Genomic DNA, 144,179 nt, shown 5'->3' with positions numbered 1-144,179 from the left:
AATATTGAAGAAGAAGCTTCCAAACGATAACGAATTGCCCGACAGTACATACGCAGCAAAGAAGGTCGTATGCCCTCTAGGATTGGAGGTGTAGAAGATACATGCATGCCCTAATGACTGCATCCTCTACCGCGGTGCATACAAGGATCTGAACCCATGCCCGGTATGCGGTGCGTTGCGGTATAAGATCAGACGAGATGACCCTGGTGATGTTGACGGCGAGCTCCTCAGGAAGAGGGTTCCTGCGAAGGTGATGTGGTATGCTCCTATAATACCACGGTTGAAACGTCTGTTCAGAAACGAAGAGCATGCCAAGTTGATGCGATGGCACAGTGAGAACCGAAAGAAAGATGGGAAGTTGAGAGCACCCGCTGACGGGTCGCAGTGGAGAAAAATCGAGAGAAAGTACTGGGATGAGTTTGCAAAGGACCCCCGGAATGTATGGTTTGCTTTAAGCGCGGATGGCATTAATCCTTTCGGGGAGCAGAGCAGCAATCACAGCACCTGGCCCGTGACTCTATGTATGTATAACCTTCCTCCTTGGATGTGCATGAAGCGGAAGTTCATTATGATGCCAGTTCTCATCCAAGGCCCTAAGCAACCCGGCAACGAAATTGATGTGTACCTAAGGCCATTAGTTCAAGAACTTTTACAGCTGTGGAATGAAAATGGTGTACGTACGTGGGATGAGCACAGACAGGAGGAATTTAACCTTAAGGCGTTGCTGTTCGTGACCATCAACGATTGGCCCGCTCTCAGTAACCTTTCAGGACAGACAAACAAAGGATACCACGCATGCACGCACTGTTTAGATGACACTGAAAGTATATACCTGGACAAATGCAGGAAGAATGTGTACCTGGGCCATCGTCGATTTCTTCCGACCAACCATCAATGTCGAAAGAAAGGCAAGCATTTCAAAGGCGAGGCAGATCACCGGAAGAAGCCCGCCATGCGCACCGGTGTTCATGTGCTTGCTATGGTCAATGATTTACACTACGTAATCTTTGGAAAGGGTCCCGGTGGACTAGCTGTTCCGAATGACGCTGAGGGACACGCACCCATGTGGAAGAAGAAATCTATATTTTGGGACCTACCCTACTGGAAAGACCTAGAGGTCCGCTCCTCAATCGACGTGATGCACGTGACGAAGAACCTTTGCGTGAACCTGCTAGGCTTCTTGGGCATGTATGGGAAGACAAAAGATACACCCGAGGCACGAGAGGACCTGCAACGTTTGCACGAAAAAGACGGCATGCCTCCGAAGCAGTATAAAGGTCCTGCCAGCTACGCTCTTACGAAAGAAGAGAAAGAAATCTTCTTTGAATGCATGCTCAGTATGAAGGTCACGACTGGCTTCTCGTCGAATATAAAGGGAATAATAAATATGCCAGAGAAAAACTTTCAGAACCTAAAGTCTCATGACTGCCACGTGATTATGACACAACTGCTTCTGGTTGCATTGAGGGGGCTTCTACCGGAAAACGTTCGATTAGCCATTGTGAAGCTATGTGCATTCCTCAATGGAATCTCTCAGAAGGTGATCGATCCAGAAATCGTACCAAGGCTAAGGAGTGATGTGGCGCAATGTCTTGTCAGTTTCGAGCTGGTGTTCCCACCATCCTTCTTCAATATCATGACGCACGTCCTAGTTCATCTAGTCAACGAGATTGTCATCCTGGGGCCCGTATTTCTACACAATATGTTCCCTTTTGAGAGGTTCATGGGAGTCCTAAAGAAATATGTCCGTAACCGCGCTAGGCCAGAAGGAAGCATCTCCATGGGCCATCAAACAGAGGATGTTATCGGGTTTTTTGTTGACTTCATTCCTGGCCTTAACAAGATAGGTCTCCCTAAATCGCGGTATGAGGGGAGACTGACTGGAAAAGGCACTCTGGGAAGAGACTCGATAATATGCAGGGACGGATATTCTTGGTCTCAAGCACACTACACAGTTCTACAGAACTCTACCTTGGTGACCCCGTATGTCGATGAACACAAGAACAGTCTGCGCTCCAAACACCCGGAGCAGTGCGACGACTGGATTACATGTGAACACATCAGGACTTTCAGCAGTTGGTTGGAAACACGTCTCAGAGGTGACAACACTGTTTGTGATGAGATGTACTTGTTGTCCAGGGGACCATCTTTGACTGTACTGACTTGCAAAGGATACGAGATAAATGGGAATACATTTTACACGATCGCCCAAGATCAAAAGAGCACCAACCAAAACAGCGGTGTCCGCTTTGATGCAGCAACCGAGAGCGGAAAGGACACATATTATGGTTACATAGTGGACATATGGGAACTTGACTACGGACCTGATTTTAAGGTCCCTTTGTTTAAGTGCAAATGGGTCAATCTGTTAGGCGGCGGGGTACAGGTAGACCCACAGTACGGAATGACAACAGTGGATTTGAAAAATCTTGGGTACACTGACGAACCGTTCGTCCTAGCCAATGATGTGGCACAGGTTATCTATGTGAAGGACATGTCTACCAAACCGAGAAAAAGAAAAGATAAGGAAGCGAATACATCATACGATGAGCCAAAGCGCCACATAGTTCTTTCAGGAAAAAGGGACATCCTGGGAGTGGACGGCAAGACAGACATGTCTGAAGATTATGAAAAGTTTCATGAAATTCCTCCCTTCAATGTCAAGGCTGACCCAAGCATCCTGATAAACAATGAAAATTATCCATGGTTACGGCGCAATAAGCAAATGACACAAGCGAAGAAAAAGTGAAGACTTTCTCCCGCAATAAGCAAATGCTATGTGGGTGAAATTATGATACCATCCCAACTTTCAACTTTTTCAGAGTTCATTTGAAATGCTTCATGTCTTATGGTTCGAAACTTTGATACTTCGAAAGTGATTGTCCATTTTGTACACGAAGTGCATCAAGTTTTTGTCGTAACCCTCTCTACTTTTTGGAACATGCTATGTGGGTGAAATGATGATACCATGCCAACTTTCAACCTTTTCAGAGTTCATTTTGAAATGCTTTCCAATTTCAGAGTCATTTAGCTCAAAGAATGAATTAATAGCAAACAGAATGAACTACAAAACTTTTATGAAAATAAAAACAATCAATTAAAATATTATGTTATGATCAACTAAAATAAAACTATAATATTCTTCAATAGCAAAAAGAATATAATTTGTGTGACCTAAAATCAATAGTAAAGTTATTCTAATTTTAAATAGAAATAAACTAGTGATTCACAAACTAGTGATTCATAAAAATAAATAGCAAAGAAGAAAAAAATTCTAATTTTATAGTAAAGTTATTCATAAACTAGTGATTCACACAAATTTTTAAAAATTCAAATTTAAACTATTTAAAATTTAAAACTAATGGCACTAACAGAAAGTTTATAATTTTTGTGACCTAAAAGCAAAAAGAAATCACTAAAAAACTGTAAGTATTTAGTTTTAAGTAGAAATAAAAAATAAATAGAAAAAAATTCTAATTTTATAGTAAAGTTATTCATAAACTAGTGATTCACACAAATTTTTAAAAATTCAAATTTAAACTATTTAAAATTTAAAACTAATGGCACTAACAGAAAATTTATAATTTTTGTGACCTAAAAGCAAAAAGAAATCACTAAAAAACTGTAAGTATTTAGTTTTAAGTAGAAATAAAAAAAATAAAAAACCAAAAAATATAGAAATAAAAAAGAAAAAACCAAAAAAAAATGCCACCTACTGGGCCTCCACGGCCTGAATACGACTAGAAACCCTACATGGGCTAGGATTCAGGCCCGCAGAAGGCCCAATAGGCCTGCTATTCAGAGGAGTTCGAGAGGGAGGAGGCAGCAGAGCTTATAAACCAGTGCCGGGCGCTGTCAACTAGCGATGTGGGACTAAACTTATGGGCGCGGGCAGCACAAGGGCATTGGTCCCGGTTGGTGGCACCAACCGTGACCATTGCCCCCCTTTAGTCCCAGTTGGTGCCACCAACCGGGACCAAAGGCTGCCGCTTCCCGCCCTTTGGGCTGCCGAAAATTGGCCTTTGGTCCCGGTTGGTGGCACCAACCGGGACTAAAGGGGGGCAATGGTCACGGTTGGTGCCACCAACCGGGACCAAAGCCTTTTCTATATAAGCAGAGACTTAGCGTTTTTTCAGATTTCATCGCCAGTTCCCCGCCCCGACGACGCCGCCAGGCTGCCCGAGCTCGCCCCGACGACGCCGTCGGGCTGCCCCGCCGTCGCCGTCGCCTCGCCCGTGCCCGTCGTCGCCCGCGCCCTCGCCGTCGCCCGCCGTCGCCCGCGCCCTCGCCGTCGCCCGGGCCCCTGCCACGGCCCGCCCCTGCCCCGACGCGGCCGCCCCGGCCCGCCCCCGTCGCCGTCGCCCGCGCGCCGCCCCGGCCCGCCCTCGCCGTCGCCCGCGCCCCTGCCCCGACGCCATCCTCGCCGCCGACCTCTCCTTAGCTTGGTCCGGCCGCCGGCGCCATCCCTTTGCAAATTTTTGTTCATATATAGATGATAGAGATCAAATGATGATTTTTTTTGTTCATAGATGCATGACAGAAGATCAAATGATGATTTTTTTTTGCTCATAGATGATCATATGATTTTTTTTAGGTTATTTTCATTTGTAGAATTTTTTTATGTATCTAGGAATATTTTTGTTTATAGATGATAGATGATCAAATGATGAATATTTTTGTTCATAGATGATAGATGATCAAATGATGATTTTTTTGTTCATAGATGATAGATGATCAAATGATGTTTTTTTTGTTCATAGATGATCATATGTTTTTTTTGTTTATAGATGATAGATGATATATATGATGATGATATATATGATGATGTTTTTTTTCATATATGCATTTTTTCATATATATGATGATGTTAGTGGAGAGGAAAAAGTAAAATAAGGAAAAGGAAAATAAGTAGAGAAAGAAGGAGAAGAAGAAGGAGAAGAAGAAGGAGAAGACGAGGAGAGGAAGAAAAGGAAGAGGAGAAGAAGAAAGGAATAGAGGAGAAGAAGAGAAAATTAGAATATATATTCTATTTTCTCTTTTCTCCTCTATTCCTTTCTTCTTCTCTTCTTTTTTTTCTTCTTTTTTTTCTTCGACACATGGGGGGGTCGAGAACGTCGGACATTCATGAGAGAGGCGAGGAAGAAGGGGAAGAAGAGGGAGAAGAAGAGGAGAGGAAGAAGAGGAAGTCTTCTCCTCTATTCTTTCTTTTCTTCTTTTTTCTTCTTCTTCTTCCTCTTTATTTTATCAGGAACGAGGGTTGTCGAGAGGTCGAGGAGCGGTAGAGGAGAAACCCTAAATAGAAAGTATCGTCGGTGTGAGATACATGTACCGTCGGTGTCGGACACTACACCCACATCCCACAAGTGGCGTGGGCTTCGACGCCCACGTCACTTGTGGGACGTGGATGTAGTGTCCGACACCGAAGGCCACATGTATCTCACACCCACGATACTTGCTAGCTATTTAGGGTTTCCTCTACCGAAAAGAAGAGGAGAAATAAATAAGAAGAAGAAAAAAGAAGAAAAAGAAGAGGAGAAGAAGAAAGGAATAGTGGAGAAGAAGAGAAAATAGAATATATTCTATTTTCTCTTTTCTCCACTATTCCTTTCTTCTTCTCCTCTTTTTTTTCTTCTTTTCTCCTTCTTATTCTTCTTCTTCTTATTCTTATTCTTCTTATATTTCTTCTTCTTCCTCTTTTTTTTATCGGGAACGAGGGTCGTCGAGGGACATAGATGTAGTGTCGTCGTTGTCGATATATACCCCCTCCCGATAGCTTACTATGATTAGGTAGCTAGTTCTACGTTTGGCACTAATATATCCATCTGTCATGTTTGAATAATAATTGCCATGTTGTAAATATTTGTAGAAACTATGGACACCGCCCTAGACGAAGCAACAAAAGAAGCATTGTTGAGGGACATAATTGCAGAAGGAAGTGATGCCATCTCGTTGTTTCTCAACGAAACCGATGGTCTGGAAGGAGAGGGTGAACAAGCTGGCTACGGTGACCTAATGCCGGTGCAAGAAGAAGAACGTGAGGACGGCTCCGGTGACCCAATGCATGTGCAAGAAGGAGACCGTGATGACGGCTCCGGTGACCGAACCGAGTCCGGCCAGGTATATATATTAGTTAAGCCTATGCTGACTAGCTGATTGATGAATTCATTGTTTTGGTATGTACACATATTAATTAAGTCTTTGTTCTTTTTTCTAGCCCTCCGAATCGAGCACAACTCCGGTAAAGAGACGAGGCCCGAAGAAAAAGTTGAGCTCGGATGAAAAGTTTGAGATCATAGCAATCGCGCCCGACGGCCAACCTATTGAACCCCTCCGGACAAAGAGCGCATTTGTTGCTCAGTGCGGGGTTCTGGTTAGGGACAAGATCCCGATAAGCATCCAGCAATGGTTTAAGCCAGCTACAGAAGACCCTGAGGTGTCTTATGTCAATGATATGCAGAAAAATGATCTTTGGACTGAGCTGAAGTCAAATTTCACCCTACCGCCTGAGGATAATCCAGAGAACCCAGTTAAAGAGAAATTAATCAAGTCTTTTGCTCTGAAGAGGATGGCAGAACTATTCAGGAGGTGGAAGAAAGAGCTGAATAAGTTTGTCGAAAAAAATGAGACACCAGAATTCAAGGGCAGATATGAGAAGATCAGAGATCACTGGCCCGCATTTGTGGCCCACAAGACATCAGAAAAGAGTAAGAAGATGTCGGTGACAAACAAGCAAAATGCTGCGAAGAAGAAGCTTCACCATCGCACGGGGTCAGGTGGCTACCTCGTAGCCCGGCCTAAGTGGTCCAAGAGTGAGAATGATCTGGTTCATAAAGGGATCGAACCAGAGACAAATAACTGGCCAGACCGTTGCCGGACTTGGTTCTTCGGGGCTGGCGGAACCCTGGACCCTGAAACAGGGAAGTGCATTTGGACGAACGATCAAATGGACATACCAGTCAGTAAGCTTAAGCAGTATATCGAAGCAGCGCAGGAAGGGACGTTCTTTCCAGACAGAGAGAACGACGAGCTCACAATGGCCCTCGGGAATCCTGAGCACCCTGGACGGACACGAGGCACGCCAGGCTCCGTTCCGTGGAAGGTTGGGTTTCCGGACGCAGGCGGTTACAAATCCCATGAGAGGAGGAAAAAAGTGCAGCAGACCCAAATGCAGGCGCTGCAAGCAAGGGTGGACGCGATAGAGGAACGAGAAGCAAATCGCAGCAAACGTACTGCCGAAGCCTCCCCCAAAGCTACCCCGCCATCTCAGCGCAGAAGCAGCGTGGCTTCCACCGAGCTGCTTCAGCTAGAGCATGCCTTGACGGCTCCTGCCAGCTATCCCGTGGATGCTATCACGGAGTCTCAAAATTGCCACCTTATGACGCAATGAATGAATTTGAAGGTCAAGGCGGCTGTTGGCTCTGTTTATCCTACTGAACCCGACGCAACTTTTCACTGCCGGCCGATTCCAGAAGGATATGCTAGGGTGATGGTGGATGAGATAACGGAGGGATTTGAGGACCTCCAGCTTGACCACCCTACCAGTGAAGGGGAGACTCGGCTGGGGTCTGCTCTGAAGACTCCATGCCTATGGCGGAAGGAGCTCATCAACCTTCCGAACTGGACGCCACCGCCTCCTCCTCCTCCTCCGGCGACTCAGGGCACTCTGCCTCCACCGCCTCCTCCTCCTCCGGCGAGTGACGATCAGGGCCCTCGGCCGGCTCCTTCTCCGGCGCGCGGCGGCACTCCGCCTCCTTCTCCGCCTGCGCCGACGCGCTCGAGCAGCCAGCCTCCTCCTTCTCCGCCTCGTCAGCAAGGGCGGAAGAGACCTGCCGCCGCTCCAGCTGCTCCGGCGCGTCGTAGTCCTTCTCCTCCGCCACTTAAGCAAGTAAAGAAGACAACCGCTACGTCTGCTCGGTCGGCGTCTAGCAGTACAACCAGAGGCGGGAGGACATACAGATTCGGTCCTTCTCTGAAGACTCCAGAGAAGTTACCATACGAGAGGACCCAGGAGGAGAACGCCGAGATCGCGCGAGAAGAAGTGAAGAAATTCTTTGAACGGGTGAAAGCAAAGAAACATCCACCTACGGAGGAGAAGGTAGATCGGGTGAAAGTGAAGCGCACTCTGGCTGCCCTGACAAAACCACCGAAGTCTGATTCGCCGAAAGGAAACTATGACCGCATTATTGGAAAGGAATTTGCCGAAGCGGAGCGGTCGGGAAGTACTGTCAGTGATCAAAGGCTGAAACAACGACGAGCTGGGAAACAAATTGCCCAGCTCGGTGAACAAGCGAAGCAATCGTGCCCCCCGCTCAAGGTGCCTAGCCACAACGTCGATAATGATCCGAGGATGGTGCCCGGTTATAGCAATCTTGCAGATTACCTGCCCGACGAAGTACATTATGAACCCATGGACGTGCAGATACAAAGATACGAGTACGGAAAGCCTCTCGTCAAAGATGAAAGATCTCTATCAACGATGATGCGAAGATTGCATGATTGGTACTTGAAAATCTGCAGAGACTCTGGGGGGAGGAGTACTTTGTATGCGAGGGTTAAACCGGAGCATGACCTCGTTGGAATTGATCTGTTGCCTGTTCCATTTGAGGAGTTCTATCAGTTCTTCAATCAATTGGCCCTCGATAAAGCAACTGTCACCTGATACTGTCTGTAAGTAGTACTACTTCTGTCATTAAGTTTCTCTATATAGCTTAGCTCTTTCATTGCATGTATTTATAATCATCCTCACTATATTATGTAGATTGAAGATCATCGAATTGAAGAAAAGACAAGTCGGTGATATTGGGTTCATTAACACAAATCTCATAGATGCAACTCAGGTTAAATTTCATGCCGCAGAAACCGAGGCCAGCATGCTAGAATCGTTGATAATAAATCAAAACAAAGATATAATACTCTTTTCTTACAACTTCAAGTGAGTGTTACTGTCTTGTGCGTATTCGGTTTCCCTTATATATTAGTCAAGGTTATAGTAATGTAATTGATGAGTTATGCATGCGTGTGCAGTTTCCACTATATTCTCCTACATATTAAGCTTGAGCAGGGACTAGTAACCGTCTTAGACTCAAGACGAAAAGATCCCAAGGACTATGCAGACATGACTCAAATACTCGAGAAGTAAATTAAATCGATCATTATCCACCATATCAGCAACTTTGTTCATTTCCTGATATATCAAGTAATTGTTTTCTTTGTCCGGCAAGGTTTGGAGAAAATTCACCAGAAAAGCTCCGGGACTGCCGAAGGAGCTGCAATTTAGACACCTGAAAGTAAGTACTATAGTAGCATGTTCCGCGCATCTACTAGTCATTCAAGCGCTAGTTTCATCAATACCATTTGGCATTTTTGCTTATCAGTTTGATTGACCTCTATTTCTGGTAAAGTGGTTGTGGCAGGAACAAGGGAATGATTTCTGTGGATACTACGTTTGCGAGTCCATCCGCCACACGACCTGTGAGCGGGGCTACACTGACGAACAATATGAAGTACGTAAATAACAACATTCACAATTTTATTTTATTACCATCATTTGTGTTGAGTTTCATTCATTCATATATATATGTATTGACCCTCTTCTTTAAATTAGATGTTTCGGAAGCGGGATGAACTCCTAGCACCAGCTCGCATGCGAGGAATTCAAGAGGAATTGGCGGCATTCTTTCTTGACCACGTGATCCCTGAAGACGGAGAATTCTATGTTAACCCTGAGTCCGTATGATTATATTTGTAAGAGATAATTACTGTATATATGTAGCCGGTAGTGTCAGATAGATATACGAGAACTTGTTGTTCGACCAATCTCTCGGAGAAGGAGAGGTGGTCGATATCACTTCTCTCTGTATATATGCATATATGTTCATGACGATCTTCTGTTTCCTTCGTTTGCTTACTAGCTAGCTAGCGTGTCTAGTCCTCTCTATATACGTATGTATAGTACGTAGCGTCGACCAAGCACAGACATAACAGAGGACACTTCTCTCTATTAATTATAACTAGCTAACACAATATATGAAACACCTAAATTAACCCCCCAAAACCCCCAACCCCCCCCCTTCAAAAAAAACAAAAACCCCAGCCACAGAAGTGCTGACGCGTGGATGCCTATTGGTCCCGGTTGGTGCCACCAACCGGGACTAAAGGCCCTCCACGTGGGCAGTGCGCAGAGCCCAGTCAGGAGACCCTTTGGTCCCGGTTGGTGGCACCAACCGGTGCCACCAACCGGGACCAAAGGGTCTCCTGACTGGGCTCTGCGCACTGCCCACGTGGAGGGCCTTTAGTCCCGGTTCTGGATTGAACCGGGACTAAAGGGTGGAGGTATTAGTACCGACACTTTAGTCCCGGTTCCAGAACCGGGACTAAAGGCCCTTACGAACCGGGACTATAGGCCCTTTTTCTACCAGTGTAAGGTCTGAAGTAAACTACTCACACATCACCGGAGAGGCCATGGAGTTGATGTAGAGGCCCTCCGTGATCGATGCCCCCTCCAGTGGAGCTCCGGAAAAGGCCCCAAGATGGGATCTCTTGGGTACAGAAGGTTGCAGCGGTGGAATTAGGGTTTCGTGGTGCTCATGGATGTTTTCGTGGTATATGAATATATATACTAGGAAGAAGTAGGTCGGTGGAGCAACGAGGGGCCCACGAGGGTGGAGGGCGCGCCCCCTACCTCGTGGCCTCCTTGATTGTTTCTTGACGTCCACTCCAAGTCCCCTGGATCACGTTTGTTCCAAAAATAACTCTCCCGAAGGTTTCATTCCGTTTGGATTCCGTTTGATATTCCTTTCTGCAGAACACTGAAATAGACAAAAAAAAACAGCAACTTGCACTGGGCCTTGGTTAATAGGTTAGTCCCAAAAATAATATAAAAGTGTAAAATAAAGCCCATTAACATCCAAAACAGAATATATAATAGCATGGAACAATAAAAAATTATAGATACGTTGGAGACATATCATCGTCCGTAGGGGCGCAGTTGGGCGCGGCCACGCGCGGCTGTGATGGAGTAGATGCTAGTGGAGGCCGGCCCGCTGGTGTGATGCGTGGACGCGCCCGCATTGTGCCCAGTTCGTCCTCTTGGATGCGCGCCAGAACGGACGCCTGGGTGATGCTTGAGGGCGCTTGCAGCCGCACAGGAACGCGCAGCTCGTCCTTCAAGCCCAGGATGAAGTAGGTGACGAAGAACTTGGTGTTGATGGACGGGTCGAGCGCGAGCAGGTAGTACATTTGCTCGTCGAACGCCGCGAGGTACTCGGCGACATTGGCAGTCTGGCGGAGTTGTAGCAACTTGTGCATGACCACCTCAAACTCGTCGGCGCCGAACTCCTCGAGCACAGCTGATGTAAAGAGTTCCCAGGTGATGCCGTGATGTGTTTGACGAAATGCCTGCAGCCAGTGTGCGGCCTGGCCTTCGATGTACAAGGTCGCGGTGGCCACCTACTTGTGCGGCTCGACCTTGTAGAGCTCGAAGTACGCCAGGCAGCGGGCCAACCACAGGTACGGAGCGGAGCCGTCGAACCGAGGGAAATCATGCTTCGGTGGCTTGTTGTAGTCGTTGCTGTGGTAGCCCGATGTTGGAGAGGACAGGGCGACCAGAGTGACGAATCCGCCCTGCGGGGCCACCGGAATCAGCGGGGGCGATGGTCGCCGAGGCGCGTGTGGGTGGACGCGAGGCGACCTGGGTCGGCGGCCACGCGCGGCGAGTGCGGAGGCGGCAGGGGCGGTGGTGGGGGTTGTTGCGCAGCGGCGGGCTGGTGGAGCACGGTCGTGACCGAGCCTGATGGCGATGCAGAGCCCTCCACCGTCTTGCAGGTCGCGTCGACGTTGGCCTGGGTCAGATCGATCTACCGGGCAAGTCCGCGCACGTCCTGCGAGATCTGCGCGTTGAAGGCGGCCTGAATCTCGATCTGCTTGTCGTGGATCGCCTTCTGCTCGTCCATCTTGGCGAGGAGGGACCCGAGCATCTTGGTGATGCTGTTGTTGCCCTCGTCCATGGCGGCCAGCACCTGACGCGTCGCCGCCGAAGCTTTGGAGGGCGCCGTTGTCTTGCTTGGGAGAGATCGAACCCCGCGATGGATTTTGGGTGTGCTTGCCGAAGCAGCACACACCGGCGCGGTGGATGTTACCGATCTACAACCAGCTCGACGGGGAGAAAAATTTGGGTCGATTTTGGCTCTAAGTACCAACTGTAACGAACTGGGGAGGAGGAGGATCGAGAGCAGGTGAGGGAGAGCGAGAGAGAGATCGGGGGAGGAAGACGAGATTGTTTTCAGAGGAAGATTCGGATGAGTGACGGTCTGTTACATCACACGTCCTCACTAGCCACAGGCGGCCAGCTTTAAAACCCCTCGCTACTCACACACGCACACGCCGGGTGGGCCCCTTCCGTAGGATGCCAAGTCACACGTGCCAAGTGGCCAGGCGTGACAAATTAGGTCATCATTAGGGCCGTCACTATAGGTTTGGTCCGGGGGAATTATGGTACACCCATGAATATAACCACCATACCGACTCACTTGATGACGAGGTACCAGACCTAAGGTACTGAGTACTGACAGTAGTTGCCTAGTTGGGACTGTGCACGAGAGTATGCCCCCCGCCCGCAAAAAAAAAAAAGTACGTCCCGCCGGCTGCATCCTGCATGTGTTTAACAAAGAGAACTGGAAAAAAAACAAAGAGAACCGAAGACTGCAGTGCAAAAAAGAAAGGAAAAACCCGGAAATGGCCTCGTCTTGCCTGCTGTATGGGAGCGTCCCCGTCCAGTCTCTGAAACGGTTATTGAATTTTGCGATTTTTGGATACTGCAATCGCTTTCAAATTAAGTTGCAATGAACATCACGCACGGCCCGCAGGACCGAACACCTGCAATTCGCAAACAGAGGACAAAATCGTTAGCTTTTTTGTTGGGGCATTTTTAGCATATCTCCTGTACTAAAACTGACAAAATTGCTTACTATCCTACTTAATCAATTCTTATATGACTATACTACATTTTTTTGCGCGGGGGGGGGGGGGGGGGGGGGGGGGGGGGGGACTATACTACATTTACTAGCGTGTTTTTATGTGTATATGCGTTGGTGTTGGCCCTGTGCATCCTAACTATGTAGAGGCCGGGTGGTGTTTGCACATTATGTTTGTATCCTCTTAATGCTTCATTTAAAAATATAAAATCCACTATTTATCAAAAATTCTACTTTACCGATTCTTTTAGGGAAATCACTGTTCTGCGGCTAGTAGGTCCCCTTTCTGAAAAAATTGGTTTCACAAATTTCCAAACTTACGGAACATGAAAATGAAAAACTTGTACAATGAAGTGCACACGGTTCAAATACATAACAAATTTAACGTTCTCGAACATAAACCATTTGGCATGGATGTTGAGCGATCTTAAAAACAAGGAACATAAACCATTCAAATTCAAATACAACATATGTTCCAAATGAACTAAGAATTCATATAAACATGATTACAGCACAAAAATCAAGTGCTTCAGAGGCGTCAATGATGCTCAATAGGATCTTTTTGAAGTCGGTTGAAGCTTGACGGTTCTCGATCCCTTGGTGTGCTTGGAGGAAGACATCAATCCTGTTAGGGTTATGCTTCGGCTCAACTGGTTGGCCATTGAACAGATATCAAAAGTTCTCCAAGTCCTCCCTCTTATCCTCGATGATCATATTGTTCAAGATAATACATGTTGTCATGATCTTTCATAGGGACTCGAGCTTCCAATACTCAGCAAGGCCACATACAATCACAAATTATCATTGATGCACACCAAAAGGTCTCTCGGCATCCTTTCTAGCAGATCCAGTGAGATCTCTTGTTACCTTTTGGTTTGTGGATAGTCTTAACAATTATGGCCCATGGAGGATAGATGCCACCGGTAAGGTAGTAGCCCATGTTGTACTCATTGCCATTGAAAACATAGTTGAAAGGTGAACTGTCACCGACAACAAACATTGCAAAAAGAGGAGCTTGATGGAGAACATTGATATCATTGTGAGAGCGAGACATATCAAAGTATGTGTGACAAACCATGGATCATGTCTCTCCACAGCCTTTGCAATGGCCTTGAGGAGAGACCGATGCATCCTGATTGGCGCAGAAAATAGCATCGAGAATAAACTGCATCCGGCGAAAAGTAATCTCTGACAAGACCATCATGACCCATGACAGGGCCTCGAAGAAACAACCATCAACCTAATCGAGAAAGCACGTCGTGGGCTCCTGAAATCCTCCTCCGTTGCAGCCACGACACCTGCAAACTCAAAATCATCTTCTTCCTCATCCGACGAAGAATCGTCGAAAATCATCTCCCATAACCGCTTCATCTAAACATGGATAAATGCAATGGATGTCTTTTGATGAAATATGAAAAAAAAAATGTACAGGGGGATGTTGACAAACACCTTTCGTGCGGCAGTGGCCGTAGCGACGATGTTTGGCGAAGGAGCTTGGGCTTGGGCCCCAAGGTGGCAGAGGAGACCGCCTATACTACGTAGCTATCCGCACACGCGGTTCATGAGTGAAGAGGCAACGAACAATGCCGGGAATGAAGGCAGCGGCGGCGACCACAACGAGCAGCTTCTTCTCCGGATCGACGGCGTCCGCCGGCATTAGCTTGGGTTGAACCTTCCTATGACATCTCCGCAGTCAGGGCGCTTCGATTCATGAAGGAATCCGACTTCGGCGGGCAACCTTACGGAGTTGTAGCGATAGCGGGCTCACCTGCGGCGGAACTGACGATTCTGACGGCCTCGGCTCCATGGAATCTGCGGGTGAGACCGGCGGGACTGCGGGTTGGCATTGCCGATTGATTCCGCCAGTGTGGAGTCGACGACACTGACTATGACGACGACAGTGAGGGTTGAGTTGACGCAACGAGGTGGGTACGGCGGCCGAGCAAATATACTCATTTGCCCCGCGTCCCGATTATATTTGGTTGGTGAGGCTGCTTTTTAGGGAGCGAAAAAGCTATATTTTTAAGGATTATATGCTTTAGGGGATGTGCTAGCTAATGCTTAACTCCATAAAACACACTTTTGCTCCTCAAATATAGACTTTAGAGGATTTGTTAAATATGCCCTTAGTAACTCATAATATAACATCTACTCCCTCTATCAAAATCTAACACGCTTTGATACAGATGGAGTATCAAAAGTCTTATATTTTGATACAAATGGAGTACTTACAAAAAAACTCATAATGTGACATAAAAAAACTCATAATATAACATCAAAGGCATGCATACAGTAAGTTTGGTAACTACTCCTACTAGTAGAATGTCAGTGTCATCTTGTAAGGAAATCAATCAATGGCCAACAATGAAACAATTATCGATACTAGTACTAGCGGAATGTCGCGTTAATTCGTCAACTGTGCGACGCCTTGATCTGGACCACGGATGGTTTTCTTGATCCAACGGCTAGGAGCATCCAAGGCAGCCAGCTCCCTCCAAATACAAAAGATTCTGGCCTTCCACAAGTACATATAGGCACTAGCCATACTAGCGTCCATCCTCAGTCTCACACTCTTTGGCAGTCCCGTCGAGTCGTGTCGTCCACATCACAATGTCACCCTTGTACTGCCACGGGAAACCAAGGCCTCTCCTCCTCCTCCTCCTCCTCGCGGTCACCCTCACACTACTCGCCGCCGCAGCCACGGCCGAGGATGTCTCCTCCGGCACGGCCCCCTTCTACCCCTCCGCGGAGGCGGCCGCGGCGGCGCACTGCGAAGGCACGCTGTACCCGGAGCTGTGCCTGTCCACGCTCGCCGACATCCCGGACCTCCACAAGAAGCCGCTCCCGGACGTGATCTGCGCGGCCGTCAACCGCACCGAGACCGAGGTGACCACCATGTCCGCCAACTGCTCCGCCTACCTTCACGGGAGGTCCCTCACGTCGCGCGACCACCTCGCCGTCATGGACTGCATGGAGCTCCTCGACACCACCATGGACGAGCTGGTGGCCACCACGGCCGACCTGCAGTCGCCGTCCGCGGCCAGGCGGCCGACCATGGAGCACGCCGTGACGGTGCTCTCGGCGGCCATCACCAACCAGCAGACCTGCCTGGAGGGCTTCTCGTACCAGAAGGGCGGCGAGGTGCGGCGCTACATGGAGCCCGGCATCCGGCACATCGCCAAGATGGTCAGCAACTCGCTGGCCATGGCCAAGAAGATGCCCGGTGCCGGGGCTGGCGGCTCTAAGCCTTCACCGTCGACGGAGGAAACGGAAAGCGTCGCGGCGCGGCAGCCGTTCACGGGGTACGGGCAGGTGGTGAAGGGCGGGTTCCCGCGGTGGGTGAGGCCCGGGGACCGGCGGCTGCTGCAGGCGCCGGCGTCGGGCATCCAGGCGAACGCGGTGGTGGCCAAGGACGGGAGCGGGGGGTTCACGACGGTGTCGGCCGCGGTGGCGGCGGCGCCGGCCAACTCGAAGAGCAGGTACGTGATCTACATCAAGGCCGGGGCGTACATGGAGAACGTGGAGGTGGGGAAGAGCCACAAGAACCTCATGTTCATGGGCGACGGCATGGGCAAGACGGTGATCAAGGCCAGCCTCAACGTCGTCGACGGCTCCACCACCTTCCGCTCCGCCACAGTCGGTGAGTGAAGTGATACTGCATTGCACCGAATGAATGATTAACATGCTAAATTACTATTACTATTACTATTACCGTTCATGGCAAACTCCTCCGTCCGTGCACTAGCTAGCTAGCAGAGACGTTGTCAGTCTGATCGATCCATTACTCATACCCGGGGGGCGTGTCAAGTCATGCGTGTCTATCCAAGAGCTAAATGCTGGGCTGCCGCTGTAGGAATTTACGCACACCAACTGCACCGCACGTGGTCCGGTCCTGTATAATGGTACAGCGTCGAACGCATACACTGTTACGTGTTTGTCTATAATGGCGTTCCGATCGATCGAATGGGTTGGCTTTTAAACTGAGATCCGGTGAGAGAGATCTGCCTTCACCGTTTTTTTTTTTTTTGAGAATAATCTGCCTTCACCGTCGGCAGTGCACTCTCTTGTGCATGCATGCATGCATGCACTCTTCCTATAGCTAGTGGCCATGCGACCCGTGCGTTGCAGATCAGGCGGCCGGCAATGACTGCTGGGTCGGTAGATAAGATCAAAGCTAGCTAGCTGGGCCTGCACCTCTAGCTAGCTCCAAGTGACTATTTAGTGGCATTGATGTGCGTACAGTGCGTCCGTGATCCATGTCGGTGGAACCATAACTTGCCTCCTTGTATGCGTCGCGTCGGTGCCTGCATGCAGTCAGTGCAGGGCACACTACTAGCTACTCCGGTCCTGGAGTACGACCACAATTAAGCCACATCCCACAGACCCACAATTAAGCGGGTAGCTTCTGCGCGCAGTGGCCGGTGGTCAGGGCCAAGAGCACCAATACACGAGTAGAGTTACCCGCTGGTACACGAGCAGAGCAAATGGAGCATGCGCGATGCTTGGTCTCGTCTCATTTCGGTGGTACGTACGTAGTGGCTGTACATGAGCGGTAGGCCGGTAGGGGGGCTGGAATTAAAACGTGCATGCATGCATACCGGAGGAACGAGTCGTGCAGAACAGCAAGCCCACATGCATGCACTCCCCGCTAGCAAGCTCCGCTAGGGAGGGACACCACCACAAATTCAGGAATTCAATCATGTACTGTGACGGAGATCTATCCATACCATCCATGCATCTATCCAGTAGCTAGTACTAGTAGTACTATCTCACTAGCTGTCCGGCCAGTACGTACTGTACGTATAATTGCTAGCACATGGCTGCTTGTACAAATGGACTGCAATGCTGCAACCACCTCCAACCAATCAACCGCGCATTATAGTAGCATCATTTAATTAATTAACCCGGCCCCGTATATGTGCCCTAGCTATTTTCCTTTTGAAGTCGTGTTCCTGAGGGCTTTGAACCATTAAAAAGGTCAAAAGAGAATGCTCGGTTAATTTGTGAAACCCAGGCAAAAATAGTTACTAGGGAGTAGTACAATACATCTGCCAAACGCGTCAAGAATCGGGCATGCATCTATGTCGTGGTAACAAGAAGGGAGTGACGCGTCGGAAACCTAGCAATAGCATCCTGGTAACCGGATGCGCCCGTGATTGCTACTGCTTGTTAATTAGTAGCAGGCTGCAGCAAGGCAACAAGGCCAAGATCACAAGAGCATGTCATATGTAGGATCGAATCCGACTAACAGCGGCGGCAGGCGGCAAACGCACGCCCCTGCGACTGTTCCAAGCGTACCCCGCCAAGCCAAGGATATGTATATTAATCAAGCGTACGTACGTTTCCGATCAGCGCCAAGAACTCAAGCTGCTGCTGTTCCCTTTGTTCCGATCTGCACCGCGCACTGCACACTGCACACTGCACAGTATATGAAGTCGGTGTCAATTTGTCGCTGTCGTCGTCGGTGGAACAACAGGGTAGGACGAGCGCGGCGGTGACCACACGGGCGGCCGGGCGGGCCTCGCCGTGATTGTTGCGTTGCGCGTGGCCGCTCACAGGCTGCATGGCATGCATGTGCATGTGAGGCGACGCTCTCCGTGCAGCTAGCGTCGGTTCATCCATCCCATTCGCCCGTTCTGGCAGGACGTGGACGTGCATGGCTGGCCCAAAAACACAGTTAAGCTGAGGAAAGAGACGGCCTGTTCATTCGTTGTGGTTTTTGCGTGTGAAAAATCTAAATGCACCGGAAGGAGAAGGTTGCGTATATGATATTAGTCTATGATAGTACCCAGTCAAGATGGTACACTAAGCATTGCCACTTAAAAATTGGTGTAATGCAGTTCAACAAGAATTGTTTTTCAGAACGTTCATATTCTAATTAATGATATAAATTGAAACTAAAAATACTTATGATTCATTGTATTCCATCATTGTATACTATATAGTTGGAAATATATAGTATTTGAAGTAGCATAATAGAACCATATGTGGTTGCATCTTGAGGTAGGGTTTTCCACATGCATATGTTGGAGTCGACCTTTTCACGGCATAGGTAATAACTAATGTCCATGTTGCATTCGGTAATGTTGCAGCTGTGGTGGGCAGCAACTTCCTGGCCCGCGACCTCACCATCGAGAACGCGGCCGGCCCGTCCAAGCACCAGGCGGTGGCGCTCCGCGTCGGCGCCGACCTCTCGGCGTTCTACCGCTGCAGCTTCGTGGGCTACCAGGACACCCTCTACGTGCACTCGCTCCGGCAGTTCTTCCGCGAGTGCGACATCTACGGCACCATCGACTTCGTCTTCGGCAACTCCGCCGCCGTGCTCCAGAGCTGCAACCTCTACGCGCGCCGGCCCCTCCCTAACCAGAGCAACATCTACACGGCGCAGGGCCGGACGGACCCCAACCAGAACACCGGCATCTCCGTCCAGAAGAGCAAGGTGGCCGCCGCCTCCGACCTCGCCGCCGTGCAGTCCAGCTTCAAGACCTACCTGGGCCGGCCGTGGAAGCAGTACTCGCGCACCGTCTTCATCCAGTCGGAGCTCGACAGCGTCGTCGACCCCGCCGGCTGGCTCGCGTGGGACGGCACCTTCGCGCTCGACACGCTATACTACGCCGAGTACCAGAACACGGGGCCCGGCGCCGGCACGTCCGGCCGGGTGTCGTGGATGGGGTACCGTGGCATCATTAGCGCGTCTGAGGCCAGCACCTTCACGGTGGGGTCCTTCATCGATGGCGACGTCTGGCTCGCCGGCACGTCCATCCCATTCTCCGGCGGGTTGTGACCGACCAATTCTATCACAAAGCACCCAGTCTTGAGTTCGAACACATCGAATTATTACCCCAGTGGAGGGACACCTGCCTGATTCTTCTACCCCAGTGGAGTATTAGTTTTGTGGCATTTTTTCACCGCAATAAGTTTTGTGGCTTATGTGTTTGGTTATTGTTTATGTGGTTTGGTTAACTAGCCAGGTGCCTCGGGCAATTGTGCGGGAAATGTCACCCTTCTGTTTATTTTAGTTTTGACACGTATAAATGTATACTATTGTGCTATCTAAGAAATAATATATTCAAAATGTATATTACTGGGGCTTCACAATATTTTTGGGCGGATTGGGGCTCAGCTTAAGCAGATATTTTGGCACAACTCTTCCAGTATCAATTTTTTATCGAAAAAAAGGGGCTTGTGTTGGAGATACTCTTATATTTAAAGTTCTTTGCAACTAGCACAACACAACGCACCTTTAACGACACATATCTCTTGTGGTTCTGGCTGTACTATACGTTTGCCCGAATCAGGACAGCATCACGGTTATATTTGACCTCCGCTTGTGATAGAACACATCACTGACAATTTTTTTGACATCACAGACATGCTATGGTTCACCACAATGCCCGACTTATTGAACATATATGCATGTTGTTAGAATCACGTCCATCCGTCGAAGAGGAGTAATCACACAAGCACAAGAAACAATACCCAGATTTTTTAACGAGGCTTATCCCCGGGGCATGATTACACGTTTCTCTCCATGTACTAAATCAACATAGTATGATCGACTATAAGCTCAGTGAGGCCATCAGACAGGTTTTCGATCGCTGCCCCATGACCGGTCCGGTCACCCCTGCCACGAGTACCCGGTCCGTTCCTCTCGTGATATTTGTCCAACCTATCAGTTTATGTCTAGTCTATTTGGCTACCTATGATGCCCTTATATAATAAGCCCGGTTACACATGCTCTACACTAACAGTTAACCCTTCGCTTATTACAAGTCCAACTATAGCACAACTCATGCACATAATATTTTACACATATTTGAACACATGTTATACAACAAACAATAAGCAGCACAACTCTTTCACATGTAAACTCTAATCACGACTATCGAGGGTAGCTCACGGACAACACAAACTCTTCTTCTCTACTAGATTGCCTACTCATGTTCTCCAAGCTTGTCCTTCTTATAAGCGATGTATATCTTGTTGCCGAATAACTCCTATCATTTAATTTGTTTCTGCTTGCAAATCGTCCCTATGACGATCATGCTCCTCGAGTTGTTGAAAGGATTCTAGTGTCATCTCCACTGACTTATGGTTGGTCATGCCTTTACTCTTAGCTTTGTACATGACACAACTAGAGCGGCTACTTCTTCAACTTGGCTACCTTCCTCCTCCCTGACCTGTGAATCCAATTTCTCTACCAATTTATCTTCTGCATGTAGTTCAATGAACTGTGCAGCAGGCCCATCACCTTTAGAAGATTTGTACATAATTGGCATTTGCCTTGTAAGCAACTCAATAAGGATTACTCCAAAACTATAAACATCACTTTTTTCTGTTAGCCGACCATGGTAAAAGTATGTGGGATCTAAATATCCTAAAGTGCCTTGCACCGTGGTTGTTATCCATGTCTGGTCCTTGGGAGTGTGCCTTGAAGCTCCAAAGTCAGACACCTTTGTTGTCAACGCATCATCAAGAAGTATATTAGTAGACTTGATATCTCTATGTATTACGGGGACAGAAACACTAGAGTGAAGGTAAGCAAGAGCTTTGGCAATTTCTGTTGCAATCCTTAATATGTCTTGCCAACGTATTGGTCTTAGTGGTTTGTGAAGATAACCACATAGGGTTCCATTGGAAATGAACTCATAAGCCAACAAAGGAACTTCTGTCTCAAGGCAACATCCAAAAAGCTTTACGATGTTCCTATGATTGATCTGTGAGAGTATGGAAACTTCATTTATAAACTCGTTAATCTCTCTCTTGACCACAATATTTGACTTTTTGATGGCAACAACATGCAAACCTGACAAAATTCCTTTGTACACAGTACCATGACCTCCACCACCAAGCTTACGAGTTGGATGAAAGTTGTTTGTGGCCTTTTGCAGTTCTCTTAGAGGGATGATCATTCTCTCTGCAATGTCTGACCTATGTGATACCAATTGTTGCAACAGTTGTCCACGATTTTGATTGAAGAATTTCTGTCTCAACTTTTTGCTTTGATGCTTAAACTTGTGGATTATTATCTTTGAGCCGAGAAATAAATAAAAGTAGAATAGTTGGGCCACTAGAAACTGATAGACCAATGATTAAACCTGCAAACAAAAAGATTGGTGGAGCGTGAGTTTAGGGTTTGGGATGCCATAACTCAAATAGGCGAGGGAAGAGATACGAGGTTGATTTTAGGGGTTGAAGTCTTAGTAATGGGAGAGATACCAGCTGTGGGACGGGTAGACCTATAATCAATTGTTGATACTAGATTCAGATTCCTAAAAGTTTGAAGGATTGAGAAAAAAAATGATCGCATATTGAAGTAACATTTACTTTGGGTGGGTGGGCAGCCCAACAGATTCGTTGGTTTTTCTAGCCAGTCCCCCGCACTCGCTTATCTCAAGATTTCCTCCATTGCCTCAAAAAATAGAAAGATTTGGAAGAACCCTAGGCATACGACACGGCGAACGCAAACCATGGTCTAAGATTCGATCGCTCTACCAAGTGTCCCATGGTTGGACTGCGGCAGGGACATATAGTGACATACCCGCTCGGCGTGGACAAAACGCCGACAAGTGGTTCGGCACAACAGTTTTCTCAAGAAATGCACCAGCGATCACGGCAGCCTTGCGAGCTACTACGTTAGTTTGAATGTACTCTCAGCGCCACACCTGAGTGTCGCAAGCAAGTACACTTGGTACTTAAAACACAGGAGCTTGGTTTATAAAATATTTGTAGCATAGCCTACTATTTCTATTTTTCCTATATATTAGATGCAAAAGAATCAGCCATGAAATCGGTTTCCGAGGGGGAAAAATTGTCCACAACATTGACCCTTGGATGATCTGATACCAAATGCAGACTAAGGCTCCTAATTCACACCTTCCACACAAAATGATTTGGGGTCCTACCTTGTACCTTTCCACATGCAACCCCTCCAAAGCAAATAACACAAGTAAATAAGTAACATATCCGGAGATAAATCAACAGCATGACGACATTTCACCACAGCCGAACTTCAGCATCTACTGTGTCAGGGTTCAATGCCACCATGCAAATCATACAGGACAGAACACACTCCATATCACCTTTAACCTAACAAGACATCCAAAGGCCTCCTAATTTTTCAGTGTATTAACAGAAAACTGAGAAATTATCACTGGAGCTGAAGTGTTCCACAAATTGTATGATGTAACTTGTCAACATAAGCCATCTTGCAACTCCCTACTAAGTTACTATACATATGTCCGATTTAAATATGAACTGGCACTTTTTGGAAATGACCGAGAGCACTGAGGTGCAGAATAAATGTAAAGGACAAAGTTGAAGTCTACAAGGTTGGTATTGTGTTATAAAAAAAATGAAAGCTGGATATAGTTCAAGAGAGAATATGGTCAACAACAGCACGATACTAGCTCCATACCGGCATTTAGATCTTCAGATTTGACAATGTCAAATTTAAGGATGGACACACAAAGAATGACCGAACCCACATATTATTGTCCTGGTTGCCGACTAATACTGTGGAACCGCTTACGCATGATTGTCCCGCACTCCCCAACAGCCGGTCCTCTTGCCGCAGCATTACACAGTTTCAATATGCTTATCGGCGTATCACGTAGTAGTTGTCGGCTTGTCCTAGCAAATCGAAGCTGTTACCGACTTCAGGACTACCCCACAGTTTCAGTATGCTTATTGGCGTATCTCCTGAATATTTTTTCCAAGGCACACATTCTTCCAACCGCACGATGAATGTTCTGTAGGCGCCCTTCCAACACGAACCCTGCAAGATGTATAAACATTCATCCATATTCATCTCCCCGGCGTGGCAGCGCACACGACGGCCAAATTGACAACATGTATGAGCTTGACATTCTAATATGGAAAATGGCTCATTCTAATAGTCCCGTGTGTAACAGAGCAGTCGCAGCAAACCAATGGAGTTCGGCTAGGTCCGACAATACCCCACTTAGTTTACTCTGCCGTTTTGCTCCTCTATTTTTAGCCTTAGAGAGACCCTAAAGAAAACAATATACTATATGTATTAACCAGGGCAAAATTTGAGTTTAAGTTATTACAGGCTTTAAACAGAAAATAAACCCAAATTCCATGAGCCGAAAGAAGAAGAAAAAGGAAAACAGTTTCTCATAACTTCCCTGGCCAGAGCCTATTTTCACCGCAATCTGTTATTACATCAATACTGTACGAGGTTTGGTACGAGAATTTGGATCTAAGATTGGATGCTAATGGAGACCCTATACATCCCTTTATATAGGCAGTATAGGTCTAGGGTTTACATGACGGTGGTGGATGCGATCTAGGGCATCGCCGCCCTCATGTCTGGGAGGGCACGAAGGTCCTCTCCGCTCCCTAGGGATTCCTTCCTGTCTTGGGCCAAGTGGGGCCTGTATAGTTGACGAGGCTATGCTCCCTTACGTTAGCCACCCCTAGTGTAGGCCCCGTCACCACCCCCTATGCGAAAATTAAATTAAAAAATACTTGGAAATTTTTAAAAAATCTAAAATATTGGGATATCAAACTTGGGTGCCCAATCTACTCCCGTATGAAGTTTCACGGAAAAATACCATAAAATGTATCCGTGGCGAAGAAAATTCAGTCTGAACTGAAAACCATCCAAACAGTTTTTCTATACATAGGATATTTTGTCTTTTTTTGCCACGAACACGTTTCCTGTTATTTTTTGACGAAACTTCACACGACGATATATTGGGCTCCCAAGTTTTGTATGCCAAAATCCCAGGGTTTTTTTATTTTCACGGTATTTTTTTGAACTTAAAGTTTATATAGGGGTGTAGAGCACTCAGGTGTTAAAAATCCTCTTCATGTAGAGTTTGACTAAGATTACAGAAAAAATATCAACACTCACGATATAAAATCGATATCATTAGATGCATCAATGAATTAACTTTCATATTGCATATATCTATTGTAGATGTTGATAATTTTGTATATAAACTTGATCAAACTTTATAAAGTTTGACTCAATACAAATCTTATATGCGAAGTAAAAAAAGAAACGGAGGGATTATACGTGAAGGTGAGGTGGGCCCACAAGGGAACCGGCCTCACCAAACAGATGACATCACCTAGATGAGATTTAATTATATATGTATTAACCAGGGCAAAATTGGAGTTTAAGTTATTGCAGACCATAGACAACTGAACACAGAAAATAATTAAACCCAAATTCCATGAGCTGAAAGAAGAAGAAAAAGGAAAACAGTTTTTCATAACTTCCCTGACTATTTTCACCAATCTGTAACCAGTCTACATATATATGGACATGCATGGAGTATGTGTATATTTTAGACTGTTATTACAGCAAAAATACGTACGACATAGAAGAGTATGTATGTAACAAGTTCAATGACCACGGATGCATTTTACTTTACAGAAAATAAACCCAAATTCCAAGAGTCGAAAGAAGAAGAAAAAGGAAAACAGTTTCTCATAACTTCCCTGACCAAAGCCTATTTTCACCAATCTGTAACCAGTCTACATATATATGGACATGGAGTATGTGTATATTTTAAACTGTTATTACAGCAATACGTACGACAGAGAAGAGGAGGAGGAGGAGCGAGGAGCATCAGACTTGTATCCGCGATGCTATTGTGGCTGATGGAGCCACAGACTAAGTAATAATAAGGCAGCTATTTCCTCTAAAAAAAAAGCTTTGCACGTGTTTTGATTTTTTGGAGTTCTTTTTATTTTTGTAAAAATGCTCTACCAAGCCAACAGGAAATTTTATGGCATCTTCTTTTCATACAACCTCTGCTCAATAACACAAATGAAAAAAAAAGAAAATAACAAAGGTACACATAACGCCACAACACAAAGCTCAGCCCACATGAAAAGACGAAAAAAAGGCAGATAGAAAAGCCCGACCCAAATGAGAAGCCTGAATAAAAAATTTGGAGACACGGGAGCAAATGGGTGCTCAACCCCCCTATGTGAAAATTAAATCCAGAAAATACCAGGAAAATTTTAAAAAATCTGAAATATTGAGATATCAAACTTGGGTGCCCAATCTACTCTAGTATAAAGTTTCATAGAAAAATATCAATGAATGTATCCGTGGCGAAGAAAATATAGTTCGAACTAAAATCCATCCAAACAGTTTTTTTCTATACATGGGAATTTTGTCCTTTTTGCCACGGATATGTTTCCTGGTATTTTTCACGAAATTTCACACGAAAGTAGATTGGGCACCTAAAATAATGATATACTATATGTATTAACCAGGACAAAATTGGAGTTTAAGTTATTACAGATTTAGACAACTCCTCCTTGGTGGCGGCGCCGAGGCTAAACCTCCCCTGCCTCTCCCCTTCCCCTACGCCCGGGTGAAAACCCTAGCCCCGGTGGCTAAGCGGCGGCGGCGCCACATCGTCGTCACCTTCTTGAAGGCGCCGACTTGGGCATGGGGATGCTGGGTGTGCATGGCGTGCTTGTCTGGTTCCTGGTGGCGGCCAGCCTGATCTACTGCGTCGCAACTCCGGGCCGTGTCTCGGGGCTGCAATGCTTCTCTTCCGGTCGTGTCTCCGATGGGGACCTCGCCCTTCCTCACCTTGTACATGCCGTGGTGGAGCGGTACTTCATCTCACTCATTGATGGCGGCGAAGATCGGCGGCATGGCGCTGCGGAGGCTCGCCGCCCGATGCACGGAGATGGACTCGCGCAGGAGGAGGTTGCTATCTAGCGTCATGGTGACGTCGATGGTAAAATGGCCAAACAAGGTAGAAGCCTCAATATGATCTGAAGACGGACATGTGGAAGATGGCGGCGACGACACACGAGTGCGTCTGACCGGATTGTGCCCCAGACCCGGTATGTGGCTCGGCTGGGGCTTCCGAATATGTTTCGGTTTCCGGCTTTTGATGTTAGGCCTAGGTGAGTGGTTTGGGTAGTGGCCCAGCTAGCACCCCTTCATTATTTTGGATAGGAGTAGCGGCATGTGTTGCCAAGATGGTGGATTCAGGCTCATTGTTGTAATACTTTGTAAGGTCCTGAGAATAATCAATAAAGTGGCCGTATGCATCTCCCAGATGCAGAGGCCGGGAGTCATCCTCCTTTTCTAAAAAAAACACAGAAAATGAACCCAAATTCCTTGAGCCGAAAGAAGAGGAAAAAGAAAAACAGTTTCTCATAACTTCCCTGACAAAAAGAAAAATAGCGTATATATATATATATATATATATATATATATATATATATATATATATATATATATATATATATATATGGACATGGAGTACGTGTATATTCTAAACTGTTATTACAGCAATACGTACGACAGAGCCAACGTGAAACGTTATGGCATGTTCTTTTCATACAACCTCTACCCAATAACATAAAAGAAAAAAAAAGGAAAATAACAAAGATACACATAATGCCACAACATAAAGCTCGGCCCAATTGAAAAGACGAAAAAAGGGCAGACAGAAAAACCCGACAGAGAAGCCTGAATAAAAAAATGGAGACACAATGTCCAATCTAATACAGGAAATACACATGAGCACATTGGTGCTTCACCCCCTATGTGAAAATTAAATTAAAAAAATACTAGGAAAATTCAAAAGAATCCTGAAATCTTGGGATATCAAACTTGGGTGCCCAATGTACTCACGTATGAAGTTTCATAGAAAAATACCAAAAAATATATCTGTGGCAAAGAATACAGTCCGAAAAATATACGGACATGGAGTACGCGTATATTTTTAGTATGTGTATACGTTTACAGCAATACGTACGACAGAGAAGAGGAGGATGAGCGAGGAGCATCAATATCTGCTACGTAGTTGCGTTTCATCATGTTTCACAAATGTATCCCAGACCGAAAGATTTGCATGGTGATGCACTCGTGGCATCCAACTTGGCGTGGCAGCGCACCAATAGTAAGCCCTTGATATCGTTGGCGAAGCTGAGATCGACCTCCAGTTCCACCCCACCGTTCCTCCTGTCATGCTCGATGCGCTCTTGCAGCGAGGCGGGCATAGCCAGCCAGCCCGACGAGGCAGCCGCGGTCATGGCGATCGAGCCTTTGGGCTCCACGCAGAAGGGCGGCAGGTGGCCCATGGCGACGGTGATGCCCGAGTAGACCGCCTGCACGTCGCCGCCTCTGCCGTCGCTGCAGAAGCTGTGCTTGTAGGAGCTCCTGGCGTGCAGCGTGACGTTGAAAGCCGGCGAGGAGTCGTTGCGATATATCCCGGCGTGGGACACGGGCTCCATGCTGAACTTTGCGCTCCCGAATTTCAGGTCGGGATCGACGACGAGCTGGCGAACGGCGACAGATGGAAAAGCTACCAAGGTCAGGCAGGCGACAATTATTAGAATGACACATAGGCATTGGTTGCCTCTGTGCTTCAAACCAGCAGCTTCGGGATCCATGTCTAGGCCAAGAACCTTCATCATCAGGAATCCCTGGTTTGTTTTGTGGTTTATTTAGGCAGTATTTATTTGTAGGACCTCACGATCGAGATACCCAATGCAACGTGTGTGAACCGACTTCCTCTCAAACTCCATGTAAAAACCGACTTGGATTCTTACGTTCTGAGCCGAATTCTTCTCTAACTCAAAGAAATTAATATTTGGCTTTTATATCTGCCCGTTCTGGATTCTTACGGCTTTTATATTTGGCCCTTGCCTTGTTCTGCTACACAACTGTTTGCCTAGCTAGATTCGTCGCCTCCGCACGCACATCTTGTAAGTTGTGACTCGCGGCGGCGCCGTCATGGCCGCTGCAGGCAGCGAGCAGCCGGAGACGAAGCCTACGCTACGAACTGTGATCCTTGCTATCATCCTCGCACTATGCGTCGGCGGTCTGATACTAGAGAAAATTTCTTATTTGACACTGTCTTAAAATCTGGTTCCTTATTTGACATTGAAAAAGTTTTTTTTCCCTATTTGACACTAGTCCTAAATTTTATTCCTTATACGATACTTCCGTTCATTTTGAGCCTAAATGACACCTGAAAAGACGATTTTGCCCCTCATGCGGTATGTGTGTGCGCGTGTGTGTTCTGTTGCGTGTGTGGGTGCACACGCACATGTGTGCTGCTGCTGCATGTGTGTGTGCATGTGTGCCGCTGCGTGTGTACGTGTGTGTGTGCTGTTGCGTGCCTATGTGCTGCCTGCGTGTGTGCTGCTGTTGCGTGTCTGTGTATGTGTGTGTGTGCTGCGTGCGTGTGTGTTGCTGCGTGTGTGCGTGCACATGCATCTGTGTTGCTGCGTGTGTGTGCGTGTGTGTGTGCACGTGCGCGTGCGTGTTGTTGCGTGTGTGTGCGCGTGCGTGTGTGTTGGTGCATGTGTATATGTTGTTGCGTGTGTGCTCCTGTCTTCGCACTGGTGCTGCGTGTGTGCGCTATTGCTCCCTACACACATATCACATGAGGGACAAAAAAGTCTTTTCAGGTGTCATTTGAGCTCAAAATGAATGAAAATATCATATAGGGAATAAAATTTAGAACTTGTGTTAAATAGGAAAGAATTTTTTTTTCAGTGCTAAATAAAGAAGCAAATTTTAAGATAGTATCAAATAAGGAATTTTCTCCTTATACTAGGGCTTCAAAAGTGGGACTCAAGCATTCACCTTGATCCCAGTTATTCCGTCAGACTGATGGAGGTGCACGGCCTCGACCCAGCACGCAGCCCGGTGATCCGCCCCGACTTCAACCTCGAGCTGCGTGTCAACAACAAAGACGTCGACAGGACCTGCAAGGAGGAGATCACAGTCACTGTGTTCTACGGCGACATGGTTGTCGGATGGGCGGACGTGCCGGACTTCTGCGTCGGCAAGCGGTCGTCGACGGACGTGAATGTCAAGCTGTCTCACACGGACGTGTTGCTGACCGATACGCTGCGCCGCCGCTTGGCGTCGGAGCTGCGATCGGGGGAGCTGGAGTTCGTGGTGGAGATGAGGATGATTATATCCGTGGGATTTGATCGGGAGTGCGCCGATGATTATTGCACGTCGAGGCAGTCTTTCCTACTCTGCCGTGCAAAGCCTGGCCAAGACTATGTACACCGTGATCTAATCCCGACGCGAAGAGTCTAGTCTAGGATGGCATGGCTTGCATGCTTCTTCTTTGTTTTATACTACTCCCTCCATTCTATAATATAAGACTCTTTTTTTTGTCAAAAAACGCTATTATATTACGAGACAGAGGAAGTAATATATTACTGTTATTCCTTGAAGCTACTATTACATCTTGTATGAGTACTTTTCTTGATTGCCATAATTGTAAGCTGTTCATCTCCTCTTTCAATCTCCGGCTCTTTCTTCCTCGATGTGTTGCGCAAATCCGGCTGTCTGCGCTCCAAATCCGGCCGTCCCAGCGGGCGGAGGCCCCGGCTGCGTCTGCATCGGCCAGTGGATCCTGGTGGTGCACCATTTTGGACCCCCTACCCTGCGAGGGCTCATCTTCATGGGAGGTCGTGATCATGGCCGGGGGGTGGCGGCCGTCTCCTTCTCCTCGTGTGGTGGTAGGAATGCCGCCGAGGTGTCACACGTGCTCGTCGTTGCATGGTGGAAGAAGATGCAGAGGGTTGCTCTCGGTCAGATCTGGTCTCCGTTGACCGATTTGGGTTCACTGGTTGGCACCGCAAGTGGTGGCGACACAGGCATGGTGTGCGCTTTCGTCCATGGTATGTCGTGGGACTGGAAAGGAGGTGTCTCTGTGTCTTGCTGCTGTGAGTGAGGTGTTCGGGGTTTGGAGTCGATGTGCAGGAGCTAGGTTTGGATGCCTGGGCAGCGGGCCTAGGTGGCGGTTTGTCATATTGGACTTTTAGCGTGCGTCTTTTGCGGTGGTGATGGTTGCATCTTTTGGTCCTGTGGGCGTCTATAGGATGTACCGCTCGGTAATCCTAGTGTCAACGGTGTCTTGGAAGTGGTGGTTCCCAAATCATGCCCTAGAGGTCTTGGTGGCTTGTCTTCCCTTGGGGTGGATTGGTTCTCGGGGTTCCTCGGTGTGACACAGGTGAGAGGTTCTGGGTGAAAGCCTTGTGCTCCAGCGCCAGCAGCAGTGATGCTCATGCATGGGTGTTGCATCCTTCTTGGGGGCGTTGCTATGGTTCCTCTTGCTGAGCTAGGGTGCAGGGTGAAAATCCTGGACCGTACCCGGCCTCGACGGTGGTGACACGTTGCATCGTCTTTCTCTTGAGGACATCACCGTGGATCCCAGGTTCAAAGTTATCGAACCCACCATAGGACATGCACTTGTGACAAGGTTTTCTATCATTAGTGAAAATTTTCAAAACTTTGTTCAAAGTTTCCTCGAATCTGGCACGAGCGGTCACAGTTGCCTCCTTATCTTGTACACGTGTTCTCGTTGGCGACACTCGCAGTCGCCGTTGTCCACAGGCAGGCTTGGGCGTCATGATCCAAAGTGGGAGGGTAGGGGTCTCTTCGGCGATAGCTTGGTGTGAGCGGTGGAATGATAAGTCCCTTTAGTGATCTGGCAACGATAGCAAAAAGATTCCCTACCTCTTTCCCCGAGGCGTGACCCCCAGTTATCGAACCCACTAGAGGACGTGCACTTGTGACAAGGTTTTCTATCATTAATAGGGGTGACAATGAGTACCCATTACCCGCGTACCTGACGGGTAAAAACCCTATTAGGGCAAGGGTATGGGACAAAAGATTACCCATGATATATAAATAGAAAAATATTAAACCCATCGGATAGAGTGGATACGGATAGCATAACTCATACCCGTGTACCTATATACCCACTTAAAATTTATTGAGTGGGCCTTCAATATTCATTTGTCTAATTAACTTCCCAAAAATCAGTCTAATCCCGTAGCCCACTGCCCACGAGATACATGACTACGTGAATAGCCCACGTAGGCAAAAGGCACGTACATGGAATGACAGAACCAATCCCATATATCTCTCTTTCTCTCCGAGATTAACGTCGTTGGGTGAGGGTGAATAATGAATACGTGATCACGTCCCATATTTAGATAGATGGAGATTGATATCCTCCTCGCCTCCTTGTCTCATCTCGTCTCCTCGCCTCCTCGGCCCGTCGGCCCTCGCTAGTCGTCGCCGCCAGCGCCTCCAGCTGCTCACTGCCTCGCCGTCGGCAGCGCATCCAGCTGCTCACTGCCTCGCCGTCGGCAGCGCATCCAGCTGCTCGGACGGCATGGACCATGCGGATGATGACCATAGCTTGCACGAGGACGGCGACCGGGAGACACTACCGGACTCGCGGGCTATGCCTACGGCCCAGGGCCGTCGGCATAGGTCATTTGCCGTCGGCATAGATCTATGCCTACGGCCGCCGTCGGCATAGCCCCGTCGGCGTAGATCACGTCAGCGTAGATGTGTCAGACCATCGGCGTAGTATAGCCGTCGGCATAGGTGCATATGCCGACGGCCGTGGGATAGCCGTCGGCATAGTTTAGCTGTCGGCGTTGTTTTCCGTCTGACGGCAACGGATGGCGCCGTCAACAGCGCGATTCAGGAGACGACACGTGGCGCGATTCAGGAGACGACACGTGGCGCAGGTATGCCGACGGCTTGGCCGTCGGCATAGATGGAAATCTATGCCGACGACCTAGCCGTCGGCATACCTGCGCCACGTGTCGTCCCCCGGCTTCTCCTGGCGGCAGGGCTATGCCTACGGCAAAGCCGTCGGCATAGATGGAACTCTATGCCGACGGCTTTGCCGTAGGCATATGTCTGCCACGTGGCAGCTCCTGGTTTCTCCTGGCAGCAGGGCTATGCCTACGGCAAAGCCGTCGGCATAGTTTGCCACGTGGCAAGCCCTGGTAACTCCTGGGCGTATATATGCCGACGGCTTTGCCGTAGGCATAGTTTTTTTTCCCTGTTTTCTCTTTTCCAATTCATTTGACAGCATTTCAAAACAGAACAATATGAAATTATGCAGAAATATGACAATTCATCATGTGAACATACTCAAGTTCATCTAAACATACTCAAGTTCACCATCATCATCTAAACATACTCAAGTTCATCACATCATCTAAAGATCATCACCGATGGAAGTTCATGAACATAAAAGTAGTGCAAGACATGAAACATGATAAAAGTAGGAATATGAAAGGCATGTCACGATGGCCACATGCACGGAATCATGAAGCAAGAGCACCCCCGCCAAAAGCACCACCTCCGCCATAACCACCACCACCTCCGTCAAAAGCACCACCTCCGCCACCACCACCTCCGCCAAAACCGTCATCGCGACCACCACCACTCTGCCAGATCGGAGTGACTGGGGTCGACGGAGCAGGAGTCGAGCCACCGGTCCCCTACATGTTTCAGAAAAGATTCTAATGGTAAATATGATATGATAGTGTTTCATGAACGAGAACTAGTTTGCTAGTAGTTAGGCAAATGTACTAACCGAACCATCACTCCCTAGTGCCACCCATTCATCGAACGTGGGCACGTGTGGGGGTTCTCCCGCAGGTGGTGGTGGGGGTCCCATTTGTGGTGGATCCGTGCGGTTAGTCCAAGACGCCAACATAGCCTGAATGTTAGTTAAACAAGCAAACTAGAAGATCAGAAGGAATGAAAGTGCAAAAATTTAGGTTGGTTTTAAGAGGGCAAAACTAACCGTCATCATCTGACGGTTGTAATCATCGTTTGCCTTCACTCGTTTCAAGTACTCCCGCACCTCGAGATTCCTATGCTCGACAAACTCCTTATATGCCTACATAATTTAGGTTGTTTCTAAGTGAGCAATGCTGAAAATAAACTGAGAATGCAAGATAGAAAAAGATAAAGAGGAAGTACTTACAGCATGCTGGCGGGCTAAGGGAGTCTATGAACGCCCCGTACTCTCTAACTGGCTCGGGTTGCTAGCCCGAAGCCGTGTGTACGAGATCGAAGGAGTGATCAAGCCATCGAAACACGGATACTGGCCATTCTTCTTCCCCTGGATGGCCACTACCGCCGTGTCATCAATCTGAGACTGGGCGACCTCAGCAACAGGAACATCCGGATGCAACTCCTGATAGTGATGAATGTAAGACCCCAGGTGCTCCTCGGTCTTGCCGTAGTACTGGCTCTCGCCCTCCTTGCGATGACTCCGCTCGCGGGCCAGCTTCCACGACTCCATGTCTGAGAGCGGCCTCTTCAACTTGTCCTCCTACAACGTCAAATAGAAGTCAGCCATACATAAGAACATGACGTAAAGAAGAACAAAAATGCATCATGCACATAGATATACCTTCATGGCCTTGAAGCCCCAGTGGTTCCTGTTTCCTTGGCCGTGTGTCCCGTCGTCTCCACGGTTAGCCCGGGCCTTGATGCTCTTGGCAGCAAACTCTGCATCGGCGCCGAGCCACCTATCCACCAAACTCGCCCATCCGTCATGCCTTCCATAGCACCAACGAGGAACAACCTATGCAAATTTTGGAAGCATGACATGTGAGCACGAAACATATAGTTGACTGCTTGAAACAATGAAAAGTTAGTAATAGTTACCATCATGAACTGCTCCTTGCTCAAGGTAAGTCGTAGCTTCTGTGCTTGAGTTTTGGGCATCTTTTGGTGCAGGTAGTAGTGGTAGTACTGCGAGACGGCAACCCAGCGCACCTCGTACTGCAACTGACGAGCTTTCTTCTCCGCAGCCGCAAGCAAGACCACGTCGGCTCTGGCCTTGTGCTCGTCAAGAACTCTATAGAGTTGCTGCAATCATGCAAAAACCAGAAGCAAACAAGTCATGAGTTGAGTGATTCAATGATAAACTATGAACGAAACTGAAGACAAGTGATTCAGAAGAGAACTTACCCAAAATTTGGTGATCACGGCCTTAGCAGTCGTCCCGTACTCCGCGTTGCTGCAAGCCTCGTAGTGGGCCCAGCTCGTGGCCAAAACCCGCTGCTGCGGGTCCCTGTCTGGCCGCGGGCAGAATAGGCCAGGCCAAAACTCCTTCAACAGGACAATGATAAGGCCGTTCGGTTTACGGCCCTTTCCGTGAAGGATCCAGTTTCTGCAAAAGAATCAAATGATTGCCATGTGTACAATAAGAAAATATTGTCATGTGTTGAAAATATGATTGAGAGGCACTTACTCTGTCCCCATAGGTTCAATGAGCCACTTGTGCTCCTCGATAGAAGGTGGTGTAGGTAGTCCGGCATTACCACACAGCCACCCCTGCGAAGAACCCGGTGGCAAGTCACCCCACAACGCGGGATCAACCTCCCCTCCACCCTCCTCGGCCTCCTCCTCACCCTCCTCCTCGGCCTCCTCCTCCTCACCCTCCTCCTCGGCCTCCTCCTCCTTGCCATCAGGAACATACTCCTCCTCCTCAGACTCAGAAGGTGCCTCTGTATAGGAGGGCATCGAAGAAGACCCTCCTATTTCAGACACGGCCCGGAGTTTTTTGCCCCGGTTGCCTCGCCATCAGGAACATACTCCTCCTCCTCAGACACATCAGTTTTCTCGACCCACTCTGTTGTTACTTGATTCTGACGGAAAAACCCACTATACATCCACTGATTATCTGCCATCTCTGCTTTATTGGAAGCCACACAACAAAATTAAGGATTCATTTAAATTACTCACATCAATATTTTATTTTTTACAAGGTTGACGAGAAACGACATTTAATCCACCTACATCTCTAATAGGTAAAGATGGGTCCTAATCCCACCCGAGAATGTGTAGATTGAGTACGTTGTCCATGCTCTACCCCATTCCGAGACAAAATTTCGGCAGCACCTCCCCGCTGTTCTCCAAATACACGTCTCGGCAAAATGCCGAGAGAATGTGCATCCGGAGAACAACAGGGAGGCGCCGCCGAAATCCTGTCTCGGAACGGGGTAGAGCATGAACAACGTACCCAATCTACACATCCTCGGGCTGTCCGTGGAAAGCGCTGGACAATCCGAAAGAGCTGCGGTGATAAATATGCAATTGAATGCATATTTATCGATGCAACCCTTTCGGACGGGAGACCTAGGTTACGCGACTTGATGTGAAAATTTAATCTAGTGACATGGAAAAAAAGTGGACGAGGTCATGGAATTGCTGTTCACCCTCCGATGTAGTCGATCAAAGGAGAGGGACGATCGTGGACCAACACCTCCAACGTCAACGATCACTCCACGAAAATGGAACACCACAAATCCTGTTAATCACACCGAGTGAAAAAAATTAGGTCGTCACCTCACATTAAGCATTGACACAACATTATGAATGAACATGAAACAACATGTCAAATTAAAAAGAAACTTCATTAAGTATTTTAGAAACCAAGTGCCTCGAATTGCTTCTTATATATGAATCAACATTACCAAAACACTAACTTGACCAATATCCATCCATCTATCACAAACTTGCCCAACATCTAATTCATCTATATTCACAAATTTAGTAAAAACTATCTAATTCATCCATCTATCTATTCATCTAGCATCCATCCATCTATCTAGCATCAATCTGTACATGCATATATACATTCATTACATATATATCCATCTATGTAAAAAAACAGTAACAAATTGAAATTTTTTGAAAAAAAGCTCACCTTGGCCGCCGGTGCAGCGGGCAGCAGGGAGGCCGGGGGGCAGCCACCAGGGAAGGGTGGACAGGGCCGGCCAGGGCGCAGTAGGGCGTCGGCGGAGCTCCGGCGCCCCCCTAGCACGGGGTCGGGGCAGGACACAGGGAGGGCGCGGGGTCGGGGATAGGTGTGGATGGCGCCGGCGAGAGGTGGCGGGGGACGGGGGTGGTAGTGGGGTGACGGGGCGGAGAGGGGGGTGGTCGCGGCGGTGCTCCGACGAGGTGTCGTCGACGGGGGGCAGGGGATGTAGGCGGGGAGGGGGAGGGGCGAGGGAAGGGGAGTGGCGCGGTTGCAGCGGCGGCGGGCGGGCGGCGGCGGGCGGCGGGGAGCGACTCGGGCGACGGGGAGCGGCGGCGGCGGCGCGGGTCGGGCTCTGGCCGGGTCGATTGGGGAGGAATGAGTGGAGGGGCGAACCTGGGATATGGATAAGGCAGCTATGCCGACGGCTAAGCCGTCGGCATACGTGAGGATGCCACGTGGCACCTATGCCGACGGCTTAGCCGTAGGCATACTTTATTATTATTATTTTTATTTTTATTGTATATAAATTTTTTAATGTTTTCTTATAGTTATATATTTATTATTTTTTATTTTATATAGATTTTTAAATTTTTTATTTCCTATAATTTTCCTTTTTTATGTATTATTATTTCATATAGATTTTTTAAATTTTTTTAAACCACTCAGCCCTCTCCTCTCCCGGAACCACACAGCCGTAGACGCACGAAGGACAATCCGCGTAGAGGGAATTTTTCGGATACTACCGTGTCATCGCTGTCCGTGAGGGGGGCCACGCCCCGGAGACGCGTGCCGCCTCTTCGGACATTTCACCACCACCCCGCATGTATGAGGGCCCGGTGCGACACTCCGGTGGCATTGCTACCCCCACAGGGCCCCCGTCCCGCCTGACCCTGTAGCGTTTGACCACGGGATCTACCCCTTTGACTTTGCACAGACGGGCTTTGACCAGCGCACCTCCACACCCAGTTGTGTTAGGTCACCCCATAGGAACACTTTGGAGCAACATCCGGGCCAGACCCACAACAAGATCCCCTCCGTGTAGACCCGGCGCGTCCGTTTTCCCCCTCCAGGTGCTGGCGGCGGCGCCGTCCGTGAGGGGGGGCACACACCGGACACGCGTGCCGGGCGTTTGCAACTGCCACAACACTTCCAGACTTGTGAGAGGCTGCCGGCGCAAGATTTGGCGGCATGCTAGCCCCCGGAGGCCGCCGGCCACAGCCGTAGACGCCCGAAGGGCAATCTGCGTAAAGGGAATTTTTCGGATACTTCTCCATCACCAAAAATTATGAAAAAATACTATTGTTCGTATGGCACATGTGCCCACGTCGTGCAAAAAAACTCATGAATTTATCGCGCTCCGAGTATTTAATAATATTCACGCCGCATCGTTACCGCAAAACGTCTACTATCGTGTCATCGCCATCTGTGAGGGGGGCCACGCCCCGGAGACGCGTGCCGCCTCTTCGGACATTTCACCACACCACCCCGCATGTATGAGGGCCCGGTGCGACGCTCCGGTTGCATTGCTACCCCCACAGGGCCCCCGTCCCGCCTGACCCTATAGCGTTTGACCACGGGATCTAGCCCTTTGACTTTGCACGGACGGGCTTTGACCAGCGCACCTCCCCACCTAGTTGTGTTAGGTCACCCCATAGGAACACTTTGGAGCAACATCCGGGCCAGACCCACAACAAGATCCCCTCCGTGTAGACCCGGCGCATCCGTTTTCCCCCCTCCAGGTGCCGGCTGCGGCGCCGTCCGTGAGGGGGGGCACACACCGGACACGCGTGCCGGGCGTTTGCAACCGCCACAACACTTCCAGACTTGTGAGAGGCCGCCTACGCAAGATTTGGCGGCATGCTAGCCCCCGGAGGCCGCCGGCCACAGCCGTAGACGCGAGAAGGACAATCCGCGTAGAGGGAATTTTTCGGATACTTCTCCATCACCAAAAATTATGAAAAAATACCATCGCTCCTATAGCACATGTGCTGACGTCGTGCAAAAAACTCATGATTTTATCGCGCTCCGAGTATTTAATAATATTCACGCCGCATCGTTACCGCAGAACGTCTACTACCGTGTCATCGCCGTCCGTGAGGGGGGCCACGCCCCGGAGACGCGTGCCGCATCTTCGGACATGCCACCACACCACCCCGCATGTATGAGGGCCCGGTGCGACGCTCCGGTGGCATTGCTACCCCCCCAGTGCCCCCGTCCCGCCTAACCCTGTAGCGTTTGACCACGGGATCTACCCCTTTGACTTTGCATGGAGGGGCTTTGACCAGTGGACCTCCCCACCCGGTTGTGTTAGGTCAGCCCATATGAACACTTTGGAGCAACATCCGGGCCAGACCCACAGCAAGATCCCCTCCGCGTAGACCCCACGCGTCCGTTTCCCCCCTCCAAGTGCCGGCGGCAGCGCCGTCCGTGAGAGGGGGCACACCCCGGACACGCGTGCCGGGCGTTTGCAACCGCCACAACACTTCCAGACTTGTGAGAGGCCGCTGGCGCAAGATTTGGCGGCATGCTAGCCCCCGGAGGCCGCCGGCCACAGCCGTAGACGCGCGAAGGGCAATCCGCGTAGAGGGAATTTTTCGGATACTTCTCCATCACCAAAAATTATGAAAAAATACCATCGTTCCTATAGCACATGTGCCCACGTCATGCAAAAAAACTCATGATTTTATCGCGCTCTGAGTACTTAATAATATTCACGCCGCATCGTTACCGCAAAACGTCTACTACCGTGTCATCGCCATCTATGAGGGGGGCCACGCCCCGGAGACACGTGCCGCCTCTTCGGACATTTCACCACACCACCCCGCATGTATGAGGGCCCGGTGCGACGCTCCGGTGGCATTGCTACCCCCACAGGGCCCCCGTCCCGCCTGACCCTGTAGCGTTTGACCACGGGATCTAGCCCTTTGACTTTGCACGGACGGGCTAGCGGACCTTCCCACCCGGTTGTGTTCGGTCAGCCCATAGGTACACTTTGGAGCAACATCCGGGCCAGACCCACAACAAGATCCCCTCCGTGTAGACCCGACGCGTCCGTTTCCCCCCTCCAGGTGCCGGCGGCGGCGCCGTCCGTGAGGGGGCACACCCCGGAGACGTGTGCCGCCTCTTCGGACATGCCACCACACCACCCCGCATGTATGAGGGCCCGGTGCGACGCTCCGGTGGCATTGCTACCCCCAGGTCCCCCGTCCCGCCTAACCCTGTAGCGTTTGACCACAGGATCTAGCCCTTTGACTTTGCACGGACGGGCTTTGACCAGTGGACCTCCCCACCCGGTTGTGTTAGGTCAGCCCATAGGAACACTTTGGAGCAACATCCGGGCCAGACCCACAAAAAGATCCCCTCCGTGTAGATCCGACGCGTCCGTGAGGGGGGGCACACCCCGGAGACGTGTGCCGCCTCTTCGGACATGCCACCACACCCCCCCGCATGTATGAGGGGCCGGTGCGACGCTCCAGTGGCATTGCTACCCCCCAAGGCGCCGTCCCTCCTAACCCTGGAGCGGTTGACCACGAGATCTAGCCCTTTGACTTTCCACAGACGTGCTTTGACCAGTGGGCCTCTCCACCCGGTTGTGTCAGGTCAGCACAGAGGGACACCTGGGAGCAACATTCGGGGCCAAACCGACAGCTACATCCCCTCCGTGTAGACCCGATGCGTCCGTTTCCCCCCTCCAGGTGCCGGCGGCGGCGCCGTCCGTTAGGGGGACCACGCCCCGGAGATGTGTGCCGCCTCTTCGGACATGCCACAACACCACCCGGTTGTGGTAGGTCATCCGATATATATAAACACTTGGAGCAAAGTCCCCTTCGTATAGACCCGATGCGGCTGTTCCCCATTCCAGTTGCTGGCTGGTGGCGGCACCGTTCGTGAGGGGGTCACACCACTCTATACAGAACCAAAAAATAATGTATGTATGCTTATTAACACATACGGTATGTAAGTTAGTTAAATAATAATAATAAAGAAAACAGTGAATAAAAAGAAGAAAAAAAACTACATGTATGCTTATTAACACATACTATATGCTTATTAACATACTAGATGCTTATTAACACATACAATATGTATGCTTATTAACACAATCTATATGTAAGCTTATTACATACTGTATGCTTAATAATAATAATAATAATAATAATAATAATAATAATAATAATACTATATGGAAAAAAAGAAAAAAGAAGAAAAAAACTATGCCGACGGCAAAGCCGTCGGCATAGCTGCGGCAAGGGCAGATGGACGGCGCCGCGGATCGATGACGTGTCAGATATGCCGACGGCTACCGTCGGCATAGGTCCTGGTCGGTGCGCTCTGGATCGGTGACGTGTCACCCGTATCTATGCCGACGGCCGCCCGTCACGGTCGTCGGCATAGATTTGACGTCGTTAGCCGGCCGTGATGCCCGTTGTCGGCAGGCCCGCATCTATGCCGACGGCCTATGTATGCCGACAGCAGCTGTAGGCGTAGTCTTGGATAAGCCGACGGCTGTTGTGTGCCGACGGCTGCTGTCGGCGTAGAGGTGGATAGCCCGACGGCCGTTGTATGCCGACGGCCAGGAGCTAGCTGTCGGCATAGCTCGGACTAGGCCGACGGTAGCCGTCGGCATATATTTGGCTGTCGGCTTAGAGCCCTGTTCCGGTAGTGAGAAGCAGATGCAGCTCACACTCATGGGGACTAAGTGAGAGGGCGGCGACCACCACGGCCAGCATCATGGCACGACCACCCCGATCCCGTCGTTGGATGGTGCCGTCCATCTCCATCCGCCATGAAAGGGCCGAGTTCACGACAGACGTAAAGGTCCTCCAACTCCTGCTTCGGCATCCAAAGCACAACACCGTCACAACACAACTACGTCAAGCCGGCCGCCTCGCCCTAGCCTGCTTAGTCGATCCTCTGCTGCCAAAAAAACAAGAACAAGACCAAGGCTATTTTGGCTTGGTGAGTTTCAGTTTTTTGTATGATTTTATGAATATGAGCATTGATCTTGTAGTTTTTATATGCATGATGTGTGATGCATCCGTGTATATAACTATAAGCATTGATTTCTTCTTATACATGATGTATACAGTATATAGTTGTTGTGATGTATACAATTTTTTTTGTATATAGATTTTAGATGATATGTAGGAGATTCCAGGACGTAGTGTATGATGTATATGCATTTTTCTGTATTTAGTTGATGTGATGTATACAATTTTCGTACATATAGATCTTATATAAGTAGGAGATTCCAGTACGTAGTGTATGATGTATATATAAGCATCGTAATTTCAGTGCTCATTAAGAATCAAGTATTACATTCAGCAGACTATTATGAATTTGATGTCTATATTGTTATTTCTGATCGTTTTGCAGTGCAGTGGCACAAGATCTAGCAGCCAAGTACTAGTTCCTTGTGAATATGCCAATGATACATCTGCCCAATGGATCGATGAAGATGGAGATCATGTTATTCTTTCCGATGATGAAGATGGACAGGAGGAGGAGGTGGAAGAGGTCAATGAAGCAGGCAAACGGAAGCTAACTTCTAAAGTTTGGTTGGAAATGAAAAAGATTAGGATTAATGGACAATGGAAGGCAAGGTGTAACTATTGTCACAAGGAACTTACTTCAGGCCCAGAGCAGCCACGAAGCATCTTGCTGAACATCTAAAGATTTGCACTCTCAAGATGCTGAAGATAGAGGGAGGCAAAATATTGTGTCAGCCATCATTGAGGATGAATGCTAAGGATGATGGTAACATTTCTTTAGAGACCTATACTTTTGATCAAGAGGTTGCTAGAAGAGAGCTTGGTAACATGTTGGTGTTGCATGAGTATCCATTGTCTATAGTGTACCGTGCTGGTTTTAGGAAGTTTGTTAGTGCACTTCAGCCACTATTCAAGGTACATACCAGAAATACTATTAGGTATACTTTGCTATGATTTTATTTGATTTATTTCTATTTACCTTGTTCTATCCAATGAGGAGGTAACATATGGTATCCTCTTGTTTTGTCTTTTAGGCAAGATATTGTGGAAAATTACAAGCAAGAAAGAAAGAAAGCAATTGATTACATGACTATGAACCAATCTAGGGTTGCTATCACTATAGATATGTGGACTGCTGACCACCAAAAGAAGGGCTATATGGCTATTATAGCTCATTTCATTGATGATTCTTGGAAGCTTCAAAGCGTTATCATGAGGTACGACTACTATGTGCTGGCCTTTTCATTTACTTTTCCTATTGCACCTATGAATACAATTGATGCCAGTCTCTCGCTCCCACACTCTCTCTACCTCCCCTTCTCCCCCCCTCTCTCTCACACACACATGCACTGACTCTCCCCCCTCTCCCTCTCAGGACTCAAAATTTAATTTGGTACAACTTAATTTTTTTCTCGGTGTTAACATTTGTCAGCTATAGTATATCCTAGAAGCTGGAGCATTAAAGAGAAACAATGTAATAAGATGAATAAAACAAAGGAATAAATAACATAGATATATTCAATGGAACTTTTGAGAGTAACAACAATGATCTCCGCACATTGTACAAAATTTGATGGCTTCACCAAACTTTCTTGGAGATTAGGTGATGATGAAAGTAAACCGAGACATGCATGCATTCTTCATTTCACGGTCGCCTACATAAGAAGAACCATCCACCCAATAGTACTTGGCTCATACACAAACTTAATATCGTGGACCTACAACGTCCAAATTTTAACATTTTCATCAACAATTGGTGAATTCTTTTATAGAAAAATATTGTAGTTTCTCCTTTAAGATCACTCCATTCATCCCCATATTATTGTTGTTCCAACATCTAACATAGCCACGAGGTCCTCAGCCCACTTGATTTGCTCTTTAATGCACCCACTTTACAAGTGCTCCACCTCTCAAGAGCAATTGTACTGGTGTAAAACAACGACTGTTAGCTCTTCTATCTTATTCCCGTGAATCCAAAAATAGTAGGTTATATCCAGAAGAAATAAAAATATATTATAATTAGTAAATTATCACAACAAAAAGGAATAAATAATAAAAGGATCTTGAATATTGAACCTCAACCTTAGTAAATTTTATAAATGCAGATCCTCTCCCACTCTTCACATTTATTTACAAACAAATTCGGAATATATAGTACCAACCCAATAATTTGATTCCAAAAGCACCGGATCGTCCAATGTGGGAGTGGGTCCTTCCATATAGTTGGCTTGATGGCCCTTGTGGACAGTCTGTTCTCATTAGAGAATTGACCATAGAACTTTGTGATCAAGACCCGTCCAGTAGAAAGTTTATCTCCGGAAAGGAGGTCCGCTTATTTACTTATCTGAAAAAGCAAAAGGTAGGTAGGCTGTTTCAGAGAAGAGTACGTGGGTTTTCACATAGCCGCATATGAAAAGAGACCCTAATGAGTAGCTTTTTTTATTCGTAAACCCTACACTGTTGGCTAAGCTTCCTGCTTGTTATCGAGATACTGACTTTCACGAAATGACGGGATCCATAATTAAGAAGTTATCATGCAGAAGAGATACTTTTGTAGCGAAAACCCAATTCGGTGTCCAGGCTCATCTGCACCCAGTCAGAAAAAAATCAAAACAAGTACTAAAAAAATTCAAAAATATCTATTTTTTGTGTGATAGACAATTTTATGCGTGAGGTTCGCTCCACATTTCAACTCATTTGGACATCTGAACAGCTCTCAGTAAAAAAAAAACAAATCGGGTCAGAATAGTGTGTGAACAGTAAACTTTTTTTTAGACACTGAATTTGTTTTTTTTCTAAGAGTTGCTCAGATGTAGAAATGAGTTTAAACTTGGAGCGCACCTCACGCATAAACTTATGTACCACACAAAAAAATTGGAATTTTTTTTTTGATTTTTTAGTATTTGTTCTGTTTTTTTCGTCGGGGGGGGGGGGGGGGGGGGGGGGGGGGAGGGGGGTGCAGATGAGCTCGGGGGCAGAAACGGCGCACTCCTTTTGTAGAGTCAACATTAGTAGCATCAACTGGACAACCGAACCTTATCTCCGTTGATCCTATGGTACCAAATATTGTTAACATTAAGGTTCATTAAGAACAATAGATGTCAATGAATAACTAACAATAAGTATATCTGGTATTCTTTAACGATGTTTCTCAAAGAATGTCAAAATAGGTAAGATATTGATCTTACAATTTTCATTCTCTACATTAAGGTTCCTGATGCTCTTCAGAGACTGTTGGAAAAAATATTACCTACAAAACTAGTATACTCGTAATACTCAAGTTCTCACAAAGTTCCACAAGCACGCTACTAAACTAAAGGGCCAAGTGCGCGTCCAACAACATCCTCCACCACCGTGATGCCGGGTGACAATGACTTATCCCAACCGGATTCCTTGGAAGGATCTGCGGACGGCGTCGTTCTCGTGGTGTCGCTACTGGCGTGGTTCCTCTAAGACGTGTTCGACGGCAAGGATTCCATGTAGCGTGGGAGCACCTGAGATGATGGTGCACCACGGATGGCTTCCAATATGGTGGGGATTGGAAGCAGACGATGCCAGATCCCGGTGTGCCCATGATCCGGCGACGACGTGGGCGACGGGTTCGTTTTGGTAACTACCTTGGTCTGTTGCGGTTGATTGGCCACGCCGGCGGGGTCCAAAGGGCGGCAGGTAGACACATCGACCTCATTCCCGAATACCCAGCGAGCTGCCGCATGGCTCCTCGGGCCCTCTCCTCCAATGCGACATACCTTGGGCAGGGGTGTGTTGCCTTGTGATGTTGAAGTGCATGCACATCCTATGAAGGCAGTACAACGGCCTGCTTTTGTGGTCGATAATGGTGGTTGTTGCCAAATCGTGTCATGTGAGAGCTTTGGTAGAGGATTAGCTGCACATTGCCTATTGCCATATATTGTTTATGCGACTGCCATTTGCCATAAGATTTACTTGATGATTGCCAATTGCCTAAAATAGGTTTCCATAGTATCCCTTCAGATCCGAAACAAATTGGTTTCTCGTTTCCTATTCGCAGCCATGCACGTCGTAGCCCTATTGTTATGCTGCATTGAACTAATCCATGCATAATGCTCGGTTTCTAACTATGACCAAACCCATGAAAAGAAAATTAAGATGTTACAGTTAATTCGTATGCTACAATAGCGGTTTGGCAAGTTCAGATTGGGAACGGGCTGTGAATCCCACCCTACCCGTTACTTAATGAAAAAATGGAGAAAAATGCATTAATCAACGGAACGAGGGGTGGGGGTACGAAGCAACGACACCACCTAATGACTCCCCAACTAGGATTAGAGAAACATATGAAACTAAATTAAAAGAAGCATACGAAAATCTCAAATTCTAAATGGCGCTTCTCGAAAGTTCATGAGGCCAATCTCGAGAAAAGGGATGTGGCGTCTATATATTGAATTCCACTGATGTTGTATCTTACCAATGCATGGCAAAGCAAGCTGTCAACAAATGCCTCTTGTAACGAGGATCAAGAAGTGTAGCCATCCCCATTAGAACTTGAATGTCCTTCCAATACTTATTAGATTTAGTAGTCATTTCCTTGGAGAGTTTTGTTATAACTGGATTGCTAGAAGTGGCCCACGGTCTCGTTTTCATTTTAATCTCACATATTTTAGGGAAGTAAGCATTAGAAGTCACATAATAGTTCTCAAGAACAACTTAGTTATCTCATAGAATAATCCACGCTCCCATTCTTTGGCACTAGGTAAATGCTCATATTGTTTCTCAACTTGATTTGCATGTTCGAAAACAACTCTGCATGGTAAAGCTGCTTCTAGCATCATGAAAGTGGAGTTCCACCTAGCTTTGCAATCAAGAATCAACTTTCTTGTCATTTTAACTTTTTTAAACTTAGGCATCTCCTCAAAATTACCGAAAGTTCATTAGTCCAATCTCGAGGAAAGGGACGTGGCGTATATATATTGAATCCCACTGATGTTGTACCTTAGCAACATGGCAAGAATACCAACAACACCTGCAAAAATTTAATCAGAATGAGACACTGAGTTGTATGGAGTAATATGCAAAAACAAAGTTAAAGATGATGCGCTAGTGATGATTTTGTCTCGTAGTGAGAATATGGCCCAAACTATGGGAAACATGGTGGACAAATTATCGATGCTATCCTATGAGCCGACAGCCTAACCTCGGTCCTAGCATTTAGTGTGATGACAAACTCCATGGCTAGATACCAGATATGTCCATCTGATATTTCCATGGGGTTGAACCTGATGCGAGTGAAGTCATATGTCATGCCGGTTTGTAGCATGGTGTTGAAGCGAAATACTTGGTTGTTGTATGCGATGGCTTTTCTTTTTTGTTCACTAATATATTTTTATGAATCATAACTATAATTAAAGAACAAATTGTTTATCAAATGTGTATATTAAAAAATGTGTTGTGACTAGTGATGAGTAATGCCTTACATCCTGATCCAGTAGTATACACTGAAGGTAAAGTTCCACATTGCATTCTCCATCATTTGGGCCTTCCACAAGACCCTAGCATGAATGGTTCAACAATTCTGATAGATATGCTCCATCTGGACGCTCTGAAAAGTCAAGTTCCTTTGCATAGAATAGAATGAATGGATGAGATGAATAATTGAGCGGTGATGGCAAACTGTTGTACAGGCTGATTCATGTATCTTGTCTGTTCATCGGAAGGATGATAGGTCGAGTGATGACAGAAACCGGTGACGATGCCATCACACTCTTAGAGGTCGTCAATCTGTATGAGATTACCATGGTCGTGTAGGAGATGGTTGAGCCTATGTAGAAAGATGGAGACATATATAGTGGTGTGAGACATTTTTATAAGCATAGTGGTCGGCGGGAAAACCAAATAACTTTCAAAATTTGGTTTTGGCGGTCTAGGTGCCCATGGGTGAAAATTTCTCGTACAAACCCCACTCCTTGAGCAATCGCAGTAGTCATTTAATTAATCTTTGGCAAACTAATAAAAAATGTTTATTATTTTTAGTAACCAAACAAATTTAGATTGATCAAATGACTACCGCGATCACTCAAGGAGCGGGGGTCGTACGAGAGATTTTTCACCTATGGGCACCTAGACCGCAAAACCAAAATTTGAAAGTTATTTGGTTTTCCCGCCGCCCACTATGCTTATAAAATGTCACGCACCACTATATATGTCTTCATCTTTCTACATAGGCTCAGCCATCTCCTACACGGCCATGGTAATCTCATACAGATTGACGACCTCTAAGAGGGTGATGGCATCGTCGTCGGTTTCTGTCATCACTTGACCTATCATCCCTCCGATGAACGGACAAGATAGATGAATTAGCCTGTACGGCAGTTTGCCATCACCGCTCAATTATTTACCTCATCCATTCATTCTATTGTATGCACGGGAACTTGACTTTTCAGAGTGTCCAGATGGAGCATATCTATCAGAATTGTTGGACCATTCATGCTAGGGTCTTATGAAAGGCCCAAATGATGGAGAAAGCAATGGAAACGTTTACCTTCACTGTGTACTACTAGATCAGGATGTAAGGCATTACTCATCACTAGTTACAACACGTTTTTTAATATACACATTTGATAAATAGTTTTGTTCTTTGATTATTGTTATGATTCATAAAAAATATATTAGTGAGCAAAAATGAAAGCGATCGCATACAACAACCAAGTATTTCGCTTCAACACCATGCTACAAACTGGCATGACATATGACTTCACTCGCGTCAGGTTCAACCCCATGGAAATTCCAGATGGACATATCTGGTATCTAGCCATGGAGTTTGTCATCACACTAAATGCTAGGACTGAGGTTAGGATGACGGCGCACAGGGTAGCATCGAAAATTTGTCCACCATGCTTCCCATAGTTTGGGGGCATATTCTCGCTACGGGATAAAAGCATCACTGGCGCATCATCTTTAACTTTGTTCTTGTATATTACTCCATACAACTCAATGTCTCATTCTGATTAAATTTTTGTAGATGTTGTTGGTATTCTTGCCTACGTTGCTAAGATACAACATCAGTGGGATTCAATATATAAACGCCATGTCTCTTTCCTCGAGATTGGCCTAATGAACTTTCGGTAAGTTTGAGGAGATTGCTAAATTTTTAAAAAGTTAAAATGACATAAAGTTGATTCTTGATTGCAAAGCTAGGTGGAACTCCACTTTCATGATGCTAGAAGCAGCTTTACCATATAGAGTTGTTTCCGAACATGCAAATCAAGTTGAGAAACAATATGAGCATTTACCTAGTGCCAAAGAATGGGAGTTTGCTGCTGAGATGGTGGAGAGACTTGGATTATTCTATGAGATAACTAAGTTGTTCTCGGGAATTGATTATGTGACTTCTAATGCTTACTTCCCTAAAATATGTGAGATTAAAATGAAAACGAGATAGTGGGCCACTTCTAGCAATCCAGTTATTAAAAAACTCTCCGAGGAAATGACTACTAAATCTAATAAGTATTGGAAGGACATTCAAGATCTAATGGGGATGTCTACACTTCTTGGTCCTCGTTACAAGAGGGCATATGTTGACGGCTTGCTTTGCCATGCTCCATGGAATTGAGCCCATCTTCTTATGAGTGTGTGGAGTTGGTCGATGCATTAGTTGCTAGACTGCATTCATTCATAGAAGAGTATGAAGTGGAAGTAGATGAATGTAAACCATGTGAAGAACCGATTTCTTCAGTGAAAGCTCCAGCCATCGTGAACATCTTCAATGACATTGTTGTCAAGTAAAGTCCTGTAGCAGCTCGACTACAAGGTGAAATAGATATGTACTTGACAGATGGCCATACACATAAATATCTATTGTGCTGGATTTATGGAAAGTAGTTGGAACAAGATATCCAACATTAAGGAAGGTCACCAGAGATATTTTTGCTATCCTCGTGACAATAGTTGCTTCAGAGCTAGCCTTTAGTACAAGTGGCAGAATACTTAGTGAGCATAGGAGCCTCCTAACTCCGGATATGGTGGAAGTTTTGATGTGCTCCCAAGATTGTCTTAGAAACAAACAAAAAGGTGAGCAAATAATGTACTTTGTTCAAAATTGCAATTTATTTAACTATTGCTAATCACTATCTCGTCATGTGGTTAGCACTCTACAAGGAAAAACCTAAACATTGACTATATTCCCACTAGGACTTGGCCCTTTGAGACATAGAGACATGGTCTTGTCGAGTTATGCTCAAGATTAAAGACTTATTGCGCTACGGTCTTTGTTATGCTATTGCTGGATTGCTTAGGTTTAATTTAGTTGGACTTTTTACAATGTTGAAACTTTATTGTGATGCTTCATACGTCTTCAATGTATCTATAATTTTTTATTGTTCCATGTTGTTATATTATCAATCTTGGATGTTTTGCATTCATTTACTAGCAACCTTATATCATTTTCTGGGACTAACCTATTGACAGTGTCAGTTGCTGTTTTTTGCCTGTTTTTAACTTTGGAGAATATCCATATCAAATGAAGTACACATGCAGCGTAACGTTTTGGAGATTTTTTTCTGCCCAGAAGACACCTAGAAGGCCCAAGAAGTGCACCAGAGGGGGCCTGTGGGGCCCACTAGGTACCAGGGTGTGCCAGAGGCCCTAGGCGCGCCCTGGTGGGCAGTGGAGCCCACAGGCACCCCCTCCACTTCCTCTTAGCTCTATAAATACTCCAAAATCCCAACCCTAGGGGAGTCGATGAAACACAATTCCAGCCGCCGCAAGTTCTAGAACCACGAGATCCAATCTAGAGGCCTTTTCCGGCACTTTGCCGAGGGGGGTCAACAATCATGAAGGGGTTCTTCATCATCACCCTTGCCCCTCCGATGGTGCGTGAGTAGTTTAACACAGACCTACAGGTCCGCAGGTAGTAGCTAGATAGCTTCTTCTCTATTTTTGATCTTCAATACAATATTCTCCTAGATTTTCTTGGAGATCTATTTGATGTAATGACCTTTTGCGGTGTGTTTGTTGGGATCTGATGAATTGCGAGTTTATGATTAGTTCTATCTATGAATATTATTTGAGTCTTCTTTGTACTCTTATATGCATGATCTTTATAGCCTCGTATTTATTCTCTGAAACTTTGGTTTGGTTTGGCCAACTAGATTGATTTTTGTTGCAATGGGAAGAGGTGCTTTATGATGGGTTCGATCTTGTGGTGCTCAATCTCAATGACAGAAGGAGACATGACACGCATGTATCGTTGGAATTAAGGATAAAAAGATGGGGTCTATTCCTACATGAATAGATCTTGTTTACATCATGTCATCGTTCTTATTGCATTACTCCGTTTTTACATGAACTTAGTACACTAGATGCATACTGGATAGCGGTCGATGTGTGGTGTAAAGTAGTAGATGCATGCAGGAGTCGGTCTACTAATCTTGGATGGGATGCCTATATACATGATCATTGCCTTGGATATCGTCATAATTATTTGCTCTTCTATCAATTGCCCAATAGTAATTTGTTTACCCACAGTATGCTATTTTCTCGAGAGAAGCCATTAGTGAAATCTACGGCCCCTGGGTCTATTTCCTATCATATCAAAACCCAAAAATACCTTGCTGCAATTTTTCTTTATTTATTTTATTTTGTGTTTTTGCCAGATCTATTTATCAAATCTCATACAATTTAATCTATCTCAATACCGAGGAGGGATTGACAACCCCTTTTACACGTTGGGTTGCAAGTATTTGTTATTTGTGTGCAGATGTTGTTTACATAGTGTTGCTTGGTTCTCCTGCTAGATTGATAACCTTGGTTTCATAACTAAGGAAAATACTTACCTTTGTTGTGTTGCATCATCCTCTCCTCTTCGGTTAAATACCAACACAGATACAAGCAATCAATGCTTAATTTGTGGCCTTATGTATGGTCAAATTACCTCCATACTTTCTCGTGAGTTTGTGAACTTAAAATAAATGACTATGCATTGTTGTTTATGAGTGTGTTGCTATTTTTATGTGTTGTTGTCTATGAGTAAGCGCTGCTATTCATGAGAATATGTTGCTGTTTACCAATCATGATGTGTTGTTGTCTACAAGTGTTGCTTTTTATAAGAATGTGTTGCTACTTATGACGTCTTGTTGTTTATAAGCATATGATGTTATTTTGATGTGATGCTATTTAGAAATTATGATGATATGTTGTCGTTTATGACTACTTGTTACTCAAGTTGATGTGTGCACATGTGGGTATTTTTACCCATGGATACCCATTTACCCTATCGGGTGATGGGTATGGGGAAAATTGTACCCATTGACAGGCAGGGGTACGGGTGATGGGTAAGGGTATGGGGTAGCTCCACCCGTACCCAAACACGGCGGGTGCCATCCCTATCTACCAAGTTTTTACGAAAGAATCAAATTCTAGTTTTTAGACCGGATTTTGTTATCACCTTTTCTACTGAAACACTTATAATAAAATAGGCATGGGTGCGAGGACTTGATTCTTACAACCATGTGTTTGTGATCGAGATTACCATCATCTTAATTTTTGCTCTAGAAGACACCCATTAAGATGTGCTTGCAACGACTCGAAGTAGGGGATGTGTCCAAATTACGTCTTAACCGGAATGTGTATTGCATCAAGAGTCAGTTATTCAATTGCTGTCAGGGACTTCTCCACCGGTGCTTCACTGCCATCGTTGTCGTCGGCTCCGGCCGCGGTGGCAGTGGGCCCCGTTCCTCAAAGGGGAGGGGATCTCTGGCTATTGTGATTGGCGCGACAGGCCCGGACATCTTCACGATGGTTGTGCCTTCTGTGGCTACTTGGGCGGTGCAGTGGTCTGACTTGGAGGCGTTGCTCCATGCTGATTTTGCTGCACGGCCTAGAGCTGTCCATGGCACAAGGGTGCAGTGGATCTCAGGGACAAGTGTGCTTTTCAGATCTTCTCGACAATGCTCGGCTGGGTGGTGCGAGTGGTGGGGAGGTTGCAGCTACAACCATGACTAGCGGGCATGGATTTGGTCTAGAGTGGCTAGAGCTAGCTCGCTGGTATGACTTTGGTGCTGGCGTCGTGTCCTCCGCATGACACAGATGGCTGCGTGCTGCTCATGCTCATTCATATAGGTCTGGTTTGAGGTGGTGGCGGTTTTTGGGCCAGTCATCTTCGGTCATGATGGTTGATGTGTAGGGAGGGCGTAAGGAAGCTGGGGAAACCCTGTCTCGACTTTGTACCATGAGCGGAGATGACAACACCTCCGGGCACCGTAATCCTTTGTTGAAGGTGTCACATCAATGCTCTTTTCCTCCCCTTGTGGTCTTTGCTTCAGGGGGACCCCTGCTCCCTTCTTAGGACAAAGAATGGCGGCGATTTCCTTGTCATTGACCTTCATGGAGGCAATGTAATGGATCTCACTCGATCATCAGAGCTAGTGGTAGCTTGTCCAGCGTTGCTTCGGAGTGAGATCTATGGACAGCGGCTTGAGGCAAAGGGCATGAATGTATAGCAGTGACACTGGGTTTTCTGGCCGGGCTAGTAGTCTTTGTGTGAGACGTTGGTGGCCACGATCCTATCTATAGGTATGTAGGAGGCAACATCGGCATAATACGTCCTGGTATGGCGGTTCTCCCCCGGGTGCGTGGGCTTTGACGTGGTCCTGTGCTGTTAGGTGATTGCCAAGACGGGAACGGGAATTTTGGATCTTCATATCCAACAACAATGACATGTTTGTTTTGCTATGTGATTCTGCCACCACAGATAAGGACGTCAGAGCATGAGGATGGTATGAGACTATTGGAGCATCCCGAGTTTGGATTTGATGGTGTCGGTGACCTTCCTCCTTGGATCTCCGTTGCAAAGTGCGACGATAACCTTTGCTATTCACAGCTGTTGGTGGTGACCGTCTCTTGTCGCGGCTTGACTGTCTGCTTGTACGAGCATGGTTTTTACTTGCGTGTCACTTCACGTCAAGACTGTGCTATGTATGTAGTTGCTGGGATCGTGGAAATCGATGACAACATCACAACTAATGTCAAGAGATGGTTGGTGTAGATATGGTTGTTGTTGTAGATTGTAGACCATTATTTTGATCGCTTTGGAGCTTTTTTCATTTTATTCCACCAAGGCATAGCTTTGCTCTTGTTTGACTTTGTTAGTTGTCAGTGTTTTTTTTGTGTGTGAGTTGGTATTGGCTGTATGCATCCTAGTTATGCAGAGGCCAGGCATGTGCTCATTGTATTGTATCTCCTTGATGCTCATCTTGAGTTAATAAAATCCACCCTTTCTCGGAAAAAATCCAACTGTAGGCCCTACCCGTCGCATGGGGTCACCTCAAAAATTAAGATAAATAACACAAAAGCATTGGACATTTAGTGACTCAACCTCATGCATCCCAAGGATTGGCTTCACTCAACGTCCAATGCTTCGGCCTCTTATTATTGTGCATCATCGCCATGATCATAGCAATATCCTCCTCCTCGGTTAAATCAAATTCCTCATCCGATGAGGAATCATCACAATAATTGGAGTCACACGAACTCATCTACAATAGAAACTAGTATCTATCAATCTAAAATTTTACAAGTGCATAATCATAAATGCAAACAAAATTTCTTTTACCTTCATAGAAATTTCATCGAACACCTTGTGGGTGAGGAGGAGATATCCAGCCGGTGAGTCGTCGGTGGCTAGTGGTTGTCGGGAGGAGGTGAAAAAAGGCCACCGGCAGTTGTGTGGCCAACACTCGGCAACATCGCGCCGTTGCCGCCCCAAACTTGTCGGCCCTCTGCTCAGCCACGAAAGCCATGTGACAAGCTATGGTTCTCTAGCGGCTGCTACGACCGCCTCGCTTGGAGGGACACATCCAAGCTTCCACAACCATTACGGGCGGCGAATGGCCAAAATCGGGGCGGTGGCCGTCATAGCCTCATAGGCGGATGCAAAATTGGAGCAGCAGTGGCCATGTGAGGTGGCGGAGAGGAGCGGTGCGATCGAGGGTGAGTAGCGGCGAAGTTTAGTGGAGCGAAGATCCGGCCAAGCCACTGGGAGAAAGAACTTCATCTTCTCGCTGCGATCGGATGCCGAAACGGCCACTGCGCACAATGACAAGGCTGCCATTGCGCACACTCACTTTGTAAATCTGCTGGGCATGAGGCAAGCCCGCGACTTCTCAATCAACTCGGACTCCATCCAGCTGTCGTCAGTTCAGAACATTGGCCTCGGCAACCCCTTCACCAAACCTGAAGTCTGGGCAGCGATCCTGGCCTCTCCCGCGAACAAGGCGCCGGGGCCGGATGATTTCTCTGGTGCCTTCTTGAGGTCCTGCTGGTGCATCATTAAGAACGATGTCATGGCGGTCTTCGAGCACTTTTACAACTTGGCTAGAGGCAATTTCTCTGACCTCAACTCCGCCATGATCGCCTTGCTGCCGAAGAAGGACGGCACCACGTGCATGGGTGACTTCCGGTCGATCAGCCTCATACATTCCATAGCAAAACTATTTGCCAAGGTTCTATCCATGAGACTAGCATGCACCAGTCATCAGCACGCTCATCTCCCTCGCGCAAACTGCTTTTTAGAGATCAAAGTGCATCCATAATAGCTTTCTCTACATGCAAAATGCCGGCAGAGCTCTGCATCGCCGCAAGACGCCTGCACTCCTTGTAAATTTGGATATTGCTAAGGCATTCGATAGCATCTCTTGGGAGTATATCTTTGAGCTCCTTAAAAAAAATGGGTTTCCCACTGCGCTGGAGGGACTGGGTTGCACTCCTGCTCTCGACATCTTCATCATCCCGCCTTCTGAACGGCACCCCGGGTGCCAGAATAGATCAGCGGCGTGGTATATGGCAGCGAAACCCCCTTTCTGTGCTACTATTCATTCCCTGCATCGACTGTTGGAGGCGGCGACCGGTGCTGGGTAGCTTTCTCCGCTGCCTGGGACGGCCGCGCGCATGCGCACAAGTCTATACGCAGACGATGCAGTGATCTTCATCCAACCTGCAAGGTCAGAGATCAACACGCTCCTCGACATACTCCATCACTTCGGCAAAGCCATGGGCCTGCGCGTCAACCTTGCTAAATCCTCGGTGGTTCCGATCTGATGAGGCGACATCGACCTCCTGCAGTCCTGCACAACTTTGGAGGGGTGGTGGCATCATTGCCAATCACATATTTAGGTCTCCCCGTCACCACCGATAGGGTTACATTAGTTCATCTTCAGTTCATCTTAGATAGGATCCGTGCGTGCTTGGCTGGTTGGAAGGGGAGATAGATGCATATCGCCGGTCGTAGGGTCTTGGTTTGCTGCGTCCTCTCAGCCATGCCAACATTCACGCTCACGGTTCTCAGGGCGCCAAAGAAGTTTTTCAAAGAAGTCGAAAATGCCAGATGACGCTTTCTCTGGGCGCATGGTGAAGAGGTGACTGGAGGAAAACACAAGGTGGCATGGAAGGCGGTCACCGCGCCGGAGCTGTGCGGTGGACTCGGCGTCCACGACCTGGCCAAGTTCACTTGTGCCCTTCGGTTGCGCTAGCTCTGGCTCTCCTGGACGCATCCTGACTGGTCGTGGGTTGGTACGGGCACGCCCTGCAACGCGGCCGACCAGGCCCTTTTCGCTGCCTCCATGGCGGTCACCATCGGTGGGACTGAGATCCAGTGACTTCACTTGGTGAAGTCACGCTGCAACTTTAGCCATCTAATCTCCATCCAAAACACATCCAACGATCTACATGAGACACAGGCAAAAACTACAGGACTTAGCAGTCTAGCAGCAAACAATGATATACTGTGCTTCGATTCAGTTTGATTTGAACAGATTGTAACCCAAAAAATTGAACAGATTATACAGTACCATATTACGCAATCAAAGTTGAACAATTCAATTATATTTGACACCGAATCCAGTAGCATTTGACATTATTGAGTAATCATTCATGTACACAAAAGCAGGCCATTTCACTTGTACACTTTGGCCAAAAAAGACTATGATTAACTACCCAAAATACTGTAGTTAACCTGTCCAAAATACTACCTAACAACTTTGAAGATACTAGATCAGATCATCATAAAGATAGCATCGTCAACTCATGAAGTTGTCAAGAGCTCGGTAAAGCTATCGATTGCATCGTATTCTTGACACTTCTCACTTTCTCCTATGGGACTCCCTCTGTTTGTGCCATCATTCTCCACTTGCACTTGAGGCTGCACACTATCTTTTTTCTTTCGTTGTTGTTGCTGCTCCGTCGTATCTATAATTTTTGATTGTTCCATGCCAATATTATTCAACTTTCATATACTTTTGGCAACTTTTTATATTATTTTTGGGACTAACATATTGATCCAGTGCCCAGTGCCAGTTCCTGTTTGTTGCATGTTTTTTGTTTCGCAGAATATCCATATCAAACGGAATAAAAACTGACGGAGATTTTTTTGGAATATATATGATTTTGGGAAGAAGAATCCACGCGAGACGATGCTCGAGGGGCCCATGAGGTAGGGGCGCGCCCCTGACCCTCGTGGCCACCCCGTAAGGCGGTTGGTGCCCTTCTTTCGCCGCAAGAAAGCTAATTTCTGGATAGAGATCGTGTCAAAATTTCAGCCCAATCGGAGTTACGGATCTCATGGAATATAAGAAACGGTGAAAGGGAAGAATCTGAGAACGCAGAAACAGAGAGAGACAGAGAGACAGATCCAATCTCAGAGGGGCTCTCACCCCTCCCGTGCCATGGAGGCCATGGACCAGAGGGGAAACCCTTCTCCCATCTAGGGAGGAGGTCAAGGAAGAAGAAGAAGAAGAAGGAGGGGGGCTCTCTCCCCCTCGCTTCCGGTGGCACCGGAACGCCGCCGGGGGCCATCATCATCACCGCGATCTACACCAACACCTCCGTCATCTTCACCAACATCTTCATCACCTTTCCCCTCTATCTACAGCGGTCCACTCTCCCGCAACCCGCTGTACCCTCTACTTGAACATGGTGCTTTATGCTTCATATTATTATCCAATGATGTGTTGCCATCCTATGATGTCTGGGTAGATTTTTGTTGTCCTATCGGTGGTTGATGAATTGCTATGATTGATTTAATTGGCTTGTGGTTATGTTGCTGTCCTTTGGTGCCCATCATATGATTGCATGCGTGGATCACACCCTAGGGTTAGTTGTATGTTGATAGGACTATGTATTGGAGGGCAAGAGTGACAGAAGCTTCAACCTAGCATAGAAATTGATGCATACGGGGTTGAAGGGGACCAATATATCTTAATGCTATGGTTGGGTTTTACCTTAATGAACATTAGTAGTTGCGGATGCTTGCTAATAGTTCCAATCATAAGTGCATAGAATTCCAAGTAAGGGATGACATGCTAGCAGTGGCCTCTCCCACATAATACTTGCTATCGGTCTAGTAAAGTAGTCAATTGCTTAGGGACAATTTCGCAACTCCTACCACCACTTTTCCACACTCGCTATATTTACTTTATTGTTTCTTTATCTAAACAGCCCCTACTTTTTATTTACGTACTCTTTATTATCTTGCAAACCTATCCAACAACACCTACAAAGTACTTATAGTTTCATACTTGTTCTAGGTAAAGCGAATATCAAGTGTACGTAGAGTTGTATCGGTGGTCGATAGAACTTGAGGGAATATTTTTTCTACCTTTAGCTCCTCGTTGGGTTCGACACTCTTACTTATCGAAAACTGTTGCGATCCCCTATACTTGTGGGTTATCAAGACCATTTTCTGGCGCCGTTGCCGGGGAGCAATAGCGTGGGATGAATATTCTCGTGTGTGCTTGTTTGCTTTATCATTAAGTAATTTTTATTTGCTGTTATTAGTTGTTTTATATCTTTAGTTATGGGTAGAAAACGCAAAATACCAAAAAAAATAGTTGTACCTACTGAACCAATGGTTGAAGAACCACTCAAAATCTATCACACTGCTGACGCTTTTTACTTGGATCATCTTCGATCCCTTTGTGCTCGTGCCAAAACCCCAACTAGCTTAGTTGAGGGAAAATCTTTAGATGAGCATGCTTGTTATGTGCGACACCGTATATCTGAAAAAGAGAAACTATTATGGGGTCAAATTCAACGTTTGCAATGCTATGCTTGGAATTTATGTGAAATATATGATTTTACTTGTTGTTCTGAAAACCCTAAGAAACACCTTCCCTATCAATGTGAGTTTAGTGATAATGGAATCGTATCTTCGTATGCTAAGGGTGTTTACAATTACTATAATGTTCAACAAATTGAAGAATTTGTTGCTTTTGAGGGTGCTTATGAAATTGCTTCTTTGATTGAAAAGTATGATGCTACTTTTCACAAATCTGAAAATTTTGCTATACTTAAATATTGCTATGATAATTATGCTTCTAATACCTATGTTAAAAAATATATTGAGGAATACTCCGCTGTCCAAGAAGAGACTAATATTTTGCAGGAGTCTATGGAAGAAGAAGTTGATGACACTGTGAGCTCATTAGATGAAAAATATGAGGAGGAGAGCGAAGAACAAAAGGAGGAAGAGCGGATTGATCACCCGTGCCCAGCTTCTAATAAGAGTAACTCTTCAACTCATACATTGTTTAATTCCCCTTCGTGCTTACCGAAGGATGATTGCTATGATGACTGTTATGATCCCTATGATTCTTTTGAAATATCCCTTTTTGATGATGCTTGCTATGCTTGTGGCCAAGATGCCAATATGAATTATGCTTATGGAGATGAACTTGCTATAGTTCCTTATGTTAAACATGAAATTGTTGCTATTGCACCCACGCATGATAGTCCTATTATCTTTTTGAATTCTCCCGATTATACTATATCGGAGAAGTTTGTACTTATTAAGGATTATATTGATGGGTTGCCTTTTACCGTTGCATATGATGATTTCGATAAATATAATATGCATGTGCTTGCTGCTCCTACTTGCAATTATTATGAGAGAGGAACTATATCTCCAACTCTCTATGTTTCCAACATGATAAAATTACAAGAAACTGTTTATACTATGCATTGGCCTTTACTAGGTGTGCATGAATTGTTCTTTTATGACATGCCGATGCATAGGAAGAGAGTTAGACTTCGTCATTGCTTGACAGTCAAAGCCGCGCCTGCGGCCACACCAAGCAGAGCAGGTGAGGTGAACCGAGGTAAAACCGAAGCTCAAGACAACCAGAGCAACGCCAAGGCCAAGACCACAAAGAGCAGAGGGACGAAGCAGGTCCCCCCGGCAAGACCCTTGCCGGGGCAACCTCAGCAGCCCCAGCAAGACCCTTGCCGGGGCAGCTCGCCTCACACCAACAGAGCGAGCCACCCTTGAGTCCACGGTCTCCAACATCACGTTGGGCCAGGGCTCGGGAGGCACCTCCATGGTGGCATGCAGATCTTTGTGAAGACAAGAAACACTCAAGAGGATTAGAAGACAACGTCCCTCGGCAAAATCCTTGCCGAGGAAGGCCACCAGACCCCCGGCAAGGTCCTTGCCGGGGACAACAGCACGCCACAGCAAGGCCCTTGCCGGGCCACCCGGCGAGGCCCTCGCCAAGGGCGCCAGCAGGGCCACGTCCAGGCCCGCACCACCCAAGTCTCCACCACCGTTCGCATGCAGCTGCCAGCCCAACCAGCTGGGCAGGAACCTGCGTGGCAACATGCAGCTCCAGGCCAACTCAGCAAGCGCCTGCGTGGCGGCATGCAGATCTTCGTGAAGGCTTTGCCACCGTGCCACCTCAACTGCCTGCCTACATGGCGCCGCATGCATCGCTGACCAGGGCACGTGTCGAAGCAGGGAGGAGCGGCGACGGATGGGACGGGCCTCGTTCCCATCCCCAATAAAGCAAGGGGACACCTAAGCGATGCATTAAATGTGCATTGTCCTGTAATACGAGCGATAAGCTCATAGCACTGTGCGCCTTTTCCATCTTCGGTGTGCCACTGTGGCAGCCCCTTTCGACTATAAAAGGAGGCCCATGGCATACTGGAGGGGGATTCGGCCTTTTCGAGCCACACACTCACCACAGCTAGTTGGAGAGCTCAAGAACTCTCTGAAATACACCCCCCCAAAGCAGGATTAGGGTTTTACACATCCTCGCGGCCCGAACCTGGGTAAACGATCCTCGTGCTGGTTACTAATCCTGCTCTTCTCACAACCCCGCGCCCCGGCAACCGTAGTAGGGGTTCTTGTGATCCCATAGGTGTTGTTCCACACCGACAGGAGAGTTGGCTATTTTATATGCCATATCATGAAATCTATGAGACATATCTTTATACCAAAGTTGCACTTTCAATTTTGGATTTTCTACCACTTTCCTTCCTTGTCTATCTTGTATACTTCCATTGCGTGCTTCTCTAGTCCATCTCTTTAGAACATAATGTGTTGGCAATGTCTTTACATTCATCAAATCAAGAACTTTCAAACTATGTCTACACAACATTCATCAAATTTGAACTTTCAAAAGCTTGTCGTTCTGAAATCTTTCTTTGAGATATCATCAAGTGGCGGATTTGTGGCAATTGAAGCAAGTGGTTGTGTTCAAGCACAGCCTCAGTTACTTCATAATTTCCGGCCTCTCGATCCAATTGAAAACACATACGAGCTTGACAGTCAGTTCTTGTTTCAGCTCTACAACGCTTTGGTGCATGATCAGTTTGCCCTTTTCTTTGATGACCCTCATTGGAACAAACAAATCTGCATGAACCAACCTTGCCATCAAGTCTACTTTTTTTTGTGTGTATCTCTTTCTCACATCAAAGCCGGTGTGACCCCCATATGCACCCCAAAAATGCCCAAGCCTCATCTACACAACACTGAAAATTTCTGTCATCCCACAACACTGAAAATTGTGAGGCACAACAGAATTCTCAATTTTCAGAGCAGAGTAATCATGCTGATTTCAGTTACTCACACCTGGAAAAAGTTCGGTTAGTGACAAAGAGTTCAGTTAGTATGCTGGAGATGTAGTTTTACTTGCATATCACTAAAATAAATCAGTTTCAGTTTAGTAAAGTTAGTTAAAATATGACTAACAAAAATCAGCTTTACTTAGGTACTGAATCTGTACATGAGCTGAACCTGTACATGAGCCTGATCTAATCAGCTTGCTTAGGTACTGAATCTGTACATGAGCCTGATTGGTAATCAGTTTGCTTATGTACTGAACCTGATCGGTACGAGTATCTGGACCTATACATGTACTGAACCTGTACGCCCGGCTAATCGGCCATACCAAACCTCATGTTCTACATACAGATACAGAACCGGCCAGCAGGGACATGTAAAATTACCTCTGCGGGCATGACGCTGAGGCGATTTCTCTCCTTCAATGGCGGCAACGATGGACTTCTCCTCGGCGGAACGAGCTCGCAGTGGCGGTGTGTCCCTCCTCCTCTCCTCCGGCGGCGGCCGCCCCGCCTCTCCTCCAGAGACGGTGCGGCTGCCACTCCCTGGCACATGCGGTTTGGTGCACAGGAACTACGACAGTCGAGCTCACGCAGATGATCATCAACGCGGCCACCCCAAGCACCAGGAAGGGAACCAGATCGAAGCTTGCGCCCGTTGCTTGGCACATCTGGCTCGAGCACAATGCGTGCACCTTCACGAGGAAATTGCCATTCGCCAGAAGCATCACCAACGCCTGTCACTGAGACATGGAGCAGTGGAGGATTGCAGGAGCAGCCTGCATCGAGCACCCCTTTGGGGATGTGCCCCGAGTAATCTCTTGCCGTTTTGCCGGAGCCAGCATAGGAAATTCTAGGCTAGTTTTGTACTTTTTTTTTCTTCCCGCACCACCGATCACTTGATCAACACTTGTTTTCCGCTCTTTCTCTGCTAATGAAATGAACGCCAGCCAAGCTGGATCTAGCAGCAACAGCCCAGGTGCTATATATTTGCAACACTTGGTGTTGTATTTTAGGGCTGCCCAAAAGGAAATTGCAAAAAAAAATACGGTTGGGCAGCTGTTGGAGGGCGTTTTTTTCCCTCGCGCCCAAAAATAAGGCTGCTATTTAAGATGCTCTTAGCTCCTAATTCTCTACTGCACAATACTTCCACTGCATACAATTGAGTAAACAAATTACATCTGGTACATCAATTAGCAGAGCCAAAGAAAGGAGACCTACATACAGCTTAGTATTCAACACACCGTAACCCATACAACAATCAGTTAATGAAATATGAACTTATGATATTCACACATCAATGGTACTACTGCATTCTTCAGAAATTACTTTCGCCACCAAATGTAGATGGGGGATGGACTGCGTCATATGCTGGAAATTCCTGTCAGGGTTCATGAATGTGAGAAACTTAACAACATACAAAGAAAACATGGATAAATAAAAGCAGCATGGCTTCTCCCTATCTGGAGATTTAGGTGGTGTTTGGTTCTCTAGTCCTAGGACTTTTTCTCGTCCCTGGGACTTTTTGAAAAAGACTCTCAAGGAGGTGCTTCTAAGGACTTTTAGCAAAAAGTCCCAAAAAAGTCCCACCCTGTTTGGTTTGCTAGGGACTTTTTCTAGTCCCAACACAAAAAAGTCCCTGGAACCAAACACCCCCTTAATACCCATGGCACTTGAGTAGGGACAATAAATTGCTAACAACATAAGAAATACAATAGCTACAGATGACTTCAAAAATTCAGCATGGCATTAGAAAGAGAGTTATGGAAGCCTCCTTGATTTCTCTCCTTCGTTTTTATGTTCTTCTACAAACATAAATCATATATCAAGCACCAAATTTTACTTTTGTGTGTCTCCTACTTCGATTTCATCCATCTCCAACTTCCTTCTCCTCATCCGCGTGATGATACTTAAATACAATATGGCTAATGGCTGGGGGTTAGTACACAGAGCTAGCCATCAGAAATACCAAAATACTAATTATCTACTATACCTCTGTAACTATATATAAGACGTTTTTGCAGTTCAAAAACTTCTTATATTTAGTTACGGAGGTGGTACTGGTGACCCAATATACCAGCTAGTAATATTACATCATTTTTCATGAATAGCATGGCAACATTAGTACATTAAGAAGCACTGAGCAGTATCTGCATTATGATGTTATTGTTAGGACAAGCTACAGGCCTACAGCCTGCTTTCACATTCAGTCCTCCAATTAGCTGTGAGGAAAGAATAAGATGCTCTTTGGCAAAGGCAAGGATCTCTAGTAACAAAATGTTGGCAACTTGCAGCAACATCAACAATAGGCTAATAGATATAATGGTATATCCCGATGACCCTTGTATGCTCACGGCTGTGTTCCCTAGGGGGTGATTTGGTTAAAGGTATAACCACATGCTTGTTTTATGAGAGGTATAACCACATGTTGACCAAATTAATTTGTATTGAGTAAAATTGCAGCATTGATTTTAATCTTGCTTACTTTACTAAGTAGGGCCCTAAACTCAAAACTCGTTTTAAGTCCTCAAATTAAATGGCTCGACCAGACCCAGAAGCTGTTTTGCCAGATTGACATGACATTTCTTTCCCGTCTCCCACCCTTGTTCCGATATTTTGACAGACGGCTTGGGGATGCTGAATTTTGAACAAGCTGTCATGGCCACTCATAAGCTTGATAAGCACGAACTGGCGTGGCCACAAGCGAGCTCGGGCCGTGCTGACATATTATGCGAGGGAGCACTGACCACACTCTTAGCAGGTCACCATCCTGAGCACCAAAGATCAGGAAAAGGTGCTTCTACCAACCGCAATTGCCTTGAACTTTATCGCAAGCCCGATGTCAGATCGCATTGAAACCAATTGACGGCACCTACCAGCTATCTAGCACATGCATGTATACATGAATGCTTCATCAACTACTTTCTTTCAAGCTGCTTACTTGACCTATTCAAGCCTAGAAACGAGCATCAGGCGACATGTTTATCGAACGGACTGAGTGAGATTTCCAGATAGACAATGAGCAGCCTACATTGTCCTGATGTCTGGTGTGTTGCTGCCCCATGACATGCACTTCAATCCTACAGACCATGGCCAGCACCCACAACTTATGCACCCCAATCCAGGACAGTAATGGCCACATCGCCAATCTGCCCGTAGTTAGGCTACAAAATGCCCCTGCTGCCATTTTGACAGATCGCTCAGACTCCGGCTTCCTCAACTTGTTTGATAAATATATCTCAACAGGCAGCATAACTGCATAAGAGGGGGAGAGACTGGGAGGAGATACCAAGGCAGCATTTTGTCATGAGGGAGTGCCATGCCACCCTGAAAAAACCTGATTTTGGACATGATTGAACAATTTATAGGCATTTAGACTTTGCGGACCTACTAGTTTTTTAGTTTTAGGACTTTGCCTGAACTAAGCATGCAAGTTCAAGTACCGGTATGCGATTTACTCGTTTGTATCAATAGGCATGTTATATGAAGCTTCCTAATCGTATCTACCTCTTAATACATGTTACCTTCAATTAAGAAAAGGTCTAGATTCTAGAGTAGGAAGTCTGTCAACATACCTGTGGTGCTGGTGCACACTGAGGCACGGAATGGATATTTGCATGCCCCTCAATCTGACTTGCTGAAACACCAGTAGCAGGATATTCCTGGAACAGATGTAATGTGCACAAAATTTATCATCATATACCTAAATACTCCCTCTGTGACTTAATATAAATCGTTTTTCGACACAGCGATAGTGTCAAAAAACGTCTTATATTAAGTTACGGAGGGAGTAGATAATAAGGTACTCAGTAATAATTAAGAATAAAGCACAAAGACTCAATGGTAGGACTTCTACCTGGTAGAAGAAAGGTCTACCAATAGATGAGTTTGTTGCAATATCTTCTGTTGCAAAATATTGATTTTGATTTGGTTGGTCAACAAAAACTGACTCGGCTGGCGGAGGCAAAACCACTTGTTTAACATTTCCTACAAAACAACATAGTGATTTATTAGACACATGCTACTAAGGACTAAACAAATTACAATTCATGATAAGCAAAAGAGGAATTACTTGAATTTTTATCCTGCTTAGATAACTTTTTTTTCCTCTTCTCAGCTTTACTTGCATCTTTGTCTTTTCCTGAGGGATGTATATGCATCCTTTTCAGTTCACATACACTTTCCAATGATTTTTCTCCATTTTCAAGCACGTCAAGAATAAGTTTTCTTGTATCCTGGTGACCTTTGCTCTTCATCAGCAGATCATAAACAAACCACATAGCCCGGTTACGATATGCAAGCACAGCCTCTGTGCAATCTTGTTCTGGAGACTGGTCACTTGGAAATACATAAGTCCCTTTCCTCACATATTTTGTCCATCGCTTTAAAACATAACTTTCAGGAATTTTATCAAGATTCTTGAGACCAAGTGCATTCAGTGCATGCGAACAAAGTATGCCCATCATCTCAAATTTTTTGCAACTACAGCTCAATTCCATGGTAGAGGTGTCAAGGAAAACTACCCAAACTTTTGGACTACTTTGCATAATGAACTCAAATCTATACAGTGTTTCACTGCATTGCATTTCCTGGTATGAAGTTCCACTGCATCCGTCTAGAAACTCTGTTTCAAGAGACTTGTAGACTTTATGTGTGTAAACTTCAGCAGCGTGTTGCAAAATACAATTCTGCTTAACTGAACACTCTGGGGAAATTTGCTTGCACTGAATATCGTCTACAGATTCATTTGTACGCCAACTCCCAACCAGTTTATCAAACTCAAGAGCAAAATTAGTGGGTGAAGTTGATTCATCAGCAATGCTGCCCAGCACATTGTCTGAACTAAAATTCCTATCCAGTGATCTAATACCACAATCAAATGCAACCTTGTGAAGAGCTGTGCACCATTTATGCCTCTGCTCAAATAGATCGGTGAGCCACTGGTCATCCTGCAAATTATGCTCCTGAAGCATCATTGCCCATGTTTCCTCAAACTCTGTTTCTGACTCGCAATCTTTCATGCATTTCATGAACATGCTATGAAATGTTCCAGAAGCATTTGGTGTATCCAAATGGGCCTGTAGGTTCTTTTCGATGTGCCACTGACAAAGACAATGGCATGTCTCTGGGAGAATGACTTCAATTGCCTTTGAGATAGTGTCATTCTGATCAGTAAATATTGTTTTAGGCGGACAACCACCCATTGACTCTAAGAATGATTTCAGTAACCATTCATAGGATGTCAACGACTCATCTAACATAAATGCACAGCCAAACATAACATTTTGCATGTGGTGATTGATACCAACAAATGGGGCACATATCATATTGTACTTATTGGTACGATATGATGTGTCAAATACCACAACATCTCCAAAACAGTCATAGTCAACACGGCTTCTACCGTCTCTCCAAAAGAAATTGGTCATTTGGCCTTCTTGGTCTACTTGCACATCCCAATAGAACATACCTTGTTCAATTGTTCTACGCTTCAAATATCCTACAAGTGCTTCGGCATCCTCTGGTTCAAGCAGTGCGTAACTTTGGATGCTAACCTGACTATGGCATTCAGCACCATCATCATGCACATGCAAACTGTCATGCATCGATTGGATTTCAGCATTCACCATTGCATTCAGTGTACCAGGTTTTGGAATCGAAAGGATCCTCACTGATCTCAGTAAGTGTATTTCTTCAGGCGGAACCAACTCATGATTATGCTCAGGAATTATCTGAATAACTCGCCACTGACCTTCGGAATCAACTCTAAAACGGACCATCGCTTTGCAGTTAGTTCTGGTCTCTGGCTTATTAAAGTTTGCCTCGGTAAGCTGCTCATCATCCTTTAAACCTTCCTTTGAGCAGTAATAGTCTTTCGTTCGAATAACTTTGGTCCCTGTAAAGTAGTACTGCTTTCCCTTTCGCACACTAAAACCCATACGGTGCCCATACTCACAGTACAGCCTGTAAGCTTGTTCCTCACTATACGCAACTTTAGTGCGCAATTCTTCAGTAAACTCCTCCCGGCTTGGTATAACAGAATTATTTTCCTGTTCTTCTTCACTTCTCACAGAATGTTCCTCCGTTCCCTGTTCTTGGCTGTCAAAAGCTACTTGAGCGCCATTTTCAGTAGCATAGATGATTTGCACCTGTTCGCTCTCTTGAGCTTCACGCTCGTCGTCTCCAACATTCTCCAGACAGATCGCGTCTCCATCAATCTCAATAGGGACGCTAGTACCTTCCATTTCTGCATCATCCACCACAAAAGGAAACATATTGGTCACATGCCAAGCAAAATTTAATTAGAGATAAAGTCAACCATGCGATACAACAAATTTTAGGATGCGTCAAACATAAATGAGAATGAGGTACTGACATACTAGAGTACACTAACTTTCGACTTATTAAAGGTAATTAAGGCATGCCCTCTGGAAACTGAACGCAAGAGCCCAAGTGTACTATACAGTCGTGCGAGTAAACCATTACCTACAGTTATCCAAGCTGCTGTCACCACATGATTCACACAATCCTTAAGCCCTAGAACATCATATATGTTGCTTATCATAATCATAACGCATACAGGTAGACTATTTTCGAAGCTTTAAATTTCCAAGATTTACAGCATATTCCATTCTACCAGGTTAGCATAGTACCACTATTGAGGTTCTCCAGTGCAACGGAATTAATGTTATTCAGCAAACAAACCGCTATAAGAATAACCAAAGCCACCATTAACCGGATGGACGGGAGCACCTCAGAAAGGGGGAAACTGGATTGATCTGTACCAGCAAAAGAAAACAGCCTGGAATAAAATTTGTTAAGATTTTTTTAGCAGGAATTAAATTGGAAACATATAGCCCCCCCCTCCCCCCCCCCCCCCCCAAACAACCACCACCAAACCTGATCTAGCTGCACCACTGGCCCTCATCTACTCCGCGCAAATACAAGTAGAATCTCCTCCAGTGGTGGAACCAGGGTTTTCAAAATGGCACACGGAATTACAATTTATTTTATTTTGTGACATACTCCCTCCGTCCCAAAATATAAGAGCGTTTTGTATACTAGTGTAGTGTCAAAAACGTTCTTATATTATGGGACAGAGGGAGTACAATATAAGACATGAAAGTTTACACTAACAGCAAGGAAACTACAAATTGTTCTTAGGACCTGTTCAAATCACAGCCAAAGCTACCATGCCACAAAATAGGCTTGCCCAGCGAAATTGATGGCTGTTTGAACTGGTGCCAAAGAGTTGGCTGGCCCGGCACAGCTTCCGCGAGACCATGCATTTCTCGCCAGCACGCTAGCAAGCCGAGGGTGCGGTGAACCTTCGCCAAATATTGGCGTCGTACACTGCCATCTCTTCCTGGATGGGTCCTGTGTAATTATCTGTTTCTTCATCATGTGGTCCATGTTGTAGGATAGTTTCATTATTTTAGAGTGTAGCTGTTTAGTGGGCCCTAATGCGATTAGCAGGTACTCCTACAAGTCTCCGCTCCTGTATAGCAACTTCCACCTGCACCAATTACGCACCATTGTCTGCTTCATTTATTTTCTTGTTCAGACATCTTAGTTTTTTTGTAGGAAACTGTATCTTAGTTTCATTTTTTGTCTATATATCTTATATAGACAAACCCCACTACAAGTCATTAAATACCTATTTTGCTGCACGCGTGTGCTTCCACATCACCTTAATTACTAACAGCCGTTCGATCTATATTGTGTGAGCTGAGGCACCGTTGGATTCAGCAGCAACTTAGGCCCCTTTCCCACCCTTCCTCACTCGGACAGTAACCTTGGTGAGACTCTTCGCAGTCCCTGCATTAATGTTCCAACATTTATTCAGCTTTGATTATCTTCCTCTTCCCTACAAATTCCACTCCCAGCCTAGACACCCACATATCAGTTTCCAGTCCGCACACCGTCAGTCTGGCAGCTAGCTCTGTGCTAGATTAGGCATGTGTTTCTGGCTGGCTAGCTCTGTCCATGTACGCTTATATTTTCTTCATGTATGCACGAACAGAGGCACTACATTTTCTTAACATTTTTAGATTAGAAGTACGTGTATGTCTCTGAATATTCGTAAGACTAGTATATCCCTCACATCTCAACTGGTTGCAAACCAAACATGGGTCAATTTTGCCGAAATTTTGGATGGTACAATGGCTACAATCCAAACAAGAACAACTTGCCCTCACTTTGGTCATGCCAAAATTTCGGTGGGGCTAGTAGGAGCTCAAACCAAATATACCCTTAGTAACAACAAACTTTTCTCTATTTTTCAAAGATCAGTGTATTCATCCAAAGAATTCTAATTAAATTTGATTGAATGCTGCAATGAATCAAACAATTAACCATCTTCTATTCTCAGCTGGAAAGAGAAAAAAAAAATGAAACTGAGAAGTCAGAGCACTCACGGTAGGCCGGTGGAGAAATGTTGGCCTGGGTGCTACCGCTGGCACATCAGCCGCCGCGGTGGACGGTGGCCGGCGCACGCCGTGCCCGTCGAAGTGCCGAGGAGCCGAGGACGACGCAGGCGCGAGGGCGGCGTGCAGGCTCGGGGGCGCGCTCACTTGGGGGCCGTGTGGGCAGCGTGGCGCGCCGGCGCTCGGGGCGGCGCTCGGCTCCGGTCCAGACGTCCGGTAGGGTTAGCAGCGCCTGGTCCAGTCTGCTCTGTTCTCGGGTTTTTTTTAGCGGTGTCTGCTCTGTTCTCCTTCTTGTGCCGCGCCGGGATACAAGCAGGCCACTGAGTTCGGCTGGTGTCAGGCATTCAAGCCCATTTTAACTTGTTATTTTTATTAAAAAAACACACGTATTCATACTCATAACAATTACATGTATATTGATCTGGATCTAAGATTTAAAAGAACTAGATGATGCCCCGCACGCTGTTGCGGGAATATTTTGCAATATTTCAATGAGGTTTTGATCTTTGAAACATGAATATTTAAAATAATAGTTTTTCTAAGTATATACGAATTAAATGTAAATAACATAATATAATGAAATTTTACATGCATGCATGTTTGCATGTTGAAGTGGATTTTTAATATGCATAGTTGCATGTCGTGGTGGGTCTTTTCCTATGCATGTTGAATGATGAGGTGGCACACTTGCATGTTGAGAGAAATATATTAGTGGGGGCTAAGTATTTAGATATAGAAGATACAAACTAACTCCTATGACAAAGAATTACAATAAAATCTCTGCAAAACACGTTCTCCGCGGTATCATTTTCTGGTAGAAGAAATACTTCAAAGATTTCGATAAAAAGGCTGCAATTAGACTGAAGACAGAATGTTGTCACTCTTTCAACCACACGAACATTAGTAATAATGGTCTTTGAAATCGTCTTGAGTCGCCCATCCAAAAAGATGAGAAGTCTTCATCGATGAACGTACTTAGGCCAAGGATGATCGTCTAGAAGTGCAAGCCGTCGAATCACTATATCTTCATCATGGTGTTGATGGAAGATTTCACCTCTACAAAAAATCAGACCAATAAAAAAAGTTTGACACAACAATATAAACTCATCAGATCCGAATAATCAGATCTGTGAAGATAGAATACACTCTAACCTCATGGTACTGTCAAAAGAACGATAGAAATTTATTTTCACAAAACTATAATGATCACTAGACGTTGACGAAGAACATATATGTCTTGAAGATTCGAGGTCCTCCCCTACCTCTTAGCGGCAAAATAGCAGCCAGATTAAAGGGGACTTAAATTTCTCACATGACGGCGGCGGCACAAGATACCCTCCTTTTAACTTGTTATCTTTTCTTCTTTTTTTTTGAGGGGTACTTGTTATCTTTCAAGCATGCCACAACTTTCCAAAGCCATATTTGGCCCAGGTAAGGAAGCCTTCGTTGGGAGCTCCTGTCGGGTGCCTTAAGCGCCCGAATAGGGTCTTGGGCCCACGTGCCTCCTATTGTGGGCCGGCCCAAGAAGCCTGGTTGCTTGATTGCGTCTTTTCAGCTCCGATCTTATTGGACTAGTTGCAGTTATCAAACATCCACTTGATAACATGTAAAAAATAAAAAAGTATTGAATTCAAAACATCACAGATTTTGGAATAAGGTCACAAATTTGAAAAATAATCATTGAATTTGAAAAAGTTTTTAAAAAAGTTCATCAGATTTGAAAAAGGTTCACAAATTTTTTTAAAAGGTTCATCAAATTTGAAAAAAAAAATCATCAATTTTAAAAAATAGTTCATCGAATTTGAAAAAAAATCATCAACTTTGAAACAAAGTTCATTGATTTTTTTAAAAAATAATCAAAGTTGAAAAAAGTTCATCAATTTTTTTAAAAAATGCATTGAATATGAAAAAGTTCATTGTTTTTTAAAGTTCATCGAATTTGAAAAACTTCGAGCATTTTGAATAAAAAGATAAAAATCTAAAGAAAAAGAATAAAGAAATATAAAAGAAAAAAGAAATGAAAAAACCAAACAAAAATAAGGGCCTTTTTGCAAATTGGAGGCTTTCCACGAACTGGGAAACGAAAAAAAGGAAGTAACAAGTCACGAGAGATAGGTCGTGCTAGTGGTTCCTACGGTTTACAATAGAGCAAGAGATCGTGTATTTGAATTTGGCCGGGCAAAGGGCCAGCCCAGCCAGGAGGGGGGTGGGGCGTGCGTCCGTTTGCAAATTGTACAGTAGCAGGCACCAAATAGGAAATACCGATTGGGCGTGGAATAGTCGCCGCGCCTTTCAATAGCTTTTTTTAGCCCGAAGAAATATGGCGCCTTCTGCTATATGCAGCATTGCGAGTGACTCGTGGTGACACTCCCTCGGACTCCCTTCGTGCCATAATATAAGTACAAGATGTTATTACAGTTATAGGATGGAGGGAGTATATTTGATCAAATAATTGTTTTATATAGTAGGAAAATAAATGGTTGACTAACACAACATTTTATCAATGATAAATAATGTCATCGGAGAGCTAGTGTTTTGTGCTTTATTTATAAAAAGCGGGCGGAAAGTCTTTTTGGAGAGGTATGTTGGTTCCGTGTGCGTGTGATAAACTATTTCTCACTTATAGTGAGTCTACCAGTACTCTCACCAGAAGGAATCACTTAGTGGATCGGCCCCGTCGCATGATTTTCTTTGATCTTTACATTTTGTTTTCAGTTTGTTTCTTCGGGTTTTCTGTGTTTCTTCAAATATTTTCCTTAGTTTTCTCACTTTTTCTTACAGTTCTTTCTTTTTGCTTTTCAGTTCATTTGTACAGTTTTATGCATTTCTTTATCGTCTTTCTTCAGATTTCCTCCCTTTTTCTTCTGTTTTTATTTTTGGTTTTTTGTTCGCTTCTTTGGGTTTCTCGTGTTATTTCAATGGTTTAGTTCAGGTTATTTATTTATTTTTCCACATAGGTCTAAAATTTTCAGTACGCAATGTACATTTTTCATATACTCATGTAACATTTTTTAGATACACCTTAAATGTTTTTTAAATGCATGATGTACATTTTAAAAAAAATACATATTTTGAATATATTTTCATATGCATATTAATCATTTCTCAAATACATGTTGAACATTTTTTCTGAATGGCACAAAACATTTTTTAAACTACACGAAAAAAGATTACACTGTATAGATATAGTTTTTGAATTGAACAAACAGATTTTAAAACAGGTGAATATTTCTGAAATGTTAGGCACATTATTAATAGTGCAAAAAATTCTTTTTGAATCACGCAAAAAGTTTTTTAGATTGTGTAAACATATATTTTAAATTCAAAAATTATATTTTTGAAACACATGAACATTTTTAAAATAAAACATAAAATTTTAAATAGGACAAAATGTAAGTAATTTTATTTAGAAAACATTGTTAAATGTCACGTAAATTTTTTGAATCGTGAAAACTATTTATTTTCACTTATGCAAACTTTCTTTTACATTGTATACAAATTTATTTAAGATGTTGCGATCATTGTTTGAAACAAGTAAACAATTTTTAAATGGCTCTTATATTTTCTGAACTTTCCCCATTTTATTACTACCGCGAGTCTTATACAATCGATCGGATCACCACCGTGTATGGCTAACAGGTGATTACTAGCGATTCCTGCTTCATGCAGGTGAGTTGTAGCCTGCAAACCGAACTAAGGACTAGTTTTTGGAGTTAGCTCATACTCACGAGATGTACAAAACATTGTTTTTTGAATTACATTATTTTTATATTATATACTCATTTTAAAAACGCCACAAACATTTTTTTAACATGTGAACATTTTTTAAATGTCACGTTCATTTTTTCAATTCTATCACATTTTGCTTTAATTATGTGAACATTTTTTTAACATTGCACAATTTTTTGAACCTGTCATGTTTTTTTAATGTAGGAAAATATTTTTACATTTTAGAAATAAAAGTAAAAGTAATGAAAAAAAGGCAAAAAAAACGTGCGCTAGGCCATTCATGTGGGGCGCCTGAGGCGGGCGCACCTTCCGTCTCAGCCTTCCCAAAAAAAAAAATCTTCGCCTCGCTCTAAACGAGACAAAGCAGCTCCTCGCTTCAGCAAGAAGGAAACCAATTTCAGGTTAGCATAAGAAACATAGATAATTGAACACACAACACAACATTTGAAGCTTTCACTTGTTAAGTTTGGTGTAAAATAACACACCACTTTAACAACTTGGCAATAAGTAAGACTTTTATCAAATGTTACCTCTCATTGTGACATACATATAGTGCAAGCAGAATAATAACTACAAGTCGTTTGCATGCAATACTATCTTACAATTGTGGCATGCTAATCAAGAAAAGTACTATTGCACGAGATCTAATATAGTAACTTCAAGGAATAACATTGGTACTATTAGCAAAAGAAGAAGAAGCAAGCAAGCCATGTATCGGCTAGACTCTTTGCAATTGGAGTTGATCACAGTGTACATAGTCTTGGCCAGGCTTTTCACAACAAAGTCGGAAAGACTGCCTGGATGTGCAATAAATCACCACCGCACTCCCAATCAGATCCCACGGGTATGACCATCCTCATCTCCACCGCGAGATCCAACTCCCCCGATCGCAGCTCCGACGCCAAGCGGCAACGCCGCGTGTCGGTGAGCAGCACGTCAGTGTGAGACAGCCTGGCATTCACGTCCGCTGTCGACCGCCTACCGACGCAGAAGTCGGGCACGTCCGCCATCCGACAACCATGTCGCCGTAGAACACAGTGACCGTGATCTCCTCCTTGCAGGTCATGTCGACGCCCTTGTTGTCGACATTTGAACCCAGGTCTATTCATTAGACATTGAGCCCAGTAACCAACTAAGCCACCTTTATTTGTTGTTTGTTGTATATAAACAAGGTTATTTGAACCTTTCTTTTTTTCTGTCATATCAGCAATAATAATATTTTTTGCTTGGTAACTTTGGCATGACCAGCTTGATAACTATGACATGAGCAACATGATAACTATACCATGATAAACCTGATAACTACATTATGAGAAGGTTAATGACTATATCATGAGAAGCGTGATAACTTTAGCATGGGGTAGTGGTAAGTTCACACTGGGGTATGTTTCGACAAAAAAAATTCCTGGATGAAAGTTACCATGGTGTTTAAACTTAAGATATTAGGTTTGTGGTCCGTAAAATTACCATAAATTTACATGGAAATTGCGGGAGAAGTTATGTTTCAACACTTTTTTCTCAAAGTCAAAGTTGCCACGGTGGTTGAACATAAGTTATGAGGTTCGTGGTGCATAAATGACCATTGATATTTACACAGTAGTTACCGGGGCATGTTTCAACAACTTTTTCCATGGGTAAAAAGTTATCAATGGGGTGTATGTAAGTTATCGGGTGTTTGTTGCATAAATTACCATGCTATTTACACTTAAGTTATCAGGGTATATTTCTGCAACTTTTTTTGCTTATGGTTAAAAACTATCAATGTGTTTATATGTAAGTTATTAGGTCTATTGTGTTTAAATTATCATCTTATTTACACATAAATTACCGGGGTATGTTTCAACAACTTTTTGGATGAGTGATTTGGACATACTTAATTGCACAATCAATTGTGGCTTGATATTTTTCCAACCAATCCATACCCAGGGTGATGTCTATGTTGAAACACTTGAGGGCAATGAGAGAAGCTGGGATACAAGACCATTAACTAAGATTTTGGTTGTCATGGCTCAACCTCTTGGTGTGGCACTAAGATCCTGAAAAATGAATCAGTAGAGGGGTGTGCAAAGATTCAAAAGCTATGCCATGGAAAGATGTGAAACTCTTAAACATAAAAGAATGTGACATTCCTAAATCGAAAAAGAACCGAAGCCGATATGGAGTTGACACGAAGTGTACTAAGTACAGCATCGGTTGCTTCCTGACCATGACCAATTGTGTGTAGGGACCATGACCAATAGTCCCTACACACAACATGGACTTTATAATCATACACGCATCATGCACGTTGTGTGTTGGAAACAACAGGTATCACAACACAAACTCTACGACTCAAAGCATACATATTCAAAGGCTTTAACAAGCAAATTGTAGCATATTTATTCACACGGAGGTCACATGACCAACACACAACAAGCAAAAAGGAAGCAAATTATGTCTTAGTAAAGATCAAGTTTAACAAAAAGCATAAGAGGATTAAAATAAGACACAACGACCCTCCCAAGGTACCAGACTGCTATTTGGGAGCACATCAATCCTTTCGTAGAAACCACCATTGAATTTAGCGTGGGTCTCCATTGCAACATGTTAATTAAGCAAGGGTGGGTATAATTATACTCACCAATATTTACATAGAACTATCTACTCATCCTCAAGTATCAAGGGAAAAGGTATGTACCTAGTTTGCATGATTGCGAGCTTTGACTTTTGGCTACTCTAAGCTACGCCTACCAACAGTTTGTAGCAGAGGTAAGAGAATACACATGAGTCCATCATCTAGCTAACCACCATTGTAATACACCACCATGAATCCTCTCTCGACTCACCCGCGAGGAAGTAATCCAAGGTACTCATGCTTATCTAGGCAATTTTAAGGTAGCCATTGAAGTTCTATATGATCATGTATAGATGTCCAAGTAGTCACTTAACCACAGACACGGCTATTCGAATAAATTTAATCCTCTAGGGGTGTATTTTCTCACCCACATGTATTAGCCGACTCTTATTGCCAGGTAGTGCGTGATCATGACACTTGTCTTACACACCGACTCTAGTCCAGGGAGTCACCTATTTAGGTTCTAGGGATTGAAACATGGTAAATAACTAGTGAGTATCTAGTCATAGTGGTAGCTGCATTTACACGACCGGGTCCGAGCCACGGGACAAGACTAAATTGGATTGAATTTGTCAAATCTGCGGATGGAAGACCGTACATTTCTCACTTTCCCGAGTGGAAATCCTGATCTTCACAGGAGACCCTGATTACACACTTAGTCATACATTGTACTGTTGTTGAGCGGGTTGAGTGGTAAGTGTGGCCTTGTAAGTCCAGACTGCTGCTAACTTGCGGACATACTTACCCTTTGAGATGAATTCTCAATAAAGTCCCAATGAGAGATATTTTACATCGGGACTCACGACGATGAGGTCCAACTCCTCTCTCTCTCTCCCAAAGTAAGGGATGGACGGTGTTGATGAACATAGCTCCAACGGTGAATTCCTAGTCCGACACGGTATAAAAAATACCTCTAGATTGGATTGCTGCGGCCTGCGGAACACAGGGTGGTGATGGTGGAAAAATTGCTCGACAAATCTTTCTAAAGGTTTCAAGAGATCATAAAGGCACGGATATCGAAACTTCATGAACATGGCCGAAGAGGAACCCGTGGGCTGTTGTGGCTGCGGGCAACAACAGCGCCATGTGGGTATTGTCTCGCCCTGGAGGCATTGTCATGGTCATGGCCATCCCCTGATCAGGCACCAGGGGAAACCTTAGGCTTGGTTCGCTGGGCCAGGCAGCGGTGGCGCCATGGCATCGTGCTCTCCTTGGAGACGCTGCTTGGGTGTGTGTGTGTGTGTGGGGGGGGGGGGGCTGTCTTCCAGATGAGTAGCTGGTGTGGGTTGCCTTGTTTGCCTCGGTGACCAGGCTTGGGGTACCGTGTTGTCATGTGTTGGTTGGTGCTATGGGCATGGGCATCCGGGGCACAATGTACTCCATCTTTGACGCTTCATTTCAGACGTCATCCCCGAGTCAGGCTAGCTCATTCTGTCCACTTGCCGATCTCCTAGGTGCTAAGAGTGTAGCGTGCGTTGTTCTAGTTTGGTCCGGAGTTTTTGCATGCTCCAAGGTATCGGATACAGTTGTGACACGACTTATGTGCTTTGTGTTCTACTTCTTCGCCATTCATGGCTTGAGTTTGGGCAAGGCGAGTAGCATGTCGGTGTTGTCATGGTGGATGTGGTTGCTAATTTCTTAGTGTAGCACTGTGCCGTACGGTGTTGTATTGGTCATCTTGGCTCCTTCTTTCATGAATATATGATATGTATGCTTGTGCGTATCTAAAAAAAAGCGACCAGTTTATTGACACTATAGGCTTTGCCCGTTTATCCCATGACACGACCAATTCTTTCTGTCACCTGTCCTCGAGTGTGCGACGGGCAAGATCGATAGTGACGAACGTCGACAAGGTTTCGATCCCACATGCAAATTTCACAATCGGGAGAAGAAAAGAAAGACTTTGATGGATCTGGTCTAGTCTCTAATGTCAACCACATACTACTTACGAGCTGGAGTAGACTTCGATCCGATCGAGTCCGCAGCAAGTGCTAGTGGAGTATACTACATAGCTCACACTCATCGTGATTCGCATAAACAGAACAAAGCCAGTTAAGCATACACACATTGCACAGCTCCGTACGCGCGCGCCCACGGCCGGACGAACGAACTAATGGCGAGGCCGCACGCCGTGGTGGTGCCGCACCCGAGCTCCGGTAACATCAACCCGGCGCTCCAGCTGGCCAAGCTGCTGCACCACCACGGCGTCTACATCACCTTCGTCAACACCGAGCACAACCACCGCGTCATGGAGGCGACGGAGGGCGCCGCCGCGGTGCGTGGCCACGAGGGGTTCCGGTTCGAGGCGATCCCGGACGGGCTGGTGGAGGCTGACCGGGACGCCGAGGACTACGACCTCAGGCTGTCTGCGGCCACGAGCCAGCGGTGGGCGGAGCCTCTGAAGGAGCTCCTCCTCCGGCTCAACGGCACCCCGGGCGTGCCGCCGGTGACGTGCGTGCTGCCGACGTCGCTGATGAGCTTCGCGCTGGACGTGGCGCGGGAGCTGGGCGTGCCGAGCATGGTGCTCTGGGCTTGTAGCGCCGCATCGCTGATGGCCCACATGCGGCTCCGGGAGCTAAAGGAACGAGGCTACGTGCCACTCAAAGGTAACACCTGGTACCAATTTATTTCAACTTGTGTTGCCATTAACCAAATAACATGCTGTCTTCAAGATCCAGTCGGCAGTAAATACATTAATCTGCAACTTACAGGCATTTTGCATGCTTCATCTGTGTTGTTATACGAAAACATTTCAAATTGACTGTGTAAAATTGCCAATCAGATTGCACACTAGATACTACCAAGTTATCCTCTTTCCCAACCTACTTTTTTTTCTTCTTCTAGGCCTCTACTCTCTTTCTTTTTAGGCAGAGATGTTGTATTGCATTCCGTTTCCGAGTAAAGAAAAGAAAAGAAGTCTAAAACAAACCTAAACCTTATAGACAAAATCGGTTCATGTCTGTTGGGCTGGCCCAGTCGTGAGCACACTCAACAATCTCGGGATTCGACCTACCACGTCGATGATCCCTGTTTGGAAACGCACTCAAGGTTCAATATAGACCAGGATTAAAGAGTTTGGTGTGCTGATTTTCAGGATTAAGAGTTCAGGGTTCGAATTAGCTTTCGCCTACAAGTTTAAGGGTTATTTTGGACTTTTTCCTAAAGAAAAACTGGGAATTCATTGCGAGTGGGATCCGATCTAGCATAAAGTAGTTTTGCGCCACGGTACCTAGCGGCAGCTATCCAGCAATGAGCTATCCAGTCATTCATTGCCTGCTGAGATTCGTGCAACAGCTGGCCCACTCAGATGTATTATCATTATATTGATTTCTCAGCTATTTGTATTCTAGTTTAGTCAAATTGTAGTATGGCCCACCATGAGTTTCTTCCCACATGTTTCTCTCTATCTCTCTCCTCCACATGCATGCATGGCGGAAAATGTCAGATACACCCCCTCTCTCCTCCTACACAATAAATTCACTCTTTTTATTCTACCATGATTAAGTTAAATCATGCATATCTTTTAAACTATAATTTAGTTTTTGAGTTATTTTTAATATTTGAATTCATTGCGCCGAGCCATTTAGAACAAGATCAAACTTGGATACATTCAAAACACGTTTAATTTATAACATTTCACATTCCATACGTAAAACAAACCCTTTTCACGAGAAAAATGTGAAACAAACAATTTTCCGTTAGAAATGTGAAACCAACCTTTCTCACTGGAAACATATTTAACCCAAATATGAAACTAAAATGTCAACTTGTGAACCTGGTAATTTGAAAATGTGTAATAGTCTATTTCAAAAGCGTGAAATATGTTATTCAAAAATATCCAATTCAAATAGATGTGTTTTTTCTGAAACAAGCTGGTAGAAAGTGATATGTAGGTCAAATAGATGTGATTTTTCCGAAACAAGCTGGTAGAAAGTGAAATGTAGGTATAAAAGTGAAATATTATATGAAATAGATGTGGTCTTTGTGAAACAAGCAGTGAGGAATGAAATGTAGGTTCTGAAAATGAAGACAATAGGAAACTGAAACGCCAACTTGTGAAATGTTTTAGAAAAAATGTGTAACCGTTTATTTCAAAAGAGTGAAATCTGTATTTGCTCCATCGTTTGTACATACGTTTGCAGACGAGAGCTGCTTGACGAATGGGCACCTGAGTAGGACGATCATCGATTGGATCCCGGGCATGCCGCCGATCAGCCTCGGAGATATCTGCAGCTTCGTCCGCACGACCGACCCGGACGATTTTGGCCTCCGTTTCAGCACGGTGGAGGCCAACGGCTGCACCAAGGCCGGCGCGCTCATCCTCAACACCTTCGACGACCTAGAAGCCGACATCCTCGCCGCCCTCCGCGCCGAGTACCCGCGCATCTACGCCGTCGGTCCCCTAGGCTCCCTCTTCAACCACCACCACCATCAAAGGGCCGACGATGCCTCCGGCTCCGCCGGCGGCCTGAGCCTGTGGAAGCAGGACAGCGAGTGCCTCGCGTGGCTGGACACGCAACAGCCGGGCTCCATCGTGTACGCCAACTTCGGCAGCCTCACGGTCCTCTCCACCGACCAGCTCGCCGAGTTCGCGTGGGGCCTCGCGGCCAGCGGCCACCCGTTCCTCTGGTCCATCAGGGACAACCTCGTCCCGGGCGCCGGCGCTGGCATGAGCTCGCTGCCGCCGGAGTTCGTCGCGGCGACAGCAAGGCGGTGCTGCCTGACCGCATGGTGCCCGCAGGATCAGGTGCTAGGGCACCCTGCCGTGGGCTGCTTCCTGACGCACAACGGGTGGAACTCCACCTGCGAGAGCGTGGCCGCCGGCGTGCCGATGGTGTGCTGGCCAGGGTTCGCCGACCAGTACACCAACTGCAAGTACGCCTGCGAGGTGTGGGGCGTGGGCCTCCGGCTTGACGACGAGGTGAGGAGGGAGCAGGTGGCTAGCCACGTCGGGCATGCGATGAAGGCGGAGGACATGCGGGGGAGCGCGGCTGCGTGGAAGGTCAAGGCGGAGGAGGCCGTGGCGCCCGGCGGGATGTCCTGGGAGAACCTGCGGAGCATGGTCAGAGAGCTCGGCTCTGTCAATACTGAAGCCTGAGGAGTTTGATTGATCGATCAGGATCTTTTATCGGGGTCAGTCCGGCTCCTTCTGTAACTGCATCAATGGTGCCAATAAAGTATTCCCTGTAAGCCACTGCTCGTTATTTACTTACTTCGTACTATTATATTATATTATCTTATGATCTTACCCGTACTCCCTCCGATCCTTTTTAGTTCGCATATAAGGTTTGTCTGAAGTCAAACCTCATAAACTTTGACCGAATTTATAGAAAAAAATACCAACATTCAAAATGTGAAAATCAACAACATTAGATGCGTCATGACTTTAGTATTCATATTGTATAAATTTAGTATTGTAGATATTATATTTTTTTCATATAAATATGATCAAACTTTATGAAGCTTGACTTCAGACAAATTTTTATATGCGGAGTAAAAAGGACAAGAGGGAGTATTTCAAAGATCCACACCTTCAAATGCTTGCTCGTTTGATCGCACTGATTCAAGTGTTAATGCATCTCTATCTTTTTATCTATATATCCTCTCTAACTATATCTATTATCAAAAGAAATCTACATCTATACTTTTTTCTAGAAAACTTACGATCTATTCATCTTCAATCATGACAATACAACGAACATCAGAAATAATAAAAATTATATCCAGATTCATAGACCACATAGCGACGACTACAAGCATTGGAGCAAGCAGAAGGCGCGCCGCCTCATTGCCCCTCCCTCGCTGGAGCCGGGCAAAACTTATTATAGTAGACAGTCGAGAAGTCGGCGTACTAAGGCCCCATAGGACCAACGCACCAGAACAACTACCGCCGCTGATGAAGAGTAGCGTAGGTCGGAAGGATCCAACCTGAAAACACACTGGCGTAGATGAACTGCAACCAAATCTGAGTAGATCCATCAAAGATAGATCCGCTGGAGACACGCCTCCACACACCCACCGATGATGCTAGACGCACCACCGAGACGGTGGCTAGGTGGGGAGGACCTTATTCCATGTTCAGAGAGCTGCTGACCTTCTTGAGCAGAACACAAATTCTAACGAAACTCAAAAAACTGTATAGAAACGAAAACCTCCCATCGTTAAGGGCTGGGATCCACCGCACCTCCTTGGACCTAAGGCCACCAGAGACAAGGTGGATGGACAACAACGCGGCGGGAGGCAGAGAAACCCTAATCTTTCTTGAGGAGGAGGACAGGGTTAGGCCCAAAATAAATGTCTCAACTATATATGTATCTATACTAGTCCCCTATCCCAAAATAAGTGTCTCAACTTAATATTAACTTTAATATAAAATTATACTAAAGTTTAGACACTTATTTTAAGATAGAAGGAGTACTTGCCTATATATTACTTCCATTCTGAATTACTTGTTCTAAATTTGTCTAAATATGTATCTAGATACATTCGTATTTAGACAAATTTAAAATAAGTAGTTTGGGATGGAGGAAGTACATATAATACTTCATGTCCTCGGCTGTATCGTTGCTTGAACTTCATGTCCTCGGCTGTAAGCTTTAAAGATGAAATGTTCTAAACCTATTATGGTATTCAAGTCTCTTGAAAGGAAGGATGGATGGATGTTGTGGTATTCAGTCGGATGGGATTATCGATGCCGGGCCCGCCGAGTGATCCTTCGGATAGACTCCGTTAGGGTCGATTAGGCAGAATTCTCCACATGGGCATACCCAGGGGGTCCTGCTGTCATTTGTTTTCACAAAAAATGCCCATTTAAAATTGTGAAATTAAGATATCTCACATAAGATTGAAAGTTGAGATTTGACCCTAATTATTTTTATTTGTAAAAATAACTCCCATCATATTTTATCCATTCACTGTAAAACAATAACTATTCCGGAGTCTTCCGTCATTCTAAAAAAATGCACACAAAGAGATTAAAGTACACTTTTTAGAAAAAATATATATAAGCTTTCAAGTTAATTTTAAGTAGCATATGAGTATCGTAAGAATTACTAAATAATATAATCGTATATAAGGTTTTAAAAGAGAATAAGTATATTGTTTTCATAAAATAATATAACTAATAAAACTTCAAATTAATTTATTCAGCATAGATCATTAATAACTATCTCTAGAGCTCTCTGGTAGATACTGTCCACCAAAATCATCCCTTAAAAGTTGTGAAATATTAATCTCCCATATAATATACAAAATTATGAAATAATATGTTACACCGCAGATTTGCAGGAAGGGACTACTTTGCTAGTTATTTTTAAAATCACCTTGAATTTTGAAATAGAAAATATTAACCGCACTAGCTAACTATATCTTTGATCAGCAACATTTTGAGCACTACATATACCTTGAATTTTTTTTTCGGAATTTCTATTATGTGAGCAATGCAAATTTGGGCAACCCAGCTTGAAGATAAATAAGTATATGTACTATACGGTGAGTGCCCACATTATGAAGGAAGCAGTTGTTCAATGAAGAAACAATCAACCATGTAATTGACATACTTTGATTAGAAACATAACATTAAAGCAACAACAAATTGAAGCACAGACAATGTTCGAAATACACAACACACGTGCATGTTATACATACCAACTCTTTCACATGTAAACTATAAGTAAGACTATCGAGGGTAGCTTGCAGACAACACAAACTCTTCTTCTTGACTATATTGCCTGCTCGTCTCCTCTAAGCTTGTCCTTCTTATTGGTGATATATATCTCATTGCTGAATAACTCCCCTCATATGTCGCGTCCCGAACCCGAAAATGCTCTTTGGGTCCTTGAAGTGCTTCTAATGTCATCTCCACTGACCTCATAGTTGGCCGCTCCTCTGCTCTTAGCTTTATGCACGACATAGCTAGAGAAGCTACCACTTCAACTTGGCTACCTCCCTCCTCAATTACTTGTGGATCTAGTATTTCTACTAATTTACCTTCTGCAAGTAGTTCAGCAAATTGTGCAACTAGCCCATCACCGGTGGAGGATCTATATATAATTGGCATCTTCCTTGTAAGCAACTCAACGAGAATAACTCCAAAGCTATAAACATCACTTTTTTCTGTTAGACGACCACAATAAAAGTACATAGGATCTAAATATCCCAACGTTCCCTGCACCACTGTTGTGATTGTTCTTTTATCTTTAGGAATGTACCTTGAAGCTCCAAAGTCAGACACCTTCGCTGTCAAAGCAGCATCAAGAAGTATATTAGTGGACTTTATATCTCTGTGTATTACGGGGACAGAAATACCCGAGTGAAGATAAGAAAGGGCTTTGCCAATTTCTGTAGCAATCCTTAATATGTCTCGCCAAGGTACTGGTCTTAGTGGATTCTTGTGAAGATAATCACATAGGGTTCCATTGTAAATGAACTCATAAGCCAACAAGGGGACTTCTGTCTCAAGACAACATCCAAAAAGCTTTACAATGTTCCTATGATTGATCTGTGAGAGTATGGAAACTTCATTTATAAACTCGTTAATCTCACTCTTGACCACAATATTTGACTTTTTGATTGCAACAACATGCAAGTCTGATAAAATTCCTTTGTATACGGTACCATGCCCTCCACCACCAAGCTTACGAGTTGGATGAAACTTGTTTGTGGCCTTTTCTAGCTCCCTTAGAGGGATGATCATCCTCTCTGCAATATCTGACCGATGAGATACCAATTTTTGCAACAATTGTCCACGATTTTGATTGAAGAATTTTTGTCTCAACTTTTGTTCCTTTTGATGCTTAAGCTGGCGGACTATTATCTTTGAGGCAAGAAACAAAATTAGAATAGTTGGGCCACTAGAAACTGATAGGCCAATGATTAAAGCTGCAAAAATAGACCGATGGGCACGTAATTAGCGTATGCAATGACATAACTCAATAGTAGTTGAAGGAACAGATATGAGGTTGGACTCAGGGTTTGAAGTCTTGTTAAGGGGAGAGGTATCACCCAGTTAACCAAAAAATCTACTAACTATACCAGGTTGAAATTTCAAAAATATCAAAATCTAGCCAAAACTGTGTCTCAAATTGAGGTGACCAAACTAATAGGAGGGTTCAATATTTAACCCATGTAAGTCCGCTAACCAACCACTAACCAAAATTGCATGTGGTTCGCATGAGAAAGGACGTAGATAATAGTATGTGTAGCTAGAGAGAGTGTTGGCTTCTATTTCAAAATTTTGAAATGTATTTATCTATTAGTAGTAATGTAAAAAAATGTTTCATGGCATATTTAATCATACATATATTCTTATAAGTTTCTTCTTCTATGCATCTTTAAAAATACTTTCTTATTGATTGTGTTATTTACTCTATAAAATGGCGGTATTCCATTCTTATATAATTGTGGGTTGCAACTAATTTATTTAGGGATTGCTGCCACTTGAAATAATATATTAGTATAATCTAGATTTATTAGAAGAAATATGAATTGTATCTGCATCACATAACTAATTTTTAGCTTATTTTTCATGCAACATACTCTATTTTTATGGTTCATTTGCTAACACATAGAACTAAGTATGAGAATATTCTTTGCATTTAAGACAGCAAGAGGGATTTTATAAATATGATTGAGAAGGAACAATATCTTTTCACCTACTCCTTCCATTTCCAAAATGTTGTTATCTTTATGATTTCAAAGTCAAACTTTTAAGTCTTACAAACATGTAAAAAATATAGCAACATATGTGACACCAAATAAAGACATCTTGACAACACATTTCATAATTGATTTAATGAAGCTAATTCACTCTGAAAGATGTTAGTGTATTTTATATACAATTGGTTAGGCTTAAAGATGTTTTACTTAGAACAAACCTAAAAATTACATTTTGGAAAAGGAAGGAGTAGGTGATAGTTTATTGTGCTTTATCTAAGATAGTTTATATACATGTTGATCCTAGGGAAAGTAAGAAGCAATAGTGCCCACCTGTGTTTATGGACCGGACACAACCATCTTTGTGGGTGGCGTTTCCTTGGTATCCTTGTGAGCACGTGCACTCGAAAGATCCATCCATGTTGGTACACTTGCCTAAGCATGAATATAATTTTGGCTCTTTACACTCGTCGATATCTACATAAAACATGGAAGCATTAAGCCAAGTTGACCATGTGAATCAATATTTTGGTTTACAAAAGGCAGCATGCATGTCGAAAGGCTTGTCATGGTAAAAAACTTCATCATACTCCACCACGAAGCAAATTTATTAGTATATGCACATGTAGTGGGGGTAATGTACGTGTCTGTGTGCAAGTTAAATATAAGAAATGGGATGAGTCAAGTCCCAATAGCACCTCGGGAAACTTGTCAACCTATCCGTGTCTACAATACGTGTTTAATTTTTCTTACAGGAGTAAGAAATATAGAGAGATTAATTCTATCAATTAAAAAGACGTAAAGTTCTCTCGGACTCATCCTTCATCTAACCTTACATATGTTTCCAACTCCCTTTTCCTCTTTTGATTTTTCCTTCCTTCTCTGATTTTTTCCTCATTTTCCCTCAAAACCGGCTCAATTGTCCTACCTCTTATTGGCATGCCAAATAATTTTGATTTTTGGTAAGACAACAAATGTTTGCCAAATAAAATTCTTCTGCTACACGATAACATAAATATGGGCATGTAAATCATGAGCTAAAATACTAGAATATTTATACTCTCATTCCAACACATGGGCAATTATTTAGTCGAAAAAAGGCATAGCAAAGTTTTCCTTATAAAACTTAGGGCGAGTGAGAAGTTCTTAAGTCCCGTCAGTGAGTGAGAGCCGTCCGATTTTCATCCGACGGGGAAAAGTAAAAATATTTGAAAATTGACGTCCATTAAAAAAGGGTTAATCCCGACGCGATCCAATGTCGTTCGAGCATTAGCAAAGCAAACACAGAAATTTATTTAGTCCTTAGAGCATGAGGCAAAAGCTGGTGCTAAGTAAACTTTTGGGTCAAGGAGTCGGGTCCAAACGATGGATTGAGAGAGGCTAATGAAAATACGCCTAGAGTTCCAGTTGAAGGATGAGTCTAAAACAATCAAAATATAGCGGGGCCACTCTCAAGACATGTAGAGCTGATCCACCACTTCCATTTTAGAACCTTTGTAAGATATTTAACCCCATACACCATTTGGTCACAACTTATGTGCATACCTCTCATTCTCAATGAAGTCTAGAATCACACAACACTCCGAAGGTCTTACTGTCCCAGAAGCGAGTAAGACCTCGATCAATTGCAAACTAAGCTCGCAACATTCCAAATGCTCCACCAATTAATATCCTTCCTCGCTCATTCTTGACACTTGGCAAAGTGTTTATTTTTATTACCTTTATGATTTGAAATTGTCTAGAAAAATGTTGACCATGAATACTAGATGCCATCGGCAAGGTAGTAGCCTTGATCATGATCATGGCCATTGACATTAATGTTGCATGTCAGAGCATCATCACTTGCTAGCCTAGCAAAAAGATGCGATCTCTGCACGTCATTGATGCCATTGTGAGAAACATGATGCCAAAGTAGAAATAGTGAATCTACAAGTCATCAGAGGTAACCCCTTCCTAAATGATAGAAATCATGGCAATGTGTGGTGAATTGTCCATGACATGCAGGGACATTCTTCTAGCTCCAACATGTCCAGTCAATGCTTCCAAGTATACCTAGTTAGCCTCTTACTTCACCCATTGCTAAAATTCTCGGCGCGTTATCAACATTGGGTGCCCTAAAATACTCTGCTTTGTAGACCCTGATTGCAACATCGGAAAACTTTCTACTGCGCCTACGGATGTATCTTCAACCGTTCAAAGATACTCATTGGTCCAATAGGCAAGAGTACCATATGGAACCACCCAAAGTGTCGTGGTCACCTTCTAGGAACTAGTAAATCCCATTAACCCAACTACATTTCTCCGTTGTGTGAAGAATGTTTAGTTAGCTTACTTGACTTTGTCAATTTGCTAAAACAATCTATTGATATCTGTAAGCATTGCTATAAGAGATGCAAAGGTTATATAGGATGAGCATATCATGGTCGTCGGCTCTATTCTGGTGATATGTCAAACGACCAAGCTATGACTCTGCACAACTCGTCTTCCTCCCACTTCCCATCATCCATAGAGTAACCATCAATGAAATGTCCTCATCTTCCTCATTGAATAAATGAACATCAAAATTGTCCAACGACGGTGAATCATCAAAATACCCTCTAGTATGATGACATATAGACAATCATATGCCATCTGCACGAATCTACAAGAAGCTAGACTACTAAATATGAACAAATTTGAGGCGAATATACCTTGGGGCAAGTCGTCGAACACCCTAAGTATCGAGGCCATGATTGGCCGAATGCAAGAGCGGAGGCAAAGAGAGGTTAATAAATGGTGGGAGAAGGTTGTACGTAGGTGGCACACGGCTGCCGTGCTGCTCGGGAGTTAGCTATGGTGTGTGAGATGTAGCACGGTAGAAGCTAGATGGCACGAAGGATGGAATTGGCGATGGCGGATGGCTGGCATGTGACTCCGACTTCCTCAACAAGTCGGCGAACGGAGGAATCATGCTAGAGACAAGCCCACATCGAGCTTTTGTGATACGACCGTGGCGGTGGTTGGGAAAATGGTGGGAAGCTCACAAGGGGGTAGCCATGGTGTGTGTTATGGCCCGGAACGGGTCATCCGTGGTGAGTGCTGCCAATGGACGTCAGTACGGAGGCTAGAGGTGGAAGCAAGCGGTCCTGAAAGGTTCCTGCCACATATGCATCGTAGTTGATGGGCACACATACCACTGATAGAATAGCACCAAAAAAATCTGAAATAGATTAAGGAAATATGCGAGCGTCCGTGGCAAGTCTAGGACTTGAACCTGGGTGGGTTGGTTCCCCCACAAAGAATCTAACCACCTAAGCTATGCTTAATTTAACGGGTGTCAATATGGATGAAGAGAGCTCTATATTCTCTCCACCAACTAATACTTTTTTGAGATGTCCACCAACCAATATGGATGAGAAGAGCTATGTATTCTCTCCACCAACCTCCAAATACAGATTCTATGTGTTGTTTTTCTAGCACGATCCAAATATTACAGGTATGAAGGGATGGTTAGGGAACCTGGTAGAGTGCGAACCAACTCGTAGTTGAATGGTTAGGAGGACAGTGGTATCCTCAGCCCACCAGGGTTCAAGTCCTAGACTTGACATTGGTGCTTGCGTTTTCCTGTATTTATTTCAGGCATTCCGGCAGGCCATGTGTGTTTAGTGGAAGGAGATGTTCCCATCGACTATGAACGTGTCTTTGGCGACTGCATGAATCTCAAGATGATGTGTCAATTCAGTCTCTCGAATGTGCTCATAGGGGTAGGGTATGCTCCGAGTGAAGACCTAGATCATACATGGATTGGGTGGCGGCGACACTCCAGTGTAGTTACCTTCTTGAAAGCGGCGCCTTGGGGTCCTCGTTTTGTCAGGCACGGCTTCACTTCGTGTTTAGTCATTCTTCTACACTGATTGTATCTTGCCTTGAGTGCGTGTGTTGTGGTGTCGAGTGTATGTGATGGGTTGTATGGTCGTTTCATTGTATATAAAACGGGGCGCAAGCCTTTTTGGGTATAGGATGAGCATAGCATGGACCGCTTCTCCACTTCGATGACATGTCAAACGACCGAGCTATGACCCTGCACAATTCGTCTTCCTCCCATTTTCCATTAGCCATTGAGTAGCCATCAACAAAGTCTCCTCATCGAATAAATCAACATCAAAATAGTCCAAGGATGATGGTGAATCATCACAAAAACCCTCTACCATGATGGCATCCAGACAAATCATGAATCATATGCCATCTGCATGAATCTACAAGAAGCTAGACTACTAAATATGAACAAATTTGAGGCAAATATACCTTGGTGCAAGTCGTTGAACACCATAAGTGCCGAAGTCATCATTGGCCGAATGTAAGAGCGGGGGCAGGGGAGCTTCATAAGTGGTGGAAGAAGGTTGTAGGTGGCACGCGGCGGCCCAGGGTGCTATGGCCGGGAAATGGTGGATAAAACGGAGTCTGGAGTTTGTCACACCCTTGAGAGTTAGCTCGGGTGGGCGAGACGTAGCACATGTAGAAGCTAGATGGCACGAAGGATGGAATTGGCGATGTTGGATGGCTAGTGCGGAGGACAGGTGGCAGAGACAGACCCACATCGAGCTCTTGTGGTGCGGTCATGGCGGTGGTCGAGCAAATGGCGGGAAGCTCACATGGGGCAGCCATGGTGTGTGGTAGGGTTGGGAACGGGTCGGTGGTGATGAGTGATGCCAACCGGCATTCATACAGAGGCTAGAGATGGAAGCAAAAGGTCCTGAAATGTTCGTCTATACATACTCCTCATAGTTGGTACGCGCGCCATACAGATGAAACAATAGCACCAAAGAACCTGGAATAAATCTAGAAAATATGCAAGCACGCTTGCCATGTCTAGAATTTGAATCCGGGTGAACTGGTTCCACCACAAAGAATCTATCTAACCACCTAAGCTATGCTTAGTTTGCCGGATATCAATATATGGATGAAGATAGTTATATATTCTCTCCACCAACCGATTTTTTTTCTGAGATGTCCAAAACCAATATGAATGAAGAGAGCTCTATATTCTCTCTACCAACCTCCAAATATGGAGTCTATGTGTTGTTTTAGCAGCACGCTCCAAATATTACATGTATGAAGGGTTGGTAAGGGAACCTGATAGAGTGACTTTTTTTTAAGCCAAAAACTTCAAACTGGCAGATTTGATGGAGTTGGGTGAAAATCAGGAAGGCCACCTGAAATTTCCCCCGTAGCCTATGCATATCATACATTATTATTTTATTTAAGAAAATAAACACTTTTTTACGAGGGGAAAATAAACATTTAACAAGGTTATATGAATATTTTCACCATCATGGCCCAACTAGTGGAGAATAGGGAGTGTACTAGAGTTGCCCTTACCCGTGCATCCGTTTTCAAGGTATGGGTTGCCCTCGTAGCCTTTGTTGCATATGCAGTAATATCCATTCCCGTTGGTAGACTTGGCGCACTCGCTGCGGTTGCTCACGCAAGCGTATCCCGGCGTCTTGTCCGGCACAGGACAGGACGAGGAGTTACTGCCGTCGCGGATGGCCCAGTCGAGCCAAAGTGGCATGCTCCATCGCTTTGCCGGGTCCGGCTCCGGCGTCCTCTCCAGGTCGGCGGCCTTGAAGACGTAGTGGTCCTTCTGCACGATGAAGGCATAGCTGCAGGGGTGCCTCAAGTCGATGCGCTTGCGTGCCCATTTCTCGAACCTCATCCTGGTGCTGGTGAGCAACGGCGAGATTTCGACGCGGCAGCATCCGATGCTGTTGCACATGTCGTCCTGCGCCTTCTGGGCTTTGTTGCAGTAGGCCACGCAACCGCTGAAGTAGGCGACGGTTGACTCGTTCCGGACCTGGGACCTCGACTTCCCTCTGCTGGCGTAGACGAGGGTATTGCAGCCCAGGACAAAGAGCTCGTTGGCGGTGTTGGAGATGCGGTACACGTCCAGCTTGTTGACCGCCAACCTGCCGTCGAAGCTGCCGGTGGTCTCGTTGCCGGTGGCGTCCAAGCACTGGTGCGCCACAGGCAGCTGCACCAGGACCTGCGCGCTCGGCGTCAAGGTCAGGTTCAGCACGCGCACGGGCACGGCGAGCCACGTGGGGCGTGCAACGGTGACGTCCGGCAAAAACGGCGTCATGTTGTTGCAGGCGATCTCGAAGCCCGGGCGGAAGCAGCCGGCACCGATGCCGAACGGGTAGGGGACGTCGATGTCGCCACATCGCGCCTGGCAGCCTGGCTTCGCCACCAGTGAGCTAGAGGCCCTGCCTGCCCATGCAGCTAATAGCAATAGCACCAACATCCATGCCATCGACGACATTGTTCGCTCAATACATTCTCTTAAATACAAGGGCGAGCCCTGCACTTACCACTGGCCGTCCTTGAATTGAAAATTGTATTTCTGAACACGTGAAAAAAAAACCCCGAAAGCAATCACACGTACTCCACCCAAAAATCTAACTGGCCTTGTTCATTAATTAATTTACAATCTAATTAACTACAGCAGGGAGTTGGTAGCTTGTTGCCGTCAAAGGGGACTCATAATTCATCACTCTACTAGACGAGTATTAAGGTGGGCTATTTGCCGGCAGCAGGGGCAATGGCCGGCAACAACACGTTTCTAATCTATGTGTGACCTCATCCTCATTGCCACCTCGGAAGCAATCAAACAGTCAAATGTAGCATGGTCCGTAAACACATCTTAACAATCCAGGACGGCAGGCAGGGCGAACGTTTCTAGGCACGGAGGAGTTCACACATTGGTTGACGAAGGCTACCGTACGTAGCATGATAGCAGCCTCACAATTTTCATGCGTCGCGATGTTTTGGAACACTAGTGCAAATCAAGTCAAGGCACACACTAAACGTTAATCCGTTGCAAATGTTGTTTATACAACTATCGTGCAGGGAGTTGATGGCTTGTTGCCATAAAAGGAAGGCTCATTATGTTGAAACAACTGGAAGGCCGAAAATTCATGTCTAGCGGGGCGAATGGGGCGACTGGGGCGACGGCCTATGGGGCGACCGCGGGTGCGTCGCCGGGTGCCGCCGGCGATCGACGACGGGTGGGGGGCCAGTTTTGGGCACTAGCTGGTGCCGACGAGGACAACCCGGATGGGGACGCGGACGAGGCGCCGCCATCACCGCTGTCGCCGACGCCTTCGGACCAGATTTGTGAATTCTTCCATGCGGGCTACACGGAAGCGGAAGTGGTGACGACAATCGATAAAGTGCTGCCTCTCGACGATCCGGCCAGGATAGGGTTGCACAAGGGAGAGAAGGAGGAGATGGTGCGCCGCGTGGTGCATCGTCGGATGGCGGCGACGGCGGTAAGGCCTTGGAAGGGTCCTATCCCGAAGGTCAGTCTTCCTAACCTTACCATTTTTTATTTAATTCGGCCGGAATCTTGGACTGTTGTTAAGAGGAAGAAATCGAGAAAGGCGGTGGCGGCGGCGGCGCCGGCACCGGCGATCAGAGAGATCGGCGAGATCCGTGCCGACAGGAATCGTCGTTTGAATTTGCTCTTGGACCTCAGTGGCTCCAATCGGGCAACGGATGACTTGGGCCGGCCTACTGATGGGTATGCGGCCCATAGCGAGGCAGCTCCACTTGGACCGTTAGCTAGGTATGTGGCCCAGCCTAACATGGACTCCGTTCGGGCGACTGATTACGTGGGGGCTGTTCCCTGCATGCGTGCGATCGATCACGAAGGTTCGTGCAATAAGCCGCCGTCGTTGTGCCCTAGCTGGATTCGTAGGAGAGGGACGCCGGGGTTTCGCCCTTGTGGCCCGGGGAAAGTGGCGCGCATTCCTCCTCTCGGGTCCATGGCTGGACGTGGGGCTGCGGCGCCGCCCGCCAAGAAGCCGGCCAATGCTGCAGTTGGTCGGGGTGGGGCTGCTGCACCGTCGGGCGGGGCGGCACCGCCGCCGACTGCGAGTGTGGGGCGCGGGGCCCTGGGGCCGCTTGGCCAGAGGCCCCCGGCGAGCGGTGCTGTGCCTACGGGTACCCAGGGTCGCGGCGTCGGCCACGTGGGCGTTCGGCTGCCGGGGCATGTGCCCATGAATGCTACGGCCGGAAGGGGCGGGCTCAGGCCTCCGGCGCCGACTGCGACGTCGTGGCTCAGCCAGCTGTGGGTCGCGGTGGGCCTCGGCCTCAGGCGCCGGGTGTGGCCGGAGTAGCTGCAGCTGGTCGGGGTGGTGTGGCCCTTGGGGTTGTGCCGGCGCCTACGGGCGGCCAGCCTCGGGCCACACCTCCGCCACACTATGTCGCAAGGCAACCTCAGAACCAGTCGCATGTTCCGCCCCGAGGCCAGTGGGGAGACGATGGATATGATGCGTATGGAGATGGACAACATCGTGGTTCCTCTTCCGCGGGAGGAGGTCGTGGTTACGCCTGGCAGAGTGACGGGTCTACTGAGAGACCATTCCTCGGTCCTCCCGGTGGATTTGTCGAAGAAGCCTCAGGTCCGGACAACCGTCAGAGAGGGGGCTACCGTGGACATCGTGGGGGTCGGGGTGGCCGTGGGAGGTATCGCCGACAACCTCCGCCCCCGGCTGGTGGTGACCACGCGGCGGCGACCGTGGAGACCGATCACGCTCAGTCTACGGGCCTCACTACCCAGGCGATGGAGGTGGTGACGGCCCTGGCTAGTGTGGAGGTACCTGCCTCCGGGACGGTGGCTGAGGTTTCAAACAGGTCTGATTCTGAGAGGGCGGCCAAATGGGCGCGCAAGAAAGAAAGGATGCTTTTCTACCGTTGTGGTGAGAAGGGCCACTTCATTGCTGAGTGTGTGGCAGAGCTATGTGAGTCGTGCGGCAAGCCAGCACATACATCTGGGGATTGCTCGTTTCTGCGTGACCAGGCTCCGGCTCTGACAATGTATGGAGTATATTGTGTGGAGCTGATGTTCTTTGAGTCCCCGGCAGCGAGAGAGATTCCAGAGGAGACTCAGAGTATGACCACCGGGATTGTGAAAGCGACCCAGAGTGAGGTGACTGAGGCTCAGATTGTGCGGAGGCTTCAGGAACTGGCACCGGGTGAGTTCAAATGGAGTTGGTTGCTCTCGAGGACAATGTCTTTAGGGTGGATTTCCCCTCTGTTGATGATTTGAAGAGACTGCTGAGCTTCGGTCTGTGTAGGGTTCCTGGCACTAAGTGCATCCTGGAGTTTCACGAGTGGAAGAAGGTGGAGCCTAAGGGCAAACCACTTACGCAGGTCTGGTTGAGGTTTTTGGGAGCCCCGTCCAAACCGTTGCAGGATGTTCATGTTGGGGAACGTTGCAGAAAACAAAAATTTTCCTACTCGTTTCACCAAGATCCATCTAGGAGTTCATCTAGCAACGAGTCATCGGATGCATCTACATACCTTTGTAGATCGCGCACGGAAGCGTTCAAAGAACGGTGATGATGTAGTCGAACACGACGTGATCCAAATCACTGATGACCAAGCGCCGAACGTACGGCACCTCCGCGTTCAACACACGTACGGGACGGGAGACGTCTCCTCCTTCTTGATCCAGCAAGGGGAAGGAGAGGTTGATGAAGATCCAGCAGCACGACGGCGTGGTGGTGGATGCAGGGCGTCACAGTAGCAGGGCTTCGCCTATACTACGAGGGAGAGAGGGAGGCGCCAAGGGCTGGGGTATGAAGTCCCTCCTCTCCCCCACTATATATAGGGGTGCTAGGGGGGGCGCCGGCCCTAGTAGATGGAATCTACTAGGGGGGGCGGCGGCCTAGGGTGGGGGGCTTGCCCCCCAAGCAAGGGGGCGCCCCCCTTTAGGGTTTCCCCTCAACCCTAGCCGCATGGGCCCTAGGGGGGTGGCGCCCCAGCCCACTATGGGCTGGGTTCCCTCCCACTTCAGCCCATGGGGCCCTCCGGGATAGGTGGCCCCACCCGGTGGACCCCGGGACCCTTCCGGTGGTCCCGGTACAATACCGGTGACCCCGAAACTTGTCCCGATGGCCGAAACAGCACTTCCTATAAATAATTCTTTACCTCCGGACACTTCCCGAACTCCTCGTGACGTCCGGGATCTCATCCGGGACTCCGAACAACATTCAGGTTACTGCATATACATATCTTCACAACCCTAGCGTCACCGAACCTTAAGTGTGTAGACCCTACGGGTTCGGGAGACAAGCAGACATGACCGAGACGACTCTCCGGTCAATAACCAACAGCGGGATCTGGATACCCATGTTGGCTCCCACATGCTCCACGATGATCTCATCGGATGAACCACGATGTCGAGGATTCAATCAACCCCGTATGCAATTCCCTTTGTCAATCGATATGTTACTTGCCTGAGATTCGATCGTCGGTATCCCAATACCTCGTTCAATCTCGTTACCGGCAAGTCACTTTACTCGTACCGTAATGCATGATCCCGTGACCAGACACTTGGTCACTTTGAGCTCATTATGATGATGCATTACCGAGTGGGCCCAGTGATACCTCTCCGTCATACGGAGTGACAAATCCCAGTCTTGATCCATGTCAACCCAACAGACACTTTCGGAGATACCCGTAGTCTACCTTTATAGTCACCCAGTTACGTTGTTTCGTTTGGTATACCCAAAGCACTCCTACGGTATCCGGGAGTTACACGATCTCATGGTCTAAGGAAAAGATACTTGACATTGGAAAAACTCTAGCAAACGAACTATACGATCTTGTGCTATGTTTAGGATTGGGTCTTGTCCATCACATCATTCTCCTAATGATGTGATCTCGTTATCAATGACATCCAATGTCCATAGTCAGGAAACCATGACTATCTGTTGATCAACGAGCTAGTCAACTAGAGGCTTACTAGGGACATGTTGGTGTCTGTTATTCACACATGTATTACGATTTCCCGATAACACAATTATAGAATGAATAAAGACAATTATCATGAATAAGGAAATATAATAATAATGCTTTTATTATTGCCTCTAGGACATATTTCCAACAGTCTCCCACTTGCACTAGAGTCAACAATCTAGTTACATTGTGATGAATCGAACACCCATGGAATTCTGGTGTTGATCATGTTTTGCTCTAGGGAGAGGCTTAGTCAACGGATCTTCTACATTCAGGTCCGTATGCACTTTACAAATCTCTATGTCTCCATCTTGAACATTTTCACGAATGGAGTTGAAGCGACGGTTGATGTGCCTTGTCTTCTTGTGAAACCTAGGCTCCTTGGCAAGAGCAATAGCTCCAGTGTTGTCACAGAAGAGCTTGATCGGCCCCGACGCATTGGGTATGACTCCTAGGTCGGTGATGAACTCCTTCACCCATATTGCTTCATGTGCTGCCTCCGAGGCTGCCATGTACTCCGCTTCACATGTAGATCCCGCCACGACGCTCTGCTTGCAACTGCACCAGCTTACTGCCCCACCATTCAAAATATACACGTATCCAGTCTGTGACTTAGAGTCATCCAGATCTGTGTCGAAGCTAGCGTCGACGTAACCCTTTACGACGAGCTCTTCGTCACCTCCATAAACGAGAAACATTTCCTTAGTCCTTTTCAGGTACTTCAGGATATTCTTGACCGCTGTCCAGTGTTCCTTGCCGGGATTACTTTGGTACCTTCCTACCAAACTTACGGCAAGGTTTACATTAGGCCTGGTACACAGCATGGCATACATAATAGACCCTATGGCCGAGGCATAGGGGATGACACTCATCTCTTCTATCTCTTCTGCCGTGGTCGGACATTGAGCTGAGCTCAATTTCATACCTTGTAACACAGACAAGAACCCCTTCTTAGATTGATCCATATTGAACTTCTTCAATATCTTATCAAGGTATGTGCTTTGTGAAAGACCTATGAGGCGTCTCGATCTATCTCTATAGATTATGATGCCTAGTATATAAGCAGCTTCTCCAAGGTCCTTCATTGAAAAACTCTTATTCAAGTAGGCCTTGATGCTGTCCAAGAGTTCTATATCATTTCCCATCAATAGTATGTCATCTACATATAATATGAGAAATGCTACAGAGCTCCCACTCACTTTCTTGTAAACGCAGGCTTCTCCATAAGTCTGCGTAAACCCAAACGCTTTGATCATCTCATCAAAGCGAATGTTCCAACTCCGAGATGCTTGCACCAGCCCATAAATCGAGCGTTGGAGCTTGCACACCTTGTCAGCATTCTTAGGATCGACAAAACCTTCCGGCTGCATCATATACAATTCTTCCTTAAGGAAACCATTAAGGAATGCCGTTTTGACGTCCATTTGCCATATTTCATAATCGTAGAATGCGGCAATTGCTAACATGATTCGGACGGACTTTAGCTTCGCTACCGGTGAGAAAGTCTCATCGTAGTCAACCCCTTGAACTTGTCGATAACCCTTAGCGACAAGCCGAGCTTTATAGATGGTCACATTACCATCCGCGTCTGTCTTCTTCTTAAAGATCCATTTATTTTCTATGGCTCGCCGTTCAACGGGCAAGTCAGTCAAAGTCCATACTTCGTTTTCATACATGGATCCTATCTCGGATTTCATGGCTTCTAGCCATTTGTCGGAATCCGGGCCCGCCATTGCTTCTTCATAGTTCGAAGGTTCACCGTTGTCTAACAACATGATTTCCAAGACAGGGTTGCCGTACCACTCTGGTGCGGAACGTGTCCTTGTGGACCTTCGAATTTCAGTAGGATCTTGATCAGAAGTATCTTGATCATTATCATTAACTTCCTCTCTAGTCGGTGCAGGCACCTCAGGAACATTTTCTTGAGTTGCGCCATTTTCCGGTTCAAGAGGTAATACTTCATCAAGCTCTACTTTCCTCCCACTTACTTCTTTCGAGAGAAACTCTTTCTCCAGAAAGATTCCGTTCTTGGCAACAAAGATCTTGCCTTCGGATCTTAGGTAGAAGGTATACCCAATAGTTTCTTTAGGGTATCCTATGAAGACGCATTTTTCCGACTTGGGTTCGAGCTTCTCAGGTTGAAGTTTCTTGACATAAGCATCGCATCCCCAAACTTTTAGAAACGACAGCTTAGGTTTCTTCCCAAACCATAATTCATACGGTGTCGTCTCAACGGATTTCGACAGAGCCCTATTTAAAGTGAATGCGGCAGTCTCTAAAGCATAGCCCCAAAAAGATAGCGGTAAATCAGTAAGAGACATCATAGACCGCACCATATCCAATAGAGTGCGATTACGACGTTCGGACACACCGTTACGCTGAGGTGTTCCAGGCGGCGTGAGTTGTGAAACTATTCCACATTTTCTTAAGTGTGTACCAAATTCGTGACTCAAGTATTCTCCTCCACGATCTGATCGTAGAAACTTGATTTTCCTGTCACGTTGATTCTCAACCTCACTCTGAAATTCCTTGAACTTTTCAAAGGTTTCAGACTTGTGTTTCATTAAGTAGACATACCCATATCTACTCAAGTCATCAGTGAGGGTGAGAACATAACGATAGCCACCGCGAGCCTCAACACTCATTGGACCGCACACATCAGTATGTATGATTTCCAATAAGTTGGTTGCTCGCTCCATTGTTCCTGAGAACGGAGTCTTGGTCATTTTACCCATGAGGCATGGTTCGCACATGTCAAATGATTCATAATCAAGAGACTCTAAAAGTCCATCTGCATGGAGCTTCTTCATGCGTTTGACACCTATGTGACCAAGGCGGCAGTGCCACAAGTATGTGGGACTATCATTATCAACCTTACATCTTTTGGTACTCACACTATGAATATGTGTAGCAATACGCTCGAGATTCATTAAGAATAAACCATTTACCATAGGAGCATGACCATAAAACATATCTCTCATATAAATGGAACAACCATTATTCTCAGATTTAAATGAGTAGCCATCTCGAATTAAACGAGATCCCGATACAATGTTCATGCTCAAAGCTGGCACTAAATAACAATTATTGAGGTTTAAAACTAATCCCGTAGGTAAATGTAGAGGCAGCGTGCCGACGGCGATCACATCGACCTTGGAACCATTCCCGACGCGCATTGTCACCTCGTCCTTCGCCAGTCTCCGCTTATTCCGCAGCTCCTGCTTTAAGTTACAAATGTGAGCAACTGCACCGGTATCAAATACCCAGGAGCTACTACGAGTGCTGGTCAGGTACACATCAATTACATGTATATCACATATACCTTTTGTTTTGCCGGCCTTCTTGTCTGCTAAGTATTTAGGGCAGTTCCGCTTCCAGTGACCGCTTCCCTTGCAATAAAAGCACTCAGTCTCGGGCTTGGGTCCATTCTTTGGCTTCTTCCCGGCAGCTTGCTTGCCGGGCGCGGCAACCTCCTTGCCGTCCTTCTTGAAGTTCTTTTTACCCTTGCCTTTCTTGAACTTAGTGGTTTTATTGACCATCAACACTTGATGTTCCTTCTTGACTTCTACCTCCGCTGATTTCAGCATTGAGAACAACTCAAGAATGGTCTTTTGCATCCCTTGCATGTTGAAGTTCATCACAAAGCTCTTGTAGCTTGGTGGAAGCGACTGGAGGATTCTGTCAATGACCGCATCATCCGGGAGATTAACTCCCAGCTGAGACAAGCGGTTATGTAACCCAGACATAGTGAGTATGTGCTCACTGACAGAACTATTTTCCTCCATCTTACAGCTGAAGAACTTATCGGAGACTTCATATCTCTCGATCCGGGCATGAGCTTGAAAAACCATTTTCAGCTCTTCGAACATCTCATATGCTCCATGTCTCTCAAAACGCTTTTGGAGCCCCGGCTCTAAGCTGTAAAGCATGCCACACTGAACGAGGGAGTAGTCATCAACACGTGTCTGCCAAGCGTTCATAACGTCTTGGTTCTGTGGGACGGGAGCTTCACCTAGCGGTGCTTGCAGGACATAATCTTTCTTGGAAGCTATGCGGATGATCCTCAGGTTCCGGACCCAGTCCGTATAGTTGCTGCCATCGTCTTTCAGCTTGGTTTTCTCTAGGAACGCGTTGAAGTTGAGGACTACGTTGGCCATTTGATCTACAAGACATATTGCAAAGATTTTAGACTAAGTTCATGATAATTAAGTTCATCTAATCAAATTATTAATGAACTCCCACTTAGATTAGACATCCCTCTAGTCATCTAAGTATTACATGATCCGAGTTAACTAGACCGTGTCCGATCATCACGTGAGACGGACTAGTCAACGTCGGTGAACATCTTCATGTTGATCGTATCTTCTATACGACTCATGCTCGACCTTTCGGTCTTCTGTGTTCCGAGGCCATGTCTGTACATGCTAGGCTCGTCAAGTTAACCCTAAGTGTTTTGCATGTGTAAAACTGTCTTACACCCGTTGTATGTGAACGTAAGGATCTATCACACCTGATCATCACGGCGTGCTTCGAAACGACGAACTTTAGCAACGGTGCACAGTTAGGGGAGAACACTTCTTGAAATTTTTATGAGGGATCATCTTATTTACTACCGTCGTTCTAAGTAAACAAGATGCAAAACATGATAAACATCACATGCAATCAAATAATAAACGTGACATGATATGGCCAATATCATATAGCTCCTTTGATCTCCATCTTGGGGCTCCATGATCATCTTGTCACCGGCTTGACACCATGATCTCCATCATCGTGTGTCCATGAAGTTGCTCGCCAACTATTACTTCTACTACTATGGCTAACGCGTTTAGCAATAAAGTAAAGTAATTTACATGGCGTTTCTTAATGACACGCAGGTCATATAAAAGAATAAAGACAACTCCTATGGCTCCTGCCGGTTGTCATACTCATCGACATGCAAGTCGTGATTCCTATTACAATAGCATGAACATCTCATACATCACATATAGATCATTCATCATTCATCACAACTTTGGCCATATCATATCACAAACCACTTGCTGCAAAAACAAGTTAGACGTCCTCTAATTGTTGTTGCAAGTTTTACGTGGCTGAATTAGGGTTCTAGCAAGAGCGACTTCTTACCTACGTTAAAGCCACAATGTGATTTGTCAACTTCTATTTACCCTTCATAAGGACCCTGTTCATCGAATCCGCTCCAACTAAAGTGGGAGAGACAGACACCCGCCAGCCACCTTATGCAACTAGTGCATGTTAGTCGGTGGAACCAGTCTCACGTAAGCGTACGTGTAAGGTTGGTCCGGGCCGCTTCATCCCACAATGCCGCTGAAGCAAGAAAAGACTAGTAGCGGCAAGAAAGTTGACAAATCTACGCCCACAACAAATTGTGTTCTACTCGCGCAAGAAGAACTACGCATAGACCTAGCTCATGATGCCACTGTTGGGGAACGTTGCAGAAAACAAAAATTTTCCTACTCGTTTCACCAAGATCCATCTAGGAGTTCATCTAGCAACGAGTCATCGGATGCATCTACATACCTTTGTAGATCGCGCACGGAAGCGTTCAAAGAACGGTGATGATGTAGTCGAACACGACGTGATCCAAATCACCGATGACCAAGCGCCGAACGTACGACACCTCCGCGTTCAACACACGTACGGGACGGGAGACGTCTCCTCCTTCTTGATCTAGCAAGGGGAAGGAGAGGTTGATGAAGATCCAGCAGCACGACGGCGTGGTGGTGGATGCAGGGCGTCACAGTAGCAGGGCTTCGCCTATACTACGAGGGAGAGATGTAACGGGGAGAGAGGGAGGCGCCAAGGGCTGGGGTATGAAGTCCCTCCTCTCCCCCACTATATATAGGGGTGCTAGGGGGGCGCCGGCCCTAGTAGATGGAATCTACTAGGGGGGCGGCGGCCTAGGGTGGGGGGCTTGCCCCCCAAGCAAGGGGGCGCCCCCCTTTAGGGTTTCCCCTCAACCCTAGCCGCATGGGCCCTAGGGGGGTGGCGCCCCAGCCCACTATGGGCTGGGTTCCCTCCCACTTCAGCCCATGGGGCCCTCCGGGATAGGTGGCCCCACCCGGTGGACCCCGGGACCCTTCCGGTGGTCCCGGTACAATACCGGTGACCCCGAAACTTGTCCCGATGGCCGAAACAGCACTTCCTATAAATAATTCTTTACCTCCGGACACTTCCGGAACTCCTCGTGACGTCCGGGATCTCATCCGGGACTCCGAACAACATTCGGGTTACTGCATATACATATCTTCACAACCCTAGCGTCACCGAACCTTAAGTGTGTAGACCCTACGGGTTCGGGAGACAAGCAGACATGACCGAGACGACTCTCCGGTCAATAACCAACAGCGGGATCTGGATACCCATGTTGGCTCCCACATGCTCCACGATGATCTCATCGGATGAACCACGATGTCGAGGATTCAATCAACCCCGTATGCAATTCCCTTTGTCAATCGATATGTTACTTGCCTGAGATTCGATCGTCGGTATCCCAATACCTCGTTCAATCTCGTTACCGGCAAGTCACTTTACTCGTACCGTAATGCATGATCCCGTGACCAGACACTTGGTCACTTTGAGCTCATTATGATGATGCATTACCGAGTGGGCCCAGTGATACCTCTCCGTCATACGGAGTGACAAATCCCAGTCTTGATCCATGTCAACCCAACAGACACTTTCGGAGATACCCGTAGTCTACCTTTATAGTCACCCAGTTACGTTGTGACGTTTGGTATACCCAAAGCACTCCTACGGTATCCGGGAGTTACACGATCTCATGGTCTAAGGAAAAGATACTTGACATTGGAAAAACTCTAGCAAACGAACTATACGATCTTGTGCTATGTTTAGGATTGGGTCTTGTCCATCACATCATTCTCCTAATGATGTGATCTCGTTATCAATGACATCCAATGTCCATAGTCAGGAAACCATGACTATCTGTTGATCAACGAGCTAGTCAACTAGAGGCTTACTAGGGACATGTTGGTGTCTGTTATTCACACATGTATTACGATTTCCGGATAACACAATTATAGCATGAATAAAGACAATTATCATGAATAAGGAAATATAATAATAATGCTTTTATTATTGCCTCTAGGGCATATTTCCAACAGTTCATGTTGTGGCCAGCATGGGTATTATGGTTGGGAAGACGGAAAGAGTAGATATGGCTTTTACTCGAGCTCATGGAGTAGCCCGGCTTCTAGTGAGTGTTCTGGATATTGAGTTTGTACCGGATAAGGTCAACTAGACTTATAGGGGAGAGGTTTTCCCGCTCGAGATTGAGTTTGAGGACACTGATCTGTTTGCTGAGGCCATTAATGGGAATGACGTGGATATGCACGAGGGTGACGACAGTGCGGGTGCTAGGGGGGCACCGACTGATGAGTCTTCGAGGGAGGGGACTAACGGTTCTGGCCCCAGTGCTCAGTTGCCCGGGGTTGGGTCCGGGGTTGAGCCGGCACCTTCACCATCTGTGCCTATGACTTCACTGAGGTTTGGGTCCTTCGAGCCAGCCTCTGCCCCTCCTAGACTTTGGAGCGACAGGGTGGATTCTGATGATGTGTTCGAGCGTACGCTCCCTTTGTTGGAGTTCGAGGGAGCTGGAGGGTCTTTGCCTGGACCTATGGTGACGGCTTCGTCACCGAGAACTTTGGTTGGAGCTGGGGACGTTGAGCCCTTGGTGGCTTCTCCTCCCCCTGTCTCACCTGTGGTCGAGGTTCCGGAGATGATCTCTACACCCGAGTTGGGGCTTGGGGGAGGGGAGTCGGGGCAGGTGGCCTCGACAACTCCCATCTCTCTACCGTCACCGGTGATCCAGGTCTTGGAGGCGTCAGCGGGAGCTGCGACAGGTGGCCCGAGGCAGGTGGCCTCAGCTATTTCGTCCCCGGTGGCGGTGACGGTGCCCGCGACCTCTGTGGCGCTGGGGGGGGGGTTCGGGGCAGGTGGCCCTGACTCCTCCTTCTTCTGCGGCGGTCAGGAGGACCGTCTCGCCGACGACGCCGGCGCGCCACTCGGCGCCGAGGGATGGGGCAGGAGGAGGGAGCGGGCAGGTGACCCCAGCTGTCCTGTCTCTTGTCCTACCTGTGGGGCACTTGTCCGAGGGGCTTGGGAGCCCGCAGCCGCCTCCTCTGTTTACTAGAGAGGAGGTTGTGGCCTTTGGCGGGATCCCGGACCCGGTCTCGATGGGGAGACGGATGAGTGCTCGCGTTCAGGAGCTTCCGGAGGTGGATGATATGCAGCAGCGGTGCGCTATGAGGGCGGCCAAGCTTCACGATGCTGCGATATCTTCTGGTATGTCCGTCAACATATCTAATTCTTTATTGCATTTTTCTCATGAGGAGATTATTAATAATGCAAACCAATTAGGAGTTACACTAGGTGTTACTGATAGTGAGATCTCCAATTCGGTGAATGATATGTTAGATTTGGAGGCGGAGCGTGCCTTAGAGACTATTCGTAATCTTGCAGCGGTTAAACCCATGAATGATGAGGAGATCGATGCGTTAGGGGTTAGAGTGCTAGATAATCTGTGTGCGGATCTAGCACCTTCTAATAATGAGTCTGAGGACGATGATGTGCCCCTAGATGTTGCAACTATTAGTTCCGTTGAGCCCGGTTATGAGGACCGGGCGACAGAGCCCACTAAGCCAAAGCGTAAGTGGAAATGGAAGATTTATCCCGATTCTGCAGTTCGTAGGAGTGCTAGGATTCGGACTACTAAAAAATTCCATGACGAAATATGAAAGGAATCTTTTGGAATAGCAGAGGTCTGAAAGACTTGGCTAAAAGAAGGTTTCTTGCTGAGGCTTCTCTGGAACATCGGTTAGATTTTATTGCTCTATGGAAACCGGTAGAGATAATTTTGCGCCGCAGTTTCTATCCTCTCTTGCGGGTGGTATTGATTTCGATTGGCATTGCCTCCCTCCACGAGGAAGATCGGGAGGTATCTTACTGGGTGTGAGATGCGATTCCCTTGAAGTCCGGAGTGTAGTAATGGGCGACTTCGCGGTAAAGTTTCGAGTTAGGTCTAAAGTTGATGGGTTCAACTGGGCTTTGGTGGCGGTTTATGGTGCCGCACAGCCCGAGCTTAAACCGGAGTTTCTGGCGGACCTTGTTCGAATCTGTGGGTCCGAGTAGCTTCCGATTTTGGTCGGGGGTGATTTCAATATCATTAGGAGGAGAGAGGAGAAAAATAATGATAACTTTGACGGCAGGTGGTCGTTTATGTTCAATACCATTATTGAAAGCTTGTATTGTTGGAAATATGCCCTAGAGGCAATAATAAATTGATTATTATTATATTTCCTTGTTCATGATAATCGTTTATTATCCATGCTAGAATTGTATTGATAGGAAACTCAGATACATGTGTGGATACATAGACAACACCATGTCCCTAGTAAGCCTCTAGTTGACTAGCTCGTTGATCAATAGATGGTTACGGTTTCCTGACCATGGACATTGGATGTCATTGATAACGGGATCACATCATTAGGAGAATGATGTGATGGACAAGACCCAATCCTAAGCCTAGCACAAGATCATGTAGTTCGTATGCTAAAGCTTTTCTAATGTCAAGTATCATTTCCTTAGACCATGAGATTGTGCAACTCCCGGATACCGTAGGAGTGCTTTGGGTGTGCCAAACGTCACAACGTAACTGGGTGGCTATAAAGGTACACTACGGGTATCTCCGAAAGTGTCTGTTGGGTTGGCACGAATCGAGACTAGGATTTGTCACTCCGTGTGACGGAGAGGTATCTCTGGGCCCACTCGGTAGGACATCATCATAATGTGCACAATGTGATCAAGGAGTTTATCATGGGATGATGTGTTACGGAACGAGTAAAGAGACTTGCCGGTAACGAGATTGAACAAGGTATCGGGATACCGACGATCGAATCTCGGGCAAGTATCGTACCGCTAGACAAAGGGAATTGTATACGGGATTGATTAAGTCCTTGACATCGTGGTTCATCCGATGAGATCATCGTGGAACATGTGGGAGCCAACATGGGTATCCAGATCCCGCTATTGGTTATTGACCGGAGATCGTCTCGGTCATGTCTGCATGTCTCCCGAACCCGTAGGGTCTACACACTTAAGGTTCGATGACGCTAGGGTTATAAAGGAAGCTTGTATGTGGTTACCGAATGTTGTTCGGAGTCCCGGATGAGATCCTGGACGTCACAAGGAGTTCCGGAATGGTCCGGAGGTAAAGATTTATATATGGGAAGTCCTGTTTTGGTCACCGGAAGAGTTTCGGGGTTTATCGGTAACGTACCGGGACCACCGGGAGGGTCCCGGGGGTCCACCAAGTGGGGCCACCAGCCCCGGGGGGGCACATGGGCTGTAGGGAGTGTTCCTTGGCCTACATGGGCCAAGGGCACCAGCCCCACTAAGGCCCATGCGCCTAAGAGATGGAGAGGGGGCAAACCCTAATGGGATATGGGCCTTAGGGCCCATATTGGTGCGCCTCCCTCTCCCATCCCCTCTTGGCCGCCCCCTTGCTCCCCATCTAGGGCTGCCGCCCCCCCTTAGGGGTGGGAACCCTAGAGGGGGCGCAGCCCTTCCCCTTCCCTATATATATGAGGCATAGGGCTGCCCATAAGACACGTGATTCGATCTCTCGTTGGTGCAGCCCTGCATCTCTCTCTCCCTCCTCTTCTATGGTGCTTGGCGAAGCCCTGCAGGATTGCCACGCTCCTCCATCACCACCATGCCGTTGTGCTGCTGCTGGATGGAGTCTTCCTCAACCTCTCCCTCTCTCCTTGCTGGATCAAGGCTTGGGAGACGTCACCGGGCTGTACGTGTGTTGAACGCGGAGGTGCCGTGCGTTCGGCACTTGATCATCGGTGATTTGGATCACGACGAGTACGACTCCATCGACCCTGTTCACTTGAACGCTTCCGCTTAGCTATCTACAAGGGTATGTAGATGCACTCTCCTTCCCCTCGTTGCTAGTCTCTCCATAGATAGATCTTGGTGACACGTAGGAAAATTTTGAATTTCTGCTACGTTCCCCAACAGTGGCATCATGAGCTAGGTCTATTGCGTAGATTCTATGCACGAGTAGAACACAAAGTAGTTGTGGGCGTTGATTTTGTTCAATATGCTTGCCGTTACTAGTCTTATCTTGATTCGGTGGCATCGTGGGATGAAGCGGCCCGGACCAACCTTACACGTACTCTTACGTGAGACCGGTTCCACCGACAAACATGCACTAGTTGCATAAGGTGGCTGGCGGGTGTCTGTCTCTCCCACTTTAGTCAGATCGGATTCGATGAAAAGGGTCCTTATGAAGGGTAAATAGCAATTGGCATATCACGTTGTGGTTTTGCGTAGGTAAGAAACGTTCTTGCTAGAAACCCATAGCAGCCACGTAAAACATGCAACAACAATTAGAGGACGTCTAACTTGTTTTTGCAGGGTATGCTATGTGATGTGATATGGCCAAAAGGATGTGATGAATGATATATGTGATGTATGAGATTGATCATGTTCTTGTAATAGGAATCACGACTTGCATGTCGATGAGTATGACAACCGGAAGGAGCCATAGGAGTTGTCTTAATTTATTCATGACCTGCGTGTCAACATAAACATCATGTAATTACTTTACTTTATTGCTAACCGTTAGCTGTAGTAGTAGAAGTAATAGATGACGTGACAACTTCATGGAGACACGATGATGGAGATCATGGTGTCATGCCGGTGACAAGATGATCATGGAGCCCCAAGATGGAGATCAAAGGAGCTATATGATATTGGCCATATCATGTCACTATTATTTGATTGCATGTGATGTTTATCATGTTTTTGCATCTTATTTGCTTAGAACGACGGTAGTAAATAAGATGATCCCTCATTAAAATTTCAAGAAGTGTTCTCCCCTAACTGTGCACCGTTGCTACAGTTCGTCGTTTCGAAGCACGCCGTGATGATCGGGTGTGATAGATCCTTACGTTCACATACAACGGGTGTAAGACAGTTTTACACATGCAAAACACTTAGGGTTAACTTGACGAGCCTAGCATGTACAGACATGGCCTCGGAACACAGAAGACCGAAAGGTCGAGCATGAGTCGTATGGTAGATACGATCAACATGAAGATGTTCACCGATGATGACTAGTCCGTCTCACGTGATGATCGGACATGGCCTAGTTGACTCGGATCATGTAATCACTTAGATGACTAGAGGGATGTCTATCTGAGTGGGAGTTCATAAGATGAACTTAATTATCCTGAACATAGTCAAAAGGATTTTGCAAATTATGTCGTAGCTCACGCTATAGTTCTACTGTTTAGATATGTTCCTAGAGAAAAATTAGTTGAAAGTTGATAGTAGCTATTATGCGGACTAGGTCCGTAAACTGAGGATTGTCCTCATTGCTTCATAGAAGGCTTATGTCCTTAATGCACCGCTCAGTGTGCTGAACCTCGAACGTCGTCTGTGGATGTTGCGAACATCTGACATACACGTTTTGATAACTACGTGATAGTTCAGTTAAATGGTTTAGAGTTGAGGCACCGAAGACGTTTTTGAAACGTCGCGAAACATATGAGATGTTTCGAGGGCTGAAATTGGGATTTCAGGCTCGTGCCCACGTCAAGAGGTATAAGACCTCCGACGATTATCTTAGCCTACAAACTAAGGGAGAAAAGCTCAATTGTTGAGCTTGTGCTTAGATTGTCTGAGTACAACAATCACTTGAATCAAGTGGGAGTTAATCTTCCAGATGAAATAGTGATGGTTCTCCGAAGTCATTACCACCAAGCTGCTAGAGCTTCGTGATGAAGTATGATATATCAGGGACATATATGATGATCCTTGAGATATTCATGATGTTTGACACCACAAAAGTAGAAATCAAGAAGGAGCATCAATTGTTGATGGTTGGTGAAACCACTAGTTTCAAGAAGGGTAAGGGCAAGAAGGGATACTTCATGAAACGGCAATTCAGCTGCTGCTCTAGTGAAGAGACCCAAAGTTGAACCCAAACCCGAGACTATGTGCTTCTGTAATAAGGGGAACAGCCACTGGAGCAGAATTACCCTAGATACTTGGTAGATTAGAAGGCTGGCAAGGTCGATAGAAGTATATTGGATATACATTGTGTTGATGTGTACTTTACTAGTACTCGTAGTAGCACCAGGGTATTAGATACCGGTTCGGTTGCTAAGTATTAGTAACTCGAAATAAAAGCTACGGAATAAACGGAGACTAGCTAAAGGTGAGCTGACGATATGTGTTGGAAGTGTTTCCAATGTTGATATGATCAAGCATCGCAAGCTCCCTCTACCATCGATATTGGTGTTTGCGTTGAGCATAGACATGATTGGATTATGTCTATCGCAATACGGTTATTCATTTAAGGAGAATAATGGTTACTCTATTTATTTGAATAATACCTTCAGTGGTCTTGCACCTAAAATTAATGGTTTATTGAATCTCGATCGTAGTGATACACATGTTCATGCCAAAAGATAGTAATGATAGTACCACCTACTTGTGGCACTGCCACTTAAGTCATATCGGTATAAAACGCATGAAGAAGCTCCATGTTGATGGATCTTTGGACTCACTCATTTTTGAAAGGTTTGAGACATGCGAACCATGTCTAGTGGTGTATATGCATGAAGAAACTCCATGCAGATGGATCGTTTGGACTCACTTGTTTTTGAATCACTTGAGACATGCAAATCATACCACATGGGCAAGATGACTGAAAGCCTCGTTTTCGGTAAAATGGAACTAGAAAGCAACTTGTTGGAAGTAATACATTTTGATGTGTGCAGTCCAATGAGTGCTGAGGCATGTAGTGGATATCGTTATGTTCTTTCTTCACAGATGATTTGAGTAGATGTTGAGTATATTTACTTGATGAATCACGAGTCTGAATTATTGAAAGGTTCAAGTAATTTCAGAGTGAAGTTAAAGATCATTGTGACAAGAGGATAAAATGTCTATGATATGATCATAGAGATGAGTATCTGAGTTACGAGCTTTGGCACGCAATTAAGACACTGTGGAAATTGTTTTACAATTAATACCGCCTGGAACACCATAGTGTGATGGTGTGTCCGAACATCATAGTTGCACTCTATTGGATATGGTGCGTACCATGATGTCTCTTATCGAATTACCACTATCGTTCATGGGTTAGGCATTAGAGACAACCGCACTCACTTTAATAGGGCACCACGTTACTCCGTTGAGATGACACCGTATGAACTATGGTTTAGAGAAACCTAAGCTGTCGTTTCTTAAAAGTTTGGGGCTGCGACGCTTATGTGAAAAGTTTCAGGTTGATAAGCTCGAACCCAAAACGGATAAATACATCTTCATAGGACACCCAAAACAGTTGGGTATACCTCCTGTCTCAGATCCAAAAGCAATAAGGGATTGTTTCTAGAATCGGGTCCTTTCTCGAGGAAAAGTTTCTCTCGAAAGAATTGAGTGGGAGGATGGTGGAGACTTGATGAGGTTATTGAACCGTCTCTTCAACTAGTGTGTGGCAGGGCACAGGGAGTTGTTCCTGTGGCACCTACACCAATTGAAGTGGAAGCTTATGATAGTGATCATGAAACTTCAGATCAAGTCACTCCCAAACCTCGTAGGATGACAAGGATGCGTACTACTTCAGAGTGGTACGTAATCCTGTCTTGGAAGTCATGTTGCTAGACAACAATGAACCTACGAGCTATGGAGAAGCGATGGTGGGCCCGGATTCCAAAATGGCTCGAGGCCATATAATCCGAGAGAGGATCCATATATGAAAACAAAGTGTAGACTTTGGCAGAACAGCTCGATGGTCGTAAGGCTGTTGAGTGCAGATGGATTTTAAAAGGAAGACGGACAATGATGGTAAGTATTACCATTAAGAAAGCTCGACTTGTCGTTAAGATGTTTTCCGACAAGTTCAAGGAGTTGACTACGATGAGACTTTCTCACTCGTAGCGATGCTAAGAGTCTGTTGGAATTATATTAGCGATTACTGCGTTATTTATGAAATCTTGCAGATAGGATGTCAAAACATTGTTTCCTCGAAGATTTTTCTTGAGGAAAGGTTGTATGTGATACAACCGGAAGGTTTTGTCAATCCTGAAAGATGCTAATAAGTATGCAAAGCTTCAGCAATCCTTCTAAGGACTGGAGTAAGCATCTCGGAGTTGGAATGTATGCTTTGATAAGATGATCAAAGTTTTGGGTGTATACAAAGTTTATGAGAAACTTGTATTTCCAAAGAAGTGAGTGGGAGCACTATAGAATTTCTGATGAGTATATGTTGTTGACATATTGTGGATCAGAAATGATGTAGAATTTCTGGAAAGCATATAGGGTTATTTGAAAAGTGTTTTTCAATAGAAAACCTGGATTAAGCTACTTGAACATTGAGCATCAAGATCTATAAGAATAGATTAAAAACGCTTAATGGTACTTTCAAATGAGCATATACCTTGACATGATCTTGAAGGTGTTCAAGATGGATCAGTCAAAGAAGGAGTTCTTGGCTGAGTTGTAAGGTATGAAGTTAAGACTTAAAGCTCGACCACGGCAGAAAAGAGAGAAAGGACGAAGGTCGTCCCCTATGCTTCAGACATAGGCTCTATAGTATGCCATGCTGTGTACCGCACCTGAAGTGTGCCTTGCCATGAGTCAGTCAAGGGGTACAAGAGTGACCCAAGAATGGATCACGGGACAGCGGTCAAAGTTATCCTTAGTAACTAGTGGACTAAGGAATTTTCTCGATTATGGAGGTGGTAAAAGAGTTCGTCGTAAAGGGTTACGTCGATGCAAGCTTAACACCTATCCGGATAGCTCTGAGTAGAGATGCCGGATACGTATAATGGAGCAACAATTTAAAATAGCTCCAAGTAGAATGGTTATTTGGATTAGCTCCAAATAGAACGTGGTAGCTGCATCTAGGAGATGACATAGAGATTTGTAAAGCACACACGGATCTGAAAGGTTCAGACCCGTTGACTATAACCTTTCTCACAAGCATAACATGATCAAACCCAGAACCGTGAGTGTTAATCACATGGCGATGTGAACTAGATTATTGACTCTAGTGCAAGTGGGAGACTGTTGGAAATATGCCCTAGAGGCAATAATAAATTGATTATTATTATATTTCCTTGTTCATGATAATCATTTATTATCCATGCTAGAATTGTATTGATAGGAAACTCAGATACATGTGTGGATACATAGACAACACCATGTCCCTAGTAAGCCTCTAGTTGACTAGCTCGTTGATCAATAGATGGTTATGGTTTCCTGACCATGGACATTGGATGTCCTTGATAACGGGATCACATCATTAGGAGAATGATGTGATGGACAAGACCCAATCCTAAGCCTAGCACAAGATCATGTAGTTCGTATGCTAAAGCTTTTCTAATGTCAAGTATCATTTCCTTAGACCATGAGATTGTGCAACTCCCGGATACCGTAGGAGTGCTTTGGGTGTGCCAAACGTCACAACGTAACTGGGTGGCTATAAAGGTACACTACGGGTATCTCCGAAAGTGTCTGTTGGGTTGGCACGAATCGAGACTGGGATTTGTCACTCCGTGTGACGGAGAGGTATCTCTGGGCCCACTCGGTAGGACATCATCATAATGTGCACAATGTGATCAAGGAGTTTATCATGGGATGATGTGTTACGGAACGAGTAAAGAGACTTGCCGGTAACGAGATTGAACAAGGTATCGGGATACCGACGATCGAATCTCGGGCAAGTATCGTACCGCTAAACAAAGGGAATTGTATACGGGATTGATTAAGTCCTTGACATCGTGGTTCATCCGATGAGATCATCGTGGAACATGTGGGAGCCAACATGGGTATCCAGATCCCGCTGTTGGTTATTGACCGGAGATCGTCTCGGTCATGTCTGCATGTCTCCCGAACCCGTAGGGTCTACACACTTAAGGTTCGATGACGCTAGGGTTATAAAGGAAGCTTGTATGTGGTTACCGAATGTTGTTCGGAGTCCCGGATGAGATCCCGGACGTCACGAGGAGTTCCGGAATGGTCCGGAGGTAAAGATTTATATATGGGAAGTCCTGTTTTGGTCACCGGAAGAGTTTCGGGGTTTATCGGTAACGTACCGGGACCACCGGGAGGGTCCCGGGGGTCCACCAAGTGGGGCCACCAGCCCCGGGGGGGCACATGGGCTGTAGGGAGTGTTCCTTGGCCTGCATGGGCCAAGGGCACCAGCCCCACTAAGGCCCATGCGCCTAAGAGATGGAGAGGGGGCAAACCCTAATGGGATATGGGCCTTAGGGCCCATATTGGTGCGCCTCCCTCTCCCATCCCCTCTTGGCCGCCCCCTTGCTCCCCATCTAGGGCTGCCGCCCCCCCTTAGGGGTGGGAACCCTAGAGGGGGCGCAGCCCCTCCCCTTCCCTATATATATGAGGCATAGGGCTGCCCATAAGACACGTGATTCGATCTCTCGTTGGTGCAGCCCTGCATCTCTCTCTCCCTCCTCTTCTGTGGTGCTTGGCGAAGCCCTGCAGGATTGCCACGCTCCTCCATCACCACCATGCCGTTGTGCTGCTGCTGGATGGAGTCTTCCTCAACCTCTCCCTCTCTCCTTGCTGGATCAAGGCTTGGGAGACGTCACCGGGCTGTACGTGTGTTGAACGCGGAGGTGCCGTGCGTTCGGCACTTGATCATCGGTGATTTGGATCACGACGAGTACGACTCCATCGACCCCGTTCACTTGAACGCTTCCGCTTAGCGATCTACAAGGGTATGTAGATGCACTCTCCTTCCCCTCGTTGCTAGTCTCTCCATAGATAGATCTTGGTGACACGTAGGAAAATTTTGAATTTCTGCTACGTTCCCCAACATGGATCTGAGGGAGATAGAGCTTTCTGGTAGAAAGTTTACCTGGGCTAATGCTCTGCCAAACCCGACATATGAAAAGCTTGATCGAGTTCTCGCGAGCGTGGAGTGGGAACATAAGTTCCCTCTTGTTACGGTGCAAGCTCTCACGCGGGGAATTTCCGATCACACACCATTGTTCGTCGACTCAGGGGAGCCGAACCATATGGGAAACAAAAACACCTTCTCATTCGAGATGGCCTGGTTCGAACGCGAGGGGTTCTTAGACCTCATAGCCAGGGAATGGGCTAAGGGTGTAGGAGGTAGGACGGCGGTCGAGCGTTGGCAGAATAAAATTAGGCATTTGAGAAGTTTTTTGCGGGGTTGGGCTAAGCACCTCAGTGGGGTGTATAAGATCGAGAAGGATAGGCTCCTTTCTCTTGTACAGGCCCTGGACATAAAAGCTGAATCCGCGATTTTGCTACCTCCTGAGCTCCAGGTTAAAAATGAGGCGGAGAAGAGGTTGAAAGAACTTCTCCGTGAAGAAGAATTGAAGTGGGCTTTGCGAGCTAAGGTCCGCAAAGTGGTCCAAGGGGACGCGAATACTCAATTCTTTCACCTCATTGCTAATGGTAAGCACAGAAAGAAGCGGATCTTTCAACTTGAATAGGATGAGGGTACTATTTTAGGTCAGGATAATCTCAAAACCTATATTACCGAATATTATAGACAGTTATTTGGACCTCCGGAGGATAATTGTGTGTCCCTCGATGAGTCCAGGACTGAGGATGTGCCTCAATTGTCTGATGCCGATAATGATATCCTGGTTGCCCCATTCTCAGAGAAGGAGGTGTTTGATGCTATTGCACAAATGAAAAACAATAAGGCTCCCGGACCGGATGGGTTCCCGGTCGAGTTCTATAAAAAGTGCTGGCACATTATTAAGGGGGATTTACTACCTATGTTTCATGATCTATTCTCTGGACAGCTTCAATTATTTCACTTGAATTTTGGAACTATCACATTGCTCCCTAAGAAAACGGATGCTGTGAGAATTGAGCAGTTCAGGCCGATCTGCCTCCTCAATGTTAGTTTCAAAATCTTCACCAAGGTCTGGACCAATAGGCTCACACAGATTGCGCATTCTGTGGTGCAACAATCCCAAACTGCTTTCATGCCGGACAGAAACATCCTTGAAGGGGTGGTTGTTCTTCATGAAACGCTCCATGAAATCCACTCCAAAAATTAGATGGAGTAATTTTTAAGGTGGATTTCAAAAAAGCGTACGATAAGGTCAAGTGGCCATTCCTCCAACAGGCATTGCGTATGAAAGGTTTTGATGAAGCCTGGCGCCGACAGGTCGAATCCTTTACGCAAAAAGGGAGTGTGGGAATTAAAGTGAATGACGATATAGGTCATTACTTCCAGACACATAAAGGCCTCAGACAAGGAGATCCGATGTCCCCTATCCTGTTTAACATTGTGGTGGATATGTTAGCAATTTTGATAGGAAGGGCTAAGGAGAATGGTCAAGTGGGTGGTTTGGTACCTCATCTTGTTGATGGAGGTGTATCCATCCTTCAATACACTGATGATACAATCATCTTTATGGAGCATGATTTGGCCAAGGCGAGAAATATGAAGCTGGTGTTATGCCTTTTTGAACAATTGACCGGGTTAAAGATTAACTTTCATAAGAGCGAGTTGTTCTGCTTTGGTAGAGCCAAAGACGAACATGAGTCTTATAGGCAATTGTTTGGGTGCGAGTTGGGGAGTTTACCTTTCTCATACCTTGGTATTCCGATACACCATCGTAGGCTGACAAACAGAGAATGGAAGTGCATCGAGGATCGATTTGAGAAGAAACTGAGCTGCTGGAAGGGTAAGCTCATGTCTTATGGAGGCCGTTTGATCTTGATTAATTCGGTGCTCACGAGTATGCCTATGTTCCTCTTATCGTTCTTTGAGGTCCCAGTTGGTGTTAGGAAAAGACTGGACTTCTATCGGTCGCGTTTCTTTTGGCAGGGTGATGAACTTAAAAGAAAATACCGGCTTGCTAAATGGGACATCATCTGTCGACCGAAAGACCAAGGGGGTCTTGGTATTGAAAATCTTGAAGTTAAGAATAGATGCCTTCTTAGTAAGTGGTTGTGGAAGCTTTCCTCCGGGACTGAGGCCATGTGGGCGCAGATCCTCCGCAGCAAGTACCTCCAGACTAAAATATTGTCCCAAGTCACAGTCAGGCCGACTGATTCGCCTTTCTGGAAAGGACTAATGAAAATCAAACAATCAATGTTCAATAGGACGAGGTTTGTTATTGGAAACGGTGCAAGTACACGTTTCTGGGAGGATACTTGGCTTCGCGACTCACCTTTAGCCATTCAATATCCGTCTTTATATCGGATTGCTCAACGACGTGAGGTGTTCATGGCAACGGTATTCAATCTATCCCCCTTAATATTCAGTTTAGACGGTCCTTAGAGGGCAATCATTGGGAAGAATGGCTCCATCTAGTTAGGAGACTGATGGAGGTTCAACTTTCTGACCAACCCGATGGATTACGCTGGAAGTTGACTAGATCTGGAGTATTTACAGTTGAATCAATGTATATTGATATTATTAATTCGAACTCCAATCCAACTTCCAAGTTTGTCTGGGCTGTCAAAGTTCCTTTAAAAATTAAAGTGTTTACGTGGTTTGTCCATAAACAAGTTATTTTAATTAAGGACAACTTGATAAAGCGTAATTGGACAGGACCTACTAGGTGTAGTTTCTGTGATCGGGATGAGACGATTAAGCATCTATTCTTTGATTGCCCTGTTGGCCAAAGTTCTTTGGCGGACGGTCCATATTGCTTTTAATATTACTCCACCGAATTCTATCAACGCATTATTTGGGACATGGCTTAATGGGGTTGAGCCTGACTTAGCAAGACATATGCGGGTTGGAGTTTGCGCTTTGTTGTGGACTATTTGGAATTGCAGAAATGATTTGGTTTTTGGCTGGGTATATTGCATGCAGGTTAGGATTATATACGCACGTATACTTTTTTTTGAAAGTCAGACCTCCACTTTATTATACTAAAATAGCAATCTCGTCTGATACAATGCTAAGGATGCAATCAGGGGGGACTGAATCCCAAACTACTGAAACTCTACTACTAACCCCTACACGCGCCAGCATATGAGCAGCCCCGTTTGCTGTCCTATGTACCCAGGTAATCTTGAACTCATTCAACATAGCGATCAGTCCCTTCACCTCCTCCACCACTTGTCCTACATATGACAAGTTCCTCTCCCGCTCCTTGATCATCCCGACTAGTGCCTGGCAATCTGTCTCAAGATGCAGCCTGTGAATACCTCGTTGTAGTGCGAGCAGAACCGCTCTCCTACACCCTAGGAGCTCGGCGACTAACGGCTCGGAGACATTTGGAAAGAAATCCGCTGCTGCCCCTCTGAACGCACCAGCTTCATCCCTGAAGATTACTCCCCCCCCTCCGCCACCATCCAGACCTGCTCGAGCCATAGCTCCGTCCACATTGACCTTCATCCACCCTTGGTGGGGAGGCTTCCATCTTTCTTTTTGGTGCTGATTACTCCCTGCTGTAGCATGTGCACCATGAACAGTCTTCCACTCCTCCATTAGTGTGGCCACTCTCCTTGCAATCTGCTCTGGGTTCTCTATCTTCTTTCCGTCGCGTGCGTCGTTTCTTGCTAACCACAACGCATAGAGGCCTCTAATCAGCATGACCTTTTCATCCTCCGCCGCCTCTGTCAGCCATTGTAGCATCCACGACGCGAGTGAGCTCTGGGTGCTCATCGATATAGGTGGGATCGCCACCCCCGCCCCCAATACCGAGCCCATCTCCTTCCAAAACAAAGTCGAGTGGTAGCAGGACCAAAAACGATGATGCAACGTCTCTTCTCTGCCACACGCTGTGCAAAAAACTCCTTCCTTGATATGTCGCCGGCGCAGCTCGACCCCAACGGCCAAACCATTCTTGATCAATCTCCATGTGTGAATCAGCTCCTTACCAGGGGCATTGGTTCCCCACAGCACAAGCCAACCCCGATGAGTCGCCACTGACGATGAAGAGCCCGGCTGTCCTGCTCTTGCCTGTTTCTTTTCCATGCAGAGGTGGTAGGCAGATCTGACCAAGAACTGTCCACTCTTCGTAAAATTCCATGCCATGAAGTCTTCCGATCCCTATCCACCCACACAAATTTGGAGAATGTCCTGTATATCATCCGGCATGAACATAATCTCAAGCTTGTCTCTGTCCCAAGCATCACCCGTATCATTTAGCAGGTCACACACGTGCGTTACGCCATGTACGTATACCTGGCCCAGTGGCCTCAGGCTTCCTTTGCGTGGTATCCAGCTGTCGTAATGGATACGGATTCGTGTACCTTCGCCCACTCTCCAAATCAGTCCTTCCAGCAACAAGTCCCTACCATGCAAAACACTACGGAAAGTATATCACCCACCACTCGGGCAAGTTGCATTAAGTATTGATCCATCTGTGAAGTACCTGGACTTGAGAACCCTAGCACAGAGGGAGGAAGGGACTTGCAAAATCCTCCAAGCTTGCTTTGCAAGCAACGCTTGATTGAAAGCCTCCATATCCCGGAAGCCCATTCCGCCATCCTGTTTGCTCATGCACATTTTCTTCCAGGCTATCCAATGCACCTTTTTTCACCATTTGCTTCGCCCCACCAAAAGTTTGAAAAGATAGATGTCAGGTTCCCGCACAATTTCTTAGTGAGTTGGAGGCAGCTCATGGTGAACGTAGGGACAGATTGGAGCACCGACTTGACCAGCACCTCACGAGCCTTCTTGGACATACCCTGCCCTTTGTACCTAGTAACCTTTCCCTTAGCACTTTCCCGTACATATTTAAAAGTCCCTTCTTTGGAATTTCCGACCACAGTTGGCAAACCCAAGTATTTTTCACTCAAAGCCTCTGATTGGATCCCAATAATCTCCTTGAGATGCTCCTTATTCTCTTCTGTACTTCCCCTGCCAAAGAAGATGGAGGACTTTTGCATATTTACCTTCTGTCCAGAGGCTACTTCATAATTATGCAAGATGGTTTTGAGAGCCTCCAGATTACTTTCGGACCCCTCGAGAAACACAATGCTATCATCAGCGAAAAGCAGGTGAGTAACCGTGGGGCCAGTGCTCCCAAACGATACCCCCTTAATGTCACCCATCTGTTGTGCATTTTTAGTAACGCTGAGAAACCTTCCACGCAGAACAAAAACAAATATGGTGACAGTGGATCGCCTTGTCGGAGTCCCCTCGAGGGCAGAAAAGTGTGTGAGATTCCCCCATTAAGCTTCACTAAGAACCTTGCTGAAGTCACACATCGCATAATCATTCGTACCCACGCAGCAGCAAAGCCAAACCTTTCCATCATTCTCTCCAAAAAAGACCATTCCACCCTATCGTACGCCTTCATCATATCCAGCTTGATCGCACAGAGTGGCTTCTTCCTAATCCTCTTCTTGATAGCATGCACACACTCATACGCCACCAATATATTATCCGTAATGAGTCGTCCCGGTACAAACGCACTTTGCTCCTCCGAGATCAGCACGGGGAGGATAACTTTTAATCTGTTTGCAAGGACCTTCGTAGCTATCTTATACAACACATTACACAGGCTAATCGGTCGGAATTATGACATTAACTCCGGTGAGTTAACCTTAGGGATCATCACAATCACCGTATCATTGAAGCTGTCGGGCGCCGCAACACCATATAAAAAGTTCTTCACCGCCATGCAAACATCGCTCTTCACCAACGACCAGTGTCGTTGGTAGAACAACACCGGGAAACCATCTGGCCCCGGTGCTTTTGTTGGACCCATCTGGAATAGAGCGGTCTCTATTTCCTCATCTGATATACCCACCGCCAGTTTTGCATTCATCTCCTCCGAGACCATCGGGTCGATATGTTGCAACAGTAGCTCCGTCGCCTCAGATCCCTCTGTGCTGAAGAGGTTAGCATAAAAGCTTGCAGCCACCTCACGCATCCCATCATCCGTCACACATCTGGTCCCGTCATCCCTCATGAGCGCCTTGACCGTATTCTTTCTCCTTCTATGAGAAGCTCTATTTTGGAAATACTTTGTATTTTGATCTCCCACTGTAGCCAATCAATTCTGGAACGTTGCCGGTGATATATTTCTTCTTTTTCATACAGGTCATGAAGCTGGCTTTCAATATCTTTAATCTCCTGAAAATACCCGGTCTGCAGCGACCTTTCCTTGGCATCCTTTAGTTGCAACTTAAGCTTTGAAATCTGTCTACGTAATGAGCCAAACACCTCCCTGCTCCATTTCTGCATGGCCTTGGTCATCGTGCCCAATTTGGTGCTCATGTCCGCTGTCTCCCCCAACTGCTGATTGGTTTCCTCCCATGCACATGAAATCATCTCATCATAACCCTCATGACGGGTCCATGCTTCCTCAAAGCGAAAACCCCTCAGGTCCTTGCTCCTAGCCGTGTCCAGTGACACTGCTGCTCTAATCACAAGTGCCGCATGGTCTGACTCTTCTGTTAAAACATGTTCCACCATAGTCTCCGGGAATGCTTGAAGAAACTCATCATCGCATGTGGCTCGATCAAGACGAACTTGTATATTTCCTTCAGCATCTTGCCTATTATCCCACGTGAACGGGTACCCGGTAAACCCCAAATCCGCCAAGCCGCAGTCAGCCAGGCACTCTCTGAACCCCTCCATTTGGTTAAAACTCCTCAAGTTTCCACCTCGCTGCTCTGTTTGGAAAAGAATCTCATTAAAATCCCCCGCACAAAGCCAAGGTAAATTGTCTTGTCTCCTCAGATAACGTAAAGCTTCCCATGTTTTATTCCGGTGCTCCGTACGAGGTTCCCCATAGATTCCAGTAAACCTAAAGGTTCTACCCTCATGTGACATCTCCGCATCAATATAGTATTGGCACCACGGTCTGATTTTCACCTGGATAGTGTCTCTCCACCATAAAGCTAAGCCACCACTTTTGCCCATGCAGTCCACAGCTATGCCATTCCTAAACCCCAAACTCCATCTAACTTTTTCCATAGCTCTCGCCTTCTTTTTTGTCTCGCTCAAAAAAACCACCGCTGGGTTGTAAGACCGTATCAGGTCTCTAAGCTCGCCCACCGTCGGGTCCAACCCCAGTCCCCGACAGTTCCAGGCCAAGAAATTCATTGGTCCCGGCGGCCCCGGAACTCGGGGTCCGCCGATGTAGCTCCATGATCACCGATACGCTCAAAGACTGACGACACTTTCTGTCGTTTATCACCAGAGAACATATCTGCTCCTTCCCTCCTGGCCCCTTCCCCTTTTGCTACCCATATCTGTTTTGATGAACGTTTTTTCTCTTTTGGCACATACTGTTGGTAACTCTCCCGCAGTCGTGCAGTACCATCATCCCTCCTTGGTTTACGAACATAATACCCCGGCCGCCTCTGCTGCCCCATACTTGGTCTCTCTCCCTGAGCTTGCTGCCCCCCACTGAACTCTTGATGCTTCTTCGGAGAGATGATTCCCTCTCTGACCTTTTGGTGCAGCTCATTGTGTAGATTCCTTTCTCTCCTTTCCTCTAAGTCATCCCGTAGATTCTTTTCCTGCTCAGCCCTTGCACCAGTGTGCGATTTTTGTGGGCTGATGACTTCATCGTGCTCCTTCCCTTTGTTCTGCACCCCACCAGTGTGGGAGTCAGCTAAGGGTGTGTACTCCCTATAGAGGGATCGACGCGTTGGAAGATCTCTGACAAAGCCCTGTCCTTTCGAGCCATTTTCTCCTCCACTTGACCTTGAACTTTCCTTACTAAAACCCATGCTTGAGCTTCCCCTCCATTGCTTTTTTTCATGGGCCCCCGACGAGGACCTACCTGGTGAGGCACGGAGCCACTCTCCCCAGTGGGACAGCGGGTCAACTGGTGGTTCACATCGTCCATCTACATGCACAAGCCTTCCACAATCAAAACAAAAATGAGGAACCTTCTCATAAGCAAAATCAAACCACGTTTTCTCTTCATCATCCGGTTTCTTCTTCAAGTAGAAGCCGCGAACCAACGGATCCTGCACTGCAATTTTGGTCCTCACCCTGAGCTCCGTTCCTCTAGCCAGCCCATCTTCCCCAACATCCACTTTAACTACTTTTCCCAGCCAATTTCCTAGAGCCTCTCCAAACTCCTTGGTTCTTTTGTCCAAAGGTAGATCACCTACCCTTACCTAGATGTCAATTGTGTCGAAAATCATCTCAGACGGCATGGTCACACCATCATAGTCCTTCAACACCACTACGTTGAAGTCGAATTGCCATGGGCCATTATTCAGGGCATGCTTCCAGTCACCCTCACTTCCAAATCTGATCATGAAGATATTGCCGCCCAAATCCTTAAACTGGGCTTCTTGGTGGAGTCCCCATGCCCTCTGCATCGCTCTTTCAAAAGCATATCTGTTCAAGGGACGCGGCGAAAACGATTTCCCCACGACCGCCCACTTCACGTCCTGCTTCTTCCTTGGCCCCGGCTCGTCGAACACGAAACCAGCCGCCTCCTTTTCAGTCAGCGCCAGTCCTCCCATCTTCGCTGACAGGGTCGCGGCCTCCTCCGACACCTTGCCATCAGCCGGGGATCCCGGAGATCCCCTCTTCGCGGATGCGTTCTGCCCTGTCACCGCCGCCGCATCCTTTTTCGTCGGAGTCGCCGCCTGTGAGGGAACACCCCCTCCCTTGCTCGATGCAGACGCCATTGCCTCGCCTTCGAGAAGGAAAACCCGCGCCGTAGCCAGCCGAGATCACAGCGCCGTCGCCACGATCCCACTGCCCGGAGATGACACCACCCTACGCTCAAACCCTAACCCTAGGCGCCGCCTCCCGATCGCCTAGCGATCGCCTCTCGGTCGCCCCTTAGAGAGAGAAACGTGGTGGACCCGCTGCTATTCCGTACATATACTTTTTGGAAGGCCAAGATTACATATCTATGATATGCCGGCAAGGTAACATATCTCTTTGAGTACCAGTATGCCGGCGCCCTGACCGGCGCGTATTTATATGTCTCCAAATACCCGCATATATACCTAGCCAAAAAAAAGAAAGGAAAGGGTATGCACTAAACGTGAGAAGATTAAAAAAATTAATTACACCCGCGGTAAAACAACTTGCACAAATTTAAGAGATTCATACATAAACTTGAAAACCCCACAAAATTCATACGCGAACTCTTGTTTGCTGTAATATTTGACTACAAAACAGCCATGCGTGTTGGGGATATAACCCCGCGATATGACCCGCCCGTTTAGGGTTGAGTCATTCTTTGACCACTTGACAAAGGTGGGGTTTGATGATGGGCTGAGACAACCACGAGTTCAAGGCCCAGGAGATAAGTCGCCGGATAGGCCGACTCATGACCCAGAAGTACAAGCTGCCAGTATTTACCATGACGCCAAAGTAAGTTTCTTTACTTACGAAATAAGACAAGTAGGCTACCCCGGAAGGATTCAAGCAGTCAAAGGTAACTTAGTCCGTAAACACATTTTAACAAATATTGATGGAGCCTTTATGCCGGGAGGGAGCATGGGTGGCTGGGGCGTCATCGCTAGGGACGAAGAAGGACATGTCATAACAGCCCGAGCGGGGAGGCTGGAGCACACGGCGGACGCCTTTGCGGCCGAGATCGGGGCAATGGCGGTGGCAGTGGCGACAGCATCGGAATTAGGCGCCACTAGAGTGATTTTCGAAACAGATTCATTGCTGCTCGCGGAAGCTCTGGATGTTGGGAGAGTGGATTCTTCACCGTATGCTGCAGCCATCGAGGATATAAAACTACAACTTAAAATGTGGTTTTCAAAGTTTACTATTAGAGCATGTCGTCGGGAGGCAAATTCTGTAGCTCATGAACTAGCTCAAATAGGCCGGATGTGTTTGCCGGACATTTGCATGGAGTGGAACACTGTTGTACCGCCCAATGTGGCTGATCGTGTGTTGGGCGATATGCCCAGACACCGTTGATTTATAAAGCTTTGCTTTACCTTCAAAAAAACAATGGCGTCGTATCCTATGAATCCACCTATGTCTCTGCACCCCTGTATCCCGTTGGTACCATCCGTCGGATTCAAATCCTCCATCTGCAGTGTGTTGGTGAAATTCTTGCAAAAAGACGCCCGCCTCCAGCCTAGCTCAGCCCCGCAGTTTGCAAAAAAGACCCTCATCCCGTGGGCTTGTCTCCCACCTCCGGCCCCCAAATCATTGCCCTCTCAATCCCCAACTCCGGTTGCAAATAGGACCCGTGTCCACCACATCTCACCGGCGGCAAGCAGCGCATGGGTCGACGGAGACATGCCATATGCGCCCCGTAGATCCCAACGACGACAGCACCGGACGAAGACACCTGTAGGCGACCACCAAACTTGGATGACTACCGTCTACCCTTTATAGATGATCCCTTCTTGCCGCCGATTGCAATTGCATTGTTTGGGTGTGCCCAGCGAGATGAGAATGGCATGTGTCGGTGAATGCAAAATTCAGGAAGTGAATGTAAAGATGTTGGTGAACGTAAATTTCTGAAATACTTTACTAGTTTTACCCTCGTTTTGGTCAATGCCATTGTTGAAGTTGACGTGGTTTTGTAATCTGAGGTGCTCCAGGCGTGGTTCGTACTGACATTTGCATTACAAATCTAATATATGTTGCTGGCAAATTTTGCGTATGCTACTTCTGCTACTAAACATCTAATAGCGGAACTGGATCATCGAACTCACTGCCTGTAAATTGATAATGATTAACTCACAGGCCGACAAAGTTACAAGAAGAGCATGCTTCCGGTTTTGAGCATTTGTCCCGATGTTACAACTTCAGTAGGTAGGTTCAGAGTGTTTGAACACATGCCTCCATCTCAGCTTGATATACATCTGCTAGTTTCTGAAGATCACCAAAAGACATCATAAATGGTTGTCCTTCGCTCAGTTGAGTTTGCAAGGTATTGTCCAGTTCCGTGTCATCACGCATGCATTTACATGATAAATCTTCGAAACAGTAAGTTCAGTCCGTGTTCTGCAGATGTAGTGTTCTAGGGAGACACATCACGGCAAAGCAGATGGATCTCCAGTCCAGATTAATACAGATGGGAAGGAATATTTAGGGTGTTGTGAATCTTGTGATCACTAGAGGGAGGAGGGCAAGCAGGTTCCATCCATTATCATCGAATGAGATTAGTCGTCCTGAACTGCGGTAACCGCAATGGTGCTGCTTGGTTGCGGCGCATCGTGGGAGGAGGTTTTCTCGGCCATGACGTTCAGAACGATCCGGGGGCTGGAGGTGGGAGACAAGCCCGCGTGGTGAGGGTCTATTTTGCAAACCGCGTGGGGTGTGCTGGGGTGGAGGCGGGCGTCTTATTGCAAGAATTGCTCCAACGCACTACTGATGCAGGATTTGAATCCGACGGATGGCAGCAACGGGATACAGGGGTGCACGAACATAAGTGGATTCATAGGATACGACGCCATATAAAATTATATCAACATCTGGAACACCAAATATTTGTTTCATATGACATATTATATATATTTGATATTGTTGATCTTGGCGTCGTATCCTATGAATCCACTTATGTTCGTGCACCCCTGTATCCCGCTGCTGCCATCCGTCGGATTCAAATCCTGCATCTGTAGTGCGTTGGAGCAATTCTTGCAATAAGACGCCCGCCTCCACCCCAGCACACCCCACGCGGTTTGCAAAATAGACCCTCACCACGCGGGCTTGTCTCCCACCTCCGGCCCCCGGATCGTTCTGAATGTCATGGCTGAGAAAACCTCCTCCCACGATGCGCCACAACCAAGCAGCACCATTGCGGTTACCGCAGTTCAGGACGACTAATCTTATTCGATGATAACGGATGGAACTGAAGGAAATATGCCCTAGAGGCAATAATAAAGTTATTATTTATTTCCTTATTTCATGATAAATGTTTATTATTCATGCTAGAATTGTATTAACCGGAAACATAATACATGTGTGAATACATAGACAAACAGAGTGTCACTAGTATGCCTCTACTTGACTAGCTCGTTAATCAAAGATGGTTATGTTTCCTAACCATGAACAAAGAGTTGTTATTTGATTAACAAGGTCACATCATTAGTTGAATGATCTAATTGACATGACCCATTCCATTAGCTTAGCACCCGATCGTTTAGTATGTTGCTATTGCTTTCTTCATGACTTATACATGTTCCTATGACTATGAGATTATGCAAATCCCGTTTTCCGGAGGAACACTTTGTGTGCTACCAAACGTCACAACGTAACTGGGTGATTATAAAGGTGCTCTACAGGTGTCTCCAAAGGTAGATGTTGGGTTGGCGTATTTCGAGATTAGGATTTGTCACTCCGATTGTCGGAGAGGTATCTCTGGGCCCTCTCGGTAATGCACATCATATAAGCCTTGCAAGCATTACAACTAATGAGTTAGTTGCGAGATGATGTATTACGGAACGAGTAAAGAGACTTGCCGGTAACGAGATTGAACTAGGTATTGGATACCGACGATCGAATCTCGGGCAAGTAACATACCGATGACAAAGGGAACAACGTATGTTGTTATGCGGTCTGGCCGATAAAGATCTTCGTAGAATATGTAGGAGCCAATATGGGCATCCAGGTCCCGCTGTTGGTTATTGACTGGAGATTTGTCTCAGTCATGTCTACATTGTTCTCGAACCGTAGGGTCTGCACGCTTAACGTTACGATGACAGTTATTATGAGTTTATGCATTTTGATGTACCGAAGTTAGTTCGGAGTCCCGGATGTGATCACGGACATGACGAGGAGTCTCGAAATGGTCGAGACATAAAGATTGATATATTGGACGGCTATATTCGGACACCGGAAGTGTTCCGGGTGATTTCGGATAAAACCGGAGTGCCGGAGGGGTTACCGGAACCCCCCGGGGAAGTAATGGGCCTTATTGGGCCTGAGGGGAGAGAGAGGGCAGCAGCCCAAGAGGTGGCGCGCCCCCCCTCATGGGAGTCCGAATTGGACTAGGAGGGGGGGCGCGGCCCCCCTTTCCCTCTCCCTCTCCCTCTCTTTCCTTCCCCCTCAAGTCTCCTAGTTGGACTAGGAAAGGGGAGTCCTACTCCCACTAGGAGGAGGACTCCCCCTCCCCTTGGCGCGCCCCATAGGGCCGGCCGGCCTCCCCCTTGCTCCTTTATATATGGGGGCAGGGGGCACCCTAGAACACACAAGTTGATCCACGTGATCGTTCCTTAGCCGTGTGCGGTGCCCCCTGCCACCATATTCCACCTCGATCATATCGTTGTAGTGCTTAGGCGAAGCCCTGTGTCGGTAGAACATCATCATCGTCACCACGCCGTTGTGCTGACAGAACTCATCCCTGAAGCTTTGCTGGATCGGAGCCCGGGGAGCGTCATCGAGCTGTACGTGTGCTAAGAACTCGGAAGTGCCGGAGTAACGGTGCTTGGGTCGGTCGGATCGGGAAGATGTACGACTACTTCCTCTACGTCGCGTCAACGCTTCCGTTGCGGTCTACGAGGGTACGTAGACAACACTCTCCCTTCTCGTTGCTATGCATCACCATGATCTTGCGTGTGCGTAGGAAATTTTTTGAAATTACTACGTTCCCCAACAGTGGCATCCGAGCCTAGGTTTTATGGTTTGATGTTATTTGCACGAGGAGAACACAAGTGAGTTGTGGGCGATATAAGTCATACTACCTACCAGCATGTCATACTCTGGTTCGGCGGTATTGTTGGATGAAGCGGCCCGGACCGACAGTACGCATACGCTTACGCGAGACCGGTTCTCTCGACGTGCTTTGCACATAGGTGGCTCGCGGGTGACAGTTTCTCCAACTTTAGTTGAACCGAGTGTGGCTACGCCCGGTCCTTGCGAAGGTTAAAACGGCGTCAACTTGACAAACTATCGTTGTGGTTTTGATGCGTAGGTAAGATTGGTTCTTGCTTAAGCCCGTAGCAGCCACGTAAAACATGCAACAACAAAGTAGAGGACGTCTAACTTGTTTTTGCAGGCATGTTGTGATGTGATATGGTCAAGACATGATGCTAATTTTGTAACCAAGTTATCGGCAACTGGCAGGAGCCATATGGTTGTCGCTTTATTGTATGCAATACAATCGCGCTGTAATGCTTTACGTTATCACTAAGCGGTAGCGATAGTCGTGGAAGCATAAGATTGGCGAGACGACAACGATGCTACGATGGAGATCAAGGTGTCGCACCGGTGACGATGGTGATCATGACGGTGCTTCAGAGATGGAGATCACAAGCACAAGATGATGATGGCCATATCATATCACTTATATTGATTGCATGTGATGTTTATATTTTATGCATCTTATCTTGCTTTGATTGACGGTAGCATTATAAGATGATCTCTCACTAAATTATCAAGAAGTGTTCTCCCTGAGTATGCACCGTTGCCAAAGTTCGTCGTGCCCAGACACCACGTGATGATCGGGTGTGATAAGATCTACGTCCATCTACAACGGGTGCAAGCCAGTTTTGCACACGCAGAATACTCGGGTTAAACTTGACGAGCCTAGCATATGCAGATATGGCCTCGGAACACGGAGACCGAAAGGTCGAGCGTGAATCATATAATAGATATGATCAACATAGTGATGTTCACCATTGAAAACTACTCCATTTCATGTGATGATCGGTTATGGTTTAGTTGATTTGGATCACGTGATCACTTAGAGGATTAGAGGGATGTCTATCTAAGTGGGAGTTCTTAAGTAATATGATTAATTGAACTTTAATTTATCATGAACTTAGTCCTGGTAGTATTTTGCAAATTATGTTGTAGATCAATAGCTCGTGTTGTTGCTTTCATATGTTTATTTTGATATGTTCCTAGAGAAAACTGTGTTGAAAATGTTAGTAGCAATGATGCGGATTGGATCCGTGATCTGAGGTTTATCCTCATTGCTGCACAGAATAAATATGTCCTTAATGCACCGCTAGGTGACAGACCTATTGCAGGAGCAGATGCAGACGTTATGAATGTTTGGCTAGCTCAATATGATGACTACTTGATAGTTTAGTGCACCATGCTTAACGGCTTAGAATCGGGACTTCAAAGACGTTTTGAACGTCATGGAGCATATGAGATGTTCCAGGAGTTGAAGTTAATATTTCAAGAAAATGCCCGTATTGAGAAATATGAAGTCTCCAACAAGTTCTATAGCTAAAAGATGGAGGAGAATAGCTCCAGCAGTGAGCATGTGCTCAGATTGTCTGGGTACTACAATCACTTGAATCAAGTGGGAGTTAATCTTCCAGATAAAATAGTGATTGACAGAATTCTCTAGTCACCATCACCAAGTTAGTAGAACTTCATGATGAACTATAATATGCAAGGGATGACGAAAACGAATCCCGAGCTTTTCATGATGATGAAATCGATGAAGGTAGAAATCAAGAAAGAACATCAAGTGTTGATGGTTGACAAGATCACTAGTTTCAAGAAAAGGGCAAAAGGAAGAAGGGGAACTTCAAGAAGAACGACAAGCAAGTTGTTGCTCAAGTGAAGAAACCCAAGTCTGGTCCTAAGCCTGAGACTAAGTGCTTCTACTGCAAAGGGACTGGTCACTGGAAGCGGAACTACCCCAAGTGATTGGCGGATAAGAAGGATGGCAAAGTGAACATAAGTATATTTGATATACATGTTATTGATGTGTACTTTACTAGTGTTTATAGCAACCCCTCAGTATTTGGTACTAGTTCAGTTGCTAAGATTAGTAACTCGAAACAGGAGTTGCAGAATAAACAGAGACTAGTTAAGGGTGAAGTGACGATATGTGTTGGAAGTGGTTCCAAGATTGATATGATCATCATCGCACACTCCCCTATACTTTCGGGATTAGTGTTGAACCTAAATAAGTGTTATTTGGTTTTTGCGTTGAGCATGAATATGATTTGATCATGTTTATTGCAATACGGTTATTCATTAAAGTCAGAGAATAATTGTTGTTCTGTTTACATGAATAAAACCTTCAATGGTCATACACCCAATGAAACAAGTTTGTTGGATCTCGATCGTAGTGATACACATATTCATAATATTGAAACCAAAAGATGCAAAGTTAATAATGATAGTGCAACTTATTTGTGGCACTGCCGTTTAGGTCATATTGGTGTAACGCGCATGAAGAAACTCTATGCTGATGGGCTTTTGGAATCACTTGATTATGAATCACTTGACGCTTGCGAACCATGCCTCATGGGCAAGATGACTAAAACACCGTTCTCCGGAACAATGAAGCAAGCACCAGATTTGTTGGAAATCATACATACTGATGTATGTGGTCCGATGAATATTAAGGCTTGCAGCAGGTATCATTATTTTCTGACCTTCACAGATGATTTGAGCAGATATGGGGATATCTACTTGATGAAACATAAGTCTGAAACATTTGAATAGTTCAAAGAATTTCAGAGTGAAGTGGAAAATCATCGTGACAAGAAGATAACGTTTCCACGATCTGATCGCAGAGATGAATATTTGAGTTACGAGTTTGGTCTTCAATTAAAACAATGTGGAATTGTTTCACCAATTCATGCCACCTGGAACACCACAGCATAATGGTGTGTCCGAACATCATAACCGTACTTTATTGGATATAGTACAATCTATGATGTTTCTTAACGATTTACCACTATCGTTTTGGGGTCATGCATTAGAGACAGCTGCATTCACGTTAAATAGGGCACCATCAAAATCCGTTGAGACGACGCCTTATGAACTGTGGTTTGGCAAGAAACCAAAGTTGTCGTTTCTTAAAGTTTGGGGTTGCGATGCTTATATGAAAAAGTTTCATCCTGATAAGCTCAAACCCAAATCGGAGAAATGTGTCTTCATAGGATACCCAAACGAGACAGTTGGGTACACCTTCTATCACAGATCTGAAGGCAAGACATTCATTGCTAAGAATGGATCCTTTCTAGAGAAGGAGTTTCTCTCGAAAGAAGTGAGTAGGAGGAAAGTAGAAAACTTGATAAGGTAATTGTACCATCTCCCTTATTGGAAAATAGTTCATCACGGAAATCTGTTCTTGTGACTACTACACCAATTAGTGAGGAGGCTAATGATAATGATCATGAAACTTCAGAACAAGTTACTACTGAACCTCGTAGATCAACCAGAGTAAGATCCGCACCAGAGTGGTACGGTAATCCTGTTCTGAAAGTCATGCTGCTAGATCATGATGAACCTACGAACTATGAAGAAGCGATGGTGAGCCCAGATTCCGCGAAATGGCTTGAGGCCATGAAATCTGAGATGAGATCCATATATGAGAACAAAGTATGGACTTTGATTGACTTGCCCAATGATCGACGAGCCATTGAGATTAAATGGATCTTCAAGAGGGAGACGAACATTGATAGTAGTGTTACTATCTACAAAGCTAGAATTGTCGCAAAAGGTTTTTCGACAAGTTCAAGGTGTTGACTACGATGAGAGTTTCTCACTCGTATCTATGCTTAAGTCTGTCCGAATCATGTTAGCAATTGCCGCATTTTATGAAATCTAGCAAATGGATAAACAAAACTGCATTCCTTAATGGATTTATTAAAGAAGAGTTGTATATGATGCAACCAGAAGGTTTTGTCAATCCTAAAGGTGCTAACAAAATATGCAAGCTCCAGCGATCCATCTATGGAATGGTGCAAGCATCTCGGAGTTGGAATACACGCTTTGATAAAGTTAATCAAAGCATATTGTTTATACAGACTTGCGGTGAAGCCTGTATTTACGAGAAAGTGAGTGGGAGCACTACAGCATTTCTGATAAGTATATGTGAATGACATATTTTTGATCGGAAATAATGTAGAATTATTGTACAAAGCATAAAGGAGTGTTTGAAAGGAGTTTTTCAAAGAAAGACCTCGGTGAAGCTGCTTACACATTGAGCATCAAGATCTATAGAGATAGATCAAAACGCTTGATAAGTTTTTTCAATGAGTACATACCTTGACAAGATTTTGAAGTAGTTCAAAATGGAAGAGTCAAAGAAAGAGTTCTTGCCTGTGTTACAAGGTGTGAAATTGAGTAAGACTCAAAGCCCGACCACGGCAGAAGATAGAAAGAGAATGAAAGTCATTCCCTATGCCTCAGCCATAGATTCTATAAAGTATGCCATGCTGTGTACCAGATCTATTGTATACCCTACACTGTGTAAAGCGAAGGAGTACAATAGTGATCTAGGAAGTAGATCACTGGACAACGGTCAAAATTATCCTTAGTGGAATAAGGATATGTTTCTCGATTATGGAGGTGACAAAAGGTTCGTCGTAAAGAGTTACGTCGATGCAAGTTTTGACACCGATCTGGATGACTCTAAGTCTCGATCCAGATACATATTGAAAAGTGGGAGCAATAAGCTAGAGTAGCTACTTGCAGAGCATTGTTGACATAGAAATTCGCAAAATACTTACGGATTTGAATGTGACAGACCCGTTGACTAAAATTATCTCACAAGCAAAACATGATCACACCTTAGTACTCTTTGGGTGTTAATCACATAGCGATGTGAACTAGATTACCGACTCTAGTAAACCCTTTGGGTGTTGATCACATATCGATGTGAACTATGGGTGTTAATCACATGGTGATGTGAACTATTGCTGTTAAATCACATGGCGATGTGAACTAGATTATTGACTCTAGTGCAAGTGGGAGACTGAAGGAAATATGCCCTAGAGGCAATAATAAAGTTATTATTTATTTTCTTATTTCATGATAAATGTTTATTATTCATGCTAGAATTGTATTAACCGGAAACATAATACATGTGTGAATACATAGACAAACAGAGTGTCACTAGTATGCCTCTACTTGACTAGCTCGTTAATCAAAGATGGTTATGTTTCCTAACCATGAACAAAGAGTTGCTATTTGATTAACGAGGTCACATCATTAGTTGAATGATCTGATTGACATGACCCATTCCATTAGCTTAGCACCCGATCGTTTAGTATGTTGCTATTGCTTTCTTCATGACTTATACATGTTCCTATGACTATGAGATTATGCAACTCCCGTTTTCCGGAGGAACACTTTGTGTGCTACCAAACGTCACAACATAACTGGGTGATTATAAAGGTGCTCTACAGGTGTCTCCAAAGGTAGATGTTGGGTTGGCGTATTTCGAGATTAGGATTTGTCACTCCGATTGTCGGAGAGGTATCTCTGGGCCCTCTCGGTAATGCACATCATATAAGCCTTGCAAGCATTACAACTAATGAGTTAGTTGCGAGATGATGTATTACGGAACGAGTAAAGAGACTTGCCGGTAACGAGATTGAACTAGGTATTGGATACCGACGATCGAATCTCGGGCAAGTAACATACCGATGACAAAGGGAACAACGTATGTTGTTATGCGGTCTGGCCGATAAAGATCTTCGTAGAATATGTAGGAGCCAATATGGGCATCCAGGTCCCGCTGTTGGTTATTGACTGGAGATTTGTCTCAGTCATGTCTACATTGTTCTCGAACCGTAGGGTCTGCACGCTTAACGTTACGATGACAGTTATTATGAGTTTATGCATTTTGATGTACCGAAGTTAGTTCGGAGTCCCGGATGTGATCACGGACATGACGAGGAGTCTCGAAATGGTCGAGACATAAAGATTGATATATTGGACGGCTATATTCGGACACCGGAAGTGTTCCGGGTGATTTCGGATAAAACCGGAGTGCCGGAGGGGTTACCGGAACCCCCCGGGGAAGTAATGGGCCTTATTGGGCCTGAGGGGAGAGAGAGGGCAGCAGCCCAAGAGGTGGCGCCCCCCCCCCTCATGGGAGTCCGAATTGGACTAGGAGGGGGGCGCGGCCCCCCTTTCCGTCTCCCTCTCCCTCTCTTTCCTTCCCCCTCAAGTCTCCTAGTTGGACTAGGAAAGGGGAGTCCTACTCCCACTAGGAGGAGGACTCCCCCTCCCCTTGGCGCGCCCCATAGGGCCGGCCGGCCTCCCCCTTGCTCCTTTATATACGGGGGCAGGGGGCACCCTAGAACACACAAGTTGATCCACGTGATCGTTCCTTAGCCGTGTGCGGTGCCCCCTGCCACCATATTCCACCTCGATCATATCGTTGTAGTGCTTAGGCGAAGCCCTGCGTCGGTAGAACATCATCATCGTGACCACGCCGTTGTGCTGACAGAACTCATCCCCGAAGCTTTGCTGGATCGGAGCCCGGGGAGCGTCATCGAGCTGTACGTGTGCTAAGAACTCAGAGGTGCCGGAGTAACGGTGCTTGGATCGGTCGGATCGGGAAGATGTACGACTACTTCCTCTATGTTGCGTCAACGCTTCCGTTGCGGTCTACGAGGGTACGTAGACAACACTCTCCCTTCTCGTTGCTATGCATCACCATGATTTTGCGTGTGCGTAGGAATTTTTTTTGAAATTACTACGTTCCCCAACAGGAACCTGCTTGCCCTCCTCCCTCTAGTGATCACAAGATTCACAACACCCTAAATATTCCTTCCCATCTGTATTAATCTGGACTGGAGATCCATCTGCTTTGCCGTGATGTGTCTCCCTAGAACACTACATCTGCAGAACACGGACTGAACTTACTGTTTCGAAGATTTATCATGTAAATGCATACGTGATGACACGGAACTGGACAATACCTTGCAAACTCAACTGAGCGAAGGACAACCATTTATGATGTCTTTTGGTAATCTTCAGAAACTAGCAGATGTATATCAAGCTGAGATGGAGGCATGTGTTCAAACACTCTGAACCTACCTACTGAAGTTGTAATCAATCGGGACAAATGCTCAAAACCAGAAGCATGCTCTTCTTGTAACTTTGTCGGCCTGTGAGTTAATCATTATTAATTTTCAGGCAGTGAGTTCGATGATTCAGTTCCGCTATTAGATGTTTAGTAGCAGAAGTAGCATACGTAAAATTTGCCAGCAACATATATTGGATTTGTAATGCAAATGTCAGTACGAACCACGCCTGGAGCACCTCAGATTACAAAACCACGTCAACTTCAACAATGGCATTGACCAAAACGAGGGTAAAACTAGTAAAGTATTTCAGAAATTTACGTTCACCAACATCTTTACATTCACTTCCTGAATTTTGCATTCACCGACACATGCCATTCTCATCTCGCTGGGCACACCCAAACAATGCAATTGCAATCGGCGGCAAGAAGGGATCATCTATAAAGGGTAGACGGTAGTCATCCAACTTTGGTGGTCGCCTACAGGTGTCTTCATCCGGTGCTGTCGTCGTTGGGATCTACGGGGCGCATCTAGCATGTCTCCGTCAACCCATGCGCTGCTTGCCGCCGGCGAGATGTGGTGGACACGGGTCCTATTTGCAACCGGAGTTGAGGATTGAGAGGGCAATGATTTGGGGGCCGGAGGTGGGAGATAAGCCCACGGGGTGAGAGTCTTTTTTGCAAACTGCGGGGCTGAGCTAGGCTGGAGGCGGGCGTCTTTTTGCAAGAATTTCACCAACGCACTGCAGATGGAGGATTTGAATCCGACGGATGATACCGACGGGATACAGGGGTGCAGAGACATAGGTGGATTCATAGGATACGACGCCTTTAACAATCCAGAGGACGGCAGGCAAAGGCGAACGTTTCTACGGAGTTTACACATTGGTTGACGAAGGCTACTATACGTAGCATGATAGCAGCCTCACAATTTTCATGCCCCGCGATGTTTGGAACCCTACTGCAAATCAAGTCAAGGGACACAGTAGTAACGTTAATCTGTCCCAAATGCATTTGTTATGCCACTGTCGTGCAGGGAGTTGGTGGCTTGTTGCCATAAAGGGAAGGCTCACTATGCTAAAAAAAAAACTAGAAGGCCGAAAATTCATCTGATAACTAGACAGCGGGAAATCTAAAATGTAAAATTAATAGTGTTCCGCTCTGCGTGGCTAAAATTGTAACGCATGATTGTATGAATGTTTTAATTTATTTAATATATGGGAGGGGTGTTTAAAAAAAGTGAAATTAAGGATGGCTAGCCAGCCGGCCGACGGGAAAAGTCTTCAGCAGTACTACATTTTTATTCTCGACAAGCTTTTGGGTCAGTCGATTTTGAGATGGCCGAAGAAGTTCGCCGGAGGGGAGGAAGGAGAAGGAAGGAGCTCGTTGGCACGCTACCCCACCATCTACCTTACGGAAGGGGGTGGGGACGGAAGAACAGCGGTGTGGTGGGGGCGGCAGGACAGCGACGGTGCAACTTCGCCGGAGAAAAAAACCCGTATGTGGCAGGGCTAGAAGGATGGCCGGGGGCGGCGGCAAGACCGGCGATGGGGCCGGTTTCGAGGAGGGTGGGGCGGTGAGGCTGCATGGGAGCGCCGCCGGCTATGGGTGGTGGTTGCAGGCGGTTCGGACGGCGGCCCGTGCAACGGTATGGTGAAGGAGTAGAGCTGGAGGAAGAAGAAGGACCAGAGATTACAGGATGTGCATCAGACGTTCCAAAACGATCGAGTGACCCCAAATTTAAAGGTCAGGTGACTTACTTGTAGCCACACCCTTCATTTTCTATTAGCAAAACGGCCCATGCATCCCCTAAAAAAACGACCCATGCATTACAATGAGAGAAAAAAATTATAATCTCCAATGGTCATGATCACATTTTGCTACATCACCGAGATGCACTATCACTCTTATTTTCGTGAAATTGTGAACAATTTTTAAAAATCATGAAAAAATTAACTCGTGAACATATCTGAAATCGTGAAGATTTTTCAAATTTTTGAACATTTTTACAGATTTTCGAACACTTTCAAAAAATCATGAACATTTTATATTATTTGGAAACATTTTTTTCATTGTGAATATTTTTAAAATTATTTTTCTTGAATAGGCGAACATTTCTAGAATTGAAGAATATTTTTGGAAATTATTTGGTGGAACAATTTTAGAAATTCACAAATATTTTTCGATTTAACGAACATTTTTTAATGCATGATCATGTTTTGAATCAGCAAACATTTTTATGAATCAATAAACTATTTTGTAAGTCAGAAACAGTTTTTGCATTTTTAGGATATATTTCAATTCATGACCATTTTTGAATTGGCGAAATTTTGTTCAATTTCATTAAAACAATTATACACAGACTTTTTAAAAAATCATGAACATTTTTTGATTTCACAAACATTTGTTTTGAAAATTGCAAATATTTTTTGAATATGTGAACTTTTTTAAAAAATCACGAAAATTTTCTGAATTCACTAACATTAATGAATTATTAAACTTTTTTCAAAATTATCTTTTTTTATTTTACAATTTTTTGGAATTTCCAAATTACTTAAAGTAGAAAAAAACAAAGATGAAAGAATAAAATAAAAAAATAGAAAACGAAATTTAAAAAGCAGGATGCCCCGACATGGGCCGGCCCAAACAGGCGTGTTATGTCTTCTTCCAGAGCGCAGAGCGCAGTATAGAAGGTTCCTACTGTATGGCCGGCCCACGCGGGAAACTCCCCTATGTGAGACATTTTTTTTATCGCTTACTGGCATCGGTTGGTAATATTTTAGAACTTTAGAGGCAATTTCGATGACGTACCGCCAGAAGCAATAGCCTCTTTATGAGTAGGTATAGGTATAGACTAGCAAAAATACCCGTGCGTTGCAACGGGAGATGAAAAAAATAGCACAAGTCTTTAAAATGATAAACGTTTCAGGATCTTCATACAACAGGAGATGAAAAATAGCACATGTCTCTAAAATGATAAGCATTCCAATATGGCGTACAATGAATCGATTGACAGTAGGTGTCTTCTTCCAGAGCGTAGAGCGCAGTATAGAAGGTTCCTACTGTATGGGCGGCCCACGCGGGAAACTCCCCTATGTGAGACATTTTTTTTATCGCTTACTGGCATCGGTTGGTAATATTTTAGAACTTTAGAGGCAATTTCGATGACGTACCGCCAGAAGCAATAGCCTCTTTGTGAGTAGGTATAGGTATAGACTAGCAAAAATATCCGTGCGTTGCAACGGGAGATGAAAAAAATAGCACAAGTCTTTAAAATGATAAACGTTTCAGGATCTTCATACAACAGGAGATGAAAAATAGCACATGTCTCTAAAATGATAAGCATTCCAATATGGCGTACAATGAATCGATTGACAGTAGGTGTCTTCTTCCAGAGCGTAGAGCGCAGTATAGAAGGTTCCTACTGTATGGCCGGCCCACGCGGGAAACTCCCCTATGTGAGACATTTTTTTTATCGCTTACTGGCATCGGTTGGTAATATTTTAGAACTTTAGAGGCAATTTCGATGACGTACCGCCAGAAGCAATAGCCTCTTTGTGAGTAGGTATAGGTATAGACTAGCAAAAATACCCGTGCGTTGCAACGGGAGATGAAAAAAATAGCACAAGTCTTAAAATGATAAACGTTTCAGGATCTTCATACAACAGGAGATGAAAAATAGCACATGTCTCTAAAATGATAAGCATTCCAATATGGCGTACAATGAATCGATTGACAGTAGGTGTTTTCAGGGTTTTCAGGCTGCTATTGTAAACATCAAATGTGGTCCGAACCAACTTAGTTCAACTTATTAGGTCAATTTGAAATTAAAAAATTTGGACCAAATGCCATAAGCTAAATTTAGAAGTAAATGAAAAAAAAATTGCCAGGGCCGTCTCTAGGAAGTTGAGGCCCTGGAGCAAAATGAAAAATGGGACACTAAATTTTGAAAATTTATAAAAAAATATAGTAACTAAATTATATAACTTGGTGTTATTTCGTAGTACATATTTAGAAATATATATCCAGTATTATGCAAGATGGTAAGGATTATACTGAACAAATAAACAGATCAAATATTCTATGGAAAGCGTTATGATAAATAATGAATATAATTTTTAATATATGGGATCAACACTTCTGAAACCGAACCACATCCCAGTTAAACAACACAAAGTAATTCAGGCATGTAAGCGACGAGATCTTTTCTTCTTCCACCAAGAATCCAGGTTTGACGGCACGTGGGGCGACTCGCAGCTGACAATATAGATTCGCTAGCTGTACGAACTCGAGTCCTTGGTTTCTCTTCGATCGGGCCATTGGGGGTAGCGCGCTGACTCCGCCATGGTCAGCCCCCGCACTACGGTAGCACACACACGCTCGGCCACGGCCATGGCGGCACAAGCCCAGCAAACTCACGCTCACCACACACACACAACACACCCCTCCTCGCTGCATATCTTTTTCCTCATAGGGTCATCACCAATCCATCTTCCTCCTTTTGAGATTTTGCCGTCGGCAGTGTATCTTTTTCCTCATTATCATCATCCATCCATCTTTCGCCTCGGTTCTAATTCCTTTTTCCACCCTTGTCTATTGATCCCAGTTGGCTTATTGATTTGAACTTGTAGCCGTATTTAAATTGGTTTATTTGTGTACAAGAAAGCGATGTGGGATTATGTAATAGGCAATCGAAACCTCTCTTTTGCACAGAAACATGGTGTAGCTCAGTTGGATGCCTCGTTATGAACTGAACGACAGGTCGCGAGTTTTATCTTTGCGGGCTGAATTTTTTGCCTCCTCTCATCAGCTTGCACGTCTATTGTTTGATGGGCTGAGGCGCATGCTAGCTGGTTGGGGCGTACGGGGCTTGGTTGGCACATCAAGAGGAAGGATTTTTCTGCTTCTAATAACGATGTACGACGACGGACGAAAATTAGGATCGCAAGTATACGGACGAAAATTAGGGAGCAAGAAGCAATATCCCTTTTATTATTAGGTAAAGATATGTGACCCCATTACCCAACTCGGGAGCAATCAAAACAACAAAAATATGATCCATAAAATATATTAATAGCTATTACAGTGGGATTTCATAATAATTGATGTGATACTACTATGCTAGAGATTTTTTTTAAGTTTCATACTAGAGAATATTGATGTGATACTACTCGTATCATAGAAAATAATAGGAGCAAAGCCGAACGTAAGCATCGGTACGGATCGACTGGCCCGCCCACCATCACCACCGGAACTTTCATCTCTCGTCTCAGAGAGTTTATCGAATAAATGAGGTCATATAATAGGAGGAAACATGTGAGGTCTTGATAAAAATAAATCCCCCCTACATGTGAACTATGCCACGAACAACTTCATGTGGGACAAACGGGTGGGCCAAGCTGTGCCGCCTTTGGCGTCATCAAGGCCGGCACAAGAATCGAAAGATCTTTTGCGGCCAGCAGACACGGGCCCTCAGTCACCAGAGGGAGAGGGACTTGGCGTGCGGGCACTACTCCAGATCCCGGGCATGCAGGAGGTGGTTGCACCGAGCAGGGAGGCCATAAACGATAATCTTTTTTTAATGTTGGTAGGAGACCTATCAAATTCATTGATCAGGAGGAGTCACAAATAGAAGGCCAAAAACAGAAAATGCATCGAAAGAATTGGCACTGAAAAAAAAAGAAATACAAGGGACTCAGCCCGGGTCGAACGGGATGCCAGCACCAGCCAGATTCAGACGTGGATTTTTAGAGCACCTGCACCCTGGCCCTGTTATCCTAGCTCTTCAATATCGCTTTAAGATCCGTGTGACACAACTAACTTTTTATATAAAATTTTCTCTTTTTTGTTTCTCTCATATAAAACATATCTTGAAGTTTAAACCTTTGCAGCGTGGCAAAGCTTTCTAACTAGAATCTAGGATAAATCTTTTAGAATTTTTTGTCCAACATAAATACTAAAATATGATATCCTAGATTCTAGTTAGAAAGCCTTACCATGCTGCATAGGTTTGAACTTCAAGATATGTTCTGTGTGGGAGAAACCAAAAAGAGAAATGTACTTACACGAATCGCAATGCGGGAAATAGATGGCTAGATAGAGAGGGCTTAGGTGCAGGTGCTCTATTATATATTTTCCAGCCAGATTCCAGAGATGGATCTCGTCTCTTACTCTACGCACAAAGGCAGTGCTGCCTAGCTGGACGTTCTCAAAGGTTCATCTATTACACTCTGGCTAGATCCCCGAAGAGATGAGGTGGGTAAGGGACAATGTTCCTTTCCTCTTGGACGAAGGCGCATTCTTCCAGCATAGACCCAGCCAGTCTTTGATGTTCATGATTCCAATCCAGGAGATGGGTTGTAGCGATGGCATGTCGGCAGCGATCGCCAATGAATCCCATGTTGTGCGAGACCAAGGGCATTCCACCGGCAGATGATAAGGCGTTTCCAAATTTCTTTCACACAACGGGCATAAATAATCGTTATCTCACCCTCTCCGAAGCAGCGTGTCCGCTGTGAGGATCCAGCCGAGCATCGCCGTCCTGGGAGTGAGTTGCTGAGAACCCCCCCCCCTCCCCCCCCCTCCCCGTCGCTTCCTCTGAGGCGACTCGGGGGCAACCCTAGCGCCGCCAGCGCGGTCCCCCCTCCCTCTTCCTCCTCTCCGCCACTGCCAGAGGGGCGCCCGGCGCTCCGCGCGCGTCCCCGATGATGGTGGCGGCGGGGATCTGGCGCCTCCTCCTCGGATGGAGGGCTGCGGGCCCCGGGGCGGCGGCCCTGGTCGGCGGCGTGCGGCGCGGCCTGGGTGGCGGGCGGCGTCGGCGGGTGCTGGTGGGTGGCCTCCCACGGCTGCGTGGGCAGCGTGGAGGTCACGGTCGTTGGCGCAGCGGCGGCCCCTCGCAGTCCGTCGGGTTCCATGGTGAAGCTTCGGTGCCGGCCCGATCTGCTCCGATCCGTGCCAGCGCTGGTCCCTGGCGGTGGCGTCCTGCGTCCCGTGGTGCCGGATGGCCGGATCTGGCGTTTGGTTGTGGTTCCGGGGGAAACCCCTGGCCGGCGCGACGGCCCCCCAAAGTCGACGTCTTTGACGCCGAGCCCCTCCTTGGAGGCTTTGGGGTGGACCCTCCTCCTCCCGCCTCCTTCCTGAGCTCCGGCGAAAGCCGTTTCTCCCCTGGTCTGGGCGTCGACGGCACCTCGGTGGCGTGTTCCTTCTTGAAGGCGGCGGTCGGGAGTTGCTCTTGGTGGTGGAGCGGTTGGTGTCTCGGCTCCAAAGCATGGCGGCCTGGTTGTCCTGCTCTTCTTCTTCGGTCTTCGTCATGGATGCGCGCCTTCGTCCGACAGCTCGCGTCCCTTGCTCCATGCTGCCGCTGCCGGTTTGGTTCTCGTCAGGATGGTCTTCCGTTTGCTCGTGGGTTAGTGTTGGCTGCTTCTCCTTTGGCGGCTCGGTCACCTGGAGCTGGGCTATGTTTAGCCACTCTGCTGGTCGCCGGTGCGGCACCAATCGAGCCTGGGTGAAAGGGTAGTGGCCCTTTGCGACGGTGGAGACAGCTCATGTGTTGCCCGAGTTTGGCCACGGATGTAGCCGGCGCTCAATGCTTGCACGACATGTCCCTCCTCCCTAGTACCTAGTTGGCTAGTTGGCCTAAGCGTAGTGTTGGTCGTCGGTAACGATGCTCCATTGTTGCCATTGTGCTGTTCTGCCTAGCTCTATGTATCTTCTTTCCGCTTTGCATTGCATTCTTCTCTTTGTAATATGGTGCCCCTGTAATCCTGGCTGGTTGATGACTTTGTTAATTCAAAGTCGGGCTAGGTCCAAGCTCTTCTCGGGCTCGGCCGGCGCCTTTTATCTAAAAAATAATATAGAGAGGCCATGCAACCACCTATCATGCCAAAAGCTTGCCAGGCCACCATTGCCAAGTGCAATTTCCATGGCCATTGTGAACAAGGCGCGATCCGAATCATCGCAAGGTAAATCAGAGCCACCCATGGTCTTGTCGGGTCCTTCCAAGCCAGCCACAACTATCGAAGTCGCAAGGCCCTACCAAATTTCTCTAGATCAAAAACCCCAAGGCCGCCGAGATGTTTGGGTCTGTAGAGAGCAGCCCAGCTCACCCTGCATTTGCCCCCGCTGCATGTGCCTTCACTGCTCCATAACCAAGCACGACATTGTTGCACAAGCCGCTTGATCACCCACTTTGGAAGCTTATGGACAGTCATCAGATAAAACGCAAGTGAGGTGAGTGCAGAGGTTAGCAACGCTAGACACGCACTTTTGGCCATCAGCCCACCTTTCCAAGATGCAGTCCTGTTAGCGAATTTGTGAAGGAGCGGGTACAACTCAATCTTTCGCAGCGCACGCAGCGCTAGAGGCATGCGAATAAGTGGTGGGAAAGAATTTTAAAGGAATTCTGAGAGGCAGCAAGATGTGTTGCAAATCAAGGTCACCACAACGAATAGGTAGAGCCAAACTTTTTTGGGCATTGACTTTCAGACCCCTAACCGAGCCGAACAGCTGAAGCACCAAGTTGATCAGCCTAGCATTGCTGATCGATGGTGATGATGTCATGGGCTAGGGGGGTACCAACCTAGCCTATCCATGCACTTTGGGCTGGGCCGAAGGGCCTTTCATTGTGAGATGGACTCCGGGGGCCACATGACGGGAGGAGATCAAGACTACATCTACCGAAGACTTGACGTACACTCCAAGACCTCTTTCGTCGCCTCCATGTCAAGATGCCGACCTTGTAATCCTAGATGCCCAACTCGGCATGTATATAAGCCGAGGGGTTTAGCCCGTAGAAGGGACATCAACGCAATCTCATTCTCCCAGCCCTAGAGTTAGAGAACATCTATAGATCTCGAGGTAGATCAACTCTGTACATGTAGCATCTTCATCAATATAAACAAGAGC

At 46.0% G+C, this 144,179-nt stretch overlaps 5 protein-coding genes across 7 annotated transcripts; 3 read left to right on the top strand and 2 right to left on the bottom strand.

The window, feature by feature from the left end:
- The first annotated feature begins 15,514 nt into the window (after positions 1 to 15,514).
- Positions 15,515 to 20,055, top strand: LOC147967962 (pectinesterase-like). Its single transcript, XM_087525464.1, has 2 exons — positions 15,515 to 16,611; positions 19,064 to 20,055. Exons 1-2 carry the CDS (start codon positions 15,582 to 15,584, stop codon positions 19,753 to 19,755), a joined length of 1,722 nt encoding a protein of 573 aa, XP_087381590.1. The 5' UTR covers positions 15,515 to 15,581; the 3' UTR covers positions 19,756 to 20,055.
- Positions 20,056 to 62,507: 42,452 nt separating this feature from the next.
- Positions 62,508 to 70,120, bottom strand: LOC125507795 (protein FAR1-RELATED SEQUENCE 5). 3 transcript variants are annotated; one of them, XM_087525463.1, is made up of 6 exons: positions 69,819 to 70,120; positions 68,055 to 68,203; positions 65,474 to 67,648; positions 65,258 to 65,388; positions 64,977 to 65,063; positions 62,508 to 62,782 (listed from the first exon to the last, which is right to left on the bottom strand). In XM_087525463.1, exons 2-6 carry the CDS (start codon positions 68,131 to 68,133, stop codon positions 62,720 to 62,722), a joined length of 2,535 nt encoding a protein of 844 aa, XP_087381589.1. In that variant the 5' UTR covers positions 68,134 to 68,203; positions 69,819 to 70,120; the 3' UTR covers positions 62,508 to 62,719. The 3 variants fall into 3 exon arrangements, with proteins under 3 accessions (XP_087381589.1, XP_087381588.1, XP_048528256.2); XM_087525462.1 differs by having other exon boundaries at positions 68,055 to 68,180; XM_048672299.2 differs by lacking the exon at positions 68,055 to 68,203.
- An 8,124-nt stretch (positions 70,121 to 78,244) lies between these two features.
- On the top strand, positions 78,245 to 81,358 carry LOC125524094 (7-deoxyloganetin glucosyltransferase-like). Its single transcript, XM_048689175.2, has 2 exons — positions 78,245 to 78,776; positions 80,313 to 81,358. Exons 1-2 carry the CDS (start codon positions 78,284 to 78,286, stop codon positions 81,266 to 81,268), a joined length of 1,449 nt encoding a protein of 482 aa, XP_048545132.2. The 5' UTR covers positions 78,245 to 78,283; the 3' UTR covers positions 81,269 to 81,358.
- Positions 81,359 to 83,848: 2,490 nt separating this feature from the next.
- On the bottom strand, positions 83,849 to 92,113 carry LOC125506741 (wall-associated receptor kinase 5-like). Its single transcript, XM_048671471.2, has 3 exons — positions 91,183 to 92,113; positions 86,158 to 86,301; positions 83,849 to 85,050 (listed from the first exon to the last, which is right to left on the bottom strand). Exons 1-3 carry the CDS (start codon positions 92,111 to 92,113, stop codon positions 83,849 to 83,851), a joined length of 2,277 nt encoding a protein of 758 aa, XP_048527428.2.
- Positions 92,114 to 114,506: 22,393 nt separating this feature from the next.
- Positions 114,507 to 115,151, top strand: LOC147967961 (uncharacterized). Its single transcript, XM_087523332.1, has one exon. It carries the CDS (start codon positions 114,507 to 114,509, stop codon positions 115,149 to 115,151), a length of 645 nt encoding a protein of 214 aa, XP_087379458.1.
- The last annotated feature ends 29,028 nt before the right edge of the window (positions 115,152 to 144,179 follow it).

The sequence above is a fragment of the Triticum urartu genome, chromosome 5A, assembly GCF_056163025.1.
Source record: "Triticum urartu cultivar PI428250 chromosome 5A, HENAU_Tu73, whole genome shotgun sequence".
Taxonomy (NCBI): domain Eukaryota; kingdom Viridiplantae; phylum Streptophyta; class Magnoliopsida; order Poales; family Poaceae; genus Triticum; species Triticum urartu.
Note: the sequence above shows the minus strand (reverse complement) of the source record. Positions and strands in the feature narration are given on the sequence as shown.

Bases quoted from the DNA above. Each gene is read 5' to 3' on its own strand.
- LOC147967962 (XM_087525464.1), top strand. From the start codon at position 15,582: ATGTCACCCTTGTACTGCCACGGGAAACCAAGGCCTCTCCTCCTCCTC. The intron at 16,612-19,063 runs GTGAGTGAAGTG...GTAATGTTGCAG, and splicing joins CTTCCGCTCCGCCACAGTCG to CTGTGGTGGGCAGCAACTTC.
- LOC125507795 (XM_087525463.1), bottom strand. From the start codon at position 68,133: ATGGTGGCTTTGGTTATTCTTATAGCGGTTTGTTTGCTGAATAACATT. The intron at 65,389-65,473 runs GTAATTCCTCTT...GTTGTTTTGTAG, and splicing joins TAAGCAGGATAAAAATTCAA to GAAATGTTAAACAAGTGGTT. The intron at 62,783-64,976 runs GTATGTTGACAG...GAACCCTGACAG, and splicing joins AGTGTGCACCAGCACCACAG to GAATTTCCAGCATATGACGC.
- LOC125524094 (XM_048689175.2), top strand. From the start codon at position 78,284: ATGGCGAGGCCGCACGCCGTGGTGGTGCCGCACCCGAGCTCCGGTAAC. The intron at 78,777-80,312 runs GTAACACCTGGT...ATACGTTTGCAG, and splicing joins AGGCTACGTGCCACTCAAAG to ACGAGAGCTGCTTGACGAAT.
- LOC125506741 (XM_048671471.2), bottom strand. From the start codon at position 92,113: ATGGCATGGATGTTGGTGCTATTGCTATTAGCTGCATGGGCAGGCAGG. The intron at 86,302-91,182 runs GTAAGGGCAACT...TGTTTTATGTAG, and splicing joins CCTTGAAAACGGATGCACGG to ATATCGACGAGTGTAAAGAG. The intron at 85,051-86,157 runs GTGGGCACTATT...CTATTTTTGCAG, and splicing joins TGTCCGGTCCATAAACACAG to CTTTAATCATTGGCCTATCA.
- LOC147967961 (XM_087523332.1), top strand. From the start codon at position 114,507: ATGGATCTGAGGGAGATAGAGCTTTCTGGTAGAAAGTTTACCTGGGCT.